This window comes from Meriones unguiculatus, chromosome 11 (genome assembly GCF_030254825.1).
Source record: "Meriones unguiculatus strain TT.TT164.6M chromosome 11, Bangor_MerUng_6.1, whole genome shotgun sequence".
Taxonomy (NCBI): domain Eukaryota; kingdom Metazoa; phylum Chordata; class Mammalia; order Rodentia; family Muridae; genus Meriones; species Meriones unguiculatus.
In genome coordinates, this window is record NC_083359.1 from 98,991,897 (window position 1) to 99,135,728 (window position 143,832).

At 43.6% G+C, this 143,832-nt stretch overlaps 3 protein-coding genes across 6 annotated transcripts; 1 reads left to right on the top strand and 2 right to left on the bottom strand.

Annotated features, from left to right (window-relative positions):
- Positions 1–6,063: 6,063 nt before the first annotated feature.
- On the top strand, positions 6,064–25,603 carry Sccpdh (saccharopine dehydrogenase (putative)). The gene is made up of 12 exons (XM_021658415.2): positions 6,064–6,406; positions 8,367–8,479; positions 10,445–10,525; positions 15,012–15,141; positions 15,862–15,911; positions 16,414–16,544; positions 17,327–17,444; positions 18,701–18,820; positions 18,915–18,971; positions 22,330–22,441; positions 23,941–24,022; positions 25,001–25,603. The coding sequence occupies exons 1-12, from the start codon at positions 6,217–6,219 to the stop codon at positions 25,104–25,106; spliced, it is 1,290 nt and encodes a 429-aa protein (XP_021514090.1). The 5' UTR covers positions 6,064–6,216; the 3' UTR covers positions 25,107–25,603.
- A 995-nt stretch (positions 25,604–26,598) lies between these two features.
- On the bottom strand, positions 26,599–65,848 carry LOC110561854 (kinesin-like protein KIF28). The gene is made up of 23 exons (XM_021658412.2): positions 65,765–65,848; positions 60,274–60,465; positions 56,952–57,155; positions 55,634–55,669; positions 53,389–53,613; positions 51,810–51,964; positions 49,775–49,886; positions 46,299–46,366; positions 44,920–45,026; positions 44,113–44,225; positions 42,793–42,883; positions 41,682–41,736; positions 41,231–41,354; positions 40,273–40,417; positions 37,274–37,392; positions 36,660–36,767; positions 34,062–34,336; positions 32,736–32,870; positions 31,799–31,965; positions 31,500–31,606; positions 31,141–31,288; positions 30,362–30,549; positions 26,599–28,755 (listed from the first exon to the last, which is right to left on the bottom strand). The coding sequence occupies exons 1-23, from the start codon at positions 65,846–65,848 to the stop codon at positions 28,600–28,602; spliced, it is 3,114 nt and encodes a 1,037-aa protein (XP_021514087.1). The 3' UTR covers positions 26,599–28,599.
- Positions 65,552–119,534, bottom strand: Ahctf1 (AT-hook containing transcription factor 1). Of its 4 annotated transcripts, none has more exons than XM_060364785.1 (36): positions 119,388–119,534; positions 115,402–115,529; positions 111,752–112,005; positions 109,412–109,592; positions 108,345–108,552; positions 106,786–106,902; positions 106,144–106,228; positions 104,881–105,031; positions 103,754–103,886; positions 103,480–103,661; positions 102,750–102,811; positions 102,522–102,650; positions 101,621–101,711; positions 100,027–100,116; positions 98,659–98,799; positions 97,872–97,976; positions 96,419–96,512; positions 94,491–94,614; positions 94,298–94,354; positions 92,620–92,766; positions 91,920–92,107; positions 89,379–89,523; positions 89,171–89,302; positions 87,881–88,028; positions 87,559–87,709; positions 86,739–86,846; positions 84,401–84,593; positions 82,428–82,631; positions 81,527–81,944; positions 79,569–79,668; positions 77,264–77,358; positions 75,653–75,861; positions 72,564–74,301; positions 68,901–69,034; positions 67,852–67,928; positions 65,552–67,184 (listed from the first exon to the last, which is right to left on the bottom strand). In XM_060364785.1, the coding sequence occupies exons 2-36, from the start codon at positions 115,520–115,522 to the stop codon at positions 66,989–66,991; spliced, it is 6,708 nt and encodes a 2,235-aa protein (XP_060220768.1). In that variant the 5' UTR covers positions 115,523–115,529; positions 119,388–119,534; the 3' UTR covers positions 65,552–66,988. The 4 variants fall into 4 exon arrangements, with proteins under 4 accessions (XP_060220768.1, XP_060220767.1, XP_060220765.1 ...); XM_060364784.1 differs by lacking the exon at positions 119,388–119,534 and adding an exon at positions 119,158–119,365; XM_060364782.1 differs by lacking the exon at positions 119,388–119,534 and adding an exon at positions 118,773–118,791.
- Positions 119,535–143,832: the final 24,298 nt, after the last annotated feature.

The following is a 143,832-nucleotide window of genomic DNA, read 5'->3' on the forward strand; positions in this document are numbered from 1 at the left end:
TCCTGGAGGCAAGAGCTGATGCAGAGGCCATGGAAGGGCTTGCTTATTCTGCATTTATAGAGAACCCAGAACCACCAGCATAGGGATGGCACCACCCACAGTGGGCTGGGGCCTCTCCCACTGACCACTAATTGAGAAAATGCCTTACGGCTGGTTCTCATGGAGGACTTTTCCTCAACTAAAGCTTCTGTCTCTCTGATGACTCTAACTTGTGTCAAGTTGATGTAAAACTAGCTTCTTCAGCTGCCTCTGGAACACCATGTCTGCGTGTGCTTAGGAAAAACTTCCCAGAAGATTTTACCTCAGTGATGCTGGTCTCTTAATCACCACTGATTTCTCAGCTCCAGCCAACCAGCACTGAGCATCCCAACAACACCAAGTCTTCACGTTAGTGGTTCTGGTGTCCTGTTAATCACAGCTGACTCTTTAACCCCAGCTAACCAGAACCACAGACTCTTCACATAAAAAGCATGGTAAGGTCTTCGCTTCCCTCTGAACTGTCCCAAGCCAGGCCTCCACTGTTTGTACTGCTCTCAACACTCAGAGACTTTTCCTTTACAAAGTTCCAAAGCGCTTCCACAATCCTTCCAAAGCCAACATAGTTAGGTCCGTCACAGCAAAACCCCATTATCCTGGTACCAACTTGTCTTAGTTAGGGTTTCTATTGCTACAACAAAATACCATGACCAAAAAGCAAGTTGGAGAGGAAATGGGTTTATTGGACTTGTACTTCCACATTGTAATCCATCAATGAAGGAAGCCAGGACAGGAACTTAAACAGGGCAGGAACCAGGAGGCAGGAGCTGTTGCAGAGGCCGGGGTGGGGGGCTGCTTACTGGCTTATTCCTCATGGCTTCCTCAGCCTGCTTTCTTATAGAACTCAGGACTGCCAGCCCTAGGAAGGCACCACCCACAATGGGCTGGGCCCTCCTACATCAATTATGAATTGAGAAAATGCCTTACAGCTGGATTTTATGGAGGCATTTCCTCAACCGAGGTGCCTTCCTCTCTGATGACTCCAGCTTGTGTCAAGTAAAACCAGCCAGCACAGTCACCTTTATGAGCATAGAATATGCAACATTTGAGATCTCCTTTACAATATTTCTTGCTTTCTTTCTTACAAATACTTAGGATTTTACATGTATTTGTGATATTAAGTTCATGTGACACATAGGAAAAACTAATAAAAACTATTTGGGGAATGAAGCATTCATTTGTACGTATAAGGAAAGCAAGAGTGAGAGAGAGAAAAGAGCAAAGGAAGCCCTAAAGTCAGCAGAATCCGGCACATCCTGGCAGCCTAAAGTTAATGACCTAGGGGATAACAGAGCCGGGGTCTAGATGGGACGAGGGCTGGAGCCTTTGCCCATCCGTGTACATTCATAGAAGACAGACGCACAAAATGCACTCTTCTCTGGTGACCGTGAGTCATGTCACATATGGAACTTGGCAACTGCCATGTGGAGGCAACAGACGGCAGCTGCAGAAATAGTGTGTCTGACAGCTAGGTGTGGGTGGGCACTTAGCTCGAGTCAACGCATGACAAAAATATGTGTCTTATTTAAGGTTTCTACGGCTGTGATAAAAACGCCACGACCACAAGCAACTTGGGGAGGAAAGCATTTATTTCCCTTACACTTACATATCACAGTCCGTGCTGAGGGAAGTCAGGGCAGGAACTCGAGCAGGTCAGGAACCAGGAGGCAGGATCTGATGCAGAGGCCGTGAAGAGTGCTGCTTGCTGGCGTGCTCCTTGTGGCTTTCTTGGCTTGCCGTCTTATAGAAGCCGGGTCACCAGCCCAGGGACAGCCCCTCCCACAGTGAGCTGGGCCTCGCCACATCAGCCACCCAGCAACAAAATCACCACAGGCCAGTCTGGTGGGGACATATTTTCCCAACTGAGTTTCCCTCTTTCAAAATGACTCTAGTTTGTGTCAAGTTGCCTTTAAATTAGCCAGCACGGTATGTGCTATCAGAATTAATCATCTTAGCAACATTTTAAATTTCCATTTAAATATCATCCAGATAACAACTGTCATATCTGGGAGACAAGTATGTTTTTAACTTTTGACGCCAGTATGTGTCCTGGGTTACTTTGAAGCAGGCCCCAAACAGTATCTGTGTTATGGTTTGAGCATGTTTCCCAAGGGTCTGTGTGTTGGAGCTCGGTCTGAGTGTGGTGATAAGAAAAGCGGTGAACACGTTAGCAAGCAGAGGCGGTAGGAGATGATCAGATCCCAGGCATGGCTTTCGGAACAGACCAGTGCAGACCGCAAGGCATCCTTGCCAGCACTCGTGAGAGTGGGATGATAGAGCAAAGTCCCTCTTCTTCCTTTTTTTTTTTTCTCTTCTGCTCTTTTTATTTTTTCTGTTTTCAGCTCCGAGTGCTTAGCACACGCTGAGCCAGCGCTCTAACGCCAAGTTAAACTCCCAGCTCATTGTTTTCCTTTCTGCTTCTCTGTGCTCAAAGCAAACAGCTAACCTAGACCAGAGACTAACAGAGCTGCCTAAACTTCAACTTTTGGTCTTTAACACTGAGCTAAATACTTTTTTGTTGTTGTTGTTTTAAAAAGTTCTTAGCTTTAGGCATTTATCAAGGCAAAAGAAAACAGATGTCTTAGTTACTTTTCTGTTGCTGAGAGAAAAAAAAAATCGCCATGATCAAGAAAACTTATAAAAGAAGACATTTAATTGGTCCCATAGTTTCAGAGGCTAGAGTCCATGACAGTGGAATAAAGCTGTCAGGAACAGCTGCATGTGGATCAGCTCACATCTTGATCCACACGCAGAGACAGAGAAAGCTAACTCAAATGACAAGTGTTTTGAAACCCCAAAGCCCAGCTCCAGTGACGTACTCCCTCAACACATCTCCTGACTCCTTTCCCCTTGACCTACCTTGTAGCTCTTTGTGCACGTTTGATGCTATGTTATCGATTCCTATGCTTATTGAGAAGAGAGCCTATGCTCAATATCACTGACTTTATTTAAAATTTTGATTATTTTGTTCATTGTGATTTTTTTCATTGTGATTTTTTTTTAAATATTTACTTAAAAGTTTAAAATTCTCAATTACTGTAGTGAGAATTTTGGTTTCTTTAAAAACCAGTTCTCCTGGGGCTGGAGAGTTAACCAGTGGTTAAGAGCACTGGTTACTCTTCCAGAGGTCCTGAGTTCACCCAGTACCCACATGTTGGCTCACAGTCATCTATCTGATGCCCTCCTCTGTCATGCAGGCATACATGCAAATAGAGCACTCATATATATAAATAAATACTTTCAAAAAAACAGTTATGTGAATATTTTTTGTTTTAATCCCAGGTGTGGGATATGGGGCCGCTTCAAATTGTTCATAGCAGCTAGTGTTTGAGGAGGGGTGCGATTTTTGCCAGCTGAAGATAGCTTACATTTGGAATTCTGGGAACTCTTGAGAGGGTATAAACGCGAGAGCCCAGAGAGAGGCAGGGGGCACTCCAAAGGAGGAGGAGGGGAGGAAAGAGAGGAGGAGAAAAAAGAGGAGGGGGAGAAGAAAAAAGAGGAGGAGGAGAGGGGAGGAAGAAGAGAGGAGGAAGACGTGGCTGCTGCTCCCCCACTGCTGCTCCTGGCTGCTGTTGTTGCACTTTGACAAGAAGAAGTTGGAGACACCCTGAATAAAAAGATTGGACTTGCCCCAAGGAACCTGAAGTAGCCTAAAGAAACCTACATCCCCTTTCTTCTCTAGCATACTGTCTCTCCTACCTAGTGTTGGGGGGTTGGAAGGGAGGTAGATAAGAATCCAAATAAATTAGCTTTAAAAAATACCCCCAAGAAATTACTCTCTCGATTTTTCTATATCTAAATCCTGCTAATCTGGGCCAGTACTGGCCTCTTCTCTGAACTTTCTTTTTCAGTGAATTGAAACAGTTACCATATAACACAGGGGTCCTCAGCACAGTGTTTGCTGCCACCAACAGTATAATCTGGGACAATCTCTTGCTTATTCTGTCTAGAGTTCCTCTCATCATTTGCCACATATACGGCAAATCTATCCAGATTAAGGATAGCAATGATTCTGTCATAGCCATGTATTCATAAATCCTATCTCAGAGCCTAACACAGGAGGGTCCCTAGGCATGCTTGCTGGATGGCATCGAATAACTTTTTACAAATGAACACAATTACAATTTAAATTTAGAAGTGGCATTATATCTTCAGCATGAGCTAGAGAGTTGGGTCAGCCATTAAGGGCTAGGCTCACAATCAAAAATACATCTACAGCATGCTAGAGTTTAGATGTTGAGTGTTCATTAAAGGCCCATATCCTAATCGGTGGGCCTCTGGGTATCAGGCGTGTGGAGAAGTCTTAGGAAGTCCTCCTCCCAATCTTCTGTTTTGTTGTTTTGGAGACATAGTTTTCCTCTGTAGCACTGGCTGTCCTGGAACTCACTCTGTAGGCCAGGCTAACCTCTCAAACTCAAGAGATCTGCTTGACTCTGCCTCCCGAGTGCTGGGATTAAAGGTGTGCCCCATCATGGCCCAGCCTCCTTCTCCCAATCCTGGCGTGTGATGTATCTCATTTGATGGTTGGGGTCTCTGGGATTTTGGGGAAATTACTGTCTGGAGGTAGTGGAAACTTCGTGGGGGGGAGGTTGATATAAAGTCCTTAAATCATTGTGGAATGACTACAAGCAGCAATCATGCCCCTCTTTGCTTCTTGGCCGTACAGTGAGTAATTTGCTCTGCTTTGGACTCTAGTCATCGCCATCCAGAATGACCACCAGCGGCCCAGACACCGAAAGCAATAGAATACACAAACAGCAAACCAAACCGAGACTTTCCTCTTTGTAACTTAATGTCAAATATTTTCTTTTTTATTATTATTTTTGTCTGTATTGCTTACATATACTTCTGTCATGTAAGTGTCTGGTGCCAGAGGAAGCCAGAAAAGGGCATTAGTTCCCCTGGAGCTGGAGTTACAGAACATTGTGAGTTGCTTTGTGGGTGCTGGGAATGGAACCTGGGTTCTCTGGAAGAGCATCCATTGTGCTTAACTACTGAGCCATCTCTCCATTCCCCAGGTATTTCTTGATAGTAAGAAAAAACTAACCAGAGCATTTAAAAGGATGGTGTGTGATGTGGGGTGGGGGTGGCACAGGGATCCTATGTCGTAATCCTGGGACTCGGCAGGCTGTTGCAGGAGCACCTGGAGCCTGAGGCCATTTGGGACTACATAGAGAACCTGTCTGGTGGAGGGAGAGAACAAGCAACAGCAAAACTTTAAGCACGTTTAAGACAACCGCTCAAAATAATAATCCGGGCATCTCTCAAAACCAGAACCGGTTCTGAGAAATCCAGAACGGCATTAAAAATCCAGTGACAGTTAGAGGGCAAAAATGCAAATGAGGCAAAATGAGTGACTTCAATGGGTACAGGTCATTTAAATATAGTGGCCCAGCTGCTGTACCCCATGGACATTTGGCTATCTGTATTCTAGGCCTCAATTAGCAGGAATGGGTTTGGTCTATACAGGTACAGGCGCTTACTGCTGGGCCTAACACCTTGAGTTTGATCCTTAGATTCCTGAAAGTTCTCTGGCTCCTGTGGCATGCGTGTGCGAACAGACAGAAAAACCAATGTATGTATACATGTATGTAGTATGCATGCATGTAAGTATGTATACATGTAATTTTTTTTTTTTTTTAAGGAAACCTAGTCCAAAGCAATGGTCTCCGATGACAGTCCAGGACACTCGGCCCTTCCTGACTGCTAATACGCTTCGCCTCCGCCTCCATCCGGGGCTTCCAAAGCTCCAGCGCTCGGCGTGGGCGACCCCTCAGCTGTCTCCTTTCGCAAGGAATAACCGGCCCGGCCGGGTCCTGCCTCAGGGAGGCCGAGAAGGGGGGCGCCTCGGGCGGCCAGAGCGGTGCAGGTCGCCGGGCCGCGGGCAGCATGGGCCGCCGGCCGCTCCTGTCAGCCGGCGACGCGGACTCGCAGCCCGAGCCGGACGAGGCCGCGCAGCACCGGCCGCCGGCGCGGGAGAGCGCGCAGCCGCGGGGGCGCGAGGAGGCGTGGGCGTGGGCGTGGCCCGCGCGCGGGCCGAAGGGAGCCGGGCGCTCTAGCCGCGGCGGCGACGGCGGCCAGGACAGCGGCGGTTGCTGCGCCCGGTACTGGGGTCGCGGCCTGAGGCGCAGGCGCGGTGGACTCAGTCCGCCCCGGGCTGCAGCTCGCTGTGGACTCGTCATGGCGACGGAGCAGAGGCCTTTCCAGCTGGTGGTGTTCGGCGCCTCTGGCTTCACCGGTCAGTTCGTGACGGAGGAGGTGGCCCGGGAGCAGGTGGCGGTGGAGCAGAGCTCCCGCCTGCCCTGGGCCGTGGCGGGCCGCTCCAAGGAGAAGCTGCAGCAAGTGCTGGAGAAGGCTGCCCTGAAGCTGGGTAACGCGGCGGGGTGGGCAGGGCCGGGCGCTGGGCGCCGAGGGGCGTACCCCGCTCCGGGAGCCTGCAGCTAGCCCGGACCGGGGGCCGGGGGCCGGGGGCCGGGGGCCGGGGGCCGGGGGCCGGGGGCCGGGGGCCGGGGGCCGGGGGCCGGGCGCCTCGCCGGGCGGCTCTCGTTCCGCCCCCAGATTAAAGGAAGAAAATAAAAAGAAAGGCCTTTTCTCCCTCAGTTCGGGGAGCCCCGCTGTCGAAATAACCACAAACTTTGGTAGCTCTGTCCTTCTGTCGTTCGGGTGGGTTTGGAGGGTCGTGGTGCTGTCCCTCGGAAAGGGACCTAAGGTGCTGATTTCTCGGTGGTCCATTGTAGTTTGTGATGGGGGACGAGAAAGAAAGCTCGAGCGGTACGGATAACATGACAGTGTGCTCGTTTATCTCTGTGTTTTGGCGATACGGTTTAGCTCAGCACTTCCGAACGTAGCTCAGCATATACTGTGCTTCCCAGTTACCCCACTAGCTACCTGACATTTAGTTTTCGTGCTTTTGGCTTTGGGTTTGTGGTTTTTTTCGCTTATAGAAGTCCTCCAGCAGTTGTTTGAGGCAGTGTAGGCTGGCCAGGACCCCTTGCCTCATCTTCCCGAATGCTTGACATTAGCGCCACTCCAGTCATCAGTTATCTTACTATTCATAAAAAGTGGGGTTATTTTTCTTTTTATGTTTTGGTATTTATTTATTCTCTCTCTCTCTCTCTCTCTTACACACCCACACACCCCCTCCCTTTCTGGATGGGGGAAGCACCTGACTCAGAACCTTGCCTTGGAGTTTGGCAATTACATCTTCACCCAAGACAAGTCATACTTGTTCTACATTCAGTCTTACAGTTCCACACAGAGCCTTGCCTAGAGTGAGAATATACAGTCTTTTGTTTTGTCGTTATACGTAGAAGGTAGCATGCAAGCTAGATTCTCCTATAACTCGTAATGCTGCCACTGCTAACACAGATAACCTTGACAAAGAAATTTTGGACACTTCTTTGTTGTTTTCTGGAAAACATGTTATTATTAAAAGACCTTTGTTCCTTGTATTTTCTTTCCTCAGTGAGACTCATGACCAGTGTTTCCTAACCTGTGGGTTGCAACTGTCTTGGGGGTCGAATGACCCTTCCACAGGGGTCACCTAATACCACCAGGAAACACAGACACGTACATTTTGAGTCACAACAGTAGCAGAATTATAGTTATGAAATAGCAACAAAATAGTTTTATGGTTGGGAAGTCACCATAGCATGAGGAGCCATATTAAAAAGGTTTGCAGCCTTAGGAAGGTGGAGAGCCACTGCTCTGTAAAGCTACTGCTCTGTCCTTACAGCCAAGTCACCGTCTACATGGCTAAAATTAGGTGATTGTGTGTAGGCTGGACTACTTAAGTGAATTCGCAGGGCTGGAGAGATGTGTCAGCAGCTAAGAACATGCTCTGCTCCTGCTGAGAGTCCACGCTCAGCGCCTACCGTCCACGTGGGGTGACTCACACCCCCCGTAACTCCAGCTTCAGGGAAGAGCTGATAGCTCTGGTCTCCTCGGGCACCTGCACTGAAGTGTGTGTGTGTGTGTGTGTGTGTGTGTGTGTGTGTGTGTGCGCATGCCCGAAATATAGAAGAGTAATAAACCTCTGAGGCCTCTCTACTTCTTGTGGTGTTACTCTGTTGACACTCTCCTTCCACACCCTATAGTTGGATCATATGTCGTTGTTTAGTAGCTGTTTTTGTAATAGAAATATCTTGGTGGAGAGGAAGTCAAAACAGGCATCTAGTCAGCATGTTAACAAGTTGTAAAGTTCTCATGGTTAAAAGTTTTCAGTGTATTAGAACATTTAGATTTGCTGTCACTGTTTACTGTAAAAAGTGATTTGGGAGACCTCATATTGACTTGGACTTGCTTGAAATGATTTTTTTTTTTAACTTTAGGAAAACCAACACTATCATCTGAAGTTGGAATAATAATCTGTGATATCTGTAATCCAGCCTCACTTGATGACATGGCTAAAAAGACGACGCTTGTCCTCAACTGCGTAGGACCTGTAAGCAATCAACCCTTCTTTGTATCAGAACAGACAACCCATTCTTCACTAGCAAAAGCTGGTATTTTACATTCCAGAGGAACATAAGGGCGGGAGGCAGATGACTTGATTGGAGGCCTTAACTCCATAGAGGAGTCTTTTCATTGATATGACCAAAGTCTTCCAAAATAGTGACAGGCTTTTTGTGACACTGTATTTGGAGAATGTGCTGATTGGCTCCCCTTACCCTGCCCCCCTTTTATAAAGTAAAAAAGAAAAAAAGTTTGATAAGCCAGAAAGATAGTTCAGTGGGTAAAGGCATTTGCCCTGCAACCTGACAACTTGAGTTCAGTCTCCAAAACCCATACAGTGGAAGGGGAAAACTGATCCCCCAAAGTTGTTCTCTGATCTGTACACTTGCACATGAGCAAAGCACACACACACACTAAATAAGTGTGATTTTAAAAATTTAAATGTTCGCATTTATAATCCCTGCTTATTTATTTTATTCTTATATTATTACATAGATACATTAAAAGACAGGGTAGAAACTAAAAGCAGACTAATTTACTCATTCAATAAGAATGTTTACCCAATGTAAAGTGCATTATTCTGGGCAACTGAGACATAATCGTGAACAGAAAATTTTGAATGGAGTTTACATTTTTGTGGGACAGATAGGAATATAATATTATAATAGTAGGGAGTGATAGAACTCAAATGAAGTAGAACAATCAGATATCTATATTGGCACACTCCTCTCTCTCTCTCTCTCTCTCTCTCAGACAGGGTTTCTCTGTGTAGCCCTGACTGTCCTGAAACTTGCTCTATAGACCAGGCTGGCTCAGAGACCTGCCTGCCTCTGCCTCTGCCTCCTGAGTGCTGAGATTAGAGGCGTGCGCCATCAGCTCTCATACTCTCCCAGGACATGTTTCCAAGGAATTGACATTGAACAGGGATCAGGATGAAGGGAGAGAGTAAATTCTATGATTGTTTGAGAAGAACCCTGTTCTGTGGAGAGGAGGTACAAAGGTCTTCTATGAGACTGTGCTTGGCAAAACGAAGAAAGTGAGAAAAGAGAGTGTGGCTGGGTCTGGTAGCCAGGCAGAGATAGAAGATATGTTGAAATATTCAGGAACTGGGTCATGGGGTCTTACAGGCTGTGGTTAGGGTTTGGCAACCCTAATCAAGTGTAAGCAAGTGTCATTAGAGATGTGACTTCATTTTTACATTTTTCAGCTTCTAAGATGAAAAATAGCTAAGGAACCAATAGCAGGATGGTCCAAGCTAGACAAACATTAAGGGTAGATGTAGCAGCAGAGGTGGTTAAAAGAAGCCAGGTAATGTAGGTGTGGTGGCTTGTAGTTGCAGCCTGGCGCTTTGGAAGCGGAATTTGCCCTTTTATCAAGCTAACAAGACCTTATCTTAAAAAAAAAAAAAAAAAGTGGTTGAGTTGGGAGTGTGTTTTAGTATTTTAAAAGAGAACAACTGTTGCCTCTATATTGGATATTGGGTATGAAAGGGTCTAAACTTTTGACCTGTAACAAGATGACTGTTGATAGTATTTACTGACCTAAAAAGCCATCATAATTGGCAGTATGTTGGAAAACTAAGCCTCTAAAATGTTAATGTTTATATTTTTCTCATTGTTAATTAGTGTAGATTCTATCAGTTACATTGCTATAATCACCGTAACACCCTGAGCAATTGCCTCATCCTTTTTTGCTCGGTGCTCTAGAAAAACCCAACCTTGTTGAGCTTGTCACCTGAAATATTACACTGAGCACTGGTATTACACACACATGTTATGAATAACAGACATGCAATACCATGTCAGGCTCTTTACCTCAGTTAGGGATCTAAACTCAGGTTTGGTATGTTTGGCAGGTACTTAACCCACTGAGCCATTTCCCCAGCTGTAAAATGACCTTTGGTTCAGTTAAGCTTGTTAAGTAAGAATAACATTGGTTTTCTTTATTTCCCTAGTATCGATTTTATGGAGAACCTGTAGTAAAAGCGTGTATTGAAAATGGAACAAGTTGCATTGACATCTGTGGGGAACCTCAGGTATGTAAATCAAAAAGACAACAAAACTAACCATGTATGGTTTTCCTGTGAAGTACAAGCATATGTAGTACCATTTTGTAGACACATTTTGAAGCTGACACCTTTCTAGTACCTAGAGCTTGAGGGAGAGCATTGATAAGATCTTAGCTTTAGTTTTCTTGGAATGTTCTATGTCCTTTGTTATTTCTTTGGTGTGTGGATGTACTCATTTTTATAGTTACTGAATGCTATAAGCTGAATTATTAAAGCAGTATGTTGTAGGTAATTCTCAGATTGCATATCTTAGTAACATTTTCAGCATGAGTTTCCTTTTTTTTAATTTTTATTTTATTTTATTTATTATGTATACAGTGTTCTGCCTACATGCCAGAAGAGGGCATAAGATCCCATTATAGATGGTTGTGAGCTGCCATGTGGTTGCTGGAGATTGAGCTCAGGAACTCTGGAAGAGCAACTGGTGCCCTTAACCTCTGAGCCATCTTTCCAGCCCTAGAGTTTTCTTTCTAAAGCTAGGTACCTTTACAACATTACAGAAGATAAATATAAAATTCCCTTGAGCTGGGATGTAGCTTAGTTGGTAGAATGTTTAGCATGCACAAGACCTTAGGTTCCATTCACAGTACTACATTAACTGGGTGTGTTGGCACATGCCTGTACTCCTAGCACTGTGGGTGTGGAGACAGGGGGTCAGATATTCAAGGATATCCTATTCAAGCCCAAGAGGCCCTGACTCAAAACAACAATAACAACAGCAGCAGCAAAAAAGAAGCAGGATCTCTGTGAGTTCAAGGCCAGCCTAGTCTACATAGCAAGTTCCAGGCCATTCAGGGCTACACAGTGAGACTGTAGTTCAGAAAAAAAAAAAAAATTCTCTCAACTTAAAGTGTTAAATGAAAGATGATGCATTAGGTGAGCAACTCAATGGTAGACCATGTGCTTAGTATATGTATATGAGGCTCTGAGTTCAGTCCCAAGCAACCTTCAGCAAATGTAAGTATGTATGCAATAGATATGTGATATAATGTATATATTGTGCAATAAAAAATTTAAATGCTCACATTCATTCAGTGCTTGCCATTTGCTAAACACTGTGCTAAGCACTTTATTAACTCTTTAAAAACATATCTATCGTTTTCTTCTTCTCTGAAGAAATCAAAGCCTAGAAAGTTAAGTAATTTGCTCAGTGCTATACACCTAGTAAACAGAAGTAGGACTTGGTCTGCCATAGTATGGGAGTCCTGTGTTAATAGGACTGAACTTCCCTGCCACCTTCAGAATGTAAATTTATATGTCTCCACTGATCATCTATTATATATTGAAAAATACTGGGAAAGTGTGAATTACCAAAATTGATCAAGAGCCAGAAGAAAACAGTCAATTCTGTTGTTTAAAATAATCCACAATGTAGAAAATGGTGAAAGGCTTGTGAGTTATTATATGAGCTGCCAGTAGTATCAAAGCCTAACAGGTCTGTACTTTCTCCCCTTCTCACTCTTGTTCCCTTTAACCCAGTCTTCCTCCTGGCTGTTTATTTACCTTGGTGCAAAACAAGGCCAGAATCAGGAATGCCCTGACAATCATACCTGCCCTTCAGTCCTCTTCCCTAACTGTGATGTGTGTATTGAGACTTTGATTTGAAAATAAAGTGTGCACGAGGTATAGTGTTCTTGGGGCTGCAGATGCATCGAGAAAAGACTAGAACAAACAAACAGAATACATATAACTTCTCCCAAGCTCCAATAAAGGTTTAAAATACACAGAAAACTACTTTTTAAAGATTATTTTACTTTATGTGTGTGGGTATTTTGCATGCAAGTATGTCTTGTACTACTTATGTGCCATGCCTGATGCCTGTAGAGGCCAGAAGAGGGCATCAGATCTTTTGGAACTGGAGCTAAGATGGTTGGAGTCACCATCTGGGTGCTAGGAATTGAATCTGGGTCCTCTGAGAGAGCAGCCAGTGCTCTTAACTGCAGAGCCATCTCTCCAACCCCAGAGAACAACTATATACTAATAATGGAAATATAAAAATACAAACAACCCAGCTTAAAACTAATGATGAGAAGACATAAAAGGGGTTGAGACTTTAGCTTAGTGATAGGCAAGTGCAAATCCATAGGTTCAGCCCCTAGTACTACAAAGAAAAAAGAAAAAGAGAGGAGAACAAGAGTCCCAGATAGGTAGCTGTGTTGTCTTCAGGAAGAGGGAATAGCTCTACAGTGCAGAGTCCTGACAAACACTGTTTCAGCCAAATAACAGATGTTAACATCAACACAAGTGAGCCCAACTAACAAGGTTGCTCAGCCGCTAAAGGTCCTGGGCTCACAATCCTGGTGACTTGAACTTGATCTCATGATGGTGGACGGAGAGAGCCAACTCGACAGACACACACGCACACACACACAAGCACACACACATATACATGCACACATGCACACGCACACAGTGACACATGTGCTTCCTGCCATCATGCCCATATGTACAGGGTGATAAATTTAAAAATTTTAAGTTACTACATATGTTGATAGGATGTATCCTTCATAAACCAGTTTAATCTTAAGAAAAACAATAAATCTTATAGATTAATAATCTTCAAAATTGCTTATCTGTGTCCTCAAAATTATTAAGGTTATCAAAATCAAGGAAAATATGAAAAATTGTCACTGCCAAAGGAGTCCAAGAAAATTTGGCATCCATATGTGATATGATATCCAAGATAGAATCTTGGAGTAGAAAAAGGACACTGGGTAAAATAAAAATCTCCAGGAACAAATGAGGAATGGACTTTGAGCCAGTCCTGTAATCCCAGCTACTCAGTAAATAGATCAAAAGTTCAAAACCTGCCTTAGTTAGAGTGAGCTCAGGACCAGCCTGGGCAACTTAGAGAGACCCTGTGCCAAAATAAACAGTACAGAGGATTGGGAATATAGCTCCAGTGGTAGGGCGCCTGCCTAGAGTGTGATTCTCCATACTGCCATTAGGGGGTGCTAGAGAGATGGCTCAGTGGTTAAGAGCACTGGCTGTGTTCCAGAGGACCTGGGTTTGATTCTTAGCACTCATGTGGTAGCTAACAACTATAACTTCAGTTCCTGATGATCTGATGCCTTCTTCTGGTATCCATGGGAACTGTGCACAAATGTAGTTCACAGACATGCAGGCAGACAAAACATCCCCGTACACACTCTATGTATGTATGTATGTATGTATGTATGTGGATGGGGGTGCTGAAGAGATGGCTCAATGATTATGTACGCTAGTTTCTCTTCCAGAAGACCTGGGTTCAATTCCTAGCACTGGCATGGCTGCTCACAACCTCTAATTAGAGTTCCAGGGGTATCCAGTACCCTCTTCTGGCCTCCAGGGTTACTGCACAGACATGGCACTTGGACATACATGCAGGCAAAACATCCATATATACAAAATGAAGATAATTTTTAAAGGGGAGGATTTGGTGATTAATATATCTGTTTTGGTTCATTATTTTTAACAAATGCCAATATTAAAAGTGTTAATAATGGGAGAAACTAGCTAGTTGTGGTGGCACACGCCTGTAATCCCAGCACTCGGGGAAGCAGAGGCAGATAGATCTCTGTGAGTTCGAGGGCAGCCTGGCCTACAAAGCAAGTCCAGGATAGCCAGGACTACACAGAGAAACCCTGTCTCAGAAAAACTGAGTTTCAGTTATCACAGGAGCTTTCCAACCTCTCTCTCAGTCTCTGTCTCTGTCTCTGTCTCTCTCTGTCTCTGTCTCTCTCTCTCTCTCTCTCTCTCTCTCTCTCAGGTTTTCAAGACAGGGTTTCTCTGTGTAGCCTTGGGTGTCCTGGACTCACTTTGTAGACCAGGCTGGCCTCGAACTCACAGAAATCCACCTGCCTCTGCCTCCCTGAGTGCTGAGATTACAGGCGTGCACCACCACACCCAGCTCATTTTTTCCAAAAGTCTAAATCTGTTCTAAAATTTGGTTTGCCTCAAGCTGTAGTTCAGTGTCAGAACCCTTGCCTAACATAGCAGGCCCTGTGTTCCATCCTACCACTCAAAAAAACAAAACAAAACAAAACAAAACAAAAACAAAAACAAAAAACTAAACCAAACAATCTCACACAATTTAGAGAGGAATTTCAACAGGCACTCATCTGTCCCCTCTGTTATCCCCTTTCCTACCCTCTACTAAGGATAATATCTGGAAAGCTAACCTGCAGTAAACCTTTTATTTAATAAATTTTGACAAGTGTTACTTCGTAGTTAAAACTCATTCTAAAACAGTATCTATTTGAGTTAAAGAAGCACATCCCTGTGATTTCTATTAAGTTATGGCCTGGGGTTGCTATTTGCCAAATAGTGGAAACCATCAGGCATTGATACTGTGTTGCAGAACCACATTGGCTGATGTTTCCAGTTTAATGGCTTTGTCTTTAAGAGAAATCATTTAATGTGGGCTAGTTGTTTTTATACACTCTCATGTACACTTTTGTCCTGGATTTTTTAGTTTCTGGAACTAATGCATGTGAAGTATCATGAGAAAGCTGCAGAAAAAGGGGTTTATATCATTGGAAGCAGTGGCTTTGACTCCATTCCAGCAGATCTAGGAGTGTTATACACCAGAAATCAAATGAACGGTAATTACTGGTCTATGAGGGCACTTAAATTTCACAGCAGAAGAGCTTTGTGCTTGTAGCCATTATGACTAATCCAGCACTGTCAATACCTTGAGCTACATCCCTAGCCCTGTTATATGTGTGTTTTGATTTTTATTTGACAGTTTTAAGTATTTTCTTTTGTCTTTGTGTGGGGATTTTGTTTCATTTTGTTTTGTTTTTGTTTTATTTGTGGTGCTGGGAATTGAACTTAGGACCTCATATTGAGCCACTGAGCCACATTCCCAGCCCATGTTTTAACACAAGGCATATTTAGTGTTTTTTCTGAACATTTGCAGTAAACTTCAGTTACTACTGAAAAGTCCTTGGAAGCGATTCTGTTTCAGGCAGAGTCGTTCCCTTGAGAGCTGTGATGAGCCTTCCGGGTGATAGATGAAGCTGTGGTCTCACTGCAGAGTCTTAGGGTGTCACTTTCAGACCACAGGAGAGACTGACAGTACGCCGGTTGGAGTTAGCTGGGCTCCTCTTCCTGAGAGTCTGCCTGGCCTTGACCGGGTCTTGATCTGTGGATGAGACACAATAAAACTCTGTCTGTGTAGATTTTCTGATTTTTTTTCCAGCTGTAATCTCAATAAAGACACCCCCACCTGAATTGACATAGTTTATTACTTGTCCTGCTTGAACAATTTTGGGGTTTTGTTTTGTGTTTTGACCTTTAACAACAGTCTCTTCTTTCTTTAGGTACTTTGACTGCTGTAGAAAGCTTCCTGACTATACATTCGGGACCTGAGGTCAGTTTCCTGTTTAGCTTGTTTTGTTGTTGTTTTCAAGCTAATATTAAAAACATTTTGGTAATGATGCATGGCTCCTGAAAAAGGTTTAGACTAAATTTTACATGCTCTTTAGTCCTATGTTTAATTTTAGAATCACTATGTTTAATTTTAGAAAATTAAAGATAGTGAATTACTTTGTTATATTGAGTGAATTAATATGGTTCCACTTCTAAGACATCTGTCTGTAATAAATGTCAGTCCAGAAAATTGTCACATTAGTGCCAGTCAAGCATGAATATGTATGGGGAAAGAAGAAAGCTTTTATTGGAATAAATGGTGAATATAATCAAGCCAGTGAGTTATTGCTGCCTAGTTGGCCATGAAAATTTATCTCAAGATTATTAACTACAGATTATGTTTTGCATAAATGGAGTTGGAATGTAATAACTCTTAAGTTTCTTGGTCTTATCTTTCAGTAATTACCTATAAGACATGTTTAACTTATAAAATGTTTTCTTAGGGGTTGTGTATTCACGATGGTACCTGGAAGTCAGCAATTTATGGGTTTGGCGATAAGGGTAGTTTAAGAAAACTACGGAGTGCATCATGTCTAAAACCTGTCCCAATTGTTGGCTCAAAGTTGAAAAGAAGGTATATCAATTTAAAACCTATTCTTTAGTGTTTCTGTATATTGTACTGTTATTGTATTGTATTGGCTGTTAATATGCTGCTAAGAAAAGTTTGGAAACCTTTTTAACAAGTTCAGATTATTTCCAAAGTTAAAATGTAGTTAGCATGTTATAATAAGTTTAGGTACTTTATGTATTCACATACATGCTTCTAAAAAGGAATTTTATGATATCTCACTGTCACCATCAAAATTAAATTTTAGTTCAGTTTTATGTTATAAAAGTACATCTTAGACCAGGTGGTGGTGGCGCATGCCTTCAGTCCCTATGGAGGCAGAGGCAGGAGGATCTCTTGAGGTTGGGGTTAGCCTAGTCTACAGAATGAATTCCAGGACAGCCAGGGCTGCACAGAGAAACCTTGTCTCTGAAAACCTAAACCAAAAGAAAAAAGTGATCATTTAACATAATGAACATGAATAGCCCTTACAGGTGAGAACTTAAGCAGACAGGACATAGATTTGGGCTGCTGAGTGGTGTTCAAGTTAGAGCCTTGAGAAGTTAGTGGGATCAAGCACTGTGCATGTGTAATAGTAATAATAATGTGAGTAATAATGAGTTTCTGTCGACATGGAGAACAAAAGAACTGTTAGAAACACACTGAATTAGAGACACACTCTCTGCCTTACTATTAATCACTCCAAGAAAGGTTTCTGATTGTTTTTTAACTTGGTAATTTGCTAACTGAAGCTGTGATCATTGCAGTAACAGGAGGAAATGCAACATTTTCATGGCTCTGTCTTGTAGGTGGCCAGGTAGCTATTGTAGAGAGCTGAACTCATATTCCATCCCTTTTTTGGGATCTGATATGTCTGTGGTGAAGAGGACTCAGCGTTACTTACATGAAAATTCAGAGGACTCGCCAGTAAGTAAACATGACTTATTTGTTAATAAAGAGTAAGCCTTGGGGGTGGGAGGGAATGAGAGAGGAGGCTACATCTGGGACACAAAGTAAATAAACTAATTAATATAAAAAATAAATTAAAAAAAAAGAGTAAGCCTATGTTTGTTTTAGTTCTTTACTTTGTTTATTATCTTAAAATGTGACGTTTGTAGCCAGGCTCTGTGGCACACACCTGTAATCCCAGCACTCTGGGAAGCAGAGGCAAGCGGATTTCTGTAAATTCGAGGCCAGCCTGGTCTATAAAGTGAGTCCAGGACAACCAAGGTTACATAAAGAAACCCTGCCTCAAAAAAAAAAAAAAGTGATGCTCATGTTTGTGAATAAAAATGAGTAAATAATGTGTATAATGTTCTATCATGGGCATGGTACTAGCCTTGTGTACCAGTCTGGTCTGGCCTGCTGCAGTCTCAAGAAATGGCACCCGTCTCTGCTTAGTGCTTCCGCTGCTAGAATGCTATCTCTGTAATGGTTTTTGAGATGTCTTGGTCCCCACCCCTGGGTTTCCTTGCTATCTCAGAATACCAGCACACTCCTTTTGGTGAAGGAAATAATTGCTCACCGTGCAACTCCAAGAGGAAACTGTCTCAGTTAAAAGATGGAGGGTGAACTAGATGTAGCAGCTCATGCCTGTAATCTCAGGAGGCTAAGGCGGGAGAATTGCTGAGTTCAAGTCCAGCCTGGGCTATGTAGTGACTCCAGGACCTGTCTGGATTGCGTAGTGAGTTTAAGACCAGTAGCCTAGGTTATAGAATGACCTGCCTCAAAGAAAAGAAAGAAATGGTGAAATATTTTTTCTTAGGGGAGCAATGATGTATTATTACTAGACTCAGATAAATTGTAGATTTTGTGGACTTTGGTGCTTAAGTAGAGCAATCTAATTGCCATTTGTGACGTTTAAAGCATAGGCTCCCAGTTTTGAGTTTGGAGCAAGCTTTTAGATATAATGCAGTCATTACATGGAACTGCCTTGTTCAGGGTTTGCAACTAAAGAGTGAGGGCAGTGCTCTAGTGAGGGCAGCACTCTAGTGAGGGCAGCACTCTAGTGAGGGCAGTACTCTAGTGAGGGCAGTACTCTACTCTAGTGAGGGCAGTGCTCTAGTGAGGGCAGTACTCTAGTGAGGGCAGTACTCTAGTGAGGGCAGCACTCTAGTGAGGGCAGCACTCTAGTGAGGGCAGCTATTGTTCTTTGCATGAGTAATACTCTGTTTTTCACCTAGGTTCAATATGCTGCCTATGTAACAGTGGGAGGCATCACCTCTGTTATTAAGCTGATGTTTGCAGGACTTTTCTTTTTATTCTTTGTGAAGTTTAGCATTGGAAGACAACTTCTTGTAAAAGTAAGTAAGCTTTTTTTTATTAAACAAGTTCTTTAGAAATACTTCTTGTGAAGTTTTGAAAATATTGTTGAAGTTTGTTTGTTTTTTCCTTTAGTTCCCATGGCTCTTTTCCTTCGGTTATTTTTCAAAACAAGGTCCAACACAAAAACAGGTAATAGCTGTTTCTGCTTGTTATTTTTATGTCTAGGTGTCTAACATAATACACTGTAAACTTCCTTTACTTGGTGGGAGGGCTGGGGGCTTGAGAGCACTGTTCTTCCAGGGCTCCTTTCTTGTCTTTCCACTCTCTGTGCTTTATTCTCGTCTCTTGTTTAGTCCTTAAGGGCTGAAATCTCCAGGGACCTTGTTATTCATTCCTAGCAGACTCATAACAGGCCCGTATCTCCTCATAGTAGTTCCGCATCCTGGGAGTTCCACACTTGAAGTTCAGAATTAGAGTTACAAGCATCTGCTAGTTGTCTGGTGGTGTTGCTGGTAATGAATCGGGTCCTCTGCTAGAACAGCAGTGCTCTTACCTTTGAGCCATCTCTGCAGATCCCTCCTCAACTGTTTTTAGTTTTTATTTTTCTAGTAGCCATCTAATGGGTGTGCATTGGTATTATAGTGGTTTTGAGTTGCATTTCCCTGAGGTTCCTGATTTTGAACATCTTGTATACCTTCTGTGGAGAAATGTCTGTTTCTCTTCATCCAGTTTTAATTTGGATAAAAGGTCTGTATTTTCTAGATATGCATCTCTTATCAGATGATGATTTGTAAATATCCCTTTTCTGTGTTGCCTCTTTGTTTACTTGCTATTATAGGTCCTTATCTTCAGGCTGAAGTTTTCATAACATTTTGTATTTCTAATCCATGTTGCCACTGCTGTCCACACACAAAAATTTGGCCTTGTTAATTGCCTTGTTTAAAACACTTCTGAATCACTGCTTTTGGCAATGGTTTTTGTAGAGGTTCTATGAATTAGAATCACATCTGAGCCTTTTTTTTTCCTAGTTGGCTTGACCTGACCCACATTCTGCTCAGTAGATCTGGAGAGCCTCCCTCCCTCTCCCCAAATACAGAGCAGTTCTGAACTTCTAGAGAGAATTCCAACTGATGAGAAGGAGTCCGGCCTGAGCATTCCTGGCTTCCTGGCGATGCCAGAGCACTGCCACAGTTACGATCACTGCGGGGGGGAGAGGCTCCAGGTCAGGTCTGGGCAGTCTGTGTGTCACCAGAATTCCTTCCTGAGGTTTGAGGCCGCCCTGGCTCCTCATGATTGTGTTCTGGATGGCTTCCTTTTGTATTTACTCCTGATTACTTGGAGCATCGCCTCAGAGACTGGGTTGGAAATAGTTCCAAAGCTGAACGTGCCTCACCTGAAAGACTAGGAACACAGCAGGGCAGAGAGCCTGTGTGTCAACTTTGTCTGCACCTCTGAAATGATATTTCCCAGACACACCACTCTACCATGTCCCCTCTTGCCTTTAATTAATGCATTCTTTTTCTCTGAAATTCACTCTACTTTTTCTACATTTATGTGTGTGTGTGTGTGTGTGTGTGTGTGTGTGTGTGTGTGTACATGTGCCACAGGTATGTACCCTGTCTCAAACAGAAATAAGTTTTGAGACTGGAGAGATGGCTTAGTGTTTAAGAACACTGCTACTTTTGCAGGAGACCTGTGTTCAGGTTCCAGTACCCACAAGGTGCTCACAGTGATCTGTAACTCTAGTTCCAGGGGCTCTGATGCCACCTTGTGGTCTCTGTATGAATCAGGCATGCATGTGGTACGCATATATACATGTAGACAAAACTCATACAATAAAAAATGTTTTGGTTTTGGTTTTTTTCCTGAGACAGGGTTTGTTTGTGTAGTGTAGCCCTGGCTATCCTGGAACTCACCCTGAAGACCGGGCTGGCCTCAAACTCCAAGATCCGCCTCCCTCTGATTGAGTGCTGGGATTAAAGGTGTGGACTGTCGCTACCCAGCCAAATAAATATTTTTTTAAAAGACATGTATACATTTAAAAATACTGTTCTTTGCCCCAGAGATTTGATATGCTACCTCCTGAACTTTCTCTGTATCTGCTAGTCCATGTCTTCTTTTTTTGTTAAGTCCGTTTATATATCTCTTCTTGTCAATGCAGTATAAGAATGCAAATGTAAGAAAGGCAAGGGCCTATTATATTTACATTTCTTAGTTACACTTAGTAAAACAATTGTTAATCTTGGTTAAATTCTTTTGTCACTTTGTTCATAAGTTTAGTATTTGTAAAAGACAATAACAAAAAGGCCTTTATTTTTACCTCTTTTCATCAGTGCAGATCTATTCTTGCTTGCTCTTGTCACTTAGACTTCTAAACTACATAACTGTGTTCTGTACTCTTGCACAAAAATTAGCACCAGCTTTTCTTGCCCATATACCTGGTGCTGCCATTCTTTAAGTCATAGTGTAAGAATCATTTTTTAAATTGTTTTCTTTTATTTATGTGTGTGGGTATGTACACATGAGTGCAGGTGCCTGCAGAGTCTAGGAGAGAGCACTGGGTCCCCTGGAGCTAGAATGCCAGGTAGTTGTGAGCCACCCAACGCAAATGCTAGGAAGAGCAGCGAGCACTCTTAGTCACTGAATGATCTCTTTAGCCCCTCATCTTTCTCTTATCCCTGTTCCTGTCACCTTCCTTCCCTCACACACCAGCCATAAGAATTTATAGTCCAGAGAAGTAATTTTTGCCCCATGTAACAAGATGATAGATACAGCAGATAATAGATTTTTTCTTTTTTATCTATTAAAAATATCTTGTGTGGTCCCAGACAAGCCATGTGTGTCAAGAACTCCTCTGACTATGCTCCATTGGGTCATTTTGTTCTGATGACATGAGGCAGGCAGTTGCTGTGGTTGTCATCAAAGCTGTGGAGAAGGTGGCTGCTGAGCTGACAAAGTCATCAGAGTCTGCCCAGCAAGCTCAGAAGGCTAAATGAATGTCATCCCTAAAACCTGCCACTCCAGGCTCAGTCAGCAGGAGAACAGTGTCAGAGTGCTGTCTCAGTTGGCCCTTTAGTAGTAAAAGACTGGTTAATGACACAATGCTTCATAAATCCTTCAGAAGGAAAGGAGAACATTTTGTGGAACGTTGTGTTGTGTTTCAGTTTAAAGTTTTCAGTGTTCAAAATCAGTACTTTTTGCTTGCTTGTTTGTTTTGTTTTTCAAGACAAGGTTTCTCATATAGCCCTGGGTATCCTGAAACTTACTCCTAGGGACCAGGCCAGCCTCAGGGTCAGAGATCTGCCTGCCTCTGCATCCAGAGTGATGGGGTTAAAGGAGTGTCCCACCACCACCACCAGGCAAAGTTAGTACTTAATGGAAACAACTTGACTAAAACTCTGTTACAAAATTTTGAGAGCCATTAAGACAGATTTAATGAGGAGAAAAAAAAAAAAGATGTCTCATATGAAGTAGGACTGCAGGGTTTATTGTGTTCTAGAAGGAAATGAAATATTATTAAGCATGCCCTTTGCTTTTTCTTTCACAGTTGGATGGCTCATCATTTACGATGACATTCTTTGGTCAAGGATACAGCCATGGCTTTAGTGCTGAAAAGAACAAGCCAAATATCAGAATTTGCACTCAAGTGAAGGGACCAGGTATTTTGTGTATGGCTTAAGGGTGTTTCAGGCCTTAACATTAGCCAATTTTGTTAATGCATCTAGCCTTCTTTTTCATGATAACTTAAATTTTCAAGTTTGAAAGTAGCAAATTTTAATTATTATTAATAAGAAAGGTTAGCTGATACTTTTACCTGCTTCAGTCTCTTAAGTAGTGTAATTGTTTGGTGAGTCAAACCTTTGGTCCAAAGTTTCTGGTTTTGTGAAATATGTAGATTCATACACATTTCATAAAGGCGCATAATAACTCTTGATAGGTTGGTGAAAGGATGCATTGCTGAAAAGACCAGAAACCCTTTAGAGTACTGTGCAGGGACAGGCATCCTGTGAGCCACAGGTGACGTGCAATTACTGCAGTCTGACCTGGCTCAGAGCTGATGAAGCCAGATGACAGGTTTTTTTTGCATCATGCTTTCTTTCCAAATTAAAACTTGGCTTTTAAAGATAAATTGACAGTAATGCAATGCCAGTGTCTTGCTTCATTATAGACTTCTTTTTCAGTTGCTGGGCACAGTCAGTTGTTTTACTGTTAAGTATGTAGAGAGGACTCGGTTTAGAGTGTAACAGATACAGATGAGACTCCTCGCTGGGCAGCAGCAGTTGTTATGAAGCAGTGTTAGTCGGGGAGACCCTAAAGCCCTGCCTGGGGACTCTGGCTTCATGAGATGGGGCACAGTGAAGGACCATGTGGCTCAGTGCCCTCATCTGTAAAGCGGAGGATGGTGTCACTCACATAAAACTGTGCAAACCAAGTGAGTTTAGTACTTAAAGCAAACCAGAAGCAGACCATTTGAACACCAACAATCACACAAGTCACAGATTTTACACCTGACCTCATGTATTTCGTAAATGTCAAATTGCAGGTGTGCTCAAAATATTTTATAAGAGTATCCCCAAGCCGGGTGAGGTAGCACATGCCTGTAATCCCAGCACTTAGGGAGGCAGTAGCCGGTGGATCTCTGAGTTCCAGGCCAGCCTGGTCTACAAAGTGAGTCAAGGATAGCCAGGGCTACATGAGAAACCCTGTCGTGTTAAGAGATAATCTTTTTTTTTTTTTTTAAATCTCCAAGGCCAGGCATAGGTGCATGCTTTTAATCTCAGCATTTGGGAGGCAGAGGCAGGTGGATCTCTGATAGTTCCATGCTGACCCTGGCCAGCCCTATCTTAAAAAAAAAAAAAAAATTACCTCCAGGGTAATAATTTCAGTATGTGTGTTTGTATATTTTTATATAAGTGTGTATATATTCCAGTATATGAAAACAAACAAAACCTAAAGCAGAGATGTTCCAAGCAGTTTGGATAAAGGATATTCAACCTGAACTATATAAATGTTAATTATTATTATTTTTGTTTTTAAGTGACCAGAATATTTATTGAAAAAATTTCTGTATACTCAGTGCTAGACATGAAATGCACCATTGATTTTGGAGTAATGTCCATTTCATGAACACTTTTCTTTGCCCAACCCTTTCCTACAGAGGCTGGCTACGTGGCTACTCCCATAGCCATGGTTCAGGCTGCCATGACTTTCCTCAATGATGCCTCTGACCTTCCAAAAGGGTAAGTTTGGCTTTCTTATAATGAGAAGGTGTCTTTTTAAATGTGTGACATTTTAGCTAATTTTTAGTTGATTTTCAGTCTTGGGTCTACACACAAGTTTTTGTGTTCCTTTGGACCAAAGATGTAAGTTCAAGCAATGCCAAATGCCAAGGACAACTTCTTAGATAAGAAGTTGCCTTTGGAATCACTGTGAAGTTGAATGAGAATCTCATAAGCTGGCTTCAGAGATAGATAGATAGATAGATAGATAGATAGATAGATAGATAGATAGATAGATAGATATCAAGTCTAGAGGAGTAGAGGAGCCTGGCCCTCAGAAAAGGGCCCTATTGTTTATTTTGCAGTGTTATCTGGCGTCCCTAATCAGGACTGAGTTTACTCCTTGTTTGTAGAGAGGGGGTTTGTACAGATGGGGATTGAGTCATGGCTGCTGGGTAGGTGGTTAGGAAGTGTGCTCTTTTACTGAGCATTTAGCTGGTGCCCTTAGAACTAAGCCAGCCTCGCCAGCACACAGAAACCTGTAGCTGAAAAGCAAATTATAAAAGTGCATGTAATAAAACCTAATTAAAAATTTCAAGTACTTATCATTTAGCATTCTTGTAAATATTGGCCATTATAGTAAAGAAACTTATTTTATCAACTTTAAGTGCTGTTTAATAATAATTGGCTAGCAGAGTGAATCCAATTCATTTTTTTATTTAGTCCCCTTGAGTGTGAAGGCTCAGTTGTGTGATGCTCAGAGGGTCCTTGAGCACACCTGTAGCATGGAAACATCATGAGAAGCTGAGCCATGTTGTGGACTAGTTTCTCTCGAGTAAAAGCCATGTCCTCATTTGGCTGGGTTTAGGATGGAGCCAGAGTAGCTACGACAGTAAAGACTTGGCTTTCAGGAGTAGTGAGATGGAGATTGCTAGCCCTCCAGAGGAGAGAGCTGGAGAGGAGCCACGGGCACTGTGTTTTATTTTCACTGTCTTTCAGGGGCGGTGTCTTCACACCTGGAGCAGCTTTCTCCAGAACAAAGCTGATTGACAGACTCAACAAGCATGGCATTGAATTTAGTGTCATTAGCAGCTCTGAAGTCTAAACATTTGAAGATTAACTGAATCCTAAAATGCACAAACTAACAAACAGCTTCTCTATTTGATATGTGAAATTCTTCTATGAGCCTATCTGACTGTATATGGAAGACTGTCAAGTATAAAATATCTGTACATTAAAAGCAGGAAATTATACTATCTTATCCTAAGCTTCATATATCAGCTGTTTTTATGACTTCATTGATTGTGAGAGAAAACTAACATTTTTATTGACAAGTGAACCGGAAGGTCAGGTGGTGAAGGAGGGTCCCTGCTGGTTGCCGACAGCATTCCCTAGTGGCTGTGGTTAGGCTGGGCAGTAGCGTCTGCCTTCCTTGCTGTGGTGTTGTGAAATCTTGCCCTCCTGTGAGGTCCTCTACAGTGTGTGAGCAATTGCTAAGAAAAACTGTACTTTTTTCTAGTTTAGTCTGCTTTCTCATCCATCTACATGAACTGATTTTTTGGATTGTTCACCTCAGTTGAATAATAAAGGGTTGTTAATTGAGTAATGTTTTGTTTTTGGTTGGTTGGTATTGGGTTTTGTTTTTGTTCTGGACTTGCTTATTTTTGTACATCATTACTATTTAAAGTGTCCTACTGTGATTGGTCTACTGCATCTTTCTGACCCTGACTTTATAACTGTGATTAGTCTTAAGCAAATGGCTTTTAACTTTGTTGATCATGACAGCCTCAGCAGAATTTTTCTCAAATTTGCTTTTTTTTGCATTTCAGACATGTTTGGCATTGAAGCACTAGAATACGGAAAAGAACATTTCCTCCTCTAATAATCACATGACATACATATACTCAAAGGCTGGAGATGTAGCTCAGTTGGTAGGGTGTGCCTAGCATATGAGGTCCTGGGTTGGTGTCCCAGCACTTCATAAACGGAGTGTGGTGGCACACACCTGTAATACTAGCACTCGGGGGGGGGGGGGCAGAGGCAGGAAGATGAGATGTTCAAGGTCAGTCTCAGCAATGTCGGGGTTTGGAGACCAGCCAGGGCTACAGACCCTATCTCAGCAAGAAAAGCAACAGAATCCTGGCCACAGTCAGTGTTTGTGCTGTTTCTATAGGAGCACCACCCATTTGTGAACATAAACGCTTGGTGACCCTCTCTGTTCTCTGTACGAAAGAATGGAGATATTCAGCCTGAAAGAGATGAGCTCTTATTTTTTAAATTACTTCTATTTAAATTTTTTAGTTAGCAAATAATAGTATATATTTATGAGATTCAAAATGGGTATCATAGGGGCTATGGAGAGGGCTCAGCAACCAAGAGTTCCTGCTGCTCTTGCAGAGGACTCGGATTTGATTGGCAGCACCTGCATCAGGTGGCTCTCGGTAACTCCAAGGGATCTGATGCCCTCTTCTAGCCTCGGAATTCCTTGCACACAAGTGATACAGATGGACACATATGCACACACAAAAATTAATTTTTAAAAATCATATTTAGCCAAGCATAGTTGTGCACACCTTTAATTTAAGCACTTGGGAGGCAGAGCCAGGCAGAGCTCTGTGACTATGCCAACCTGGTCTACATAGTCCAGGACAGCCAAAGCTACATACATAAATTAGACCCTATCTGGGAACAGCAACAACAGAAAAAGATAAATACATGTACACACTATAGAATAAACAAAGTAATAACATCTACCATCTCAAATTATTATTTGTGGTGAGAACATTTAAAATCCTGTCATTTCCATTACTGTTAACTATACTTAGTCTGGGACAGAACACACAGGCTTCCTCCCTGTGACTTTGACCACTGATGAAGGACTCCTGATTCCATTTCACCACCTCCCTCAAGCTCCCGGTACACACCATCTCACCATCAGTTCTGTCAGTTATTTTTTGTATGTATGAAATGATATATTTGTCTCTCTGTAGATTGATTGTTCACTTAGCACAGTGTCCTCTTAAGCTTATCTCGTTTGTCACAAATTAGAATTTCCTGCTTTTAAAGAAAGCTTTTATTAAATTTGTTCTTTGACAATTGTATACATGTATATAACGCACTCTGATTACTCTCACACCACCTCTTTCATCACCCTTTAACAACCCTGTCACTTCCCCACACTCCTGACTTTTTGTTTTCTTCTGTGTCCCATTGAGTTTAACCATGGCCTGGGCACCCATGGGTTTGGCGCTATCCACTGGATAGCATCCAGTGAGAACACAGCTGAAAACAGTATCTGTCCCCAACTCAGTAGTTAATGGTTCAGCAGGGAGAGGCAGGGCCCAGTGAGCCCCTCTCCAACCTGTGATTGATAGCCGACAGGCTCAGTGCAGGCAGCCACAGCCGTCGTGACCATGGTTGTAATGGCTGTGTTATGACCAGAAGAAAGTAGCCCACTGTCATTTTTCCTCTCCCAGCTCTTTTTTAAATGTTCTATTTAGAGATGAGCATTCAGTTGTCACGTACCATTAACCTTGACCAGCAATGATTCTCTGCAGTCACAACCATTCATTGCAAAGAGAAGCTTCTCTGATTATGGTTGTTGTTTTTTTTCCTTTAAAAAAAGGTTTATTATGTGTATGAATGTATGTATTGTAGGTGTCTGTATGTGTGTATGGTACTTGTAGAGGGCAGGCGCTGGGTCATCTGGAGATAGAATTAGAGCCAGTTGTTAGCCACCCCTTGGGGACTGGCACTGATCTTGGGTCCTCTGTGAGACCAGGAGATGCTCTTAACCACGGATCCACCTCTCCAGCCTGTTCTTTTTATTTTATTTTATTTTTTTGAGACAAGGTCTCACTTAACCCAGACTGCCCTTGAACTCTTAGTGGTCCTTCTATTTTATACCCTGTTCTATGATCGCAGATACGAGCCATTTAAAGGAAAAAAAACAAAAACAAACAACAAAAAAAAAAAACGAATGTGAGCTGTTTCCCACAAAAGCACTGATGCTAAATGCTGAGCACACTGTCTGCCAGGGGGTTGGTAATTATTAACCATCCCAAATAACTGATGAGGAATGAGGCTTAGAGAGGGTGGATGAGTTGCCCCACATGGTACAATTTATAAGTGATAGATTTAGCCAGGACTGAACCTTGAATGATCAAATCCAGAGTTACAGGTTCTTAACATTCACCAGGCATCTTGCATATGCATTAATTTTCACAGCATTTTTTTTTCAAGACAGGCTTTCTCTCTGTAGCCCTGGTGTCCTGGAACTTGCTCTGTCTTCAGAAACCCACCTGCCTCTTCCTCCTGGGTGCCGGGATCAAGGGCATATGCCACCGCTGCCCAGCAATTTTTAGAGGGTTTTTAAATCCAGTTAAGACCCAATGTGGTGGTGGCACAGGTCTGTGATCCCTGTATTGGGGCTTGGGCTACAGAGGCAAGATAAAGCCATTATGGTCCACACAGCAAGTCCCTGTCAGAAAAGAGGCAAGTGAGGGCACCTTATCTAAAAATGGTAGACACAGTTATGTGAGTCTGTGAAGCTCATTAAGTCAGAGCCTAAGTCAGAGGAGTTTTCATTTGGCTCATCTTCACTGTTGGCTAGGCAGTAGATACTCCTTCTTCTTCTTCACTATGAAAGCAACATCAGCTTTGAGCTTCTGTAAACTGGATTCAAGCAGGTCCTCCAATTCCTTTAGCATCTGTGACTGTTGGTGCACAAAAGGTCGGAGCATCTGATCGTCTTCCTAGAAAGAAAGAAAAGACAGTAGGCTTCTATGACTAGAGTAAAAGTACTTTGTACAAGTGAAGGGTGCCCACTAAGTTTTCCCACGTGACCAAGGAACTGCATCAGAACAGAACGTGATGAGCAGTCAGTAGTAACTAACTGGCTGGCTTCAGGAAGGCCGTTTAATCTACCAAGAGTGAATGAGAGAGTCCACAGTTTCAAGTTGGAAAGTGCTTGTCTTTTCAGTGCTGTAGACGTGCTGAGGCTTGTGCAAGCACTCCCAGATGTAGGGCTTTGCTGAAATATTCCCCGCCCTGTGGGAGCAAGCACCCCTGAGCAGGGATTCCGGAGGAGCAGTGACCATCAGTAGAGGAGAGGGTGGGACAGGCAGGGGACCGGCCCAGGCTGGTTTGTTTCCTCCGTTAATAGATCTCTGCTGTTGGGCCTTTGCCTTTCTTATCCCCCACCCCATGAAGTTTCCAGGTTTCTTTTCCCCCTATCAAAGGTAATTTCTTTATTCTGAATGTTAATACTTGATAATTCTGGATTAGCAGTCAGGAAGTTTAGAGCTCTTTGCCTTTTTGAGTGAGGGACCTTCATTTCAGTTAAAAGTCCATGAAAATATCCCCCCCCAAATAAAAAAACAACCAAAACTAATCCTTTTAGAAAAGGGATAGTCAGCATAAGATATAAATTGATTAGTCAGGCTGTGCTTATGTCTCTGTTTAGACTGGGGAGGAGGAGTGTTCGCAGATGTGCCTGTGGGAGCCCAGGTTCAATCTCGGTTGTTCATAATGACTAAATAGGCTACTGACTGGCCAGTGAGGTCCAGGGATACCCTGCCTGCCTGTCCCCAAGCCTGGGATTTCATACACTCACTGCCTGCGGGGCTTTTTTTTTTAAACATGGTTCTGGGGTCAAACTCGGGTCATCATGCAGGTACCTTACCATCTGAGCCACTTCCCCAGCACCCAGCTTTTTCCTAATTTTCTCTCACATACTGTTGCTCTCCCAGAAGCAGCTGCCAGCCTGGTCTCCATGATAAATTCTTTGTCTTTTTAAGAAGCTCTGCCCCTTAATTCGTACCTAAATAATGACATCTTCACAGAGTGAGTGTTGTGAGACTTGGGTCAGTTAAGTGCAAAGTGTTTAACGGCCTGCGCATACGCAATCCCTTTCCCCTCGTCAGCCCTTGTACTTTGTATTTGCTGTCTGAGTGTGCTGACTGAAAGCTGAAATCGCAGGGGTGGGTTAGCCAGAACCTGGGGCTTTTCCTTGTTTGAAGAGGAAAACTGTCAGTCATTAGCATGGAGCCTCATCCAGGCTTAGTGTTTCCCTGGTGAGACTGAAGATTATCCATTTGATTCCTAGTTTGCCAAGAATTTGTTTTGTTTTGTTTTTCAAGACAGGGTTTCTCTGGGTAGCACTGGCTGTCCTGGAACTAACTCACTCTGTAGACCAGGCTAGGCTCCAACTCAGAGACCCTCCTGCCTCTGCCTCCCGAGTGCTGAGGACCCACACTATTAATTTGCTCGTCTCACACTCACACCTCCCATCGTCGTGCCAGCAAATCTCTAAGTTTAGCGGGGCGTGGTTTGGGTGTTCCAGGGAGGCTGCTTACTCACCGGAGGTCTGCACTGCCTCAGAGTGAGGAGCCGCCCTCTGGCCGCGCTCATGCCCTGATAGAACGCCTTCAGCGCTCTGGCCAGCTGCGCATCACAGCTGGCTTGCTGAGCACAACTTTGCTTAGGCTCTGTAGCTGTGGGCGGCTGTGCTGTCATAGAAGCTCCGTTTGGATTACCTGACTTCTGGGCTGGGACAGAAAGAAAAGTTATTTTTTTTCTTCCGTATCTAAGCATTTCTGTGTTTATTTATTTGGTTTTTCAAGACAAGGTTTCTCCATGTAGCTGTGGCTGTCCTGAAATTCACTCTGACCAGACTGCCTCTGCTTCCTGAGTGCTGGAATTAAAGGTGTGTGTCACCACACCTGGCTTTGGTGACATTTTATTTCTTTGGACCCACTTGAAATCTCATAGAGCAAAAGAAAAAAAAAGTTCTGTTTTTTTATTTATGGTCTAGGATATGGATTAACTCGTTAAGATTTCCTGTTCTGGGGCTGGAGAGATGCTCAGCAATTAAGAGCACTGTCTGCTCTTCCAGAGGATCCAGGTTCAAGTCCCACCACCCACATGGTGGCTCACAACAATCTGCGCTCCATTTCCAGGGCATCCATCTGATGCCCTCTTCTGGCCTCTGGGAACACAACACAACACACACACACACACACACACACACACACACACACACTAAATACTTTTTAAAAATTACTTCTTAGTCTAGAGAACTAGCACGTGCCAAACATGGAGATGGGAATGAGAAGAAGCGGTCGATGGCCGACTCTCACCCTGTTGAGCAGAACCAGTGTTTTCCAGTGATGCCTTGAGAAGCACGTTTTCTTCTCTCAGGGCTCTGTTCACGCGTCTGAGCAGCTCCGTCTCCTGCTCTGACCGGAGCAGCTTCTGGTAAAGTTCTGGCATCTGGTTTGATGTGATCTGCCGAGGATAAGGCAGCTCAGCCTGTTGCGGAATAGTCGCCCTCCACACTAGCTGGTCATACTATCTTGTGTAAACAGGGAAGGGCTGGGGGAGTAGGGAGGGATTTAAATCCCCCAGGGCGCACGGAAAGGCACCAGAGCACTTTCATTGGGGGTGTCACCAAGGTTGTCCAAGGCCGTCAAGTCCCCGTGAGCTGCCGTGTCCACACCTGGCCCACCTTCTTCATGCTGGAAAAATTCTTGCTGTCTACCATGACGTGGCCTTCCTCTGTGAGCAGGACGTCCAGCTGAGAGAAGCCCAGGTGGACACAGCCTTCTGCAGTGTGAGAGACCAGCAAAGAAAGGAGTCTCAGCCGGCCTGAGCCCAGTGAGGTGAGGTGAACCGCATGGAACCCAGGAGCCGGGCGGAAGATGGCGCCACAGAGACCCGCCTGCCTCTCTCCTCTCCCCCTGCAGCATTAGATCTGGCTGAACAGCACACCACAGGAAAGACTGAGCAAGCAAGTACCTTGGAGGCCCCACAAATCGACAATGAGGGCGTTTGTCATTAAATAATTCAGAAACTCAAGAGAGGCACCCAAGGCTGCAAAGTGGATGGTCTCTTCAATTCGGGGATTCACATTATTCCACACAGGCTTGGTATACAAAATATTTGGAAGATCATAAACTTTGTACCTGCGGCAAGAATATAAAACATAGTTGAAAAGCAGAAGGGACATACCTATGAAGGAAACAATCAGGCAAGTCACAGACCTACAGCCCAGTGCAGTTAGGATTCTTACAAGTTCTGTCTCCGCCGTGTTTTGTCAGAGTGACTATCATTACATAGCTAGTAAGTCCAACAGGGAAGAAGGGTTTTAATCAGTGTTCAGAGTCTGTTTGGAGGATCTAAAGTGCTAAATTTCCTTGGGAGGTAGGTATTTGGTTGTTTTGTTTTGTTTGCTCTTTTAGTTTTTGGGTTTTTGTTTTGTTTTCGAGATATGTTTTCTCTGTGTAGCCCTAGCTGTCCTAAAACTCACTCTGTAGACCAGGCTGGCCTCAAACTCACAAAAGAAAAGATCTGCCTACTTCTGCCTCCCTACTGCCAGTATTAAAGGTGTTCATTATCACCACTCAACTGTTTTGTTTTTTTTTAAACTTCTTAAAACACCCCTTTATTTTTCAATATTCTTTGAGCCAAATGAATTTAACCCCATCTGGCATATCTATACTGTCATTTTTTATAACAATTAAAATGTCTAACCCTGTATGAGGCTCAGCAGCCATCCAAGTAACCTGGAGGGCCCTGAGGCTTCTCTACTTGATGTAGCTATTTTGTAGCTGAGCAAACAGAAAAACTTAGAACTTTCTGATGAACTCATCTGTTAAAAGCAATAAGGCCCCTCCCTCCCCTCCGGGAGCCACTCAGGTGGCGTGTGCAGGTCCTGTGCACTGCAGATGCTCACCCCATCTGAATGCCCCGCGTTGCATCTTCCTTTAGCCATTTGACACCAAGGCACCGCACGATGTGAATCTGGAAGTCAATTCTCTTGCCCAGAAGCTCCAGAGGGTCAATCACCATGTCCTCCTCGCCTCGTGCCCTACAGACAGGAGCTGAAAGTCAGTCTCTGGAGCCGGCTGGACCCAGGCTACTTAGCACTCAAATGTCATTCCAATGAGAGTCCTTAGCAGGTAGATAATGGCCCTGAGGGAGGGCTGGGTAGTAATATCCACTGCAGAATCCAGTCACAGAAGAGCTGATTCTGCACAGTGCTTCTGGAAAAGATACCATCTCCAAGAGCTCATGGCCCAGAGACTAATACAAACATCTCATGTGGTGACTGCGTGTGGTGCTGAACGCACACTGAGGCTGGGGCTGGTCCTGGGGAGGAGGAGAGCCAACTGACTTCTCAGATGCTACAGCCTAAGTTCTCATCTACCACCGTGAGTTAGTCACAGTCCAGTCAACATCTGCCCTCTATCCTCAGAAACCCATTTGGACAGCTTTCTAACGGGACCTCTCACTAAGTCTGAAACTTTCAAGGATGTCATGTTGTTCATTTTCAATGTGACCATTAGGCAGCCTAGACAGCCAAGGTAGCCAAGCAACCAGCCGATGGCCTAAAGTCTCTGTAGACCTTAAGTTTTTGTTCAGTGCAGCTTTTTGGACCCTGAACTTGAGGGCTCTCCTCCTTTCCCTAGCAGGTTGCCTCTTCATCAAGACAAATGGTCACACTGGGTGTTTGTTCCAAGCCCAGGCTCCTGTTAGCCTCTGTGCTTAGGATTGCTAAAACCCTTTTACTTCTATATAAACATCCTAAGGTCTAAAACAAAAATAAATAAATCTGGAGTCCAGAGACAGCACCAAAGGAGTCAAGACACCTGACCCTAACCTCAAGCTGAGAAGCCAAGTTCAGGCCCCTGCCAAGATGATGGAGAGCAGAGACCAACTTTCTGTCTCTGGCTGTGATGCCTGCGAAGTGGGACGAGCATCCTGAGAAGGAGTGCCAGACTTCCAGGGTTCCAGGAGCCCACAACATAGGCTTCTTCCCTCATGAAACCAACCCAGGCTTCCTCACTCCATCTGCTTCTTTGTGGATGTCCTGTCATTCCCTTGGTTCCCCAGGGCACTGCTGAGCTGTCTCAAATGCTGAGCATTTGTCAAGAGTCAGACTCAACAAGGCCAAATCTTGAATGAGCGCAATCACCTGTCTCATCAGTAACCACTTCAGGGACCAAGCTGACCCCCCCCTTGCCTTGGTGAGAACTTTCTGGGAGGGGCTGAGATTCACCATCCTTCCGGGGAGCAGGGGGCGATTCGGATGTGCAGCACAGCCTCCTCCAGCCCATCGCAGTTCAAAAACTCCACCTGTTCCTCCAGCATCATACAGTGAGCCAGGGACTGCAGCCAGATGTGTGCTGATCCCAAGTGGACAGCCTCCACAGGGTCCCAGAAAGGGTCATCTTCCTGAGCCACCTGGCTGTCTTCGCTCTCTAGAAAGCGCTGGTAAAGTTCTTCCATCAGGAATTTCCTATTGATAAACTTGGCTTTTGACCAGATCCATACCTGGGAATGCAAAGGGAGGTCACTGGTGTCTTAGTTACTTTTCTGTCTGTGAAGAGATGCCATGACCAAGACAACTTATAAAAGAACATAATTAACTGGGGCTTGCATACAGTTTCAGAGGGCTAGTCCATGATTACCATGAGGGAGAAAATGGCAGCGTGTAGGCAGGCATGGCCCTGGAGCAGCAGCTGGAGGCTTTAGATCCGGATCCACAAGTTGGAAGGAGAGACAGTCACACTGGGCTGGCATGACTCTTACACCTCAACGCTCACTCCCTGTGTCATACCTCCTCCAACAAGAACACTCCTAATCCTTCCCAAAACAGTCCCACCAACTGGAATCTAAACATTCAAATATATGAGCCTGTGTGGGCCACTCTTACTAAAACCATACCCATGCGTTGTTTCATTTGCTGTGTAAATGATCCACCTCTTATTTTTACCAATCTGCTGCTCCTCATGGGTAGAGTTTTGGGAAGATCATTTAGTACTCTCATCAGACTTAGCTTTTTGAGTCCCTTCTAGAACACCAAATTTAGTGTGATGGAAGTAGAGCCACGGTGATAATTCGAGGCTGATAGAGAGGCCACGAGCCAAGGCATGGTGGTGGTGTCTAGAAGTTGGAAAAGGTGAGGAAACAGATTTAACCGCTGGTTTTCCACAGAACAAAATGGCTCAGCAAGTCCTGTGTTGGACTAACAGCCTACTGAGAGCTAAGGTCATAACCCTGGATCAGTTAATGAGTGACATTTTATTACAGACAAACACGATGAACACACACAATTAGTCTACAGAACAGCCAAGAAAGGGCTCCATAGCAGGCGCACAGCCACATGGTGGGAAGAACCCCTCCCCACCTTTCTTGCAACTAAGCACAGGTACTTTAGCTCTATTCAGAAGCCTACAAACAGGTTTCCATTCTTGTTCAGGGGTTCACCCCCAGGGAGCAACAAGCCCAGGGCAGGCGTTGCTGCCTCTCACTGGGCAAGGGCAGGGCCTCCAAACGCACCTGCTGTGGAGAACCTTAAGCTGAAATGTTAGGGAATCTAGATGGACATTATCTTGACTGAAAATGCCCCATCAGAAGTAACAGCCAAGGCTACACAGAGAAATCCTGCCTCAAAAAACCAAACCAAACAAACAAAAAAACCAAAAAATTGGATGAAGTAAAACCAGCAACCCCTTCTCTGGGACAGCTGCAGGAAAAACATTCTGTCTCTCTTGGCCTCCAGGCATGTGAAGAATTGCCATACAGACACGTATGTTTCTGTCTCATGCGCACACAGAGAGACGTGGTCACCATGGCCATCTGGGTAAACTTGAAGACCACACTAGCCTCAAAGAGAGATCCACCAGCCTCTGCCTCCCTAGCACTGGGACTACAGGCGTGCACCACCATCCGCAGCTTGGTACTAAGGCCTGGGAGTCACGCTCAGTGTGAACAGAGGGTCTTTAGCGGGTGTCCGTGCTAGTTAACCCTGACTGGAAACTGGACAAGGTCTAGAATCACCGAGGAGTCAGTCTCTGACCATGCCTGTGAGGGATTATCTAGGTTAACTGAAGTGGGAGGCGCGAAGCAGCATTCCACGGGCTGAGTTCCCAGCCTCAGGGGAAAGGGAGATGGAGCTGAACAGAAGCCGCCTTCGCATCTGCTTCCTGACTAACGATGCGGTGTGACCAGCTGATGGAGGCTGGTGTCACGTGACTTCCCTCGGCATAGACTCCACTCTCGGGATGTCTTTGTATTTTCACATTAGCAGAAGTAGCTAATACGACATGTGCCGGCTGGTTTTGCGTCGACTCGACAGTCCTCAGAGAGGAGGAAACCTCAACTGAGAAAATGTCTCTTATAAAAGTCAGGCCGCAGGCAAGCCTGCTGAGCATTTTCTTAAGTCGTGCTGATGAGGGAGGATTGGGCCCAGGGCTGATGGCGGTCCTGCACGCTATAAGGAAGCAGACTGAGTAGGCCGGGAGGAGCAAGTCGGAAAGCAGCACCCATCCGTGACCTCCAGGTTGAGTTCCTGCCCTCACTGCTTTCCACGATAAACTGTTGGCTGGGAGAATGAGGGAAATAAACCCTTTCCTCACCTTGTTGCTTTTCGTTGTGGTGTTTCATCACAGCGGTGACCCTAACTAAGGCACAGTGTCACTACAGGAAAGATCCTAGGAACCGGCACTTTGAGAGAAAGTGTCCCCACACATAACTCCCACTCAGAGAACATCCGGTGTCTTGTCTAGGTCTGCTGGATGTAACTGGCAAAAATCCCCGTGGACTTTGGAAGCTTTCCAGAAAGGCACATGCCTGTCCACTGATGAGGTCTTACCTTATGAGTCTGTTGTTTGGTCACCTTCACCATGACCTCTTTCTGGAGGTCATGGCCCCTGGAGTCTGAGGATGCTAAATTCTTCACCTTCAATTCCATTTTAAGTCCCTGGTAAAGAAACATTTCATGAACAACCCCCTACATCATATTTCTTTTACAGTTTCTCCGTCTTCCAGCCTCAGGCTTTGTAAAAGAACACAGCCTGACTCTTCTTATTCCTTGGGCTTCCTGCCAAGCCAAATGGCAGAGCACCAGAATTTCTCAGAGGTACCCTGGAACTAACGTTTGTACTTCCTAAGTTGGTTAATCCCCTCTCAAGGCTCCTGCTGGCTAGGACCCTGTGTCATCAGGACCTAACCCAGGTCTCCTCTGTGGCCTATCAGCCATTGAGGTGATGGAGATGTGTGGTGAGGTGAGCAATTGTGGCCAGTAAGTGTTGGTCGGATGCTAGTGGCTCTGATGAGGAGGCAGGCGCTCAGGCTGGCTGGGAAGGCCTGACTAAGTTTAGCCCTGTCACTAGCTCTCAGGGCCGGCACGGGAAAGCCTCATCCTTCCCTAGACCCCAAGGGCCTTTCAAGACCTGTCATGGCTCCATCCTCGGGGGAAAATGTTACCTTCTCCAGCTCTTCACTCATCTGATTTGCTTCCACAACCATCGGCATGAGTTTGACGTAGTCCTGGAACACAGCTAAGATGCTGGGGTCGGCTTGGCCAGCTCCAGGGCTCAGAGCACCTAGTGAGGAGAGTCAGGGAGGAAGTGAGTCTGTTGCTTCTTCTATGCTTTTCAGCCGTCAATAAACTTAGACGCTCAGCTATTTATTTTGGTATGATTTTTGTTGCTGGTGAGGTTTTTTGTTTTGTTTTATTGTTTGCTTTGTTTTTTTTAAAGACAGGATTTCTCTGTGCAACAGTCCTGGAACTCACTGTGTAGGCCAGACAGGCCTTGAATTCACAGAGATCCACCTCCTCTGCCTCCCAGAGCTGAGATTAAAGATGCGTGCCGCCACCACCCGGTTTCAGCTGTTCCTTTACACAGCTGCTCATCTCAGCCTTGAAAGCTCGGCTCTTCTTGTTCTTGATTTCGAGGTCCCTCGCCCAGTGTAGTTCTGGACTATCCAGAAGGGAGGGTTCGTGGCCGGACTCCTGGCTACTTTCTTGTGTTCTTTTTCCTACCTCCTCACACCACCCCGTCTCTTCCAACACCCCAAAACCAGGTAGGAGAGAACGAAGGTTGGAGGGAAAGGGAGCGCTGGTATCGTTAGGCTACTTCTTGTTGGTTAGAGGTGTCAAGTTTATTGGGGCAAGTTTGACCTCCATCATCAGGACATCTCTAAACAGCAAACAGCGACAACCAGCAACAGCGACCTCCATGCTTCTCTGGGCTCTGGCATTTATAAACCCTCTGAAAAGTCCCCAGAATTCCAAGCATAAACTATGCTCAGCTGGCAAAATCATGCCCCTGCCCGAGCATGGAACAAATTACAGCCAGCTGCTGGGGACAGTTTGAAGCAGCTCCATATCCCACACCTGGGATTAAAACAAACAAACAAAAATATTCCCATAGCATTTCTGTGTTTTTAAAGAAACCAAAATTCTCACTACAAGGGTTAGAAGAAGCAGGAGCCGATGGGCCAGAGGAGGGGCTTGGGTTTTGTGTCGACTCCTCATCTGCTCAGCAAACAGCCTGTTCTTATTTCGGTTGTGTCTGGGTGCTGCGGAGGAAGGGCCATAGCGACTATGGGAATTATGGGAGGCCCTAATTCCCTTTCCGGACGTGAGCGAGCACTGCCTTGTGTCAGGACCTGTCTGCTCTTCAGAGCCTTCCTGCAGCCCGGGGGTCACATGGTACCAAAGCCTCAGAACTTCCCGGCAGGCTGCCATGAGAATCCTGGGACCTGAGTGTGACAGCCCCAAGGCCTGGGGCATGATGAACTTTCTGTCACCACTATTCCTATGCTGGGGAGGCATCTGCACAACCAGCTATGAAGAACTAAAGGAAAAGGTAGGTTATCTGTGGATGCTCTTGCTTACAACTGTGTGTGTGCACACGAGTGTGCGTGTGCAGGGTGCAAGCGGAGACTAAAGGGTCTCAGGTGTCCTCTGCCACTTTCTACCTTATTCACTTGAAGCAACGTTTCTCCATGAACCTAGGCAAGCCCCAGCAATCCCCTTATCTCTGTCCCACATGAGACCACACCCAGCACTTTACATGGCACAAATCCATGTCTGTAGCCAGCATTTTGGCTACTTTGTGGGTTCCTTTCTCTTCCACCCCTCTCCATCCCTTCTTCCCTTCCAAGCCCCTACCACTAAGTAAGAGAGAGAAGTCAGCAGCACTGTTGCTGTTACACTACTTCCTGCTGGTTGGGGCATCCCTTGTGCAAGTTTGACCTTTGTGATCAGGATATCTAATTTCTTCCTCTCGATTCTTTGTGCACGATTACTTGACAAAGCGCAACAAACCGTATCCAACCACCAACAACAGCAAATGCGTCTCTCAGGATCCCAGCTCTGAAAAGTTCCCAGAATTCCAAACGTCACACACTCACAGAAACTCTCTGCAGCTGGCAAAACCACACCCCTGCTAGAGCACGAGGCTGCTCTGAAGCAGCCTCTTATCCCTCCACCTGCGATAAAAACGGAAACATATTCCCATAACATTTCTTGTTTTTTAAAGGAACCAAAATTACAAAATCCTCATTACACATGTTCTCATGGCTTTGAAGCTGGTATTCTGAAGCATGGCACCGTCTTGGTCTTGGCTTTCTATCAAGAACTACAGCAGAACGTGGATGCGATGCCACACATCTGTAATCCCAATACCCAGTATGCTGAGGCAGGTTAACAAACTGACACCAGCTTGGGCTGCACAGTGAGTTTCAGGCTAGCCTTGGCTACCCAGTGAGCTCTGAAAAACCTAAGCAGAGCTGGGTGTGGTGGCTCATACCTGTAAACTCAGCACTGCTCCTCACCTGAGGCTTCATTAAGGCAGGTCAGAGCATAGGTGCCCCCCCCACCAGACATCACAACGCCCTTAGTGGGGTCCAGCCAAGCCTGAGCACATGACTCCGTGCTGGGGGACGAGGCTGTGGAGTGAGGGGAGGTGGACAGGGAGAGGGTGGAGGGTGGGCTGAGGGACAAAGGATCTTCCACTCAGAAACCTGGAGCTGCAGTTCCTTCCGGACCAAGGCCTGGACCTTGCCCAGCACCATCTCTCTCCAGCGCCGTTGGCTGAAGGCCTTCATCTAACCCACTGATCTCAACTCAGCATTCTTGCCTCCACGTGCTGCTGTATGTAGCTCTCTCCCATACCAAGGTTTAAAGTTCAGGCTGCCATCACCCTCATCCCTTAGGGCAGGTTTAGCGGGTAAAGCACATCTTTGACATGTATTCAGTTTTCTATTTCTGTGAAGATCATATGTGGATGTTCAGTGGCGGCACACTCAACAAGCAGAAGTACAAAGCCTTGGGTTTTTATCCCCAGCATGCACTAAGAGAGAGAGAGCCTGTGCTCACATTTTAACTTTCTGCACATTGCACTCTGACACCATGAAAGCATCTGCTTTTGTGTTTGTGCCAGAAGGCGCCAGAAGGCAGGCACCGAACCACTTACCAAGTGTGCCTACACTCACTCCCTCAGCGGCTGCCCGCTCCAGCTGGAAAAAGTCGTAGTCGAATCTGCTCAGGTCCTCAGCACCCCGCTCCGAGGGAAACCCGATGTAGAGGAAGGCGCTGTTGGATCCCAAGATGATGCGGTCCTGGGAGGAAGAGCGTAGGGAGGCAAGGCCTAGCCTGCTTCGGGGCCCAGGCTCCTACTCACGCCACAGTGGGAAGAGAGCTCTTTCCCTCCATGACCACCTGGGCTCCACACCCTCTTCCAGGATACAGAACCACCAAGGTCAGGGCCTCAGAAGAAAAACAGGGGTTCTGTGGAGTGCTGGGGTCTGACTGGGATTATGATCTCAAAGTCCTCTGGGAGGGCAGAAGATGTAAGAGCAGATGTCACGTGGGGGCTTTTTGGGGAGTTAGACCACTCTGCTGCTCGCCCACAGTTCTGGTGCGGGATGTGCTGGGCAGTGAAGTGGGGGAGGGCTCACCAGTAGTGTCTCAAAGGGAAGGGGTGGGGCCATCTGCCGGTCTCAGAGGGGTGTGGCTTCTGGGGTAGTGATTAGTGCAGGAAGAAGGCCTCAGGGAAGCCAGCAGGAGCCACCGAGGTGGAAGACTCCAAGGAGGGCAGAGGAATACATCGGCACAAATCGGGCCTGGTGTAAGTAGGCGCTCCATCACTCCCAAGGACTGTTCTCTTAAGCCTCAAATGTCATATGAGCACTGAGAAATGGAGCGTGTCCATTTCCACCTTTCCTTCCGTTATGGTGATGTCCGGAGAAGTGAAGTGATGCCCTCGGGACGCAGTGAGTTGGGAGCAGACAGGAGGTGGGAAGCCCCAGGCCCGGCCAGCCCCTCTCACTGTGACAGGAGACATTTCAGAAGAGACCAGCCCCCACCTCCCACCACTGCCCCCATCCGGAGGGCATCACCGGGACACTTCTGCGGCTGGCCGAGGAGCTTACCAAATGCTGCAGCTTTGTCCTGTTGGTGACAGGTACCCCGTTAACGATGACCTTGCACTTGCCGTGTGGCGCGACTGTCACTCCGCCGTCCAAATTCACGAAGGACACGTGCTTATCCGAAATTCTTAGAAGATAAGAGTTTGCCTCGGTCACCCAGTAGCCTGTGACACCATGGCCGGTCAAGTTGCATGATGGCCACAACTGTGCTCAATGGAGAAGTTCCGGCTGCCCCCGACCACAAAGCACTGTGCCTCGTAGGGGGCTGCAGGGCCCAGACTGGAGGGTGCAGGGCCTTGGAAGACACTGAGGACGCTATTCTAGTTGCAGAAAAAAAAAAAAAAACCCAGCTGAGGGCCTACAGCCGCCAGGAACCCCCAGACACAGACCATCACAAGTCTTTGGAAGCTACCCGGCTAGCAATGGAGGAAGGAAAGCACGGTTCAGCTCTTACCCCAGGCCTTGAAGACGGATAGCATTTGAGGCAGCCCGACCACCATCACAGGAGCCTGTAAAGAGTCAGGACAGTTTATCTTCAAAGACTGTTGGCATTTGGCCCTGATGAAGTAATATGCTTGATTTTTTTTTATACCTGAAAGTGGGATTTTTTCCCCCCATTAAAAGCATTTGGAAAAAAAAAAAGCATTCGAAGAATTTGCTTTCTAATCTAATCTGAGCAATCATAACCAGGCATAACCTTGCTTTATGTGTAATTGTTTTTCTTTCTGCTTTTTTTTTTTTTTTTGGTGGGGTGGATTTCCAGTTTGGTGACAGTGCTGGCTTCTTCATGGGCCTTGGTCCTCAGTGACCCACCAGGCTCCTCTTGGAAGCTGTTTCTGTGGTGGCCGGCCACTCGGGGTGTGCAGTATGCCCCTGTGGCTCCTGAGTGGGTCTGGCTCTCCTGCCACCATCCTGCACCTGTCTTAGACGTGCATGGCGTCCTGGGAGAGGAGCACAGGAGTCGCCCTGGCTCTGGGCTCTGGGCTACCCATTCAGTAGCGTACACACTGAAGAGACATTCCAAAGGCTGCCACCTCCTCAGAAACCACTGGACAGAAGTGTGACGTGACTGTGTGCTGGCGATGTCTCGATAACATTCAATGTAGGCATGTGAGCAAGGAAAGAATTCCAAACCGTGCTGCACCTTGGACGAGCTTAATTAGACTCTGAACTGAGACGGACACAAGGCAGGCGTTCGGGGATCTCTTTGCTAAGAGGCACGGCGAGATCCAGACACAGAAAGAACAGTGATGGTCACTCAGAGCTCAGGGAGGGGGTGGGGAGGCAGTGCTTAGTGGCTTGAGGCAATGATGGAAAGTTCTGGAAGGAGATGTGGTGATGGTTTAGTACCTCTCTGCACTGTACTCTCAAGAGTGGTTAAAGAGGTGAACTTTATGCCATATGTTTTGTAGTACAAAATTTTTTTAAAAAAATCAAAAAAGAAAAGGGGGGAGGCTGGAAGGAGGGAGGGAAGGGAGGGAAGGAGGGGGAGAGGAAGGGAAGGAGAAGGAGGAAGAAAAGGGAATCAGAGCTGGCCTGGGGGTGGGGGCGGCAGAATCAAGTACCGTCATGAATGAAGTACTTGAGGACCCCTGTAAGCTGCGGGTCCTCGTTGACATTGAGGAGATGTGGGAGGGTCTTCACCATCTCCTGCTCCTAGGAAGACAAGAGAGAAGTCTGTCCCAGGGACCAAGGGAGGAAGGGGAGCTGTCCAGGCAGGCCCCTTCCAAGGCCCAGGGTCCCCCACTTCCTTTTGCCCCACCCCCCAGCCATCTTCTATCACCTCTCTCTTCTCTACTTCTGCCCACTTTCTTCAGGCCCCTGGCATCCTCCGGCTCCTTGCTCCCTGCTCCTTGCGGGGTGTGGGGGAGGGGTGTCCTTTAACTTGCTGCTAGCTAACCGAGCACCAGCCATGAATGGCAGAGAATGACACCCATGCATCCTTCCTCCGCGATGCCAGGGTTCATTCAGTAAGGGTAGGACCATATTGGGCTCATGGAGGCTGGACAAACAGAAGAAGAGCAGATGCCATGGCTCAGTGAGATTTTTAAACCCTGAAGTTCCTTCTGCTTAAGAACAAAGAAGTTGAAAGTCCTGGTGGCCACCTCTCACTAGAATGTAGAGTTCCATAGTCCTGTGCTCTGAATCCCACTTAAAGCCAGAGTCACGCTCCACAGGAGGCTCTTTAACAGGGCTTCTGCTGGCACCGAGTCATGCACAGACCTTCAGAACCCTTGACCTGTAATTTGATCTGGGTTGCTGACACGGGAGACCACATCCTGCTCTGCTCCCACCAGCCCGGGCTTAGTCTGGGCTTCACCCACCTTCCTGGAAGGCAAGTTGGAGTCTCCCCTCTCTCCCAAGACTTCCAGGCCTGGTCCAAGACTTGGGCATTTGCTCAGAGCCTCATGGCTAAGAATAAGATTCTGGCAGGAGTCAGGGTGGCACAGTGGGCAGGCAGGGCATCTTTCTCACCCATGGATGGCATTCACAGCCCGGCTCAGAAGCGGGCACAGTGTGGCTCAGTGATGCAAAGATTGCCTAGCATTTGCAAGGCCCTGGGTTTTCACACCCTAGCACAACCACGATGATGATTTACTGTACTCACAGCATAGCCTGTTAGGATCGGAAAGTGAATGCCAGCCAAGAGAGACACAATAGCTCAGGCTAATGCAAACTGTCCCCAGGGGACACACCCGGTCCTTAGTTCTTCAAAAACAAATCTCCCACAGCCCTGACATCTGTCTTCACCCATCAGCATGCCGTGACCTCCTTGAATCATTCAGGCCCCAACTCTGCCCACTCCATAGTCTGGAGCCCACAGCGGCCCAGGCTGCTGGCTGTGTGCAGGGAGGCGGAGCGCGAGTGGACGACGTGAGCCTCACCTGTGTGAGGGCCGCGTGCTGTTGCTCCCACTCCCTCCGCGCCTGCTCCAGCAGGTGGGCCCAGGTTACCCGAGTCCCCAGCTGCAGTTCTGCCAGGAAATGGGCTGAGTTTTCTGGAAAGACGGAGGGGCTTTAAGCTTCAGGCATCGTCAAAGGTGAGCTGGGGGGTGGGGTAGAGACGGGACGGACACGGGACTGGGCTGCTTCTGTGTGGCTCTGAGTGATGACTCATCCGCTCAGTCCCCGGGTAACTCAGACATCAGAGCATGGAGCATGGCACGCAGAGCCCCAACCCCCCCCCCTTCACCTGTACAGGCACGTGACCATCCGTTCAGGGAATTCCCATCTAACTAGACAGATTTGCCTAGTTATGACGCCGTTTTTCCGTATGTTTCCTGCCTGGGTTTATAGATCGTGGGAATCAGACGTTACGCTCAGGTCACCATCCTGCGCGTTCAGAGCCTTGCGGCCAGCAGAGCTGGGGTGGGGTGGGGCACTGGGGGGCACCCTACGCGTCCAGCTCGGGCGGGCTTGTCTGCAGTGGACGCCTGCGGTGTGGCAGTCGGCCTATGAAGCCTGGAAACGTGTCCTCGTGGGTGATCTTAACCCTGTCTAAGCAGTGTGGGAAAGCGCAAGGCCTTTGCTTCATGTGACAAATGAGACCCCACTGACCTCAGAGCTGGAATTTTTGAAGGTTGAGCCAAAAGACCCTTAACAAAACTTTGCCCTTCCCCCCACCCCATTACATGGCCCGTCCTCACTCCCCCCAGGCTAGGCCCTGGGTGTCAGCCTCCTGACTTGATTTACCTGCCACTCCAGCGTCCCCGGATCCGAGCAGCAGCTTGTTCTCAGCCCTGGACGCCCTCACCAGGGTGCAGGTGTTGACCACGGCCTTGTTCTGAACCTTCTTAGCCCTGTCACGTGCAATGACAAACGCACTCTCAGGCCCCTTTCCAGTCAGAGCTGTACCTCCAGCCCTGGGTAACAGCGGCAAGCCCAGAGCCCAGGCAAAACCACTGCCGGTGTGTCCAGCCGTTCGACATGTGGCGTTCCGTTGCCATCTACAAATTTCTTGGGTCACCCTCATAGCTGGGGTGCATTATGGGCAACAGGCTAGACATAGCTACAACCATTAAGACCAAAACTGATCTCAGTAACCCACAGGACTCCCACAGACTCACGAAGCTCTGCCGAGTCCCCGTGCCTGGCCCCTGAATACCCTAGGTCCTGAACATACTTGGCTAATTCAAGAACGTGCTTCATCAACAATTACAATCCAGGAAGCCATAGGCAAACTGCTTCCCTATGTGGCACAGGCTACAGACAGCCAGAGGGTTTCTGGTCCTGTTTCCCCTCCCTCCCAACTCCCACCTCAGTGCTCAGGCATCCCATAACGCGACTTACTCTCTGACATTCAAATTTAACTGGTGTCTTGTGCTTTTGGTGTTGGGGATTGGACCCTGGGGCTCCACCCCCACAGTGTCTTAAGCTCCACTTGCCTTAAAAAGAAATTTAAACAGATCCCATCGGGGCTTGCGTCAGACACAGAGGCCCGGGACAGAGTATAGAGCGCCCAGTGCCTCTCTGTGCACATCGCCTCCCAGCAATCTGCTGACAAGATTGCAGCCAGAGGCAGGAGACAAGGGACATTCTAGAGGAGCCAGAGCTCCACCTCCAGGTCTGAGCTGGCATTGCAGATGCTGGGAGAAACTGTCCTGGCACGAAAACAGCACTGCGTCTGCGCAATGAAGAATGCCGGGGAATGTTTTCACCCACAGGAAAGGCCTCTGAAGAGGCGGTTTATTGGAGGCCTAATCCGAACTGTGTGTGGGTTTCGTTGTTTCGGTTTTTGAGACCGGATCTCTCACCTGGCTGGCTAGGGCTCTCTAACTCACGGAGGTCCACCTGCCTGTGACTCCCAAGTGCTGGGATTACAGGCCCCACACCACCACACTAAGGTCAAGGTGTAGTTCTTGGTCGTCCCCGGGAGAGCAGCAAGCGCAGCCAAGTCCTCCGCAGCGCCCCCTTCTCTGTTTTATTTTATTTTTTTTCATCCCTCTCTGGCTAGTCGCTTTGTTCTCCTTCTCCTGGACTCCTACCCCAAACCCCACCCACCCAGCATCCGAGTTCTCAAAGGACTTGTGACTTAGAACAGGACAACCAGCTCGGGCTCACAGACTACTCACCTCTCGGCGTATCTCAGCGTCGACAAGGTTTCCTCATAGCAGATGTCAGCGGGACTGATGGCTGCAATCTGGAAACGTACCATCGATGCTACTAAGATAGCTAATTTTGGGGCTAAGAGGGGGGCACGGACAGTCGAGTACCCGCCTTGCAAGTGTGAGGAACTGAGTTTGATACCAAAGCCCACATCAAAACGCCAAGTGTGCTGGCCCACACTTGTCACCCCAGTCCTGAGGGGCGGTGGCAGGAGGATCCATGGAGCTCACTGGCCGGTGGTCTGGTCTAATCAGTGCACTCCAGGCTAATGAGAGACCCTGCCTCAAAGGGTCTTTGATGGCATTCCTGAGGATGACCCTCGAGGTTGTTGCCTGGCCTTCACATGCACACACACACACTCACTCATTTGCATTCCCACCTGTACATGTACATGCACTTCATGCACACACATGCTGACAAAATTAATGTTCACAAAACAGTGTATATCCTATAGTTTTCAGCATTTAAATTTTAAATTACTTTTTAAGAAACATTCAATTATATTTGTGTAGTTAATTTAATTTTATGTGAATTTAATTATTACTTAGCTTTTAATTTATTATTTAATTTAATAATATGAATGTTTTGCCTATATGTATGTGTACCGTGTGTGTGACTGGTCACCGTGGAGGTCTGAAGAGGGAATCAGATTCCCTGGGACTGGAGTTACAGATGGTTGTGAGCCACCAGGTGGGTGATGCGAATCAAAACTCGGTCCTCTGCAAGAGCATGTGAGCTTAACCACTGAGCCATCTCTCCACACCTCTGAACTTGTTTCTGTGTGTGTGTGCCTGCCACAGTGTGCATCTGTCAGGGGAGAACTTGCAAAGAGTTGGTTCTCTCCTTTTACCATATGGGTTCTGGGTCTAGGACTCAGGTCATCAGGATGGGCAGCAGGCCCAAATAGAGAAAGCTAACACAGCCAAAGCCACCTGGCCAGAACTGGAACTTGAACCAGCCACTGGCTAACTCTGAGATCTGTCCCCATCCTGCTGCCTCTGCCTCGGGCTCTCAGAGGTACTGGGTCTTCTGCAAAGTCCTCAGGAAACTGAGGGGTTGCTGTGCATTAGTGGGGCAGACAGAAAAGGCTTTGCTCGGTCCAGATCCTGTCAAGAACACAGTGATGGATCCTGTGTGGCCTTTCCATCTCTGAGACAAAACACTTGGAGCATCACCTGCCAACAAGGATCTCTCTTGGCTCATTTCCCGAGGGGTCGTGGGAAGAGCAGAGCAAAGATTAAGGATTTCAGGGCTGGGAGAAAGCCTCTAACGGTGGGCTCCCTGTTCCTTCCTCCTCCCTATACAGCCCCAGCCTTGGGAATGTTACTGCCTACTCTCAGGACAGGTCTTTCTTCTTTGCTAAAACTTCTCTGGAAAGACTGTCACAGACTCGGGCAAAGGTACGGTATGCTTCAGGAACAGTATTGTGGCAACACAATACTGTGGAAATATCTCTCACACTCTGCAGGACTGGAACTTCTGCTGGACCTCACAGGCGAAGTTAATAATACGCTGTTAAGTCAGGCAGGACTGAAGGCTGCTCTCCTTCAGTCTGTGCACTCCTCTAACCGGCCTTTAAGAGAACTGTGTTGACAAGCAGCTCATGTAACCAATGTTTACGGCCTGTTCCTTGAATCCGCTGGAATGAGTTGGAGCCAGAGGCTTAATTCCTTTTAAGAGACTTTTGCTGAAGTTGGGGCTGGTGTCGTGGAGCTTGGAGGTTGGCTGTGACCATTCTGTGGTTTTTATTTAGGTCCGGGACACTCAACACTCATTCCCGACCTCCTTTTCTCCAATAGTTTGCTGTTGTTAAAACACTACAATGGGGGTTAGGGACCGGCTGAGGGGTAGGAGAAAGGCTTAGAATGTACACTTCTGTAATTCTAGTACCTGAGAGGCTGAAGCAGGAGGACTGTGATTTTGAGGCCAGCCTACGATGTAGGGAGAATTTTGGAGTCCTTAAAAACCCAGTCATGCTATGTGGACGTGTTTTTGTTTAATCCCAGGTGTGGGGTACGGGGCCGCTTCAGACTGTCCACAGCAGCTGACTACTTGCCTCATGTGTGCTCTGGCAGGGGTGTGATTCTGCCAGCTGAAGACGGTTTAATTTGGGGGACTCTAGAGAGGGTATAAAAGGACCAGAGCCCCAAGAGAGGAGGCTCAGCTGTTCCTCCTGCTGCTTCCTGATCCTGCTGGTTTGTCAAGTGGTCAAGAGAAAAGAAACAAAGTTAGAAACACCCCAATGAGCTGAAGATTGGACTTGCTTCAAGGAACTCAATGCCTTAATCAGCAGGAAGTAGTCTAAAAGGAACTCACACCCCCTTTCCCCTTTAACCTTCTCTCCTACCTGGTGTCGGGGTATTGGAAGGGACTGGGGGAGGGAAGAGTGGTAGATACAAGAACCCAAATAAAGGAGATAAACGAATACACCTGCACTAAACTGAAGAGTGAGACCCTGCTTCAAAACAAGCAAAACATTCAGAAGGTATTTTGGGTGTTCTAGTTTTGGTACTGGAAAGAGAACCCAGAATCGTATACTTGGTAATGCTGTACCCTGAGCTACACCCCCAGCTCAGAGGAGTGGATTTTTTGTTTGTTTGTTTGTTTGGGAGTTGTTTTGTTTATTTGAGACAGGGTTTTTCTGTGTAGCCCTTGCTGTCCTAGAACTCACTCTGTACACCAAGGTGGTCTTAAACTCACAAGAGATCAGCCTGCCTCTGCCTCCTGAGTGCTGGGATTTAAGGCCTGCACCACTGCTGCCTGGCAGGAATGTTAATTGTTTTTTGGTTGTAAGCCTTGTCTTTAATGGCTGAGCCCTGCAGGGATGTTGTTTTATTCCATGGAGATCCACAAATAACTGACACTCAGGAAGACTTTAAGACCCAAGTATTTAGGCAATAGTTCATGATATAAAAAGCAAGGGTGTGTTTTACTGTTTGGGGAGTTTGGGGGAGAGGCAGCGTTTGCCCAGTTTTGTCCCATTCTGCAACTGGAGAGCAGAAGGCCTTGGCTGCACCCACAGAGCTGACTCTTGGGGGTTGCACATCTGCCTGGAGACTAATTGCCTCACCATGGACTGCTGAGAGTAGCAGTCGCAATTTTGTTCTTATGCCAGAAGTGATTATCTATAATATGCCATACTGGAGGCATGGCTCAGTGGTACAGCACTTGCTGGTGTGTGCTAGGCTCTGCTTTCTATCCCTGTCATAAAACAGAGACAGAATGAAAAGCAACATATATTCCAAATAGCAAACCCAAAAGCTGCAGCAAATAATAAGGAAATAGTCAATACTGTGGAAGCCTTTTCACACAGGCATTGGGGCTGCGGCGAAATGATGTGGCGGGCAGAGCCAAGCGATAAGTCCTGGGCGAGTTGAGAGTGACTTGAGCCATAGCGCGCTAAGAGCTGAGCCAATGACGCATGTTGGAAGAACGATCTTACCAGTGTTGTCCGGCTGTTCCCACCCAGAGCCGACTGGAGCAGTTTGGTCAGAACCGAATCCCTGTAGGGAATATGCAGGACCTTCTTCCCCATGGCCGAGTCAGCCAGAGCACTGCGCCAAGAAGCAGAGATAGAGTAATCAGTGGACAGGATAAGAAGGGAGCTGCCTCCTCAGGGGTAGGATGGAGGGGCCTCACACACCCCTGCTGGTCACACTCAAAACCATGAGCCGAGATAGGTCCTCCTTTAAGTGGCTTCACGTCAGGGAGAAGTAACTAATGCACCCTGGAAAGTGACAGTAATCGAAACACAGAATAGCAGACACTCATGGGAGGGCGCCCAAGCAAGACAGGACATAAGCCAGAGGCCTGTGTCCACAGCCTCATTTACACAAAAGACAGGGACTAGAGAGATGGCACAGAGCTTTAGAGCATGTACCGCTCACGCAGATAACTTGTTGGATTCCCACTCCCACAATAGTTCACAACCACCTGTAACTCCAGCTTCAGGGCATCTGACGCCCCCTTCTGGCCTCCATGGGCATTGCACTCACATGTGCATACCCACACGCAGCCACACAAACATATACATATTTTAAAATTTTAAATTATAAAACTCAGGACAGACAAAGACGGAGCTGATGGTAAAGGCCAGCTTGTTTTGGTGGTGTGCCAATGGGGAAGGAGTGTGTCCCAATGAGGAGAGGTGTGATGGAGACTCAAGGCTTCCGAAACTGTTTTATATTTTGACCTGGGTGCTAATTACGTTGTGTGTGTGTGTGTGTGTGTGTGTGTGTGTGTGTGTGTGAAAATGTATATATAAATTCATTGAATAAATCATTTAAGATTTATGTACCTCAAAACTAAAAATAAAACAAAACAAAAGATGTATGTACTTCACTGTGAATCATACCTTATTAAAGAGCTTTTAAAAGTTATTCTCAGAAGAAATTGTAACACTTTACCTTTTTACATAAAGTTTTTAAAATGTACCATAAAAATGCTGTGATAAATAAGACAGGAGGGGGCTGGAGGGGCTCACTGGATGAAGGGTGAAGACTGGAGTTCAGATTTCAGCAGACCTGTAAAAGCCAGGCAGAGGTAGCAGCACACTGAAGCTTGGGGTGTGGAGACCAGGGGCCTCCCTGGGGAACCCCCAGTTGGACTGTCTGAGCAGTGGAGAAACCCTGCCTCAGTAACTACACTGGAGACAGTTGAGGAAGACATCCCACCTCCTGGTCTCTGCACACGAGGACACGCGTGCACTCGTACTCACCCACCCACCCACAAACACCTGCCTTTGGAAAAGAAAAAGGTCAACAAAGGAAGGAAGAACAATGGTGGGTGAGGGGAGGGGAGGACAGGCATGGAACTCCGCACCAGCTAGCTCTCGGGTTGATCAGGTGTATATTTATTTTGCTATTGTTATTTTGTTAAGCATTAATCGATTTTAAATATAGAGGAGGGGTGGGCATGGATCAATGGTGCCAACGAATCATGAATGAATGGTTATTATTAATCAATCATATTTAATAGACTTTAGTAGGTTTTGGAGCTGGGGATGGGATCCAGGTCTTGGGCTCGCTGGGGACCCGGAACAAAACCCTCTGCTCTTTCATGTGTCATCATTTCATATCATGATGTGTTGGTTTGAATGAGAATTGTCCCCATGGCTCACTACTTTAAATACGTGGTCCCCCCCCCCCCCCATCGTTGGTGGAACTGTTTGGGAAGGACAAGGAGGTGTGGCCTTGTTGGAGGATGTGTGTCACTGGGGGTGGGCTTTGAGGCTTCCAAAGCCCATAACACTCCAGTTAGCACTTTCTGCCTTCCGCTTCTAGATCAAGATGTGAGCTCTCAGCTACTGCTCCAGCGACGTGCCTACTGGCCCTCTGCCATGCTCCCTGCCATGATGGCCGCAGACTCATCCTCCAAAACTGTGAGTGCCCAGTAAACTATTTCTTCTCCAAGTTGCCTTGGTCAGAACAACAGAAGAGCGACTAAGACACGTGACTGTCTCTCTGTTGCTCCCATACCTGATGACGTTTCCCAAACTGGTTAGGCTTAAATTGACCCTCGATCCTTCCCTCAGCCGGTCTCCTTCAGACCCTGAGGACTTCTGCCTCTCACTTCCCGCCAAGTCCACCATGTTGATGCTGGATTGTTTGGTGAGAGCTGTGTCCAGGAAAACCTGTGGAGACACGCCACAGGCTGTCAGGTTGATCCCCAGGAGACAAACTGGCCCACCCTCTTACATGCCTCGTCAAGCGTGTCTCAGACTCCAAAAATAATGAGGCAGTGACAGCTGGCACCGAAGGTGCGGTCGCCGTGCCGTGACAGCTGAGAGTGCTGCCTTCCCAGGCCTCAGTGTCCCGCAAAGCTCTCTTGCAGAGACATCCTGGAGAGCAGTCATTGCACAGGCATTTCGGTAAACCTTTCACAAATAAAATGCTGTGAAATCTGCAAAGTCATGAGCTGGTCAGAGCTATGGCCCTGCAGCTGAACGGACACAAACACTCCGGAATTCTTTTTTTAATTTATTATTTTATTATTTATACAGTATTCTACCTGCATTTGTACCTGCACAACAGAGGAGGGCACCAGATCTCATTATAGACAGTTACAAGCCACCATGTGGTTGCTGGGAATTATAACTCAGGATCTTTGGACAAACAGCCAGTGTTCTTAACTTTTTTTTTTTTACATTCTATTTTTCTCACTTAAAAAAAAAAAAGACATGGTCTCCCTTTACTTATTTGCCTTCGTACAATGTCTCCTCTTGCTCCTAGAATAAGTTCAAATAACAGGGAAAACCACGTATATAGTAAAATTTGCCCAGTGAATGGCAGTTAAAATGTGCAAAATCCCCCGCCCCCGTGTGTGTGTTTGTGTGCATGTTGTGTGTGTGCTTGTTTGTATGTGCGTGCACAGGTATGCGTGCGTGCGTGCGTGAGTAGTGAGTATTTATGCAGAGGACGGAGATTAATATCCTATGTCTTGCTCATCGACTCCGCACTTGATTTTGAGGCAGTGTCTCACTGTACTGGGGCTCCCTCCTCTGGCCAGACTGCGGCCAGCAAGCCCCTGCCTCCGCCCGCTGTCCCTGGCGGGAACATGATGGTTTCCTCGGTTGCCGAGGAGACCCGTGTGATCACAGCTGGCTGTGGCGTTCGTCCAGGCTGCAGGAACAACTGTAGTTTCTAGAACAACTTTGGGATGTGGCTTAGAGACGGACGCCCTGACACCCACCGGGGAGAATGGGGAAGTCCTCTCTGCCTTAATGAACGGTGTCACAGGGTGAACTAATCTTGGTCAGGCTGAGTCTCAGAAAGGTGCTTCTGCCCCTGCCTGTGCCCTTGGCTCCTGGCTGCTCCTCAGACCGGTAGCCATGGGCCTGCTAATCTTAATTCTCCATGCCGGACCACAGGGGAGTAGGCCTCTTCCCCAACATGGACTCAAAATTCATTTGGCAAGGCATAGTGTTTACGTGAGAAGAAAACAGCCAGCCTTGTCCCGCGGGCACTCTGAGGACTGGTTGGTCCAGGCTGCAGGAATTCCACGGACCGCCCCCCGCAACCCTGCCACGGAGCCTGCGGCGCCCGGGAGGACCCCCACCTGCTTGAACTGGATGGTGACGAGCACGTGGGACCGGCTGCTGCTGGCGTTCATGTTGGTGGAGGCCGTCATCCTGATTTTGGAGCCCTGCTCCATTAGCTTTTCAACCTGCGCGTAATTCCCGCACGGCACCCACTTCAGGCCTGCCACGAAGAACCCCAGCTGCTGGTCTTCCCTGACCTTCAGCCCGCCGGGGGCTTTGGTTCGAGAGAGCAAATCTCTGATCTGTAGGAGGAGGGAGGGGAGATACTGCCGGAGAAGGCGAGCGAGCCTTCAGGGGCTCTGTATAGAGGTCTCAGGCGGCCGAGTCAACGCTGAGTTTCTGCAGGCACCAGACCACCCCATAACTGAGCTAAGCAAGAAACAGGGAAACGCACAAGAAAGAACGTGAGAAGGGCCCGGTGGCCACCGCACACGCCCTAATCCCAGCACCCAGGAGGCGCCGGCAGGAGGAGCCCTGTGTGTTGGAGGCCAGCCTGGTCTACAGAGTGAGTTCCAGAACAGCCAGGGCTACCCAGAGAAACCCTATCTCAAACAAACAACGAAAACCAAAAAAGCAAAGGTGAGAGAGCCTGTCCTAAGAGGGCAACGAGACTCATTACGTGTTCACGTGCACATATGCTCGCGTGCAAGCACCGCAGTGTGCATGCGGAGGTCAGGGGGCGACTTTGAGGGGTTCTCGATTTCCACCCTTGGGTGGGTTCAAGTGAACTCAGTTCACCAGGTTTGGCAACAAGTACCTTAGCCCTCTGAGCCATGCTGCCAGCTCTCAGCAACCTAGCCTTTAAGTTCGGCAATTATTTTTGGAAATGGCGTTGAATTATTTTCAAGGACCCCACGCCTGAATTTCTAATGGCGCTGTGAGCTCTTCCTCCCGATCCGTGGGAATTGCTCGAGGGACACTGGTTGAGCACCCTGGCAGAGGACACCGTCTGTGGAGCATGGAAGTGCTGGGGAGGTGGGTTTTAAGCTGGGGTGTTGGGTACTTGTGCTTCTTTGACTATAAACTAATGGTTTTAAAGACTTCTCTGCTTTAATACACTTCGATCTTGTTTTTATAAATATTCTCTTAGGGTTATTATTATTATTACTTTGGTGGCCATGGGATGAAGCCCAGGACTTTAAGGTGATAAATGTGCGTTCTGCCTCTAAGATACACTAAACTATAAGTTAGCCTGGGCTACAGAGTGGTACCTTGTCTATGCCTCAAAAAAAAAAAAAAAAAAAAAAAAAAAAAATCAAGCAAAGAAACAGAGTTCTTCTGTTCTTCTCACGCCCCAGACAGAAGTCTGTCCGACACAAGCTGTGAGCCAGAAGCAAGGCACCACGTCCTTTTCCGTGACCCTTGAGTTAAGAATGTGTCCCACACTCTTACATGAATAGGGTGAGGAAATGAAAAGCAAAGCGGTATTTTGTGACAGGTGAGAATGGCTCAGCATCAAGCACTCCCATGGGCACGTGGCAAGGGAACCCCGGACTGTGTGTTGTGGCTCCCGTGTTCCCCAGTGCAGCGCTCAGCCATGCCTCAGACAGCACAAGCAGCACAGCCTCAACGGTCCCCTCTGCGGTCCCCAACAGCAGCATCTCAGCCGGAGCCATGGACTTCAGAGCGCATAAAGCGATGGCATGGAGGTCAAGTGGTTTTTTCCCGCCCCAGGTAATGAACAGATGTCTAAGGACGGTTCGGGGGCACAGGGGAATTGCTGTGGTGGTTTTTGACTGAGAGTGGCCTCCATAGGCTCATCTGTTAGGCTAGTTGGTTCCCAGTTGGTGGAACCGTTGGGAAGGAATAGGAGGTGTGTCGCTGGGCTGCCCTTTGACTTCCTGGTGCACTCTCTGCTTCCTGTTGGTGGATCCAGGTGTGAGCTCTCAGCTCCAGTGCCACGCCATGGCGGCCACGGACTCTTAACCTCTGGAACTGTGAACCCAAATAAATCCTTTTTCCTCTAACTTGCCTTGGCCATGGTGTTTCATGACAGCGATAGAAAGTAACCGAGACAGCTGCTATGTGGTTAAAGCATGGAGTGTGAGGAAGAGGGAATTTGAACTGGTGCTGGAGGGCAGGTGAGCTACTCATCCACTCCGGCCACAGTGGATGAGCGGTGGCCAGAGTCCCTGGCCTTGGTCATCCACGGAGTCAGAGCCCGGGCTCTCAGACGGGTGTGGCTCAGTGGGAAAGCCCCCACTGAATGTGTGCAAGGACATGGGTTTGATTCTCGGCAGAGGGGTTGGGGAGGGAGGTTACCTGTTCGTTGTAGATTTCCAGCATGCTAAACATGACCTGTAGAGAGAGCAGGGGGTCAGCGTTGTCCGGGAGAGAGGCAACAAAGGCATACATCCTCTACAGGGGGAAAGGTCAGCATTACTATAGTAGCCTTGTCTCAAACTGCCTGGCTCTCGAGACATTTTGTGACACTGCAAAGTCAGTGTAAGTTTTTAAAGGACACGTAAGGTCCTGGGAGCTGCTCACTGGGCCAGAGCGCTGGCTGCTACAGCATGGAGGACCCGACTCTGGATTCCCAGCACCCACGTAAAAGCCAGGTGTGACTGTGCTCACCTGCAACCCCAGAGCTGTGGGTGTGCAGCCAGGAGGCGCTCCGGGCTCACTGCCTGCCAGTCTGTCTAAAAAACAGTGGGCTCCAGGTTCAGCAAGAGACCCCATCTCAAGGAAACAAGGTAGAGCGTGATGAAGGGGACAGTCAGGGTCCTCCTCTGGCCTCTACGCGTGTGTGCGGAAGCTTGTCCCACCTGTACAGACACTCGTGCGTGCACTTTTGTATGACATGCACACAAACACACCCACGGAGAGAGTAAATAAGAATAAAAAGAGACACAAAGCAGGGAGTGTGGGTCAGGCCCGTAATCCCAGCACTCAGGAGGCAGGAGGACAAATGAGGGAGTGGAAGGGAGGGGAGGAGGTGGCTTCTGCCCTTAGCTTTTAGTGCTGTTGGCGGGGTTCTGGACGGGCTGTATGGAAATGACCTCCATCTCACAGACTTCACCTCCTAACCCCCTAATCCCATTCTCAATCCAGTAGTTTCGAGAATGGGATCTCACTACCAATCCGCATTTTCTGTATCTGTGGATTCAGCCAGCAATGGGTCAAAAGCAGAAACAAAACAAAACAAAACAAAAACCCTCTCTGTAGCAAACAGTGCTGGCCTATGTCGTCTTTGTGTTTTGTCTGATCTCCTCTGCCATCCAGGAGCAGAGACAGGACCTGCACCTATGGGTGTCTGCCGACTTCTTACCATCATGTTTTGGAGCTAGTCCTACCAATGCCTGCCGCCAACATTCAATGAATCCAAAGTTTGCTCTGGAGTCTTCTATGCCGCGGGCATAGACCACCTTGGGTGAAGGTCAGGGGTAGAGCAAGTGCTTGTGCCTGCAGCGGGCTGGGCGCAGGTCCCATCGCCATCCCATCGCCATGTACAACATAATACATGGATATGTACCTACTGCAGGATGCGCATAAATCCAAAAATACAGGCGCTGGTGCCTTCCGCCGGTGGAAGACGGAAAGGCCCAGTCCCCTGGAGAAGGGACTCCAGAATAAGGCATACCTGGGCTTCTAGATTTTCCTTTTGCTTCTCGATAGCTTGGAAGAGCTCTTCACACACTCTTGGAATAATACCCTTGTTTTTGCCGAAGCCAATCATGGAGTAGCTTTTTCCAGAGCCGGTCTGGCCATAGGCCAGGAGAGTGGCGTTGTAGCCTCTCCAGGCACTGTCTAGAATTCCCCTCCCGATATCGTGGAAGACGTCACTCTAGAAAGGAAACCGTAGGTGTCAGCAGCCCCAGTGGCTCTCTAGAGCATGTCTTCAACACACATCCGTGCACACAGTCACACGACACAGGACCCCTCCACAGAACTATAGTTTGTATCTAGGGTACCGCCCAAAGGTCCATGTGTCCAAGGCGTAGCCCCTGGGTTGGCAACGCTTGGAGGCTGTGGAAACGGCGCAGTCTCTTTTCAGGTTTTTTTATTTCCTGCTGGAGAAGATCTGTAGCTTTGCCCCTCCCCATCACATGATGCCTTCTCTAACGCATTACTTCACCATAGACTGGAGTAATGGGCCAGGGCCTACCTAACAGAACAGAGTGGATTATCTCGGGTACTTTTTATACTAACAGAAAGCTGCCTAACACATACACCTTAAAAAACAAGCCTCCCCTCAATGCTCAGTGATCACTGAAGAAGAGGAAACAGAAAGATGGTAAAAGCAAGACAGAGGCCAAGGAGGACCTGAGCAGGAGCGCTGCACCCATGATCTCACAGCACAGGACCTGCACAACAACAAGCCAGTCACCATTCCAGACCAGGCTGTACGGGGGCTCCTGAGCCCCATGCCTGGCTGAGGAGGTTCTGACAACTTCCTTTAAGGGTGTGACCCCTGGTAAGCTGACGGGCTCCAGTCAATGGCCCCACACTTCTGAATATATGGACAGCCAAAGCTGTCTCTGCGGGTCCTGAAAGGAAGGAAGGAAGAGAGAGAGAGAGAGAGAGAGAGAGAGAGAGAGAGAGAGAGAGAGATGGGCAGGGTGGCATACACCTGCAATCCTAGCACTAGGGGAAGCAGAAGCAAGCAGATCTCTGAGTTCAAGGTCAGCCTGGTCTACAGAGCAAGTCCAAGACAACTGAGGCTACACAGAGAAACCCTGTCTCAAAAAGTGGGGGAAAAAAAAGGAAGGAAGGAAGGAAGGAAGGAAGGAAGGAAGGAAGGAAGGAAGGAAGGAAAGAAGGAAGGAAGGAAGGAAGGAAGGGTCAAGAAATTGGGAGGGGTGAGAAAGTGGAGGATTGGATCTAGGAGGAGTTTAGGGAGAGAAATTTAAATTTTTATTCTTTTATTTTCTCTGTGCATGGGCATTTTGCCTACATCTATGCATTTATATCACATGTGTGCCTGGTGTCCTTGGAGATCAGAAGAGGACATCAGATCACCTAGAACTGGAGTTACAGACAACTGTGACCCATCATGTGGCTGCTGAGATCGAATCAAGGTTCTTGATTAATGCCCTTAACCACTGAGCTACCTCCCCAGCTCCTAAAAAGATATTAAAATAACAAACTTTTAAAACCAGGTATGGTGGTAGAGTGCTCTGGGAGACAGAAGCAGGAAAAAAGGAAACATTTTTAAAAGTAGAATCACATGGTGCTTGTATCCACAAATGCTCAAAGGCAGGGTGTGACTGGCTCCTTCTCTTAAAACCAATGCAGCACGTTCTCAAAGAATAAAACGGAGTATCATGGAGCCATTTGTCACAATACATACATTTGTAGACTTTATATTATTTTTAATTCTGAGAAAAACACATACAAACATAGTATGATTTACTAAGCAAAATTTTACAATAGCCGGTTTAATGCTATTTGTTTCTCCGAGAAAGGAATAAAAAGTGGTGTGCCTTTAACACCAGCATCGGGGAGGCAGAGGCAGGAGAACCTCTGTGAATTTGAGGCCAGCCTGGTCTCTACAGCAAGCTCTAGGCTAGCCAGGGCTACATAAAGAGACTCTGTATCAAAAAAATAAAGCAAAACAAGCAACAAAAAGGAATAAATTATTGTGCTATAAAGGCTTGTGTGCCCTCTGGGATTACTGGAATTTGACCTATATTTTCAAAAACATTGTGTCTATACTTTTACTCAAAATTTGAATGAAGTTATCTGTAGCTTTTTTTTTAAAGGTTTAGTGTGTGTGTGTGTGTGTGTTGTGTGTGTGTGTAGGTTCACGGGTATGCAGGCGCCCTTGGAGGCCAGAGAGGATGTTGGATGCCCTGGAGCTGGAGTTACAGGAGATTGTGAGCCATTCAACACAGGCACTGGGATCCAAGTTCAAGGTCCTCTGCAAGAGCAGCCAGGGCCGCTTCCCACCAAGTGAGCGAGTGTGCATCTGTCTGTCTAGCTCCATCCACAGTCGCTTCCCAGCTCCTTGGTAATCCTCAGGGGTGAGGTCCAAGCTTGGTGATTGTTGTCCTTTCTACTTGACTATCAAAAATTTAGAGATTTTTTTTTGTTGTTCTCAGTTAAAATTTTTTAAATTATATTTTAATTTATTTTGTGTCCATGTGTGGAAGTTCGTGTGCTTGCCATGGTACATGTATGTCAGAGGCGACTTGTAAGAGTTGGTTTTCTCCTTCTGCCATGTTGGTCGGAGGGATTGAATTTAGGTCGGCAGCCATGGTGGAGGCGCCATCTCACCAGCCCTTGTTAATTTCTATAAACTGAAAGTTTCGAAGAGTACAAAATTTTGTTAAGGCCTACGTAGAGAGTAGAATCATGTTAGTGGCGTGGTCCACTGAGACGTATTCTGAATTATCCGCAAGCTAAAAAAATCTGGTACATTTCCAGTTTCTCCCCCCCATTCTTTGATCAAGTAGAGGAAAGATTTCCCTTCATTGTGCATCATTACACTAGTCAGCGTTCCATTGTAAAGTAGCCAAGAGAATCAGCTGAAAAACTGTTTTGGGCTCGTGGTTTCAATTCATGTTCAATCAGCCCCATTGCTCTGAGTCTGTGGTGACACAATGTTCCATGGCCGGGGCATATGGCAGAGACTTGTCCATCTCCTGATTTCCAGAAAGCAAAATGGGAGAGAGGAGGAGCGGGGTCCCCCACATTTCCTTCAAGGGTGTGCTAGTACCTAGAGCTCCCCCACCCCTGCCAGGTCAGGTCTCGCCTCTCAAAAGCACCACAAGCTAAGGAGCAAAGTTTGGCATCCACTTGGCTTCTGAGGCTCCAGGCTGCAGGGCCTCATGCCCAGGCAGCAAGCACTTTACCAACTGAGTGTCCCCCTGCCCTGGCATGGAGGATACTGAAGGGTCTATCTACAACACGTTAGAAAACACAAATACAAAAGCTGCCGTTGACATTTCTAAGCGACTTACCTGGCCCGCAAATTTACTGGTTGGATCAGATGGAATAAGGACACCATCTTCACCCTTTTGAAATCCATCGTGAGACCAATACGCCAGGTCAAAGGTGAAGGTCCTCACAAGCTCTCTGTCCTTCGGGTCTCGGATGGTGGTGCTTTGGGAATGCATGGAAATCACACATTGGCTTCCGGAGCTCTTCTCTCTCTATAGTCAGGTTATAAATTCAGAATCATAGTACATTCCTGCTGGACCATGTCACTTGTCCTGACCACTTGTGGCTTGAGTGAGAAGGGCCCCCATAAGCTTATATTTGAATGTTTGTTTTCTAGTTGGCGAAACTGTTTAGGAAGGATCAGGAGGTGTGGCCTTGTTGAAAGCGGTTTGTCACTAGGGTTGTGCTTGGAGGTTTCAATAGAAGGTTGGCAAATACACACACACACACACACACCACGGGTATGGCATAGCTGTTTGATACCTCAAAGCCCACACCCAGTGGCACACCTCCTCCAAGGCCACTCCCACTGCAGCCTCAGTTTCTGTTTCTCTGCCTCTAACTTGCCGCTAATATGTAAGCACTGAGCTCCTGCCCCAGTGCCATGCCTGCTTGCCTGATGCCATGCATGTCATGATGGTCATAAATTCAACGCTCTGAAGCTGCAAGGAAGCCTCCGAGTAAATACTTTCTTTTGAGTTAACCTTCGTCATGGTATGTCATCACAGTAATGGGACAGTAAGAAAGACCGAATGCTAAGCCGTCTTCTCTGAGCAGAGTGGCAGGCTCTGCCCAGGCCCAGATTCTGCTGACAGGGCTCTCTCTGCAACCCCTGATCTCTACTGCTTCTCTTGTCTCATGGCACCTCGAGGCTGGTTCTCATATATTGGGCCTGGATTTTATTTTATTTTTCTGGAGCATTTGGTGAGTCGGCTAGAAAAGTGAGGAACCGGAAAGGAGAATAAAGTAAATGGTCACACAAGTTGGATATGTAATTCCATGTGGTAGCATGGTAGGTGCTGAGACCTTCCAAATGAGTATGCATATGTCCTGAGGGCACTGCTGGTTTCTGAGCAGCTGTTTGCCAAATGCCACTCACACCACCGCCAAAAGGGTGGGCAGTGCCTTGCCGCTGTAGGGTTGTTGGTATGGACCGGATGGCCACCAATGTCCAGATGGCTACGGGAGCTAAAGAACCAGCAGAGCAGTCAGGTGTGGTGGTACAAGCCTGTAATTACAGCACTCAGGGAGGCAGAGGCCAGCAGAGCTCGAGGCCAGCCTGGTCTACAAAGCTAATCCAGGACAGCCAGGGCTACACAGATAAACCCTGTCTCCAAAAACAAAACAAAATAACCCCCAGAAAGTTAACACTTGTATAATGCTAGGGGAACGGAAGGCTGTGTTTCAGGATATTTGATCACACTGCGAACCCAGAGAAGGTGTTGTTTATTGGGGGAAAAAAAAGTTTCTAATTGTGGTGTGGCTCAGCCCTAGCACACACCTTTAATCCAAGAGCTTTCTGCTTCAATATTATAAACAGGATTAAATAAAGTCAACCACAGGTTGAGGCGGAGCAAGCAACCAGCTAACAGGAAGTAAACACAAGATTAAGAAAGAACCAACATGTAGAGTAAGAGGAAGTCAGGAGGCTGGATAGAACGAAAGGGAAGCAGGAGGACACTCTGTTTTTTGTTTTTTGTTTTTTTGTTTTTTTTTTTTTTTGAGACTGTGGGTATGAAGCATTCCTTCTTTTGGGGCATTGGCTGAGAAGCAAGGTCAGCTGGGCTCTTTCTCTGCCTCTCTGAGCTAGCAGGCTTTCGCCCCAGCCTCTGTCTTTATTGGTAAAATGGAATGATTGAGATTTTGTTAAAAACAAAAACAAAAAAACAAGGCTGGTCACCAAGGAAAGAATCCCACTGTCCAGGTTTGTACACAGCACACAGCAGCACAGCGGGAAGGGAGAAGAGCTTAGAGTTGAAGGAAATGAGGACTGATCCTGAGACCGCCGCTGACCTGATTCAGGCTTTTCTGTGACTATTAACAAAGGTGACAAACGTGCCAGCAGAGATAGAGAGCAGGACTGCTACGTCCGAAGTGCAGCAGGATTCCATTCTTCCTTTTCTTTAAGGATTCACTTAGCTATTTTATTTAGATGGGTGCTCTGTCCGCATACACATCTGCACACCAGAAGATGTATATTATAGGTGGTTGTGAGCTGCCATGTAGGGGCTAGGAATTGAACTCAGGACCTCTGGAAGAGCAGCCAGTGCTCTTACCCACTGAGCTATCTCTCCAGCCCCTAAGTCAGCCCTTTTTTTTAGTAGACAGAATGAAAACCAAACTTCCCAACTACCTCTTGAGAATGGAGAGCCCTCAGCCCGTTCTCCCGTTCATGTGATGGTTTTAAATGGGGATGGCCCCGTAGGCTCACATTTGACTCTTGGTCCCCAGCTGGTTAAACTGCTTGGGATTAGGAGGTGTCTCACTTGGCCCATCACCCCGGGTGGCCTTCTCTCTCTGCCTGTGGTGGTTGTCTCATCATGTGTCCTCAGGTACTGCTCCAGTGTCATGTCTGTGTTCCTGCCTGCTGCCATCTCTGCCATGGTGGTCAGGAGTCTAAACCCCTGGAACTGAGTCCCCAAATTAGGTGCTTCCTTTTATAAAGTCATCTTTGTCATGGTAAGATCAAAGTAACTAAGCCCAGTTTACGACGTAGACAACGCTATTGCTGGCCCGGAAGAAACTGCACACACTTTGTCATAAAACCTGACAAGAGGGATAGGCAAAAATGAGAGGAAAAAGGAGAGGGTGGATGAGTGGCTCTTGGGCTAGAAAGCTGGAATGGTATAGTGTGATTTGCTCCATTCCTCAACACCAGGAAAAAAGATAATCCAACATCATGTTGGTAGCCTAGAAGGAAAGTAGGCTCATACCACAGTTCTCACTTTTCCCTCTGCTGGCCCATAAAGGGTGGTGGTGGTGGTAGAGTCTTTGTGGGGCGTAGGAATGGGTCCCCAATGGAATCCCAAATAGGAATGTTGTAAGAGGTGGAGCCAAGATTTTGTCTGAGAATGAGCTTTAGAGGATGGGCGACACAGTCCTCCCAAGTCACTCACTGGGCCTGTGAAGACAAGGAGCCCACGGCTGTTGTGGATCCTGGCGCTGAAGGTACATGGGCCCACGACAACTAAGGATGCTTTCTAGGGCCATGCCAGGTACCTGGTAGAAATGGGGGTAAGACCATCAAAGTCAGACACGTGTTGCTGTGCCTGAAATTAGGAGAGCACCTCCATTCTGTGTACCATCCCTGCTCCCTGAGAACACCGGGCAAGGCTGTTAGACCCTCTCTTAAGAAAGACATTGTAGACCTGGGAAAGGCAGTACTGATGAGAGAGCAATGGGACCCCCCCCCCAACACACACACTGTAGGGGAGGATTTGTTTGGCTTGTTTCAGGCCACTGTGTGGGTTAGGCATGATAGTAGGAATGGCTGGGCACTTGTGGCAGGAGTCTGTTCACAGCTTAGCATATAGGAAGTACTGATGTTACTGTAAGCGAGGTTTCATGATAGTGAGTCCAGATGTCCCGAAGGTTCCACAATCTCCCAAAACAGCGCTACTACCTGGGAAACAAACACTAACATACAAGGCTGTGAAGGGCATTTCATTTTCAAAGCATCTACTTACATCACTGGGGAGGGACACAGTAAATACAGGCAACATTAGCTGCCAGGCCAATCAGATGAGATTGGAAAGGCTGTGAAATACAGGTTGGGATTCTGACCTGCTCATTCCCTCCAATGGCCTCATCAGTGAAAAAGCCAGAAGGGGCTTGGCTGACTAGGGAGCTTGGAACCTCCCGTTGACTGTATACAGGTGCCACATGTATCTTACGAACGCCACACTGACCGTAGGTGGTAACCATTCTGAACATCCCCGTAACTGGATCCACAGAGCTGAACATTCGAGATCTTGCCCAGGAATAGCTGCGCAGCTGACTATCACAAAGCAGAGTGGCTGGGAACCTGCTCCACTATAGTGATTCTACGTGAACCTGTCTAATTTTCTAGAGGACACATCCTTCTACCCATGAGGGTTTGAGCTGGTAGCACCAACAAGATTCAGGATCCTAGATATGAGACATTCCTACGGTTGACCCCTTTCGATTCTTGACATGGTGTGTGTGCACACAGGGGGAGGGTGTGTATAAAGTAGCAACTTCTCAACTCTGGTATGGCAAAGATGTACAGGGTTTACAGAATTCCTTCATCTAGTGTGATGCCTATGGCCACAGTATGAGCCACAGGAGCCTGGGATGGTCTCTAGAGGAAGCACTCAAGAAGGTTAACTGTGATCAGGTACCTCCTACTAGGGGTGTCAGTGAAGTTAGCTGCCATTTGCAGATGCACGAGAGGCTGTTGGGCAAGAACAGAAGAGAAAATGCCTCTAGGCTTTGGTCCTAGAGCTGGAAAAAAATTGAAAACTGGATACTTACCTTACTTAAAAAATGCTTAAGACTTTTGTGGGAGATGTATAATTGGCTTGTATGTAGTTATGTATATGCCTGGTGCCTCTGGTTAGAAGAGGATATCAGATGGGAGTGATAGACAATTGTGCTGGGAATTGAACCTGGTTCCCCTCTAAGAGCAGCCAGAGCCATCTCTCCACCCACGGACATTCTCTTTAGAATTAGCATTTTCTGGCAGTCATACAGTAACACAACTTAAGTTGGTCGCAGTGGGCAAAGACAAGCCTACCACAGTGGAAAGTGTGGTTGGCAGGTTCCAGTGGCCACACTGGACACAGCGCAGCCCTCTCTGGTTCCTCACAGTGCGGGGAGGGGGTTGGCTCCGGTTCTTTGCATTCTTTTGACCCGTGTGGTGTGTGTACATAAGCTAAAGTAGGGTGGGAGTGCCCATGGAAGAGTCGGCTTTGTGCACGAGATCTGAGCAGCAGCGTCTCCCTAAAACTAACATGTAAGTGCAGCCTGGCATGGCCTCACTGTGTGACTTCGTATGGTCTTGAACCTGACTCTCCTACCTCAGCATTCTGTGTTGGGATCTCTGACACGTGTCCCCACACGGCAAGTTTTAAGATAAACAGAGCTTGGTTGCTGGGATTCCACACGTCACTGTGCCCTGGCTTACAAAGCACTCTAGAGCCACCCTAGGCATTCATGCACGGCGCAAGCACTCCATCACGGAGTTACAGCTCCGTCCCACCCCACAGGTATTAACAGGCACCACACACTTTTATGAACCAAACTGCACTGGTTTAAATAATTATTAACTTGACAGTATTTCTCTTGTCAGTTTTTTATTGTGCTACTTGTACCAAGGAATGAAATTATTTCCTAAATTATGCTTAGATCTGTTATTCATTTGACAAATTCATTTAAATAAATTTAATATTTCATAAATGACAAGCAGCTTAAATACAAATTCAGTAACTATTATTAAAAATTAATAAAATCAGGCAGTAATTGTCAACAAGGCAATGAACATGGACTGACCTGGCTGAAAGGCCGCACCCGCACTGCCACTCTCACGCTGTCCGTGCTTGGCACACGCATGTCCCCCATTTTCTCATTATCCATGGTGCTATTTGGTAGGAAAACAACATACAAAGCACACCGCTACACTTCACACGAAAACACCCAATGCTTAGCTGACAAGGAGGTCTGTTTCTAGCTATCAATTACTAAGGGCCCGTTCATTACACACTATCAATTACATGTCATCAATTATTTGATAACACTTATTTATTGATGAATTTCATAGCTTCCATCAAGTGCACACTCATACTGCAGAAAAGGGTGTTGTTTCTCCTTTTCCACATCCACTCACATTCTTCCATTCTCGATAACCTGTGCCTGAGGTCCTGTGGTAACTGCCAGTTAAAAAACCTGAATGCTAAGAGGCTTCTGAGATTCAGCAGCAAGCTCTTTCCCAGCACAGTCTACAGTTTATCCAGCCTCCTCTTCTCAACATGGGCACACACCAAGTGTACTGTTTTACATTTTGTTCTCAAACCCTTCCATGAAGTTGCTAAGAAGCAGTGAAACCGGTCAATCTAACCTGGATAATTAGTCTCTGAATTGAGAGACAAGATAGTCCTTAAGTTACTGAATAAGAAATGCCAGCATAGGTAACCAATGCATTACTGGAAAATTACTCATTTGAGGTAGATTACACAAAATTGTAAAACTACAAAAAGGCAAAATCACATGCCCACAGTTCAAATTTAACACAGTATCAAGCAAAGCCCAAGGAGTACAATGTAATGATTAGAAATCTGAGTAACAGGATCAAAGTGCATGAATTATAAAACAGCAACATTAAAAAATAATCAATAGTCAATCACCCTCATTTTAAGACTGGTATCTAGTATCTTAACTCTAGAGAAAGAAAACGGACAAATGTCTAGTAGCATATAAAACACAACTAAAACAGAAATCCCCCTCTCAAAAATCTAACAGACACACCGTGTGTACTTTACAGTAGTTTTATTTAACATCCCAATGCTAAGCCATATTTACACATTATATAAACGTATGAAGTATTATAAAACGCCTGGACTAGAAGAACCGCACTCCATATGGAGTTATTTACTTATTTGTTTACAAAATTGTACAATTTATATAAATTATTTCCTTCCAAATTGGATGACTTTTAATAATCCACACAAATACTGATGACTTTACAAATAGGTGCATGTTAAAATCTTGGGTTAAAAATTATAGCATTTTCCTGCGTAAAATTTGCTTTGGAAAGGAAGACAGCTTCTTTTTGCCCCTTCCAAGAGTTTTTCCTGCTGCTTCTGTAGTCTTTCTTGGCTTGCTGATCTTTATTTCATCAACTGGGCTTGCCAAGGGCGAAATCAGCTTAATTTCTACAGGGGGAGGTGACCACGAACTTCCCTTTCCCGTGTTTCTGAAAGAAAGACACACTCGAGTCAGAATCTGCACAGAGCACCATTGCTTCACTCTGCAGAAGTGCAGGTTCAAGGAGTCGAGCACAGGTGTGGGTAGGGGTTAAGGCTCCAACCCCCCAACCCATCCCCACGGATGCTGATATAGATACTTAGCCGCAGTTACACATAAAATATCGCTATTATAACGACAGCCCAAGTACCTATGCCAGTTTATGGGACAAAAGCCAGTAAGCCCATGGAACTTATAAAACAGCTATTGGTGAGTCTGTGTATCATAAACACATACAAAGACAATTTACACGTGAGCAGTGTCATGAAGTCAACTGCGTCACCTGTTTATTAAATTTATCCACGCCTAAGTACAGCATGAACAGAATACTGTAAATCAAAAGTATCTCAAATGGACTCATTTTACCACAGATGCAGTAATAGAGTTCAGCAATACATACAGTTCTTTATTAATGAAAAGGCAAACTATCTTCTCTCCCAACCACACCCACTGGACAGCAAACTTTTAGGCCACCTGTCTCCACTCTGTGGCGTTTGCTGTCTTCAAGCCCTGGACTCTGCCGATGTCAAGGAACTAATGGCAGGCCTGTATTTTCCAGTACCTTAGCTCTAAAGAATGGAAGGAGGGAGAGGCCACAGAGCAGGAATGCTGCTTACCTGCTTGCTTTTGTCTTCACAGTCCTACTTCTTTTTGTTTTTTGTTCCATGATTTCTAATGGTTTAGGGTCACTCTCCTATGGGTTAAAAAAATTTAAATATAAATTGTTTAAGCAAGGGAGGGAGGGTGAGATTGGGAGGGAATGAGGGAGCGGACTACAGCTGGGATACTAAGTTAATAAACTGTAACTAATATTTAAAAAATTGTTTAAGCAATTAAAACTTTGTTTTTGATTTTCAAGACAGGGTTTCTAATTTATTTGTCTTCTGTATAGCCCTGGCTGTCCTCAAACTCACCAGATCTGCCTGCCTCTGCCTCTTGCGAGCTAGGACTAAAGGTGCGTGCCACCCAGATAACACCTAGATAATTTTAATGGCCACTTTATTATTATTTTTTGAGAAGGGTCTCACTATGCATCCCTGGCTGGCCTAGGACTCAGTACATAGAGCAGGCTGGTGCTGAGCAAGAGATCCTCCTATGTCTACCTTGAGCCCTGGGGTTAAGGATAAATGTCATCAGGCCTGGCAACCACTTTAATTTTAAAACCTTGATTCTAACAAGTAAGTGGAAAATTGCTGTTATAAGCAATACACCATCAGAAACATTCCACAGATTTTGAGTTTTTGGGTTTTTAATATAGATGCAAATTACCATTCTTAAAAATCTGTATTAATTTTATGTGTACGAGTACTTTGCCTGAATGTGTACCACATGCATGTCTGATAGCCCATGAGGCCAGAGAGCTTTGGATACTCTAGAACTAGAGCTACGGGTTGTAAGCTGAGAATTAAACCTGAATCCTCTTTAAGAAAAGCCACTGCAGTTAATTGCTGAGCTATTTCTCTGGCCCACATGTTATCTTTAAATAAGCTCATTTTTCAACAAATTTACTTAGGAGAAATTCATTTAAAAATCCTTGTAAGCTCAGCACTCAGGAGCCTGCGAGGCAAGATCATGACTTCCAGGCATTCCGGGTGAGTAGTCTATTTCAAAGAATATCAACAAGCCAAATAAGCACAGAGGATTTATACATTCATGCATTCTTTACCAGCTCATGTAGAATCTTGGAAGTGCTGGACGCACTTTTCTGCCTGGTTCTCAATGCAGGAGGGGAAACAACAAACTGAGATGATAAATCTGATACCAAGTCTTTCAGCTGGGCAGTGGCCTCCATTTTCTCAGCTAAGGACAGTGGGAAACAAGACATTTACCTGTAACTATGTATGGTTTAAACAACAACAACATAAACACAAATCATACATATAGCAGCAAAAATCTTGGAACAAAGGATGCACATTAAAAAGATAAAAACATCTCCAACAAAGAAAACAGCATATAAATTTATTGCCCATGTCAGGAGACAGAAACAGAAAAAAAAAAAAAAAAAAAAAAAAGAAAAGAAAAGAAAAGAAAAATCCCATTATTATCTAAGTAAACCAAATGTTCATGAATATTTTAGGCTTCAAACTAAATGATACCACAACATAACGATGGGACTCCAGACAATACAAAACTATTACTCATTAGTTTGATCCTCAGTTCTTCTCAGAAAAGCATGAATCCATGACAGTGTGAGTCTCCATTTCTAGATAAGGTTTCCATTACACAGTGAATGTTACTTGCAAGAGCAATTTCATTTGCAAAGAGGGACTCAAACTTTAAAACCTCTTCCTAGCTACCTTATGAGCTATGCAGGCTAGTTCCTGCCATAAACGCAAAAAGTTAAGCTGGAAAATAGCAGGAGGCTATAACACAGCGGCAGACTAGTTTAACTACTCCCTAACTGAATCATCCAAAATAAAAAGAAAAAAACAGGACCTAGCTAAGAGGAGGAAGGGGATGAAAGGGTTAGGGACGTGGGCTAAATACGATCAAAATACATTATGTACATATATGAAAATGTGAAGTGAAATCCACATATAACTAACCACATGCTCATAAGGACATTTTAGAAGAAACTGACTCAAAACACACAATTAAAGATATGTACCATGTAGTAGACTCCTACTCTGAACCTTTTAAACAGTGTCTTAACAGTGTTGTGATTGCGGGAGCACACAATGCTGTGGGCCAGGGATTTCCTAGCCGTGCCGCAGCTAATAAAAAAGCAGGACACAGATGACAACTGAGGACCACCACAATCTGATGCATATAGTAAGTGCTTTATAAAAAGTTGTTCGTGGGGCTGCTGGAGAGATGGTTCAGAGGTAAAAAGCATTGTCTGCTCTTCCAGAGGTTCTGAGTTCAATTCCCAGCAACCACATGGTGCGGGGACTTGAGCTAATGCATCATAACCATCTGTAACGAGACCTGGTGCCTCCTTCTGGCCTGCAGGCAGACGTGTATACATAACAAATTATATATGTAATAAATACACAAATCTTTAAACACACAGAGACAGACACACACAGACTGGCTGACCATGCCAGATGTCATATCCTGCTTTATGACTTTTGCTGACATAAAGGGCCAAACCTATGACTCCAGCAGGAGGTAGGGGCAAGAAAATGACAAATTTGGGACCTAGTTGGCCTGATCCTATCTCAAACATAACAAGGCCAAACACCCACCACTGCAATGGTGAGAGGTGGGGACAGGTTGCTCATGGGCCAACTACGGCTAACAGAGTTCCAGCGAACGACCTGTGTCAACAAAAGGTGGAAGACACCTGGGGACAAGCACCCCAGGCCTCTAACCTCCATAAATGCACACATGCATCCGCACAAGAATGTACAACAGTCATAGTTTGGGATGTTTGGTTGGGGTTTGTTTTGGGTGAGCAGTCTTGTGTACCATGCCAGCCTTTCACAGACTGTGGGGATCTAAACTCAGTTCTTCAAGTTTGAGGGTCAAGTGCTTTACCAACTGAGCCATCTTCCCAGCCCACAAAAGCCATGGTTCTGAACAAGAGATAAAGCATAAGCAACATTGGGCAACTTCACTATCAGCTTGTAAGAGGCAGAAACCACACTTCTGGCCACTGATAGCAAGGCACCTCCTACTGTCCACAACTCTTTCTAGGTTATCTGGAGCAGCAACAACACTGGCTTTCTCAGAGCACCTCACAGTCTCCATGTAAGCGCCCTCATTTACTTCTAGGGACTAAGAAGAGAAATTTAGCTAGGTGGTAGCCTTTACTCCCAGTACTTGGGAGGTCAGAGACAGTTGGGTCTCTGTGAATTTGAGGCTAGCCCGGTCTACAGAGGTAGTGCTAGGGCAGGCAAGGCTACACAGAGAAATCCTATCTTAAAAAGCCAAAAAGAAATTTAAGAATTCAATGTCATGTTCAAAAATGCTTGGCCTATTCACTGTTTTTTCTATATGCCTTTCAAGGCATACACAAAAATCTATGATCTATCTCTGCAAATTTCTGAAAACATTTTGACAACCCAGTACTTACTTACGACTAAAAAGTTAAAATTACGAGACAAATCCAGTACTGTGCTAGAAACAGCTCTCTGGGAAGAAAGGAAAAAGGTAGCTCTGGTTTGTAGCAGTAACTCCTTTTTGTGCTCAAATGATTCCATTGTGGCCAACTTCCAAAAAAATTCTGATTCTCAAAATATCTTAATTCCAATACCCCCAGCTACCTAAAATAAAATGTGCTTAGTCTAACACAGAAACCCTCAAAACATGAGAATGTTCCACAGGAGCATGTTCAGGGACCTGTGGACAAACCCTACACTACAATACCATAAAATGCTGTGCAAGCATAAGTACCTGGGCTCAGATCCCCAGCATTCATGTAAAATGCTAGCAAAGTAATAAGTGTCTATACTCCCAGCGCTGAGAGGCAAAAACAGCAGGATCCTGAGGTCTGTTGACCAGCCAGTTTAGCTAATTGCCAAGTTCCAGGTTCCCTGTAAGATACTTGGCTTCCAGACAGGCTAGTGAAATTGCTCAAAAGTATACACAGCCCCTCCATGAGTATCTGAAAATGATCACGAAAAAAGTATGTTCATAAACTGCAATGTGTGTTTTTAATATGGGTCCTGCCACCTCAGCCTCCTCAGCACTGGGACTACAGGTACACACCATGCTTGGCTTATTCTGTTTATTCTTTAAGCAAAGAATATTTATGATAGCAAGAGCATCCATGTACATATATTTATTATCGAATTTTCTACAAAAGATGTATATTGTTTTAACAGAAAAACAGCTATATAGAAAATTATGTTAAGATGACAAAAAATGGGGCCTGGAGGGATGGCTCAGAGGTTAAGAGCACTGGCTGCTCTTCCAGAGGTTCTGAGTCCAATTCCCAACAACCACATGATGGTTCACAACCATCTATAATGAGATCTGGTGCCCTCTTCTGGCCTGCAGATATACATGCAGGCAGAATACCGCACACACGATAAAAAAAAGTTGTACGTGAAAGGAAATAAAACTAAGTTGCTTAGATATAAAGACAGTAAAAGAAATAGGACACTAAACCCTGTATCGAATGGACTGTGGGATACAAAGAGCCATAAAAAATTTCTAGATAATCTTGAATCTGAAAATCAATTAGGAAACAAACTTTAGATCAATTTTATCTGAGTTTGTTTTTTTGGGAGTCGGTGTGTTGTCTTTTAACTACAATTTTTTTTCTTTTAGGAAAAATATTTAGGGCTTCAAATCAAAAAAAGGAACTCAAACAGTGTTTTTTAAACAACCCAATTTTAGGCTGTGCACTCTAAATAAGATAAAAATGAATAATATTTAATACCTTTTGTTTTCTTTGGAACCTTCACTGAAGGAGGAGAAAACAAAGGCTCAGTTTTGGGTTCTGAAAAGTCTGTCAACAACATGGTCTTTCTAGACCTAGTCCTTGTGCTCCGGGAAGATTTGGTCAAAGCAGCCATGGCAAGCAATCTTCCTTCTCGGTCAGCAGGCTCTTTGTGGTTTGTTTCATCTGCACAGTCTGATTCTGCTGGTAATGGACCTTTCCGGCTTTCATCTGCAGACTTCTTTGTAAGTTTTTTCTTAGAAGTCATCACAACAGCAGCTTCCTCATTTGGCACTAAAATGGACTTTTGTAAAGCACTCACATTTTTAGCTGGGGTGTTCCGTGTAGATCTTCGGACACTGGGAACTTCTTTCTTCTGGGAAGCTGTCTGCTCCTCAGTGGCTGTGGAACCAACAGCTTCTACTGGAGCTACTTTCCTCGGTCTGCCACGTTTCCTAGGTGTGGCAGGCACATCAAATCCTGTTTGAAGAGGCAACTGAGATGGGTCAAGCTTAGGCTCCTCTGTAATACTCAACACACTAACTTCACTCTCCCTCACCCTTTTTCGTTTTAGAGGCAATTGCTGGTCACTGGCCTTCTCATCTTCTTTATACTCCATATTTTGAGAATTTTCTAAATTATTATTCCTCAGCTTTTTGACAGTCCCACCATGACTTGCTGCTTTACTAACTTTTAGATCATTTACAATTTCTGCACTTTGCCCATTTTCTACAGATTTCTTTAGTCTTCTAGGAGCCCCTTTTCTAACAGATGACTTCTGTTCAGTGGCTGGCTCTGGTGGCTGCGGCCTCAGTCTTTCAGGCGTCTTCCGAGGCTCCTGCTCCACAGCATCAGTGCTTGCCAGTGTTAACTGGCTAACTTCTTCCTTTTGCTTCCTTCCTCTCCTAGGAGGGGGAGGACTCTGAAGTGTCTGCTGGTTCTCAAGTGTTTCTTTTATTTCAGAACAGGTACTTTCAGAAGACCCAGGAAGTTCTTTTATTTTTCTAGTTTTCTTCTTAGGAGTAGCAATTGCCGAGGACTCCTGTTCTGTTGTGACGTTCAGGTTTAGGGCATGCTGCCTTCTTGTGCGAGTTCTGGTAGAAACCCCGTTACCACCCTGGCTGGTATTTACAGTCTCTGCACTTGCTTTCCGAACGGTCTTCAGTGTAGATTTTGTTAACCTTGAAGAATGTGTAACCTTTGGGCTTACTAATGCTTTGTTTTCATGAACAACCTGATCTGCTGAGGTTGCTTCTTTACTTCTTGTGTCTTTAATTACATCCAACAAATTTTCTGCAATTGCCACTTTAATTGGTTCAGGCACATATGGTAAGGTCTCTACCTTGTGGGGTTCTTTGTTACCAGTTACAGCAGGTGGCAAATCTGTAACATGTTCTTGATTATTGGATTCCACTCCAGACACAGATTTTTCCTTGGCTGCTATGTTAGCTGCTCTCGGTAACACACTAGGGGCTGCAGAATCACTTGTCTCAACTTCTCCTTCTTCGCCTTCCAATATCAAGGTAAAGTTGCTCTGAGTTACAAAGAGTTCCCCATCTACTTCAGCAATGTCACACTCAGCAGGGTCCTTATCATCAGGCAAGTCACAAAACTGCTGCTCAATGGTGTCAACATTATACTGAAGTCTATGTGCTCCCGAGGAGTACAACTCATTAAATGAAAGATTCTTCGCCTCCTCTTCTGAATTTTGAACTTCAAGTCTCTCAGGTTCAATTAACTAAAATGAATTAAAGGTACGAAACTAGTTAATAAATTACAAAAATACATTTTGACCCAAAGCATACAGGATTTTAATGACCACCTCACTTTTCGTGTATCCTTTTTAAAAATAAAAACTACACTTGACTTATGGCATATGCTAATGGGTTTACTTCATGAAATATCCATTTAAGAAATGAAACCTCAATCAAAATAACTACATAGAAAAAAAAGATACTGAGATTATGTTTGGAATTAAACTACAAATACCACATTTGCTTAGCTAAAAAAGACAGTATTTAACAAAATCTTGAAAACATGCTAACAATTCTAAAATTAAAAACTTATTCTTTTATCCAACAAAAAACTTAATAAAAGGCAATAACCCCAAACAATAATCCCCAAATTACCTAACTATGCATACTTTTCTAAACAGCATGATCCCCATAAGGTTGAAGAACAATTCACCTACATAAGCTCCCTTGGGCTAGACTCAATCTTCTTCCCTTTGCTGGGGCTGCATAAACCATGAAATTCCTAAGGCTTTCAAGTTCAGTACCTCTCTTGCAAGGGTTTGGTGGAAGAAGGAATGGTCCTTGCATTTACCTTTTGGTAAGGGAAGGGGAGAAAAAGGAGGAGGTAGAAAGTAACAGAGAGATCTCCTGACCAAGAAGGTAGACATTATCACCCACCTAGACAAAGACATTTTCCCGCTCCCCAAATAGTGAGCTGCCAGACCAGACACAACCTGGAGATGAGGAGTCCCGTCCCACTCTCCAGTTTCATTAGCCTCCAAATGAAGAAATAGGAAACTTAATGCCATTTATTTCAGGGAGAGAATACTTATAAAGATGAATGTGGAGGAAGTTATAAATAAATAAACTCAAATTAGGATGATTAGAAGAATTGGCTTTTAACCTTATATTCATTTACTCAAAAGTTCCCTTAATAATGAAAGGGATTTGACAAGATTCTTAGGAAAACAGAAGGTCCTATCAAGTACTAAAAGAAACCTTTTCTCCAGTGTCTTTCTCCCACAGATAAGGAGGGAGATCCTGTTTCACTATAATCACTTAACATATATGGAGTCTAAATGTCTCAAGTAGTTACTCCGTTTATTGATAACAAAACAAAAAACAACTTTCTATTTAAAGCAAATGAGCAAAAAAAACAAAAAACACCTAAGTTGTGGCTTAATATCTTTTGGTTTTCAAAAAAATCAATCTCTTAAAAGTTTGTGTTATATTTATATTCCACAAAACATTTATATACTTATTTTTTTGAGATCTTTATGTTGTCAAAGCTTAAATGATCATCTTTAAAGCCCAACTACTAAAACTTATAAAACATTGAAAAATTAGTATTTTTACATGAACTTCTTGAGCCTCAGGAGGCCTGGCAGAAATCTGAGGCTTGTCTTCCGGGAAGCCAACACTCTCTGTTAGTGCACCAGCTCCTAGCTCATGATCTTCTTTTAAGGTTAATGTTAGTTTCTGGTCAAGGCTCCATTCAGAGGTAACAGGGCACTGAGAGGTGGTGGGCCCAGACCTTTCACCATCTTCAACCGTGTTGGCCACAGCTGGAAAAACCCAAAACAAAACAACACAAAATAAAACAGAATAACTTCTTACATTCTAAAACAAAAAAAAAAACTTCATTCATATAATTCAGAAAGCAACAGATTACCTAGAGCTGAGAGAATTTTCTTAATAAGCTGTCAGAAAGTTTGTACCGTCTCCAGGAGGTGGGTCTCTCTGTGGCTCTTCCTCTGTACAGTTCCAACTGTTTAGTATCAGTTGAAACAATATGTGCACGCTTCCCACAAAGGCAACATGGAAGATAAACTTCACACTTGAACCATTGGCTTCTCTGAATTGGAATACAATTCTTGCCATTATTGTCAAAGTTTACCATGATGATAACTACTCTAAGGGCACTCAGACTTCAGGTGTGTCTTCTCGGACACTTCTTAATTTTAGGGTCCACTTAAAAAGGACATCCCTTTGACTTTTCTTTTTGTCTAAGTTTTATGTCACTATGAGGCTCAGCATTTATAAATGACACAAACACAATAACCTCAAGGGGGAAAAGATGTCTATGTTTTAGCCTAAATACCCCTATACTTTTTAATGCGGTTCATATTCCTAGAATGTAAATATTAGTACAATGAGAAATAATTTATACCTATGTTTGACACCATAACCCATCTCCCCCTCAATACATGAAGTACAGCAACCTTTACTGGAAAAAACAATAAAATATTAGAAGTCTGTGTGTGCTACGACCTTGTAAGCTACATCTAACCAAGAGAAATATGACACCCACTAAGGAAAAAAAATATATAGAATAATAACTGACAAAAATATTGTGATCAAATGTTTACCAAAAACTACTTAAAACACACAGAACATCCTTATTCAATGACAGGATACAATATTAAGGAAAAGAATAATGTCCTGTCCTTTATTACTGCTATGGGGAAAAAAAAAGTCTTAAATATTTTAAATGCCTTTTTTTTTGAGTAAAAAATTTTAATTAAATGTACTACTCTAAACATACCCAGGAATACCTCAGTCTTACAATTATTAAGTACAGACCAGAGGTTACAAAACAAAAGCAGTCTGTTAGATCGGCACGTTCTGTAGTTACCTTAGTATCTCCCTATTCCAAAATCACAACAACACACTCCAGGAAGAGGAAAATGTAAATTGGTAACACCAGAGACTAAAATGAATAGCCTGGCTTTTAGTAATTTTTCCTGAATAAACTGTGATGAACTGGTAATTTATTTTGCTATTCTTTCATGTTGAAAAAAAAAAAAATCAATGTCCACAAAATTCACTGAAATTCCTTTTCTTGGTCTCTTGATAGCTGATATCGTTCGAATGCCTTTACTCCATAAAAGCTGGCCAGAAAAGAATCGAGAAAAGAAAAATCTAATAGTCTTTAAGTACCGATTCAAAACACTAAATGATACATACATTCATTGTGGTCTGCTGTAAGTGTGGAGGCTAGGCTTCCAGTAGACACTATTTCATCCAGAACTGATGCCTTGGGTTGTGAGGTGGGACTTTTCCTTGAGAAACAATAATGCACATTTTAGTATGTAAGACTCCACCTGTTCTACCCTCTTCTACTTGTTACTCTGTTACGAAAACCAAACCTCAGAAGCCACCATCAAGCACATTCTAAGTTTTATAAAATGTACAAGAGAATTAGAAACACTGTTGCATTTGTTTCTCCTACTTTCTTCTATTTTATTCATTTGTAACACACCGGGTGCATAGCCTTAAAGTATAGATAAAATAATTTTTACCGTGCCTATAGGTATATGAATGACACTTCAGGTATTTAAAAATAATCAATGGCTGTATTTTTCAGCTAAGTCTGACAATACTTTCTACGACTTGGTAGGCTCACCATCAGCACATAATCCTAACTGGAAACATAAGATAAATGACCCAGAACGAGCAATACATGAAAGTTAAGTTGTAAAATTTTCCAGCAGTAATCCATCACTGGCCTTCTCCTAAGTCAGGCCTTCTCCTAAGTCCCAACTAAAGCATGGTGGATTTTAAAGACAGCACAAACAATACATTCCCAAGAAAGTGGTCTCTGAAGTATACAAACATTTGCAGATGTTTGTGAAATTATCCTGATATATTTATAGCAATGATAACTAATAACCAACAACTAAATCTTTACAACCTACCCCATAACTATCTTGGCTGGGCAGTGGGGGTGCACCTCTTTAATCCCAGGACTCAGGAGGTAGAGGCAGGTAGATCTGAGTCAGAGGACAGCCTGGCCTACAAAGAAACCATGTCTCTGAAAAACCAAACCAAACCAAACCAACCAACCAACCAACCAAAAAAACCCACTACCTTGCCAAAATATTGATATTCACCTAGATTTTCATTCCCATATGAACAATTATCTGCTGTTACAACTGTCCATCAAACCTACTAAAATAAGTAACATTCTATTTTTTTAATTAAAATGAAAAATTACAAAATAAATAATTAGAAAAAAATCAGGAAAATCCTTTATTTCTCCTTTCTTTTTACATCCTGGAACATTCCACTTATTAAATTTTTATTTTCAGCAGAAAATATGTGAGTGGGTTTGACAGAGGTGACAATCAAGTAATGTCATACCCACTGTTTATTCGTAAAGTAGTGAACTATTCTTGTGTCTTACAAATTCATATTTTATGTTGGTTAGTTTATTAAACTTATTAACTCTAAAGAATTAAAGCTGTCACTATTTTATATGCTCTAAAACAGTGCTACTAAAAGTGTTTAGCTAAAACAAAGGTGACGAATAGCTCCAGTGATCACACTAACTCCTGAGAGGTCAGCTGACTTTCTATAATGGAAGCAGTGGGCTGATAGCTATTTTAACATAACCTTGCAATTGAGTATAATCTACAAACTGGAACCAATCAGCTAAGCTGGGGTTTCTTTTCAGTACTGGAGACACTGTCACTAACTAACTACCCTGGAGCTCACTAAGTGCTGAGGTTGGAGTTGTGAGCCATCATACCTAGCTAGACCGTGTTTCAGGTAGCAAGCCGTGACGAGCTTCGTCTGCTCACCGTGGCTTTGCTGGCACTACAAGCATAGTATTTCCCAATGACACTCAGAAACACATGCTTAGGTCTTTTGTTTGCTTTGATTCAGGGTCTCACTAAGTAGCTCCAGCTGTCCTGGAATTCACTTTGCAGACCAGGCTGGCCTTGAACTCACAGAGATCCACTTACCTCTCCCTCCTGAGTACTGAGATTAAACGAATGCACCATCATGCCTGGCACACTTTTGGGTCTATCACACCCAAATAGGAAATAAACTGTCTTAGGAAGTGAGGACACAGACACTGGACCAATGTCCTCCTTTGTGTGCGTATACATACATGTGCGCGCGCAGATGCATGTATGTGTGCGCATGCAGGCCACCTCCGATGTCTATGATTTCCAGCTTATCTTGTGAGATAAAGTCTCTCTGCTGTGAAGCATCTCATGTATATGTATGGTGGTAAGAGCACAGGTACTATGGAAGAACAGCAAGTGCTCTTAAATGATAGGCCGTATCTCCATCCCAATTTATTTTAAATATGCCTGTCTGTCTATGGGTGGGTATGTGAAGGTGTTTGAGGAGGCTGGAGGCACCAGATCCCTTGGCAATTTTAGAATTGAATTTGGGTCCTTTGGAGGAGCAGTACATACTCTTAACTACATACTCTATAAGCTACATATATCTCCAATTTTACTTGTTTCTATAAGCTTACCCTTCACAGACTGATGACACACCAAGAGAAGCTTCAATTCTTTGATGAGGGCTTAAGTGACTGAATTCTGAAAATCCTTCCAATGCAACTTCTACTGTGCCTATAAGCCAAACAGATAAGGTCATGTTAAATGTCTTACCCTCTCTCAGTCTAAAGGAACTGCTTCTTTTGTTCTCATGTTGCATCAGGCTGTTAGCACTTCCTTCTAATTCTTTGGGCCTAGCTCAAGGGGCTCTTAACTTCCCTAAATTACTTCAATACTCAATATCCAAAGAAGTAGTTGAAAAAAAAAATGAAGCATAAAGTTACACACTTTGCTCAGATCTAAACAAACCATGTTTAGACGCTGTGCTAAGACTCAAATTTAACCTACTTTACTCTAGGGTTTATGTTATACAATAGCCCTACAAAAAGATTTCTATTTGAGATGGCTTAATAGTGTAGAAATAACTAAAACATACTGCTATGAATACCTTATTTAATAATACAGCACATCAATAAAAGAAAGCACCATGAAATTCTAGGCACATACATTTATGACTGGAATTAGAACAATTAATGTCTATGTTTGTTAAAGATACCACAATCTGAATAAACTCATTCACCTGTTACAAAACCTTCATTCAACCTAGGCCAAAAGCCCCAAAGAGAATCTACTTATGACACAATTTTTTCAGGGGTGGGTGGGGAAATAAGCGCTAATATATCCCAGGCTAATTTCAAGTATTATGCAGCCGAGGAGGACTTTTAACTTAATTCTCTTGAGTTCTAGGATTACAGTTCTATTCTGCCTGCTTAATTTGGTGCTGGGGATTGAACTCAGGGCTTGTTAGGCGAACCGAAGTCTATCACATAAGCTACATCCACCCCTGGACAAATAACATTTTTTTTAAGGTTTATTTATTATTTATACAGTAGTCTGCCTGCATGGATGTCAGAAGGGAGCACCAGATCTCATGATAGATGGTTATTAGCCACCATGTGGTTGCTGGGAATCAAACTACAGGACCTTTGGAAGAACAGTCAGTGCTCTTAACCTCTGAGCCATTTCTCCAGCTCCTAAATGACAGATTTTTATTATATGCATTTAGTTTTATAGACCTAAGGAAATAATTTTTATAAATTTGCTCAAAACAAATGTAATAATGCAAAACAGACATCTGATCCACCAATTCTTAGCCAAATCTGTCTGATGTTCACTTAGCCCCATGTCCCAGAAAAGCATTAAGTAAGTTGCATTTTAACTATCTGTCAATAGTCAACTAAGTTCTACAGGCTGCACAGGCAAGTACTCTGTCTATGCACTAAGTACTGACAGTCAGGAGCCAGCACACACTGTGGGAAGCTTATTTTCTACTACAGCACATACTTTAGGAACTAAAAAAAAAAAAAACTTTGGTAAATAATCAAACAAAAATCCCCCAGAGAACAGGTAAGAATCTATTAAGACAATAAACACACAGTCCTGAGGACACTTATGACCTTCATGTGTTTACTTTCAGAGGTGAGGGCAGAGAGCAGCATTAAATTCCTGGTTTCTACGAACAGGCTGCCAGAAAAGTCCAATATTACAGTACTCACCCAGTTTATAAAGTGAGCACTCTCACTACTTCTTATAGTTAATGGGAATGTTCAAGGCAGCACGTTACACCCTTTCTTAACTACTGCTGTTTTGCAAATGTCATGGCTAAATAATAAGGCAGCAGATACAAGATCTCGTCACCAAATCTTACCAACTTGTGAAAGAACACAAGCCATTTTCTTATATTTATGGTTGTGAGCCTAGCCTTTAATGGCTAAGCCCACAAGCCATTTTCTTAAGCTGAAATAAAATTTACCAGGTCTAGAACTTAGCATACTGTAAGAATAGATTTGGACTTCTGCTTTCTATGGTAGAAAATATTCTATTAATAATTTTATTGTGGACAACAATGATAATTTTGAGTAACAGTTCCTACCCATTTGTTTCTCTACAAGTGAAGGAGTACGTTCTGACTTAAACAGATGTTTATCATTCTCCTTTTCAGTTTGTAGAGCTGAATCAGCAGTTAGTTCAGTGGAAGCACTTGCTGGCTTAGGAGACACAAAAATGCCATCTTCAAAGTCTTCCGGTGAGGGAGCATCGTGATACTCTAAGGAGGTCTGGTCTGATCTGGCTGAAGTTGTACTGTCTTCTTTGCTCACATCCAGTTTCTCCAGACTTCGTGAGTGGGTATCCAGTGATTCTGCAACTACTTTCTGATGGTCCTTCGCAGGGACATCCAGAGGAAAGTATGTATTTTTATCACTGGTTGCCATCCATTCAGCTTCTGCTGAAGGTGCACATTTATAGAAAGATGCACTAACAAATGCTTTTGTGTTACGGTCATCTGCAGCCTGGGATTATGAAAAGACAATTAACGCAAAATTCCACGCTATCTATCCATTCTAATCACACCCACCCACCCTTTCCACACTTATTTGTTTAAACTTTCTTTAGACATATAACTAAAAATTATTAACATTAAATTATTAACATTTTCTAGTTAGTAACTTAGTAGTAATTAAAACAAAATACAATGTACAGGCCAGGTGATACAAAATTATCAAGTGGGTGGATTTTAATTAATATTAACTGAAGTGGGACTCCACAGACATCCTTTCTATATATAAACCAATAGGCCAAGAAAAATCAACAAGATATTAGATGAAAACTACACCATCGAAAGATATTCACTCACAAACTATTTCACTTTACATGTAGAGATATATATATTGGCTTAGCGCATGTTCTAAAGGTTTCAGGACTCTGCTAGATGCAAGATTATCCACAAAATTGCATACAAACACAAACACTTCAGTTATGTTAATGAAACTTACTCTATCAGTCCAGTGTGTGTTCATGCCTTCTTCCACAAAAGAAATCTTAGTTTCTTTAAGTCTAAAAGGCGGAGTGAGAGATCTTCCAGGCGACAGAGAGGGAGATGCTAAAGGTGTTGTTCGAAGACCAGACCTAAGGATGGATGGAGGAGTAAACTCGGCAAATCCAGAAGAAGTAGCTGACAGAGCCAAAGACTTGGCTTTCTGCAATGAAGAGCAAAAAGAAGCCAATCATTAGTGTTTTTAAGTAAGTTACACAGGGCAGACAGTAATGTCAAAAGCATATACATTTCTACCTCCAAAAACACAAGTAGAAAATTTTATTTCAGACTGATAGGAAAATAAAAAAATCAACTAGAACATATTCAGTTTACAAGATTATGTCTACAATTTCTTTAAAGACCCTGATTTTTTTTTTTTAAAGATTTTTTACTATGTATACAGCATTCTGCTTGCATATGCACCTGCAGGCCACAAGAGAGCACCAGATCTCAGTATAGATGGTTGTGAGCCACCATGTGGTTGCTGAAAATTGAACTCAGGACCTTTTGGAGAGCAGCCAGTGCAGTTTACCTCTGAGCCATCTCTCCAGCCCAAGACCCTGACTTTTTTTCTCTTTAAATTAAGTGGGGAAAAAAAAAAAAAGGAAAATAGTGTATGACTAAAACCCATGTTCGTGAATTAACAACTGATTTTAGTGTTTTACAAATAATGTTTTGAGCTCCTCTGCTCCTAGCCAGAGAGAATATAAAAATGTGATTTTTTTTTGGGGGGGGAAAAGAATATAGCAATGGCCCACACTCAGGAGGCTAAGACAAAAGGATAACAAATTCTATGCTATCCTAAGCTTAGCCATACTGTCCCAGTCCAACCTGGGTTACTAGTGAGACTCTTTCTCAAAACAAACAAACAAACAAATGAATAAATAAGTAAGTAGCAGAACCCAAACAACAGAGCCTATGACACCATATGCAAATATCCTAGGTTACTAGTGAGACTCTCTCAAAATAAATAAATAGATAGATATAGATAGATAAATACATAAGTAGCAGAGCCCAAACAACAGAGCCTATGACACCATAAGCAAATACACTTAGAAAATGAAAACATGTATGCCAATTACACTAGTCATCACTAGTGTAAACTTGTTCTCTTCTTAATTAGTAATTTATCACACATGGCCAAAAGAAAGACTTAAAGATTGCCTGATAACAGTAGCTCAAAGTAAAACAAAGTAAAAATAAGCCTAAGAGCAAAGTATTTGGAAGAAAAACACCAACATGAAGATTATCAACAATAATTAAATACATATAACCACTCAAAACTCAAAAGCATTTTAAAAAGGACATTTTATGATAATGGTATACAGACTTGCATTATACTCTAAACATTACTAAGTAGATATGGATAGACATAGTCAACTGTGTTTAAGAACAAAGCAAAAACAGTACTTTGAAAACATAACTGTGGGTGGTGGTGGCAGCAGCAGGCACACACTTTCAATCCCAACAAGGGAGGCAGAGGCAAGCACATCTCTGAGTTCCAGTACAGCCAGGGCTACACAGAGAAAAGATATCTTAAAGAGTGAAACAGAGGGGCTGGAGGGATGGCTCAGCAGTTAAGAGCACCATTTGCTCTTCCAAAGGTCATGAGTTCAATTCTCAGCAACCACATGGTGGCTCACAACCATCTGATTCCCTCTTCTGGCAAGTGTAAATGCAGATAAAACAATCATATACACAAAATAATAAATCTTAAAAATAAAAAAAATTTTAAAAAAAGCGAAACAGAGAGAGACAGACAGACAGACAGACACACACACACACACACACACCCAGAGAAAAGAGACAGACAGACAAATGTATAACCCTAAGAGTTAAAGCATAAATACCAAGAATCATGCTGTGTGGTTTAATTTCTCTGTTCAATGTGCAGAGTGCTAATCCCCAGGAAGATGGACAGGCAACACTAACCTTAACTACAAGAGGAGTCTCAAGTAAAAGTAACTCCGCAGGCCTGGAAGTGCTCTGATGTGGCCTTTTTAACTGTGAGCTTAATGGCAATGAACTGGACAGCAGACACAAAGGAGATCTTGTTGGACTTTGCTGAATAAACTCCAAACATTGAGAAGGTTGTGGGATAGGATGAACAACCAAATCCAATAATCTGCAATTAAATAGAAATAGATCTCAACCCAGTAACTTCTTAAGTTCAAAACAGTTTCTCCTGTTTCTATGCTCACCATTAAATGCCATAACATGTAACCCTGATTTTAGTTAAGTTCACTAATGCAACAAAACGGCCACCATCATAAAAAGTCTGAAGTTCTTTCAAAGCAAAGAATTAGGAATTGTAGAAAACAATCTAAAAACGAAGAACTCCAACTGCCCACCTTCAAGTAACATGGAGTTTAAATTTCTAGGTCATCTTCAGGTCACAGTATCTGGTGGACTATTCCTACAGGCTGTTCTTCTCACTGTGTTTCAGTGAATTGTGTGTGAGTCTGTGTGTATGTGTAGCCAAGGATTGCCCTGAACTCCTGATTGTGTTGCCTTTGCCTTCCAAATGCTAGTATTATTGGCATATGCCATCACCTCCAACTTATGATTTTTAATGATAAAACTAGCACCATCGCCAGGTGGTGGTGGCACACACCTTTAATCCCAGCATTAGGGAGGCAGATCTTTCAGGCCAGCCTGGTCTACAGAGCTAGTTCTAGAACACCCAGGACTATACAGAGAAACCCTGTCTCAAAAAACAAAACAAAACAAAACACCCCAGCATCATTTACTTCCTCCAAAATGCAAGGGCAATCTCAGCTGAAAATGCGTAGAGAAGTGACCAGCTTTGCTGCTGCCAGAATTAAGAACCCTTAGTTGATGTTGTTTTCCTTGAAATCCCAGTCTTCAATTTCTCACTACATAGAAGGGGCACCAAATTGTTACTCAGTGAAAAAAATATTTGTGGAAACCATTCCCAAACCCCCGTCAAGATGACTAAAATTATACTTTTAAAAAACCACCAAAAAATGTTTATCTGATTAAGAAATGGACCAGGTGATGGTGGCACACACCTTTAATCCCAGCACTCAGGAGGCAGGGGCAGGTGGATCTTTGAGTTTGAGGCCAGCCTGGTCTACAGAGCTACTTACAGGACAGACAGGGCTGCACAGAGCAACTCTATCTTGAAAAACATAAGAAAACAGAAGTTATAAAGGACGCGCTAAACATCATATTAGGTCTTGAGATTTCCTCCTATTTTTTTTGGTGTGATCCAAATAAGAATAGGCTTTCTAATATACACACAAATAAAACAAGTGAAAGAGAATAGCATGTAACCCTCACAACACCAGAGTTGACCAGTAGTACCTATCCAGCTCTACTTCTTCAAAAGAAGTTCAATTATTATGTGTTTTCTGTCCAACAATGTAAATCAATATGAAAAATAAGAGAACTGGGGAACAAGTTATAATTTTCTGAGAAGACATATAATCACAACTAACAGGATCTCTGCCATCAGAGTTAATATAGCTTTCTCATTACACTGGAGACCTGAAACTCTTAGGCTTGGGCTTGCAGAAGATCTTATTGCCTCTCCCGCAGTGCTGCTAAGTTAAAAGGGACCAAGACAGTGGCTTATGGGAAATCGTTCCAACTACTGGAAAGGACAGACATCATTTACACTCATGTCATTTCAGGAGAAAATGGAAACCATAACCAACTTCAGTCCTTTCAAACTTTCAAAAAAAAGCTCCAAACATCTTTGGTTTTCAATTGTTATAAACTTATGACAAGTAACTCACTGTTAGTTAAAAAAAATCTCAACTTTAATTTTTAATAAAATTAGTATAATTTTTGACAACAGCTAAAATTTATAACAGTCAGAATAAAAACTGATTATGAGTACTTTTCAAGTAATATATACTTAATTTCATTTTTAATAAGACTTTTAAAATTATTTAGGTGAGATCAAATGTTACTGCATTTAAGCAACACAAAACACTTCAGTACACCTAAGAGAAATCTTCACACAGTCAAGATTTAGTAAATAGTTACAGAAACAACATTCTTTTAGAGGTCAACAAAACAAAACAAAGCTTGGCAGCTTATTTTTCTCAGGGTTTTAACACCATTTACTTATTTTCACTAGGTCACATGAGGTAAATATTAAGTAGACTAATATTTATAATTTTCTAAAATGACTATACTCCCAAAATTTAACAGTAAGTATTCAAATTTTTACTTTAGAATTTAAAATAGCGCCTGTTGAAGACAATTACAGTTTTTTCAAAACAATCCAATAAAGTCTCACCTAGAAAGTCTCTGGGATGTTTTTGAAACTGGTGTTCCAACAAATGCCTCAGGAAGCTCTGGGTGTGGGAAAGGATGTACTACAGGAGATGGTTGTTCTATTTTAGGACTACAACAAAAATAAAAATTTGATTTTAAATTATGTATCACATGGGTTGCCAGCAAAGGTACTATGACATCAGACAAAAAAGGAAAGAGAGGACTTCTAGCTGGTTGTGGTGGCATAAGCCTTTAATCCCAGCACTTGGGGAGGCAGGCGGGTTTCTCTAAGTTTGAGGCCAGCCTGGTCTAACAAAGCAAGTCCAGGACAGCCAGGGAGACACAGAGAAGACAAAACAACAACAAAAGAACTTATTTTTCACTTTGTTTGTCCCCGCACTGTTTCCAAATAACAATATCTACAGCCACCTGGACATTTGAAATGGGGCCAGAAAACTGACAGAGTTCAATCCAGAACCCTCAAGTCGTTCTCATCTCCACTGCAGGCACACAAAGAAAGTGAACTTAATGAGAAAGCAATCCTTTTAACAAAGTAGCTAACTTAAATAAGTTTTAACTTTTTATACTAGGTAACAGGCTCACTATCAAGAGGGCAGCCTGCTGAGGAACTGCTGCTGTTCAGGACAGAGCACATGCAGCAGGACTGAAGAGGTATTAAAAAAAAAAAAAAAAGCACTTGACAAAGTTTGATCCCTGGGACCACCTGGTGGAAGGAGAGAACCAACTCTTGTAAATAGTCCTCTGACTTCACACGTGCTCTGTACCTCCACCATACCCACAAAAGAAAGACGTAAAATCTTTAAAAGTAACTGGAACAATACCTGTTGTAAAGTGAGACGCCATTTTTAGGTTCATGACTTGCCCACACCTCTCCAATTTTAGACAACACATTGCTGATGAATGTAGATCTTGTTAACACTGTTCCAGTTACAGCTTTCTTTGGAAATGCCGATAATGGTTTGGGTCTAGAAACTGAAAAATAAAGACTACAACTCAGTTGCATCTCTAACAACAAGGTTTTTATAAAAGAAAAAAGGGCAATGTGATTGTACAACAAAAGGAAATGACAGTGATGACTCCAGGAAGGGAACCACTCAGTATCTCGTCTAGCCTGAGTGTAAGCACTCTCCAATGAAATCTCACCTTGAAAAACTGAAGATGTTGACAGATGGTAAGGCTTAGCTCGCTCAACGGCTAATTTTCTCTGGACTCTAGGTAGGATTTTTCCATACTGGTCTAATATAGAATTCCGAGTCACTGATCTCTCCCGCAAACGAGGGTCCCGATCACTCTATCGAACACATTATAATTAAAACATTTAATCTTCGTAATTTTAGGTGCTGCTATATATTAATCACTAAAATTGTAATTATGAATGTCCTATAGTATTTTCCTTCTATCTACGCTTTTCCAGCTCAGACTTCATGAACCTCTTTAATTATGTATACACCTGTACATTCCAAACATCCACTACCAAGCTTTGAGCCTTAACAACTAATTAAAAAAAAAAAAACGTAACACACTATGCTCGTTTCATGTGTGGGGAATAGAGGAAACCCTGAGGGTGTTAAATTCTGAGTGAATGTGTGTGGCCATGTCAAGAAGCAAAAGCCTCACACACACAGGAAAATGGAAAACACCGTTGCCACAGATGCATTAGGCATAGAGGCAAAAGATTCCTCTGGCCCATGTGTGAATGTTAACAGTGTGTACAGAAAATGTAGCTTTCTTCCGCTGGATATTTATAGCTTAAAGATTATTCCTACCAAAATTAAATAAACTGGTCTTCCTTAATCCAGCTGTGTGTATGTATGTGTATATATGTGTGTGTTCTATATTTCTATATAAACACTACCTCCTTGTTTATCTGCATGTAATAACCTAGCCTCCATTTCAGCCATATGCTATGACCCCACCTCCCTGTTCAATGGCATAATAAACATGCTAAGTTTCCAGGGTGCTGTGTTTTTTCCATAAGAGAGCCCAGTCCACCAGATCCCAGCTTTTCTGTGTCTGTCATTGCTTCAGTCAGGTCCATCTCTGGAGCTGTACTGGATATGGCACCCAGGCAGACAAACAAATATCATTTTACAGGCCAGGAAACCAAGGCTCAAAGATCATCCTATATGCACAAAACAAGCTAAGAATCAGTCTAATCTCTGAAGTTCAGTGTTCTTTGTACTATACGCACACAATTCTTGCTCTTTAGCAATCTTCCTTTTATTTCCTCTAGTTGAGTGGTTCTACAAGAACATTCAGAATAATATTAGTATTATTCCATTCCCAATAATAACCACATCAATGTGGATTCTCCAAATTACAGGCAATGTAAAAAAAAAAAAAAAAAGTTGTTCAACTGTAGGTTCTTGTAAACTAAGTAAATAGAGGTTTCAGTTTTCCTTATTCTTATTTCACATGAGACGTTATTCATACCGTGAGATTATTCTTCAGAGTCTGGTTTAGTTTCAAGGCAGAAATATAATTGGCACGCTGTAAATGGTGAACTAGAAGGAATTCGTGATTCTGAACACTGGTACTGGACTGTAAAAATTTCACTAAACATTCCTAGGAAGAACAAAACAGATTTGTAAACGAACAGTTTGCCCTAAATTTCTTCAAGTTTATACTGATCAGTGATTACCTGTTCAGTGTCTGTAAATGGCAGCTTCAGTAAATCCTCCATTAAACCTATCTCTTGACAAACTTCATAAGCGTGCTTCAATAATTCTTCTATATTCACTCTGTTTGAGTTCTGTCGAAGTAAGTTCCAGGCCTCAACCATGCATCTGAAATCAGTAGCAAAGTTTCAAAAAACTATGTAACACATTGGAAAGTCACCTACTTATAGCATCTCAAAGATAATTTGCAAGTGAACTAAGAAATACTTGAAATTTTTACTGAATACTAATACTGAATGAATCTTGCTAATGACAAAACAACTGGGCACATACCTCCCCCCCCCACACCAGGATAGGGTCTCATTATGCAGCTCCAGCTGTCCTAGAATTCACTATGTAGACCACGTGGCTTAGAACTCAGAGATCTGCCTGCTTCTGCAAACCCAATGCTGGAATTAAAGGTGTGTGCCACTATGCTTGGCTACATTTGGACACCTCAATTTTAAGCAGCTTTCCAATATTTAAGTGTTATGTAGTAGAAAAACAAAAAGGCTGACGAAGTGGCAAAATCCTAAGGTGGCCTGGAAAAAAATGACAGTTTGTGTGACACAACAGAGAAAAATCAGTTTAGTACAACAGTGATACTTACCATGAACAGAAAAAGGGAATAGAATTTTGGAGACCTGTGTGTATAAACTAACAATTCCTTTTCGGGGGAAGTAAGGAACATAGCTTAGTAGAAGGGTTTGACCATCGAAACCAAGATTTAATTGGAAAACTTAGATCAACAGTTAAAGACATCAAATATAAGCTCTGAACTGGTCTGTGATCAGTCATACCATTTAAATGAAGCAGTGTTTCTTATCAAGAGTCTCCTAGCATCAGTCTGGGATTCTGTGCACTTTGGGAGTCATAAAGTGGGTTTGTGATTTGAGTAAGAACGTCTCCCAAGACTCATGCAAGAGAAAATGGTATTATTTGTAAAGTTAAAAGCTCTTAAAACCTTTGTCCAGGCAAATGGCTTTTCTAATGACGTATCCCCCATTACAGCGTGAATACATATGTGTATATGCTGTGTGAGAATGTTGAGTATACATGATGTGGAGGTCAAAACAACTCTGTGCAGTCACTTCTCTCCTCCTACCCTGATCTGGGTCTAGGTTTATCAGACTTACACAACAGGTACTTTTGCTGGCTTAAGCCACCCAGTTGGTCCCAGTAGCATTTTTAGGGATTCAGCATAATTAATAAGTAGTATCATTAATGTAAATAGTTAAAAAGCCACAAGATTATCTCATTTATAAAGCATAGTCCCATAAGAAGCTGTTTGCAGATTTGAAATACTGAGTATTTTCAGCTACAAGCTATTTTTAACTACAATTATACAACCAAGCCTCGAATGCTAGAATGATTACTGTGTGGCCCAACCTTTTACATTTAAGTTCAGATTCCCCAAATATGTATTATGAATGAAGGACACAGCAATTAAACACTTGGATTAGAGATGCAGGTATATGGGAAAACTGGGCAATTATGTACTTACCACAGGACATGCCCTGAACTTTACTTTATTGAATAACTCACTGTAAAAGCAATTTGCTTTGTTTGGTGTTTCTCTTCTTCCTCAGAAATGGGAAGTGATATTATTCTTAGGAATGGTTTCTTGCACAATGAAATAAGTTAATAAAATAAAATAAAGGTACTTTTTCTCAAAAGTATTTTTTAACTTTCAAAAAAAGGAATCATTTTCAGTGATGTAACATTCTCCAACTTTTTGTTGTTGTTGTTTTGTTTTTCAAAACAGGTACTCTGTAGATCAGGCTGGTCTCGAACTCAAGATAACTACCTGACTCTGCCTCCCAAATGCTGGGATTAAAGGAATGCACCACTATAACAGGCTATACATTTTCCAACTTTTTTAGCAACATTCAAGTAACTCTTTATTCTGAAGCCAGAAACTGATGGTGGTGGTGATGGGGCTTGCTGGGAATTGAATCTGGAATATCCATTCTATGGACTATCCCAGAACTGAGCTATAGAGGAAAACACCCAATGTTGACCTTTGGCTTCTACATGCTCACACATGGTATGCACACATATGTATAACATATACCACACACAAATAAAAACAAAACTCTCCCTAGGGGAAAAAAATCATCTGCTCAAATCTGGTTAAAGTATTCAGATATAAAACTTGCTCTTTTGTTAAGCCCATACCTAACCTAAACATGTCGTCAATGAGCAGCAGACGATAGTCAATGTTATCTCAGCCGAGCATGCTTTTATTCAAAGTACTTGTTATTTTTCACATCCTAGGTGAAAGGCACCAAGTATTTGTCTTATAAAGATATTAGGTAAAGTGACCATTGTAAAATTATGTATTTTTGTTTTCTTGAGAAAGGGTCTCATGTATCCAGGGCTGGCCTAGAGTCCATAATTTTCCATTTTCTGAGTATTGGGATTATAGGTATATGCTGCCTCACCTGATTATATCTATTACTATCTATTCCATCAATTCTACTTATTAACATGTGACTCAGCTTCTACTTTTAAGATATACTTACCTATTAAAAAGCAGAACAGTGAGGTGAAGGATAATATCAGTGCTGCTGGACACTGTTGGCTTCATTGTCTGAAGATACCGGAGAGCCTGTTTGTACTCTCCCTGACTCATAAAGGCTTCCATTATTTTTGAATGCTGCCACGATGCAGGTTTTGCAGTAACTGGGTGAAATAGAAGATCTAAACCATTCTGCAAAATGATGAAGTGTTAAATATAAATACAGTCCTTTGTATTTAGATAAAGTAGTTGGCTCTTAAAAAAGGCAAGTAATATTAAAAAAAATCATAGAAATCAAAACTAAATATGCCAAAATTAAATGTAAGCTACAAAAAGCTAATCTACGGTAGAGTTCAAAGAACCAAAGTTTTAATAAAAATATCATATTTCTGAGGCCTTGTACATAAAATTCTTCCAATACAGATTTCATATCCATTAGCAAATTTTGTCTTCTTTGGTTCACATCAGAACCCAAACGTTTACCTAAACAAAACAGTCAGTGTCGCACCACTCCCAACCATCACCTACATGACCCCTTCTTTAAACAGCAAGTAACCTGAAGTTATGAACTGGTATTCTTTCTTGCTTGGGTGAGAGCACTAAAGTATATCCTTGTATTACCTCTAGGAAAAGATAACATCTTATGTCAAAATCAATCTAGTCATACATCTAATTTAATAACTTACAAAAACGTATATTCTTACCTCATAGTCATTATGATCTAGCAGCCAAAATCCTTGAACTAGCTTAACTTGGCCCCAAGAAATAGCAAAGGCAGTAGGAAAAGATTCGATGGGAGTATCCGTTTTGTTTGGAAAGGAATACATAATATCAAGTAACAAATAAATGGTCTTTTAAAAAATGATTAAGGGCAATAAACAAAAGAAAATAACCACATACCACTCTTAAAATAGGGGGCTTAAGAAATTTATGCTTACAAGGCCATTAGGGATATCCAGCTATGGATATAGTTTATTACACAAGCAATAGGAGTCTCATGACAACCTTATTTATCCTCTGTATTTTCACTACAACAAAAGACTGAACAAAAATATATCTTGTTTGCCGGGTATGATGGCACACACCTTTAATCCCAGCATTTGGGAGGCAAAGGCAGAGGCAGCTGGATCTGAGTTCAAGGCCAGCCTTATCTACAAATTAAGTCCAGGACAGCTAGCGCTACACAGACAAACCTTGTCTCAAAAAAGAAAAAACCAAACCCAAAACAAAATATCTTGTTCATTAAAACAAATGGTAAATTTAAATAACTTGTTCAATAAAAATTTTAAAAAGCTACAGATCAACTCTATTGGCAAAAACTGGCAGCTTATGCAAATACCTTATATATTATGAACAAACAATATATTAGACTAAAAAACATTAGTACAAAATATTGTCACAAAATAGAATTCAAGTTATGGAACTTGCTCCTTTGAAGTCCATACCTACCCTAAACTGCTCCTGCAGGGGACTATCGATCTCGTCAATTTGATAAAAGGCACAGGACTCAAACAATAACTAAGGTATATCAAGCTAACTTTAAAAACTAGCTTAGTGTGTGGGTATATGGGTAGGTGTACCTATGTGCCTATACTGGGAGATAACTCAAGATGCTGTTTATGTTTTACTTCTTTTAGAAAGTCTCTTGCTCATCAAACCTGGATCTTACCACTGGACTCAACTGGCTGTCCTGCAAAGCCATAGAATCCATCTGCATGCTTCCTTTACACTGTGATTGGAGGCATACACTTCTGCCCCTGGCTATTACCTGCATGTTGGGGATCTGACCTCATGCTTGCCTAACAAGCATTTTCCCAACTTAGCCGTATCTCCAGCCCCTGGAGTGAACTTCTAGTGTATTCATTTTCAGCACATAAATTAACTCCATGGAGAAGAGCAGCTTACTACCAGCAATACTGGAGCTCAGACCCACAGCCTGCACCACCACTCAATCTTCTCACCCCAGCTGCCAGCCTCAGAGCACATTTAACACATTTAAGAAACTGATTAAAAGGCAAGGTCACCCCAAGAATAAGTAGTCTAAAATAGTAATTTTTACTTTTTCTTTTTTTGGTTGTTGCTATTTTCAAGACAGGGTTTCTCTTTGTAGCCTTGGCTGTCGACCAGGCTGGCGTTGAACTCAGAGATTCACCTGAGTGCTGGGATTAGAGGAGTGTGCCACCACGACCAGCTAAAACAGTATTTTTTATACACTTTTATCATCAGCCATCTGAGCCTGACAAACTAATTCTGAGTTAAGAATAAATACCTAGGTGGGAAAAAAAGAGAAAACATGAGACTGGGTTAGATGTTTGAGAGTCCTACTACTAGAATTTTATGATTTTGGTACACATAAATACTTATTAAAAGTTTAAAGGATACAATAGCATGTTTGCTTGTTTCAGTAATATTGTCCAATAAATATATGTCAAGTAGTGCCTGTAAAAGAAAAAGATAAAATGTTAGTGCATTCTGTAGTCTTTTCTTCATGTCCCATTTTCTCTAGCCTGTCTCAGTAATAAATGCTGCCTCCTTTCCGTTCAGGGTTAAGTGGTTCCACAGTACTATAACCTACATGGATGCTGGCAGGAGGGTATTTTCCTGTGCCTCCTTCGTCCCGTTTCCACAACTTCTCAACTTGATCTCCTAGCTGAGAAACTAGTCCATCAATCATCAAGCAGTCATGGTTCCACTTCCCTCTGCAAGATGGGAAACATCAGACATGATCGGCATTCATGTTAACTGTAAGCTCAAACGCTACACATGACACTGTAGAAATAAAGCAGCATTGGTCAGAAAAACCCCTAGGTTAAGTTTCAGTTATTACCAAGCCAGCCAGTGAAGGCAAACACTAGAACAGAATGGGATCTAACCAGCAAAATGGCTGAGACTATTCTACTTATCACCATTCTGAACTAATCATTAACAGCCCCAGGTAGTAAAAATATTTGTTCCAATTCTGAGCCAAATCTTCATTTCTTTATCCAAAAATATATCACTGAGGACTTATGTGATAAATAGATGTTAGCCCCACCTATTTCCTCCTCTAATGTTATCAACAGCAGCAGCCTTTTTAATTAACTGAAAATGTCTAAGCGTCAGACATATACTAAGTGCCCTGCATACTTTCATATTTACATTGCAGCTTACAAATAAGGCCATCAGGAAATGTAGCAAAACTTCCACAGGTTACACAAAATAACGACCATCAAATTTCAGAATATGCCTATTAGAATCAGGAGAAGTGGCCCACGCCTACAATCTTAGCACACAGAAGAGGTAGGAGAATCAAGTTCAATGTCATGCTCAGCTACAGTAAGTTCTACAGCCTCAGCCACTCTCTGCCTCACAATCGATTTCCCAAGCAACAGTTACATTAAAGCACTGGGAATTCCAAAATTCAAAGTGCATTATCATTATAGCTGATTCCCAGGAGAATCTGACCTAAGAAATCCAGAATAAGTGCTTGTGAACCATACCCTAAGTGTTACCTGGTCTTTCACTTCAACTGGAGGAAGAAGTCTGTTTAAGTCTATAGTCAGGATTCAGGTTCTAAACATTCATTCTACCATAGTTTTTATTTCCAAGCAACCCAACTAAGCTATTCTTTTTTGTTTTGTCTTTAACTGTTAAAATAAACAATTCACGATATATTTACAGTTTTTTCGTGAGTAGAAGATTGTAATCTCTTTTCCAAATGGAGTTCCTGGGGGCTGAAATGTGATTCTACAAACTCCTGACAAATCACTCATGAATATCATATTATTTAGGAAATACTGATAGTATGCTGACTTTAAAAATGCTGGTGTTAATGTCTTAAAAGGCTTTATACAAGCCTTTCACTTGCTTGATTAGAGTACCCCAAGATATTTTGTTCTTTGAGACTACTGTAAGAGGTACTTTTCTTCCCCTGGTTTCTTTCTCATGCTCTTGTCCTTTGTTTACAGGAAGGCCACTGATTTTTGTGTATAAATTTTGTACCCTGCTACTTTGCTAAGTGTTTATCAATTGGTAGATTTTTTAGAATTATTACGTATGCTTTTTTATCATCTGCAAGGCCCTATGCCCAGCAGTAGATGGCTAACACAAACTCTATGGTATTTTTTGTTTCATAATGCTTTGTCTGCCCATTTTCTTCTTATCCTACAGTCTTTATCTTAGTTTCCAATGATATGTTTTTAGGGGATTTATGTGTTTATCAATGGTATTTCTTGGCTTTTTTTTTTTCTGTTCACTTGTTTTTATTTCATCTTTTTTTTTAAGATGCTTGTTTGCTTTCTAATGAGAGCAAGAAAAGATGTGGACTGGGGTGGGGGGGAAGAGCTGGGAAGAATTGGGGAGTAGGCGCCTTTATAGAAAAAATTATTTTCAATTAAAAAAAGCATAGGCATTTAGTTAAAGCACACATTTCAGCTAGTAATGTCAGTGATGACAATTTTTGACTGAGAAGTTCAACTCTTTTCCCAGCATGAGAACGAGCGCTGTGGTCTGGCTGCACGGTACCTGGGTGAGCGCCCACACTTCTGCCGACGACTGGTGTAGTAGTTCTCAATTACAGGATAGTTGTAACGCAGTCTTGATAGCTGCAGAGCATCATCTGGAGGATTTATTAAAGTTAGGGAAAGTTAGCAATATTGCCAAAATATCTCAAAATTTAAAGATTATAAAAACTGATTTACTGCAATTACATAATAAATTTTAAAACTTCCTAAAATTTACTTTTTGTTATCTGAGGCAAGGTTTCTCTATGTCGCCCTCGCTGTCCTAGAATTTGCTTTGTAGACCAGCCCTGCCTCTGCCTCCCAAGTGCTGAAATTAAAGGCATGCACCACCACCACCTGGCCTAGTCTTGCTAAAATTTAATCAACACAACATACTCTTTAAAAACAAAACAAAACAAAACAAACATGTATAAGGTGGGGTGCAGTAGAGGGATGGATCTGGGAGGAGTCTGAGAAAGAGCAGAAGGTAAATATGCTCAAGATATATTATATATATATATGATAATGTCAAAGAATTATTACGTATTTATACACACCCAACATATAAATAAACAAATACATACACAGATTAAGAAAAACAATCTCTTGAAAATTGTACCAAGGATACTGGGTGTACTGAACAGCCTAGAAAGCACTCCTAATAATTTTACTCCTGGTGCACAAAAACGAATTTGGAGTATATAATATTCACAATCTGTTCAAGTGAGAGTGTAAGTGAAGTGTAAAAGAGAAAGACCAACAGTTACATATGCAGTAAATAGAGCAAAATCTAAGTAAAATCTACTATGCCTCCTAGACACACAACAAACTCTATAAAAGTCAATACCAAGACTCTCTCAAGTCTCTAATTCTCAGTTTTTATTATTATTCAATTGAAAAAGTATTAACAGCCATATTAACGCTGGACATGGGGTGCATGCCTTTAATCCTACTACTGCAAAGGCAGAGGCAGGAGGATCTTTGGGAGTTAGGACAGGCAGAGCTAAAAAGTGAAACCCTATCTGGAAACAAAACAAAACAAAAAATAGCCATATTAAGAAAACATTACACAGGCCAGGCATGTTGGGGTGCCTTTAATCCTACATCCAGGAGGAAGAGGCAGGATAAACTCTGATTTTGAGATTAGCCTGGTCTACATGAATTTCAAGCAAAACAGGGATACACAGTGAGACCTTTTCTCAAAACTACAGAATACTGAAAACATCAGTAACTTAGGTTTTAAAATTATAGTTTGATGGGTCTAAGTTATATGTAGTAGCATTTTTAAAAGCCGTGTTTTCTCAAATTTGCTCATTTTATATGTCAATACAAATATATACAAACAGAGCCTCTGGGAAGCAATGAAGATACAAAGTAAGGGAGAATGAATACTGAAAACATGAAGGCTCAGAACTGAACGAAAACATTATGGAATCAGGATGTTTCAATAAATATTTACATATTACATACGTTACCTAGGCCTTCAGGTAGAAGCCCGGAATGTGAGAACCACAGGACCATCTGTGCGTACTGGCAGATGAGCTGGGTGACCATGTGCTTATTGCTCAAGTCCACCAGTCCTAGAAGAATTAACACGGGCTGTGTAACTTCCAGTTTACTTACCATGAATGCCAGATCAAAAACAATCAAGAGTATCCACAGATAATTTAGTTAATATTTAGTATACACTGAACCAAAGTAAGGATAAGCGAATCTCTAGAGTGTTAAGATAACACACTGACTAAAAAGCACTTTTAAGCAAACCACAATTAACTATTTCATGCAAAATGCAATTAAAATAGATCGAAAATAAGACTGTTCAAATTAGGTTTTTAAATGAAACTGTACTTTTTCCTTTGTTGAAATGGCATAAAGCAAAACAAACAAACAAAAAGTAACTTTTTTAAGTACAAAAATACATGTTAACTTTGAATTTAAATTCTACTAGTGGCAGTAAATTCTAAGGCTACTAAGATGGTCCAGTGAGTAAAGGCACCTGTCAAAAAAGCTAGGAGACCTAAGTTCAATCCCTAGAACACACATAAAAGTGGACAGAGAAGAACCAACCTTCTCTTGTAACACCCACACAACATGGCACATACTCACTCATATTCACATACACCATACATATATCCACACAGAAGTTAAAAAACTTCATTTGAGCAATAATTTCCTCTTTACACAATGCGTCAATCACCAAGTAAACAAGAAATGTAAGTGAATTAAGTAAAATTGAACAAAACATCCGTATAAAGTGCACACCTCTTTCAGTGATTCCCTGGGCCTCCATTGCAAAACAGCTTAAGACTGTGTTAAGGTTGCTGAGAAGTAAATGGCACTGCTGGATAGACTGGATGGTTTGTGGGTCGATGAAACGACAGGAGCCATCAAATAACGGTGCACCTTCCAAGGATAAAATGCAGGGTTAGTGTCAACACAGTAACTTAGAGTCAATGTACACTTTTCTGAAGACCCATCACCCTGAAAAATGATAGCCTTTACAAATATAAGCTAGGAACTTAGAACTTATAAGCTAAGAACTAAAAAAAAGCATTTTCAATATAAAACCAGAGTAATATTATGAACTCAAAATAGGTCTGCAGCCTATCTTCATAACTACTACAAGTCATAGATATGAATTTACTTTCGGGAGCCATTTAATCACATCAGTACTTAATGTGTGACTGGTCTAAGCAATAACTATTTTAACTTCCAAGTCCCTCAAATCAAATTCTAATTTTCTTCTAACACATTTATAATACTTAAATTTATCTGTACTTGAATTATCCTAGGTCTAAAACAAAACAAAAACCCACAATGCAAGGTCTCCGTTAACCAGCACAAAAACTTAAAACTACAACAATGGCTAAGTTATAGTCAGGTGTGGAGGCACACAACTGTAACCCCAGCACTAGGGAGGTAAAGGCTGCATCATCTTTGCCACATACTGTGACGGTTATACTAGTATAGCTTATGCCAGTAAAAAGCTTTTGCTAAAATCCTTCAATCACTTTAATATCAACATTTTTTATAGGTCTGTAAATCTTAAGATTTTACATCCCAAAATAGTAACACTACAACTGAGCTAGATATGGTAGCTCATGCCTGTGACTCAAGCACTCAGAGACCGGCTCAACTCAAGTTCAAGACAAGCATGGGCTAGAGCAGGGCTTCTCAACCCTCCTAATGCTGCAACTCTTCAATACAGATCTTCATGTTGCAGTGACTCCCACCCATAAAACTGTTTTTGTTGCTACTTCTCAAGTGTAATTTTGCTAGTGTTATAAATAGTAATATAAACATCTGATATGTGACTCCTGGGGTTGTTTAATCCCCAGAAGCTGGACTGGGCTGCAGAGATGGGTCGGTGGTTAAAAAGTCCAGAGTTCAATTCTCAGCAGCCACACAGTAGTTCACAACTATCTGTAATGTGATCTGATGCTCTCTTCTAGTATACATGCAGATAGCACTTAATACACAAATACACAAAGAAATCTTTTTTAAAAAGCTACTGGAATAACAGCAAAGGTATTAAAACCTTGTCTCCAACAAATGTTTTGTGATTAAAACATTAATCAAGAATAGCTTTTAACTATTAAAATTTGCCCCAGATCCAGATTTAATACTCACAAAGCCTGTCAAATTCTTCTTTTGTGAGAACCACCTTATTCCATGTCCACTCAAGAACAAATCGTAGATTAGCAGCAGAATTGGGTTGTTCTTATTTGTATTTATAGAAAAGAAAAGACAAAAAGAACGATTACCAAAAAAAAAAAAAAAAAAAAATGATTACCAACTCTAAAATGAAAATTAGCCAGGCATTGTGGTGCACATCTTTAATCCCAGCACTCGGGAGGCAGAGGCAGGTGGACCTCTGTGAGTTCAAGGTCAGCCTGGTCTTTACAAAGCAAGCCAGAGCTTATTATATAAGAAAACCAGTCTTGAAAAACAAACAAACAAAACAAAAATAGAAAATTAGTAACTTTTCAGGAGGAACCAGCAAGCAGGAAGAAAGCACCTTAGCTAAGTTCACGAATTTAACATTAACGTCTACCAAATGTATCTTGCAGCACCTCCTCACAGGAGCAATAATGCCTAAGGTGCTGAATGCGGTTGAAGAGGGATTATGAAGAAGAGCAATAATACGAACTGGAAAGCAATCTTTAAAACAACACAACAAAAGAAATGGACCATTAGTCTTAAAAATTCACTTTAGAAATTTAAAGATTTAAAATATTTCAGAGACTCAAAACATGCTAGGCATGATGGCACATGCCCTTAATCCCAGCATTTGGGAGTCAGAGGCATTCAAATTTCTGAGTTCAAGGCCAGCTTGGTCTACAGAGCAAGTTCCAAGACAGCCAGGGATACACAGAGAAAACCTATCTCAAAAACAAAACAAAACAAAACAAATCCCAAACAACTCAAAACACACACACACACAAAATGCTGTATTCCCCCATTCACAATAGCTCTAAAAACACTTCTGGAACATTGGTAGGTTTTCAAGTAATGTTAACCTTCGTTTGGTAGGTGAGCATCTTTTGTTTTCAAATAAAATAAATGAGTTAAAAAAAAAAGGATGCAAGCTAGGTGAGGTTTCGCAGGCTATAATCTCAGCACTCAGGGAGGCAGAAGCAGGCAGGGTCTGTGTTAGGTGGAGGCCATTGCAAGCTCAGGAAAGCCAAGGCTATGCAGAGAAACAATGTCTCGAAAAAAAAAAAAAACAACTTACCAAGCAAACAAAACACAATGCTTTCTTTCAAGTGGTTCACAAGAGATCATTATGGGGCAGAGTATGTACATGTACACATACACATGTAATAAGCAAAAGAGATACAGACAATACTGTGAATGCATCTCTAGGGACTTTAGCTGAGCAGAAAAAGTGTATGAAAATGTATACAATACACTGCATGATTCAGTTTACAACCATATAACAAAACTGTAGCAGTAGAGAGTAGATTAGTGCTCAGGCACAGGGCAAGAGGAGGTAAATATGGGGGCAATGTTTGGGATCTTGGAAGATTTGCACAAGACGTTTGCTAGACTATCACTGGGGGAGAAGCTGGTATAAAGCATACACAGACTCACACTGTATTAGGCCCTACAGTTTTATGTGAATTTAAAATGATTTCATGAAAAAAGTTTAATTAAAAAGTAAAACAATGAACTGTAATTCTAAGAATACAAATGTTTTATTTTTACAAAGTGAAACTGTTACCTTCTATTATCCACGTTCTGATGTAACCAGTCAACAGTCCCAAGGAACTTGTCTGAATTGCTGCTGACAATATAGCTTCTAATTGTTCTTCCTAAAATGTTAAAGAAAAAGACTGTATGAAATCACAAGCTGTGAAAGGTTGGAACATAATTATGACCCTCTAGTTTGGTGATAGTCAGACAATAAAGCACATGCCCAAAATTCCAGAACTTGGGCTAAGATGAGAGGATCTAAGTCTGAGGGCAACCTAGATGAAACAGTGGGAAAAGAAAGGACAGTAATATGCAGCATTGGTAAGGAGATGGGACAATCTTAACACCCAGAAAAGACTCATTTATATGACTAACTAGACAGCTAAGGAGCCTAAGTCACAAGCAAGCCCTCACTCTCCGACTAATCTATTCATCATCCTCAGTCCTCTTTTTATTTTGAGAGAATCTCAGGAAGTTGTACAAGAAAGGCTTGTACAAACACACTGGCCAGCCCAACTTTGATCTCGTTACCTCAGTAACTAGGATTACATGCTTGCCTTGCCAAGCCCAGCTCTATGTGTGACTTCTTACAAGTTATTTTGCTGGCATCTATGTGTGTACCATGTGTACAGCTGGTGCCAGCAGCAGTCAAGAAACCATCATCAGGTCCCCTGGAACGGGAGTTACAGGTGGTTGTGACAAGGCACACTGCAGGTCCTGGGAAATGAACCTGGGCCCTCTGCAAGAGTAACCGGTGTTCTTAACCACTGAGCATCTATCTCTCTAGCTAAGTTAGTGGGCGTGGAAGCCAAATCCCACGACCACAGCTATTGATCCTTGAACATGAAAATACAGAATGAATACAGTTCCACATCACTCGCTTTTGCAAAAAATATATTCAAAAGATAGAATGTAGTTAAATATCTCACCTGACTTAAACTGGAAGGCTGAACATCAATAAGTCTTGGTGAGAGGAGACCAGCAACAAGACATCGGTTATAACTATCAGGAATGACTTCTTTAAGAGATGGTCCTGATTTCTTTAAAAATGTCAAAGTCTGTAATAGAGAAATTAGTCCAACATCAGCCATCATCAATTCAAATTTAATTTAAGAAATACTCAACACACAAACCGCATGTAGTTAATTCATACATACCTCCTTCTGAAATCCAGTACAAGTTACATGGATAACTCCAGAGTTTAACAAACAAGTGGCATCTAAAAAAGAAAAAATATTTTAAAATTTGAATTATTTCAAAATTATATTATTCCAAATTATTACATAGAACTAATCAAAATTATTCTTATAGAGTATTATAACCAAATGATTATATAGAATGAATCAGTTCTCCCCCTAAAAAAAAAAAAAAAAAAAAAAAAAGAACAAAACACCAAGCAAGCAGGATCTCACTGTGAACTCTTAAACTCTCAAGAGATCCTCCTGCCTCTGCTGGAATTAAAGGCATAGACCAAGCACACCCAACAAGAATAAATTTGTTGCTGCTGTTTTTTTTTTTTTTTGAGACAGAAATTCTCTATGCATCCCTAGCCATCCTCAAACTCAAGAGATCTGCCTGTCTCTGCCTCCTGAGTGCTGAGATTAAAAGCATGTACCACCACTGCCAGGCAAGTATAAATTCTTAAGAAAACTTTTTCAGAGATAGTGATAAACTTTATCACTAACGTATTAACTGACATTTTCTAAAAAGGTTCAAAACAGAATTTATAAACACTTAAGTTTCTTTTGTACATGTAACTGCATCAAAGAATTTATGTAAGTTAAATGACAGTGAAATATGGACAAATGACAATACATATAAACTGATATAGAACTGACATTTTATAATTATATAGTATTTTCCTCAAAAATTTATAAAAATACATACCAAAATTAAAAGTACTTGGGTTAAAAAACTGCTCAGGAGGTGGGTATGAAGGAGGAACCCCTCGGCTTAAACTTCTCTCATGTACTAATATGTCCAAGATGTGATGTGGAGAAGTCCTACTTACAACTGAATCCAATGACCACAATGCAAAATAAGAGCAATTATGCAGAGATTCTCCTGATCTAAAAGAAAACATTTAAAAGTATTGTGACACTGATCAGCTACACATGGCCATATCTGAGGGAGAAGGGGCGAGAAAACAGAATAATCATACCTCAGTGAATCTGGCATCTGTGCATGATACCAACGATTTATGTCAAAAAGTCCTAAATATACAGAAGGCTTTCCCTGTCCATATATATTCACTTGCCAGGTAAAGACAGAGACACTGGTATCAGGGGAGAGAGCTGCAAAAGAAAACCCCAACTACTTTTCAAAAACAGAAAACAGAACCTAAACGTAAACCACAACAGAATCCCAGTAAGATTTAATTCATATTTCAGCATTTATCAAACCATTTTTCAAGTCTCACTTAGACTCTGATATTACTCTTTAGCTATTAGGATGTTCTCATCAGAACATTCTATCTTTACTTGTTTCAGACAACAAAGTACAGTTTCTGGGAATATTCCCCCCCCCAAGATGGTACACAGCTAGCACCAGAAGTTAATCCAGTACCCAAAATGAATATTCTTAAGCACTGAGGTTTAATTTTTTAGAGGAACTTAGCTTAGCTCTAACCATACAGGGAAGGCAAACACACACAAATACCTAGACCGTGGCAAAAGGGCACCAGAAGGGGCCTCGGCAGGGAGACAAAAGTAAAAACCTCAGACACCACTAAAGGCAACTGAGAGGAAGATGTCGAGAGAATAAGAGAAATGACACGGTAAACTGACATGTTCATTTGGATGTAAAAACAGAATCACAAACTAAAAAGTGGGAAATATGACACTGGGGCATCCATGGGATGAATGAACTTAGCAGAAGAAATCTGTGACATAAGAGTATCACCTACAGAAGGAGAAACAGGACTAAAAATGCAAAAAAAAAAAAAAAAAAAAAAGTTAAAGGTTTAAAATATCTACCCCAGGATCTTTACTCAGAAGAAGGAAATTAAAATAAAAGGGGGTGGGGGATGTGTGTCAAGGTAAACACAGCATGGCTCAAAATGACAAACTGTACTAACTAAAATGGAGAAATGGAGACTACATGTTGAAATGGATTCAAACACTAGCTCATGTCTCAGTTCTGCAGTTCTGTATGGCAATCCAGAGAGCAAGAAAGATCTAAAAGACTGAATAAATGACATAACCAGGATCTTAATTTTCAACTTAATTAATCAGTATTTCTGACATAAATGTTAAGTCATCACACAAATAGTTAAGAGTATTTACCAACCTTCTCTCATACTTTCTTCCCTGTCACCATGAGACGGAAATCTCTCTATACTCTGGCATCCCAACAATTTGGTATTACTAGTCTGTCCCCTTAAGGGGAACATGCCACCTGCTAGATCCAGCGTGTATCTTTCTTCGCAGTATTCTAATCCCTGCAACATAAAAATGCACAAATTTTAACACTATTCTAAATGTAAGTATTTTAAAATCAAACATTCCTATATTAAGTTTTTCCACACAAAAAGACTTAAAAGATCTAATCACTCTGAAGGCCATAAAAGTATAAACAACAATAAATGTAGATACCAAGCTAGAATTACATTCTCAAAAATGATTACCAGTAACTGTTCTGCAGTTGTATAAAATATGAGAGCACTCACACACTACTAGCTGGAGTACAAAACGGAACACCATAAGCAGCAAGTCTATTTCTGTGTTAAGTCAATTCTTAAGAATAGTTTTTTTGCTCAGTTTTGTTTTGAGACAAGGTGTCTCTACGTAGTCCTGACTGTCCTAGAACTCGCCTTGCCTCAAAAGAACTGAGTATTGATTCTTAAAAGAGAAACTTTTGCTCACTGAACAAGTATAGTTTTTACCCACCCACCCCTCCCTCTTTTCAAGTCAGGGTCTCTCTGTGTAACTGACTGTGCTGGACTCACTCTGTGGACAAAGGTGGCCTTGAGCTCCTAGAGAATTACCTGCCTATGCTCAGTGCTCACATTAAAGCCACGTGCCACTAAGCACAGCTTAAAATTCTCTTATCACAGATTCCCTTAAAATCTAACAAAAGGTTGAGATGTTCCCAGAAAAAATTGTAATCATTACAATTCATATTCCCTAAAATCATCCAGATACCTAAACATTTAGTTCAGAAAGTCTGTTCTAGAGTTTAGAAAATATAGCTATTTGTAACACTTTTTTTTTTTAATTTTGGAAATTCAGTTAGACAAATAAGTAGTCATCTTCATGTATACACCCTGAAGTTATTCATGGTGTACTTTCTGCTTGATATATCAGAATAAAGTTAGGAGCATTTCTTCTGGGTAGTACAATTAGGTAACAAACTTGGGGGGAAAAAAAACACCTAGAAAAATTTACAGTGCTGCAATGGCAAAATAGGTGAAGAGCATTAGAAAGCTCAAGCTCATTAACCTATTACTTCTTCCATTACAAGATGAATACAGCCTTAAGTTGAACATGAGAGTAATGTTATTTTTTATAAGAACACAAAATAGACAAAAATAATATTCTAATAACCACTTACCTCATATAAGATTTGCCCTGATGCCAAGCATTTTCTATCACCAAAAGCGAGCTGAAGCAGATGCAAACTCAAAACATCCCCTTCACTGTAAGAAAGAGAAATTACCCGAGACACTAAAACATGGAGCCTACATCTTATCCTCCCATTTTTTTACATAACACATTGAATGCTGATGACTAACTGCAGTTGTACAGAATAGATTTTATCTATTTATTCAATATTTTTTCTCAGACATTCCTCTCTCAATAAGTGTATTTTAGTTATGTATATGGCGACCTAAAAAATAGCAACTGCCTTCCCTACCTTCCTTTGTACCACACTAACTCCTGGACAAGAAGAGTATGTACAGACTCATCCCATGGCAAGTGCAGCGAACATACCTTCAGAGACATGCCCTCCACTCTTATAAAGATCACACCCTATACAAGAAGAGGGCTTTGCAATAAGGACACGAAGCAAAGGCACCAAATAAATCAGGCACAATGCACACACAGCACAAGGTGTAGAGCTATCACATTATGACAGTGGTTAATATAATTCCAACATTTCAAAAGAAACAATGTGTTCCAGTTTGACTTCTTTACTGCTTGCTCTATCTTCAGCCTCACGACCCGCGTTTTTAGAAACAACAGGCATACTAACCTATCTTGTGTGGACTGAACAGCCCATAAGTAACAGCAGTTACGAGGATCATTCTCAGGTTCTTGAAAGACAACTGCATAGACAGGAACCCTTCCACCTTCTAACTGTGTATAATACCTAAAACAAACAAAATAACACACTGCTTATTTTCAAATTAAAGTTTAAGGTTTGGAAGAAAGTACCTCTTCTAAAAATCTGGGTTAAAGAGACACTGTACAGTTGCCTACATTCAGTGCTTTGGGGGATATGGCACACAATGCACGCCATTCCTGTCATTCTCAAAGAGCACCCTGAGAGGCAGAACAGCTGCCACAATAATCCAACCTGTTTGCTTTTTCAGAGTCTCAGGTCACCCAGGTTGCTCGCAGACTTGCCGCACAGCTGAAGCTGGCCTGACACTCACCATTCTGCCTCCGTCTCCATCTCCCCAGTGCTAGAGGCACGATACCCCGCTGTCCCTTGCGTTTAAAGTCAATTTTCTACTATGAAAAACAATAGATGAGGGCCCATGAGATGTCTCAGCCCGTAAATCATGTGCTACCAAGCCTGATGGCCTGACTGCAGTCCCCAGAGTCTACATGGTGTAAGGGGAAGAGACTCCTGAAATTATACTAACCGCCATATGCACTGTGGCACATGTAAGTCTCCCTCCCCTCACGATTTAAAAATTAGGGACAAAAAAGGCAATCAGTAAGAAACTAAAGATATCAGCTAAAGAAACTAAATATATCAGCTTTATAAGCATGATAAGCCAACAAATAAATGTAAAAAAAAAAAAAAAAAAAAACAAAACCAATGCTGTAAATGTAACATTTTTCCAGATGCTGTTTTAGCAGCAATTCAAAAGTGGAGCTAGTAAAAGGTTGACATGAACAAGAACAGAGAAGGACAACCTATGAGAAAGACAAAATACCCAAGAAACATACCAACATAGCTGGGGGAAAATAAAGGGTAAAGAAACTTAAACATCTAATAGACACGGGCCTATCTCTTACCTAAAAACTACAATCTGGTATTTCATTTGCTGCTTGCTTCATTATCACAAGCTGCTTTAGTTCCATGCAAATTTCAGTTCAATTACATTTAAGGGAAATTTAACAGCATAAAAAATTTACTAAGTATTCAATAATTGACTTTTATTAAAAAAAATACCAAGAACACTTAAACTGTTGTTATTAATAGAGTACAGAAGTCACACTACACACATACGCAGTTTATTCACAGATGTGCTTGATCAGCAAATGGGCTATCACAATTACTGTAATGCCCTCACCCTTTTGTCTTTCTTCTCTTTGAGCTAAGGTACTCTATAAAGGCCAGGGTTGTATGGACCTTGCTTTGCTGTCCATGCTGGGCCCCAATCTTGATCCTCTACTGATACTTTATAAACTCTGAAAGAACCAACCTAAATTTACATTCTGAATAATTTCCTTATCAAACTATGACGTATTAAATTATACACACAGTCATTTTTCTTATACTAATTTTCAAATATCTGATGCATTTTACTTAAAAGAAATGATTAATCATCAACTAAGAGAAAAAAAAATTATACTTACTCTCTTTTCATGCTTTTCATGTTCCAGAGTGCTAAGTAGCCATCAGAAAAACCTACAGCAAGCTGATTTGTCCTGCTAATATAGCTGAGAGTAGAAATGGCTATTCCTGATGGGCTTACTAACTGGAAACACAGGTGGCGCCCTTCTCTCATCACACTCTCTCTGATGTGTGGTACTTCAGCTGGAATACCAGTGATAACTTCAAGGTCTAAAATAAAAGACAAGTAAGATTAAGAAACTAAGTAAGGGCCAGCAGAGTTCAATTCCTAGATTCCACATACAGGTGTACACTGGGGACTGTCAAGATGGCTCACTTGATAAAAGATACCCGTCACTAAGGCTTACTGACCTGAGTTCAATTCCTTAGACCCACATGGTAGAAGCAGAGAACCATCTCCTGCAAGTTGTCCTCTGACCTTCACATGTACACAATGACACATATACATGCACACAAAATATAAGATTTTAAAATAAAGACAGGAAGGAGAGAACTGAATCCAAAAGGATGTCCTCTGATCTCTCCACACATGTATACAACTCCAGTTCCCAGAGTACCTAACACTATCTTCTGACCTCGACAGGAACCAAGTATACGCAGGAAAAACTCACACATAAAAATAAAGTAGATCCTTTTAGTATACATATGGAAACAAACCATTAGCCTTTTATCATTTCTTCCTTTTCACTTTTCTTGAGAAAGAGTCTCATTAACTAGGCTGACCTGGCCTAGAGCTTTACAGATTCTATGCTACCCTGATCTCATTCGTAATCCTGCTGCCTCACCCAATCTCTACATTTTTCAAAGTCTACTTTACTATATCGACATTCCAAAAAAGTAACGTGACTTATCCAAGAAGACTACAGTGCCAGGCACACACAACAGAAGAAATTTCTATTTGAAAAATATTAGGAGGCAGATATCTTGAGTTCAGAGACAGCCTGATCTACAGAATGAGTTCCAGGACAGCCGGGGCTACACAAACCCTGTCTTGAAAAGGCAAAATTTCCATTATGCCACACACTGAAATGCTCGGTTTTTGTTTCCCAATAAAAAATAGCTCAATTACCTGATGCCTCTACTTCATTTTGACTACATGACAAGTCATCCAAACACAGGTCAATCAGAAGGATCTGTCCAACATCAGTTACTACAGCTGCCACACCAAAAAGCCATCGAAGACTTGGATGTAAATGCTGAGTGCTTGCGCTGGCTCCTCCGTGATTAATTATAGGCTCGATAGCTGTTACCTAGGAATCAGAATATGTGATTAGAAGCTAAATCAAATAAGATTTGATATCAAGGCATATTAGTAACTTAAACAGACTTAAATATTATTTTGAATCTTAATTTGTATGATATCTATGAATGTTAGAAAATGGAAATTCTCAGATATACTTCAAAATTATGCTATTATATCAACATAATAAAAAATGAAAATTAGGGAGTTGAGATGGCTCAGAGGTTAAGGGCACCGGCTGCTGAGCACTTCCATAGGTCCTGATTTCAATTCCCAGCAACCACATGGTGACTCCCAACCTTCTCTAAGAAGATCTGGTACCCACATCTGATATGCAGGCACACATGCATGCAGAATACTGTATACATAATACATAAATCTTAAGAAAAATGAAAATTAACTGATGTTTATTGATAGCATGGTCTAGGCTAGTCATTTGTTAGCTAGCTCATTTTGTTTACATAATTTTTACTGAAATACATGCAATTATCTGTTTAAAGATGAAATAGACTGAAGCTTGGAACACAAACTTAAAAATTGTAAGGCAGAGAACTCTGTGAATTCAAGGCCAGCCTAATCTACCAAAGAGATTCCATGACAGCCATGGCTGTACAGAGAAACCCTGTCTCAAAAAGACAAAAACAACAGCCCCACACATTTGAACGTTTAGCCACCACACAGTAGAACTGTTTGAAAGGATTAGAAGGACTAGGAGGTATATCCCTGTTGGAGTAGGTATGGCCATATTGGGAGAAAAGTATCACTGGGGGTGGGCCTGAGATTTTAAAAGCCCACAACAAGCTCAGATTCTCTCTCTCCTTTGATTGTGGATCAGGATGTAGATAGCTCTCAGCTATTTACCTACCATGCCTGTCTGCCATGCTCCTTGCCGTAATTATAATGGGTTAAGCTTCTGAAACTCTAAGCAAACCCCAATTAAACGTGTTGCCTTGGTCATAGCGTATCTTCAGAGCAACAGAACAGTGACCAAGGTACTTTCCAAATAACATAACACCAAAAAAGCCAATGTTCACAACAAACAAGATGTTGTGTTTTTATCAAAGGTGTAAAACCAGAGTTAGAAAATGGCTCAGCAATTAACAGCAATGGCTGCCCTTCCAGAGGTGCCACATGATAGCTAACAACCATCTTTAATTCCAGTTCTAGCAGATTCAATGCCCTGTGAGTACAGCATGCACACACTACACAGACATATATGCAGGCAAAACATGCATAACACATTCAATTTTAAAATCTTTTTAAAGATTTATTTATATATTATGTTTACAATGTTCTGTCTGCATATATACCTGAACTCCAGAAGAGGGCACTAGATCTCATTATAGGTGGTTGTGAGCCACCATGTGGTTGCTAGGAATTGAACTGAAAACCTTTGGAAGAGCAGCCAATGCTTTTAACCTCTGAGCCATCTCTCCAGCTCCTTTAAAATCGTTTTTAAAAAAGATTTTATTTTATATATGAGTGCGCTATCTGCATGTATGCCTGTATGCCACAAGAGGACATCAGATTCCAGTATAGATGGTCGTGAGCCACCATGTGATTGCTGGAAATTGAACTCAGGACCTCTAGAAGAGCAGACAGTGCTCTTACCTGCTGAGCCATCTCTCCAGCTCCCTCAAAATCTTGAAAGGGGTACAGACTGTCTAAATAAGTTATAATCTGCTCTTTTTTTAAGACAGGGTCTCACTGGGTAGCCTTGGCTATACATAGTTGAATGATGACTCTTGCCTTGAACTCAAGAGACCCACCTGTCTCTGCCTCCTGAGTGCTAGGATTAAATGAATGTCCTACTGTACCTGGTCATCTTAAATTTTTGAGGGGCCAGTAAAAAGCAGACAGTAAAGCTACTTGCTGCCCAAGGATGTAAGCCTGACAACCTGAATTTGATGCCTGGAACCCAAATAAAGGTAAAAGGAGAGGTAGGTCTGAGTCCCACAAGTTGCCCTGACCATCATATGAGCACGCATGTGCATGCACACCCCTCATGCCCCTAAGTAAAAGATTTGAACTGTATATTGAAGGTGATCATTACATGAAAATATATTAATTGTAAATGTAAAGTTCAATTAGTTTTTAAGGTAAGAAGAACATCTTATAAGCTTTCAGCCTGGAAAGGAAAACTATCAAGGAATCTTAACCAGTACATACCCTTCCAGGAAGAACAACTGCTTTGACCACTCTTGATATGCCAAGGTCATAAAGACAAAGAATGCTGCCGTCGGCTTCTTCCAACCCTATTAACAATCCAGTTCTCTTATGCCAAGAGAACTCTTTCACTGCAAGGACTACAGGGCGCTGTTCATTTACTCCACTAAATCTGTATGCAGACAACCGCTCTCCTGTTAGAGAGTTTACAACTTCAAGTTGCGGGCCACAAGCTAAGCATGCTAGTCCGTTTTTTCCTATGGAGGGAAAAAAGAAGCAAAATTACTGATTATAATATCACTGCAACATAACAAATCTAGTAGTTAGCTCTTTTATAACCCTTACTTTATTATACAAACTATTACTAACCCCTCCTGAATTGAAACCAAAGCACAGTGTTCCTCAAAAAAAATAAAGAACTACAGCAGTAAAATCATGCAGTAGAGACCACATTGGTGCCCAAATTCATAAATTTATTCAACACAATCTAATGTTATCTAGCCACTAAGCAGCAACCAAAAAAAAGAGAGAAAAAGAGAAAGCAGATATTGTGAAATGATACACACTAGTTGGTGACTGTGAAAAGAATGGATTAAGAGTTTCATCTTGTAAAGTGAATAACTAAATTAAAAAAAAGTTTCATCTTACAGAGAGAATATGATTTACTTATTGATGGGTAGATATGAAGTATAAAAAAAAGAATTAAGAAAAGACCCTATACTGGACATTGGCACTGCATGCTTATAATCCCAGTATTTACGAGACTGAAGGAGAACTATATAGTGAGATGTTTCAAGAAATTCAAACCAAACATCCTACATTTCCACATGAGCCACTAGATGAAGGTAACTGCTCTGTTACCATGAAGATGCCCATTATTCTGTAACTATTTTTTCTAATGGAAAACCTACCAGGAGAGGGAAGGTTCATGAGACCCAGAAAGTAAACAAACTGTACACAGCTGAGAAAGCTTAAACTTGCAAGAGTCATGGGTTCTCTTCCTGAGAGAAAGAAACCAACCAACAGAACTGACAACAGATTGTAAATTGTATAGAGGACTCCAGGGAAGCAACTTTCATGAGAAATCACCCAGGTTGGGGATGGCTTTTCAATGATGCAGCTGCCTTTGAGTCACTTCTTTTTCCTGTAATAGCCATCACTCACACTCCTATAATTCCAATAAATTCACAAACCTAGTGTAATTGTTACTTTGGTCTGTTGTAGGTTACTATCTGTATAAGCAGTAAGTTCTATGTCCCCAGGAAAAGCCCCACACAAAAAAATGCACCCACAGACAGCTAGACGCAAGAGCTCCTAGTTGAGGGATACTATGTACTGGAGACCAGAATGCCAGAGGCTCAAGGCTCCTTTTTTTTATTTTTTATTTTTTTATTTAACTTTTATTAATTACACTTTATTCATTTTGTATCCCCCCATAAGCCCCTCCCGGTCCCACCCTCCCTCCCCTCTCTGCATGCATGCCCCTCCCCAAGTCCACTGATAGGGGAGGTCTTCCTCTCTTTCTTTCTGATCTTAGTCTATCAGTTCTCATCAGTAATGGCTGCATTGTAATCTTCTGTGGCCTGGTATGGCTGTTCCCCCCTCAGGGGGAGGTGATCAAAGAGCAGGCCAATCAGATTATGTCAGAGGCAGTCCCTCTTCCCATTACTATGTAACCCACCTGGACACTGAACTATCATGGGCTACATCTGTACAGGGGTTCTAAGGTTATCTCCATGAATAGTCCTTGGTTGGAATATGAGTCTCTGGGAAGTTCCCTGTGTTCAAATTTTCTTGTTCTGTTGCTCTCCTTGTGGAATTCCTGTCCTCTCCAGCTCTTACTATTTCCCACTTCTTACATAAAATTCCATTCACTCTGCCCGACAGTTGTCCATAAGTCTCAGCGTCTGCTTTGATAGTCTGCAGGGCAGAGGCTTTCAGAGAAGGCCCTCTGTGGCAGGTTCCTAGGTTGTTTCCTGTTTTCTTCTTCTGGCTTTCCGAGGCCCTCTGTAGCAGGTTCCTAGGTTGTTTCCTGTTTTCTTCTTCTTCTGATGCCCATCCTCTTTGCCTTTCAGGATGGGGATTGAGCATTTTAGTTAGGGTCCTCTCTCTTGCTTAGTTTGTTTAGATGTACAGATTTTAGTGGGTTTATCCTATGTTGTATGTTTATATGAGTGAGTATATACCGTGTGTGTCTTTTTGCTTCTGGGACAACTCACTCAGGATGATCCTTTCCAGGTCCCACCATTTACCTGCAAATTTCATGATTTCCTTATTTTTCATTGCTGAGTAATACTCCATTGTGTAGATGTACCACAATTTCTGCACCCATTCTTCAGTTGAGGGGCATCTGGGCTGTTTCCAGCTTCTGGCTATTACAAATAAAGCTACTACAAACATGGCTGAGCAAATGTCCTTTTTGTGTACTTGAGCCTCTTTTGGATATATGCCTAGGAGTGGTATGGCTAGATCTTGAGGAAGCGCTATTCCTAGTTGTCTGAGAAAGCGCCTCAAGGCTCCTTTCTAAACTTGCTATGTGTGCATCAGGATCACATTGATTAGCCTTTCTATTCTCAGGTACACAGATTAATACCTACTTAGAGTTTTTTTGCAATAAAAAGCTGTCATGGAGCCAGGCGCAGTGATGCACACCTGTAATCCCGGGAGGCAAAAGCATTCAAATCTCTGAGTTTGAGGCCAGTCTGGTCTAGTTGGTGAGTTCCAGGACAGACAGAGCTACATAGTGAGACCCAATCTAAAAAAAAAAAAAGAGAGAGAAGAACAAAAAGAACAAGAACAAGGAGGAATCTGCTGCTTTGGTACAGTTCTGTTGTACCACACAATTCAAAAGAAAGTATATATTAAGATGGGATAGGGGAAGTTACAGTGCCATTAGGTCCCATTAGGTCTGCAGCCAACCAGGACCAAAAGTGGACCTGTTCAGTAGGTATTAGGAGGACAATCTTAGCACAGCGCAGGCCCAAGGCCCTCACTTAGAGTATCTCCCTCTAGCAGCCCACAAATGTAGCAAGAAGCACACAGAGGAGCCACTGCAGTGGTAAAATTGAACAATTGAGATTTTGTTAAAAAATAAAAATAAAACTAACAGAAACTAATATATATTTGTCTTACAAACCAAATTGGTAATTTTTCTGTTTTTGCTGAGTGTGGTCACTGCACACCTTTAATCCCAGCAAAGGCAAGCAGATCTCTGAGTTTGAGGCCAGCCTGGTCTATAAAGCAAGTCCAGGACTGCCAGGGTTGTTACACAGAGAAACCCTGTCTCAGAAAAACAAACAAAATTCTTTTAAATAAGTATCTATTTTATTTATGTGTGGGTGTGTTTTGTCTCTATGAGGATATGAGATTGCCTGTGGAGGCCAGAAGAGGGTGATCTCGTGAAGCTGAAATTACAGGTTTGTGAATGGCTGAACAGCCCAGCTCCAGTCCTCATGATTAAGCAGCAAGTGCTCTTAACTGCTAACTCCCCCCCCGCCCCCCAGCATTCATGTGTGTGTATGCATGAGTACGGGTACGGGTTATCGGTGTTCAGAGTAACGGAAACTAAACTAGGACCATGAGAAGGGCCAGCAGCAAGTGTCTTACCACTGAGCTCCAGTCCCAATTAGTGACTCATCAGCAACCTTATTTACCTGCAGCAAACTTTCCACGAAGCACAGACTCTAATGTTATCTCATCTTCTCCAAGAGCTTCAACAGTCACTTCCGGGAACTGCAGGAGATCACTAGTCACTTGAGCAGTTAAGTCTTGCATACTTCCACTGTAAACATTTTTAAAAAAATAAAATTATCATGATTATTTGTTCTATTGTACAGTACATTTCATTATTTCTCATCAGAGTGAATATGAGGGAAAGCAAGTCACATACAAAAGTAAATAAAGTGAAATAATTATACACATATGGGTTCAACATCTATAAAAATCAATTTCCTAAGAAACTATTTCTTTCAGGCAGCCTTAGGAATATATTCACAAAGCCAGATGTCCTGAGGATATCCTTTATTCCCGTTCTGTGACAACGCTTCTGTGTAATTCACCTCACTGCCCAACCTTCAGAAAGAGCAACAACAGACAAAGCAGTAAACAGGGACAGGCCCATACTAAGAGTTACTCTTTTCCATACTTTACTCCTTTTCCTTTTTGTATGCTGGGATTGGCCCAGTGCCTCTAAACTAACATCTTCAACCCTGAAAAAAAGTTTGTTTTTCAAGGAAAAAAGAAACCTAAATAATGTCCAGATTCCCCAGAAACTGCAAAAACGGAATCTGATACCTATCTTTTACTAGATAGAAAAAAAAAATCTAAATTATAATCTTTAAATCTAAATCTAAATTATAATCCTTAATTTCTACTATACAGAAGACTAAAGTCCCTTCATTTGTAAATAACCACTTCTGTTGTAAGTAACCAAAAAGTAGGGCTGGAGATACTGCTTTTGGGGAAGACGCTGGTTTGGTTCAGCCACCAACTTAAGTCCAGTTGCAGGGGAGCCAATTCCTTCTGACTTTACAGCACCAGGCACCAGCGAGTGTGCGTTTCACATGTATCCATGCAGGTAAACACCCATTTGCAGAAAACAAAACCAAGAGTTCTGGTTAAACAGAAAAATATCTTTCTGAACGAGATAAAAAGCAGAGCAGAAAGGGAAAAAGGGACAATGAGAACTGAGAGACAAGCTGACTTTGGTCTTGAATGTTAACTATCAAATCTAGTCCTGGAGACCCTATCTTGTTCCAAAGAGGCAGACTCCTCAGCTAGACATGGTGACAGACCTATGTTCTTGGTATTTGGGAGGAAAAATGAGGAAGATAGCCACAAGTTCCAAGACAGTCTGGTTTACATTCTAGACAAGCCAAGGTTTTACAGCAAGACCCTCACTAAAAATAGAGAAAGCTCAGTGCTATACCAGAGCTTAGCCTATGCTGTCAGAATTACTATACAAGGTCATTAAACCTGTTTCCTCAGCAACAGCCTGAATGTCCAAAATGGTAAAGCAGGTTAAAAAAAAAAATCACTTGAAAGAGACAGCAAGACTAAGGTTAACAGAGAGGGGGAGAAAAATACACTAGATGAATTCAGTCATGATTTATAAATTTCAGGGCTTATAACAGGAAGTATAACAAAACAGGAAAAAGACTAGGAAGTTTGGAATGAAATCCAATCTGAATTGGCCTACTACTATTTGCAATTAGAGAAAAAGGGAGAAGAGCTTGCTATGTAGCATAAACTGCCCTCAAACTCTAGGACATCCTTCTGTCTCTCCTTCCTGAGAAATGGAATTAAAGGTGTATGCCATCATACACTGTTACAATAAACATTAAGATATAATTTTAAAACCCCTCAATATTCTGCATCTCTTATTTTGAAAATATCACTATTTCATTATGAAGAAAATTTATAAAGCTAAGAAATTAAATAACATAAGCAAGTTTCTGGAATGAAATATTCACATTACCAAAGTAATATTCACATTACCAAAGTAACTGAGGTCTACTGACCAAAACTGAACTCTAAACCTATATATTAAGTATCTGGTCTAAAAAAGTGGATAAATTCTTTCCATTTTAATACAAATATTAACCACTCATTGCTTTACTTTTTGTTTAATTTTTGTCTTCAGACAGGAGTTCAGGAAGCTCAGGCTGGTCTTGAACTTCTCATGTTTTCTGCTTCCATTTGCCACATGTATGATCCTGCACCAACATTCTTGGCTATCCACTTTTAAAACACTGTACTGAGAAAGATAGAAGCCAACAAAGGGCAAGGAAGAACTACACTCTGACCTCCAGAAGTTTACATTCTAGAATAAGCCTCCAAACATTAAACGGCTTTTCACGAATATGAGAGCCCAGGCCTGGTGCTTACTTTGTAAGGCTGAAAACAGAAAATCTGTGAGATAAGACTGAATGGATTAGACAGGCTACAGAGACCTTTAAATCAACCTAGAGAAGAAACACTTTATTCTTGGTAGTCCCTGTACATTTACAAAGTGAGGGTCTAAAAAGGATAATATTTTGTTAAGTGGAGATCTGTGCTCCAACTGTAAACGTTTACAAAATAAACTGCACTAGAAATTGGTAACAGTTTACTACCTAGTTACTCTGTGGCTCTGGCCAGTGTGTGATCCCAGCTATTCCAGGGGCTGAGGCAAGGGGAGCTCAAATTCGGAGATGGCCTGGCTACAAAGTGATAACTGTCTCTAAGAAGATCTTAGAAAGTAAACAGAGTAAGTAGCTCAGTGGCAGTTCCCGCGCCTAGCACGTGTGAGGTCACAGATTTAACCCCTAGAACCAATAAAAGTACAAACTAAATCACAAGATATGGTCTCCCCATACCTGCCATCACCGCCCGAAATAAGTAAACTCACCCCAACACCTTGTCTTAGGAGAGGCTGACAGTTATTTAAAGCTCACTGAAGACAGTTCTTAAAGCCCATGGATCCTTCAAGATATCAAGAACAAAACTCAAAAGTACCTTTTGTTCTTATTAAAAAAAAAAAAACCCACGTTCTTTCAAAATCGTCTCCTCAATTAAAAACAAAACAGCCCATCGGCTTGGACTGGACCTCGGTGGTGGAGCGCGAGCTCAGTACGCGCTTCGATCACTGGCCTCAAAAATAACAACGCTCACTTTCCTGTAACAAACACACCTCTACAGAATGGATGCCGTTTGCTTTGGGAACCAAAAATCAACCGATCCCAGGCCGGGGACACGGCTGGGCGGTACAGCGCTCGCCTGGCGATGTGTGAGGACCTGAACGCGGTCCTCCCTCCACGGTACCAAACAGAAATGTTCCACAAAGTCAACAAAAGCCGCCGGTCTCAACAGACCACAAGTAGCTATCCATTCAAAAGGCACAAGTAACAGACGCCCGCAAGAGTCAGCCGAATCGCCCCCAACCCTCGCAGACCAGCCCCTGACTCGGTTATCCTAAACGTCCCGTACCAGACCCATTCACGACCCGCATTCGCGAGTCAAACTTTCTTCCCCGCCCAGGGCTCACCCGAGCCAAGCACAGGACCATGTGGAAGGCACACCAACGCTGGAGAGACCCGGAGGGCCCGCGGCTGCCAGCGGGGAACGCCCCAGAAAGGTCTCCATCGCCCCGCTACACCACGACGGCTCGGGGTCTCGAGTCGGGCCCGCCCCGGGGGGCTGAGGTGCCGCCCACGGGCGCGGGAGGTGAGCGCGGAGACGGGACTCTGCCGCCATGTGCCAGAGCTCGCCGCCGAGGTTATGTAACTAACGCCCGAGCGCTGGAACGAGCCGCACCGGTCGCGGCTCGCGGACGCCGCTGCCCCGCGCGGCGGAGCACCCGGCCTAGGCCCGGGCCTCGCCGCCCCGGCCGGCCCGGCCTCGGCACGCGGGCCTGCGGCTCCCCGCCCTACCTGAGCCCCGCGGCCCAGGCCGCCGACTGCCGCGGCGCCGCTGCTTCCGTGCGGTCCGTCACAGCATCTCCCGGGAGACACGGCCCGGCGCGCGCCCCCGCCCGCGGAAGCCGCTCCTCGCTCGGCCGCTCGCCGGGCCCCCTCAGGCCCCGGTGGCGCCTCGGCCCAATCCCGGCTTCCAACTCCGCCGCTGCCCGCGCCGCGTCCTCCCCGCCGGCGACTCGACTTACTAGGCTGGCACCGCGCAGGCCGTGCTCTGCGCAGTACCCCGGGCGCACTGCCCGAACCCCACACGGAGCCTCTCCGCCGAGGGAAGGAGCGCGGCCAGGGCGGGGAGAGGAGCGCAGATCCCGCTGCGGGGCCGACTTCTCGCGAGGGTTCCGGCCTCGGGTGCCGACTCCGCGGGAATTTTCAAACCTTCCCTAGTAGGCCTGGCGGAAAGGGAGAAAAGGGAAACTGCGTTGGGAAGAAGGGTTCATTTACGTAAAGCAGGGCCTCCCCGCCTCCTGGGAGTAGATGTGGGGGGAAAGACTACAAGTCCCACCGTGCTTTGCGCGATGGGCGTGGTGTGGGCGTGGCCGGCATCGGCGAACTAAGGTGGAGCGTAATCCTGTGGTCCGTTCTGCTGGAAGCCAAGCAATAATCATTCTTCTTTCACTGCTACATTGCTTTCGTGTTTTTGCGTTTTGTGCTCCAACTTTTCATGCAAAAAGCGTACCTCAGACTTACTGAGAAACTCTTACTCGTTTTTTTTGTTGTTTGATTTTCTGAAAAGCAGTATGCTTACGTCGCCTAGCCTAATCTTTTGTCATGTATCTGGGTGGGGCTGGGAGTACCCTGCTGGCAGAGCACGTCCTTGGCATGCACGAAGAAGCTCTGGGCCCCATTACACCAAACCTATGTTACCTTTTTGATTGGTTAGTATTGAGAGACCAGGAGTTAGACAGACCCCCTGATAGGGAGATGGGCCGTGGCAAATTTCCAGGATGGCCAGCTTCTTCCCCAGCCTCCTGACTTGAGACAAAAACCTGAGAGGTTTTGTCTTCTTCTACCGGCAGGACCCCTGCTAATGCACTGGTTTAATAAGTTCAACGCCTAGTCAGGACATGTCACACAACAGTAGCGGGTCAACCAACCAATCATCCTGTCTGTCTTCAAACTGACCAGCCCTAAAAGAGGGGAGGAAGACTCTATAAAGGTTTTACAACCTCTAGGCCTCAAGAAGAGATTGGCTTTTTCAGCCTCCCAACCTCCCTCCCCCTGCTTTTCAGAGGGTCTTTTTCTCTGTGTTTTTTTCTGCTTGTGTGTCTTTCCTAGACCCCAGGAAACCCCTTTCTTAAGTGCTAATTCTGCTTTTTTTTTTTTTTTTTAATTTTTTTTCATTTGGTTTGTTTAAGCAGAGTTTCTCTGTGTAACAGCCCTCACTGTCTCACAACCCTCCTTGTAGATTGGATGGCCTTGAACCCACAGAGATCCTCTTTGCCTGTCTCCAGAGTTTAAGATTAAAGGTGAACCACCTTTTAATTCTTTTAACTGCAGTGAAAATGAATCCAAGTTTGGCAATCCTGTAATCCCAGCACTCTGGGAGGCAAAACCAGGTGGATCGATGTAAGTACCAGGTCAGCCTGTTCTACACAGAGAAACCCTGTCTTGTAAAAACAGACAAACAAAAAAGGAATCCAATCAAGATCCCTAGACTAGATCATTTTGGGGCACCTATCAGGGGTTTCTTCTATAGACTATCAGTATCTCTCTTTAGGCTAGTCCTAGCACCAAATACTTTTCAAACAAGTAAAATAGAATGCCTCTTTAGTACTGAGCTGTAAATAAAGGATTATAAAGAGGTAGAGAGCCAAGGCAGAGTCAGAAGGATCTCTGTGTTCAAGGCCTACATAGTGAGTTCCACTGGACTTGAACTCAGGATGACCTTAGTGCTGGGATTAGAGGCATGCACTCCCTCCCTGGTTTTAGGTGGTTCTCAGGGTCAAATGCAGGCCTTCATGAATGCTAAACAAGGATTCTAACATCCCCAGCCATCTTTCTTATGAACTAATTTTTTTTTATTTGATGTTGGGGGTTGAACCCAGGTCTTCTACTCACCCTGAGCCCCATTAAATAGACGCTTCAAACAAAAACATGCCTTCACGCTATATACATGTTAGTTTCCCTTTAGTCTACATTCCCACCCTTCGGAACACATTTCCTTGAGTGTCAGACTTCTTGGTAGTAAGAAGACATGAATTTTTCAGCCTGGGAATTCTGCTTTGGTGACAGGGAGATCAGGTGACCTTTCTGGGCATTAGTTCATTAATCATCTGCAGAACAAAGGGGACTAGAACTCTTTAGACTGCCAAAGTCCCGGGGATGGAGGGGGTGGGATGGGGGAGCTGGAAGGATAACTCAGCAGTTAAAAGCACTGGCTGATTTTCTAGAGGACCAAATTGAATTTTTTTTTTGTTAATCTGTTTGTTTTGTTTTTCAAGACAGGGTTTCTCTGTGTAGCCCTAGATGTCCTGAAACTCACTCTGTAGACCAGGCTGTCCTCATATTCAGAGACCCTCTTTCCTCTGCCTCTCTAGTGCTGGGATTAAAGGTGAGCACCACCAAGGCCAGATCCAGAATGGATTTCTAGCACCTCCAGGGTGGCTCACAACCACCTGCAACCTGAGTCCCAGGGATCAAGCACCTTCTTCTGATCTCCAGTGGCCCCAGGTACAAATGTGGCACCAGGTACACACATGCAGATAAAAATACATATACACATAAAAAATTTAGATAATTTAAAATAAAATAATTAAAAATCCCTTTAGATCTGTCCCATCATACTTAATACCCAATCAATACACAGTCTTTCAGATCTTCTGTCATCACCAACATGCTGATTTTTTTTTCTGTGATTGACTATCAAATGACTGAACTGACTGTGCCCGTCCTGTTTCCTGAGAATAATTTCTTTGCTTTTTTTTTCCCCCAAATGTGCTTTGCTTTTTTTCATCCTTTTCTCTCCCCCACCCCGTTTTGTTTTATTTTCTATCACTTACTTATACCCACACCTACCATTTGTTTGTTTGTTTTAACACAGACTCTTTCATCTCCTGGAGCCAGGGATGACTTTAAGTTCCTGGTTTCCCCACCCCCAGCTCCTGCATGCTGGAATTATTGGTGTGAACCCTCCAAGAAGTTTTCTGTGATGCAGGGGATTGAACTCGGGATGCCAGACAGACCCTGACGTCCTCTCCCCAGCTCTGTTGATTTTTTAGACATGTTTTGCTAAATTGTCTTAGGCTCCCCCTGCTACTCATTACATGTCATTGCAGCTGGCCACCCATCTAAAACTTAATGTCCCTTTGCAGCCAGCTCAAGCTTTCCTTTCTGTGGCACATCCTCTCCCTCACTTCAACCCACATGCTAAGAACTCGCGTTGGAAGTATACAGTGTTATTTCATGCCTGTTTCCCTTTTTGCCTCAGACTCTCTCCACCCACCTACCACCCCCATCTCCCAGCCACCCCAGAAGCACAAGCTGCACCCTTTGAAAATTCTCCCTGGCTACTTTTTAACCTTAATTACGTTGTACGCTTAATTTCCAATGTAAAGCTCTTCAACCATTCTTCCCCTTTCAGTCACTTAAGCATGTACCCGATTATTTTAATGAGTTTTAAAAGACAGTAATAAATGTCAAGTGTACAGAGAAAAATGTAGGCTTGGTAGTTAATAGTGACTGTAAAAAGGCACATTAAATAACTTAAGCATTTCTTTTATGTAATAATTCACTGTCTTTAACATGCTTGGCATTTATCAAGATTACTTGACTGTGACATGCTTCATGTGTATCTTGTATCTCGGAGTGGGCCCCAGCATAAACTTGGGTAAACACCGCAACACTTTCTCCTTTTGGAAGAATGTAAACCCTGGGCTGGTTGACGTGGATCTGGAGTTCTGACCACTCACCAGGCTGAGGCAGTAGGAGAGCCAACTCAAGTTGTATCTGAGCTATAGAATGAGCTCAAGTCTAGCTTGGACAATTTAGTGAGACACTATCTCCCCCCATCCCCCAGACAGGGTCTCTCTGTGTAGCCTATGCTGTCCTGGACTCCCTTTGTAGACCAGGCTGGCCTCACAGAGATCCTCCTGCTTCTGCCTCCCAGAGTGCTGGGATCACAGGCGTGCGCCACTATGCCCAGCTGAGACACTATCTTAAAAACTCAAAAGTTAAAAAGGGTTAGAAAGCCAGAAATGATGACTTACGCCTGTAATTCCAGCACTTGGGAGTCTGAGGCAGGGTGATTGCCATTGGTTTGAGGCCCACCTATGTTCCAGGATGGCCTGATGTACAGAGCAAGACCCTGTCTAAAGAAACAGAATTGTTGTTTAGCATGTGAAAGGGCTGAGGATATCTTGCTGGTGGAGTGTTTGCTTAACATGTTCAATTGGACCCTAGGTCCAATGCACAATTCTGAACAAAGAAAGAAAAGAGGAAGAAGGTGATTATTTGCAGCTAAACTGGGTTTTAAAGCTTTTCAAGGCTTCCAGCTACATGATTGTAATTGGATTACTTCCCTTTCTGAGACTTTTCTCAGCTAAGGAAAGATAATGTTACCTCTGCAGGATTCTGGCAAAGATTAAGGGGGAGCGGGTACCTAATTCATTTCCTTTTCATTGTAACCATGGTTCCATATAAAGCTAAAAGGCCTAGAAAATGGCGATAGCTAGTCCAGGCCCCAGTACCTCCATGGAGTATTTTATTCAAGAAACTATGTTTCTGTTTCAGTACTGCTTCTGGAAGTGACTGACAGCCATCTTATTTGAGAGAACTTAGAACCTCATTCAAGTGGTGTAAATTAAGCTCTGTTTGTTTGGCAAAGTGATAGAGAAGACACTGTTACTCTATCATTAACAGCAGAAACAGAGCTGCTCTGTCTGAAATAAAGATAATGGTCTTTATTCTAACAGCTACATTTTCATCATTTTCGTAGAGAATATGGGTCACAGCAAGCAATTCCCACCCTGGATTTTGCCAATTAACAATTCAGCCAGCGGGTGAGCGACGAATCCCGTTTTTCTTGTCATACTTCTCATAATGATGAAATGGGCAGCTAAAACAATCATTTCATGAACGAGCAAATATCAGTTTCATCATTCAGAACAAAAACACGTGATAAGATGGCTCAGAGGCTACTGCTCTTGCAAAGGACCTGATTTCTACTCACTCTGTCAGGCAAGCCCCCTGAGGCTTCAGCTCCGGGAAAACCGGAGGCCAGAGGCACCAAGGACCCTTTCTCCTGTGCACGTACCCCCACTAGCAAACACAGCGTTTGAAATAAATCTTAAAAATATAAAAGGGAGCTAGGCATAGAGGCACACACCTTTACTCCCAGCAGCACTGGCGAAGCATAGGCAGGCAGATCTACACGTTGAGTTCCAGGACAGCCAGGTGTGTGTGTGTGCGTGCGTGTGTGTGCCTGTGTGTGTGTGTGTGTGTGTGTGTGCGCGTGTGTGTGCCTGTGTGTGTGCGTGTGTGTGCCTGTGTGTGTGTGTGTGTGTGTGTGTTTCTCTCCATAATCTAAACATGTTAGATCTCTAGAGCTATTCTAGGCAGAGGACCTCATTCATTCTATAGATGGGAAAAACGAACTACGATCAGCACAGTATTTTGATTTGTGTTTGTTCTCTACCTGCTCCTGAACTTTCTCTAGCTCTTTTCTTTTTGTCTGTTTATGTTGCTCTCTTCATTCATGTTGGAAACCGTATGAATTTATCTGGAGATTTGTAACTGTACACAAACATACAAACACAAATGTATCTCTCACACAGATGTGTCACACATACATACACACACACACACACACACACACACACGCACGCACACAGTGTTAGTGGGATAGACTGGCTGGCTAGCAAGTCCCAGGCATCCTCCTGTCTCTGCTTCCCCAGTGCTAGGATTACAGGCACACAGCTTTTATGTAGGTGCCAGGGCTCAAACTCTGGCTAACAGGAGCAATGCTAAAGAAGTAATTTTTTTTTTTTTTTGGAGGGGGGTAGATTGAACAGAGTGGTGATTGTGGGAAAGTAACTAAGCATTCAGAGAGGCTCAAGGAGGTCTATTTATACAGATTTTCTGTTCCTTAACTGTCGCCCTGTAGTGGGAAAAAATGGCTCTTCAGGGCTGGAGAGATGGCTTGGAGGTTGAGAGCACTTACTGCTCCTGCAGAGGACCTGGGTTTGGTTCTCTGCACCTACAGGCAATGTACAACTACTTGTTCCAATTTGAGGTGATTCAGTGCTGTCTTCCGGTCTCCACAGACATGTGCACGCATGCTGTGCATGTAAACTTGTCACCCATACATGTAAATGAAAAGTGCATACACAATTTAAAGCTGTATACATTTTTTTTTTTAAAGAATGTTTCTTTTAGCCGGGCGGGATGGCACAGGCCTGTAATCCCAGCACTTGGGGAGGCAGAGGCAGGTGGATCTCTGTGAATTCGAGGCCAACCTGGTCTCCAAAGTGAGTCCAGGACAGCCAGGGCTACACAGAGAAACCCTGTCTCAAAAAAGCCTAATTATCCTACAGAGCCCCAGAGCTTAGGTGTCACCAGGATGATAGAGTCAGACTTCATCTCTTCAAACCTGACTAAACTGTAGGCTGGGACATATCAGTGCATTCTTTGTTTTTGCTTTTAGTTTCCTCTTAAGTGCTTGAGACAGACCCCCAGGGTGCTAGAGAAGTACTGTGCAGTGTGGCCACACCCAGCCTATCAGTGTCCTCATCATTATTACTTTTACATGTTTATTTTGTATGCATGTGTGCGTTGGCTAGTTTCATATCAGCTTGACCAAGCTCGTCACCTGAGAGGAGGGAACCCCAACTGAGAAAAATGTCTCCTTAAGATAGGGCAAGCCTATAGAGCATTTCCTTAATTAGTGACCGATAGGGGAGGGCCTAGCCCTTTGTGGGTGGAGCCATCCCTGGGCTGGTGGTTCTGGGTGGTGTAGGAAATTAGGCTGAGCAAACCCTGGGGAGCAAGCCAGCAAGCAGCACCCTTCGGCTGCCTCCAGGTTCCTTCCCTGCTTGAGTTCCTGTCTTGACCTCCTTGAATGATGAACTATGACGTGGGAGTGTAAGCCAGATAAACGCTTTTCTCCCCACATTACTTTCGGTCATGGTGCTTCAGCAATAGTAACCCTAACTAGGACAATGGGAGCGGGGAGGGGCGTGCCAGTGTGTAGAGTTCAGAGGGTAACTTTTGGGAGTCCATTCTCTCCTTCCACTCTGGGATCAAACTCATTGAGGCTTTCTCCACTGAGCCATCCCAGCAGCCCCCAGGACTCATCTTTATTTTCTGTCTCCAGCTTCTCAGACCCACACTTGCTTCACATCACTGTTTCATTAGCGCTCAGGGCCCTGGTAGTTAATGTTTTTTGAGGAAACAGTACTGCAAGTCTGGTTCATTAGCTGCAAATTGCGCACTTCCTGAAAACTCTGTCTCCAAGGAAACCTAGGAAAGGAAAAATACAGTGAGAAAATGATGGAGAGGAGAATTGCCTAACAGCCCACCTAGGAAATAGGTCACCCACGTTAAAGCACGCCTCGCATCAAGTGTATTATACGGAGTCTTAGCCTCTTTTACCTCTAGAACCATTATGCTCCTCCCCCTCTGTTCTGAAAAGGTCTCCTGTAGCCCAGACTGCCCTAGAATGCACCGTGTGGCCAGAGCTTGCTCTGAATCCCTGCCTCCTGCCTCCATCTCCCTAGTGCTGAGGTTACAGGCTATGGGGACCGGCTTCAGCCTCCCTCTTCTTTATTCATCAGAGTTATCCTGTTTGGGGTGCTGGAGAGATGGCTCAGTGGGGAAGAGCGCTTGCTGTTCTTCCAGTGCACCCTAGTTCGGTCTCAGCACCCCATTGGGTAGCTTATAACGGCCTTAACTCCATCCCTAGGGATTCCAGTCTCCTCTTCTGGCCTCTGTAGGCACACTTACTCAGCCTCTCCCCCAACGCAAGTGTTTAAAGAGTTGTCTATTTTGGGGGGTGGTTTGGTTTGGGTTTTGTTGTTGATGTTGGCACCATTTAGCCACACCTCCAACCCTACTTAATAAACATTTAGTAAATGAGGGTGAGAGAAAACCACTCAGCAGAGCAGATGGCGGGGGTGGGGGTCAGGGGTGGAGAACAGCCTCCAAAAAAGGAGGTTTTGAGAAAGAAGAGCCTTTCAGTCTGATGCTCACAAGGTTTCAGAGCGAAGTACAGACCCCCTACATAACGGAAACACACTGCTGAAGCATTAAAAGGCAAATTGGGGTTGAGAAAAGAAAACTTGCAGACTCCTGTGTGAGTTTAACTCATTTGGAAACTGCTATGCAGGCTGAACCTCATTCAGCCATTTATGACCACTGTGGGGAGAGTTCCAAAGACCCAAGAGCCTCCGGTGGTATTTGATTTTTTTTTTAATGATTTCTTATTTATTCATTTTTATGTGCAATGATGTTTTTGCTGCATGTATGTCTATATGAGAGTGTTGGATCCCCTGAAATTGGAATTAGAGACAGTTGTGAGCCGTCATGTAGGTGCTGGGAATTGAACCTGGATCCTCTGGAAGAAGAGCCAGTGCTCTTAACCTCTGTGCCATCTCTCTAGCCCCCGGTATTTGATTCTTGAGATGTACTCGCTCCCTTCGGTATCTTTACGGACACACTTCAAACCCTGTCCACTTTTGGGAGCGCAGATCTTAAACATGATTTATTTCCTAACTTCATGTGCCTTCTGTCTCCCCAGACCATGAGTGGCCCACAGGCCAGGACCAGCCAGAATGAGTTAGATCATAGTCTACATAGATTTGTAACACAAATGCAATAGGCTCAGCCCTTCCTGAGATGATAGAAAACAGACAAACAAACACATTGGGAAGCAGTGAACTGAGATGAAAAAGATGTAAATTTGAACCCTGACTCCCAGTGACAGAGTCCTTCAAGCCTGGGTTTCCTCACCTGTAAGGATCCACTGTAACAATTTCAGTAAACACTGAGCTGTTACCATCTGTTTGTTATTGAATAACAAGTAGAGCCATCAAGTACAAGGGGCTAGGCATGGTGGCACATACCTGCAGTCAAGGCCCTTAGAAAACCACAGTAGGATTATATCAAGCTGATCTGAGCTATGTGGAGAACTACACAGAACAACTTGGTTTATAAGACAAAACTCTTACACTCACAAAAGGAGGGGCTGGGGACTGGGGAGATGGGAGGTCCTTGATTCCACCCTCAGCTGATTGATAGATAGGTAGATAGATAGACAGATATAGAAAAAGGAAGAAAGAAAGAAAAATAAAGGCAATACATACAAGATGGGATGTTTTCTTTACTGTTTGGCTGATTATTCTGTATAAATGTGAGACTATATTCCATCACCGTATTACCTATACATTTATTTATTTTATTTTGTGGTGCCATTGACCAAACCCAGGAACAGTGCATTTTGGACAAGCATTTTGTCACTGAGCTATACAGCCCTAGTCCTTAATTTTTCTATTAAAATTTCTGCTGGTTATTTCTGTAGTTCACTTTTCTATTTCTTCTTTTTTGGTTCTCCCCCTCCTTTCCCTCCTCCTCTTACTCCTCTTCATCATTTTTAGACACAAGGTCACATGCTTTGCTCAAGCTACCCTTGCATTCCTAGGCTCAAGGGGCCTCCTGCCTCAGCTGCTCCTGTGCCCCGGCTTGGCCGTTGAAGTGAATATTAACCCACCTAACATATAATTTCATATACACATTATAGATTGGCAGAATCAGAGAGTCCCTTGGAAACTACCCAATCTGAATTGTTTCAATGACAAGATTTTTTTTTTTCAGTTTTTTTGAGACGGGGTTTCTCTGTGTACCCAGAACTTTCTCTGTAGACCAGCTTAGATTCTAACTCAAGAGATCTGAGTACCTCTGCCTCCCAAGTGCTGGGATTAAAGGCGTGTGCCAACATTGCCCAGCAAAATGGCAAGATTTTTGATCAAAACCATATGTAAATTTTGGCAAATCTAGGCAGACAATCAATGGGGTTCCCAAAGAACAAAATGCTTTCATTTTGTTCTCAGTTAGTAGAAAAGCATTACTATTTGTGTATGTATGTATGTGTGTATTTATTTATTTATTGAGACATGGGTTTTCCCATGTAGCCATAGCTGTCCTGGAATTCACTCTGTAGACCAGGCTGGCCCCAAACTCACATTGATCTGCCTGCCTGCAGCTCCCAAGTACTGGGATTAAAAATGTGCACCACCAATCCCAGAAGAAAAAAAAAAAATTAAATAAATGAATTAGTGGCTGGAAGAATATACAAGCAGCAGAAGTGGTAGAGCATTGTGGAGTGCTGTTTTTGGGTCATGAAGTGGCCTTTGCCATCTAGAACTCTCTGACTCTGGACAAAAGATGGAGCTGGTCAACAGCCGGTCCTTGAGGGTCGGTGGGTGATCACAAGGCACCACAAGATCCTGCCCAAGGATCTTTAAGCTGTTCATGGTGTTGCAGAGGAGAGTAGTCTTAGGAAGTTGCTCACGCTCCTGTAAGTCACCCTAATTAAACTCATTGCCTCACCACCACCACCACCAAAAACACAGGAAAGAAAGAAACCAAGCTGGGCGTGGTGGCTCGGGCCTGTAATCCAAGCACTCAGTGAGTTTGAGGCTAGCCTGTTCTACAGAGCTAGTCCAGGACAGCCAGGGTTACACACAGAGACTCTGTCTCAGAAAAAAAAAAAATAATAATTCTTAGCACACAGTTGCAAATAAAATAAATAAAATGTATTGTCCTGCCCACTTTAAAATACAAACAAGGATAATTTGGAAACAAAGCACAGTGAAAGTGTGAAAAGGAAACAAAGCATTTCTAGCCTAATGAATCAGAAAAAAATATCTTCCACTACTGCACAGCGGTTGCAATTCTCTCATGCGTTGGCACGAAGTTCGTTGAGGAGACACCCCAGGCAAAAGTAGTTGATGAGTGATATTTGCACATGTCTAGAAGGCTGCTGCCCTAGATAAGGGAGAGGACAAAGGTGCCTAGAGCATCTATCACACTTACTTCCTCCCTCCCTTCTGTCTTCCCGCCTTCACTTCCTCCCTCCCTCCCTTTCCTCTACCTCTCTCCTTCTTTCTCTCCCTTCTTCCCTCCCTCCCTCTCTTTCTTCCTACTTCCTCCCTCCCTCCCTTCCTTTCTTTTTCTACTTTCCTCCCTCTCTCCCTTCCTTTCTTTTTCTCCTTTCCTTCCTCCCTCCCTCCTTCCCTCCATCTCTTCTGTCTTTCTTCCTTTCTCTCCCCCTCTCCCTTCCTTCCTCCTTCTCTCCTTTCTTTATCTGTCATTTCTTCCTTCCTTCCTTCTTTCCTCCTTTCTTTCTACTGTATTCCTGGCTGCTTAGTATTCGATATGTAATCCAGACTGGCCTCATTCAGTTATCTTCCTGCTTAGCCTCCCAAATGCTGAGATTACAGTATAATGCTTAGCTCCAATTATTTCTTCATTTGTTTTGTTTTGTTTTGTTTTGTTTTGTTTTGTTTTGTTTTGAGACAGGGTCTCCCTACATAGCCTTGGCTGTCTTGAAACTCACTAGGTAGACCAGGCTATCCTGGAACTCACAGTGATCCTGCCTGCCTCTGCCTTCCATGTGCTGTTTAAAGGTGTGTGCCACCATACTTGGCTATTCTTAAAATTAAAAAAAAAAAATTCTGGTCAGTCTCTCCCTATACCTACTTGTCTCTTTCACACCTCTACAAACCCTCCTCCTCCCTTCTGTTCCTTTCCCAAGTTCATGCCTTTTTGTTTTGTTCTATGACCCATTTAGTTTAACCAGGGCCATCTGTGTAGCCTTTGGCTTGAACATATCCGCTGGAGCCTGCATGAGCTAGCTATGTTTTAATCTACACCTCATGGTGACTAGCCTGGGCTGGACCTACCTCCCCAGGCATGACACCCCCTAAGCATTGCTCTGGGAACTCTTGCTCCAGGATCTACCAGAGCTCCCTTGTCTTAAGGATGCTGGCTTGTAGTTTACACAGTACTAGAAGTTGATACATAAGGATTCTATCCAGGCATTGTGCTACATGCCTGTAATTCAAGCATTCTGGAGGCAGAAGCCATAGGATTTTGGGTCCAAGTCCAGCCCACGTTACCTAGTGAGATCAGATCCTATATAAAACAAACCAAAAGCTGGGAATGTAGCTCAGTGGTAGAGCTCTTACCTAGCTTATAGGATCTAGGTATGGGATCTAGCTTATAGACTTGTAATTCTGACTATGTCTCACCCTCACCAGATTCTTGTATGTTCTCTCCATCCAGGGCTCCCCCCTCCCCAAAGCCCATAGCAAACCAAGTAAATGAAAGATTACTTGGAGATCACAAAATCCAAGTGTGAAGAGGGATGTTTGGAGGGAGATTTCATCCAGGCCTGGAAGCCAGATGACTCACTGTTGCCTCTCTGTAGAGAACAGTCTGTGCTGTGAAAACGGCCAACTCCAGGCCTCTGTCTCCTGTACCATCCAGGATCTGCCTCAGCCGTTCTGAGCACCATGCTGACGAGCCGTGCCACATCACGGCAGATGGGCTTTGCCGAGGAAGCCCTAGTCGGGCTCATCTCCTGTGACCGTGTTTAGGGCCCCGTGAGTAGTTCGTTGGTTGTTTATGCTTCTCAGTCGCCCACAGATTCAGTTGCTTAGCTGATACCCACTGATGGTCAAGTGCATCTGTGACACTGTGTATCTCATTCACCCAACTTTCAAAAGGCAACATTAGTCACCTTGTGTAAATTTCCTCCACTTTGGTGAAAGGCCAGCACTAACGTGTATCCTTCTACGACTCTTAACAGAATAATTCTAATTGTTATTGCTACTCTCACATGTCTCTGATGCTATAAAGCTATGGCAAGGCAAAGTGTGTGCACCATTGGCGAGGGCAGGGGTGTTGGAAGATGCTTCATCTGCATGTTAAGGGGCTGTGCGTGAGTGTGAGTGTGAGTGTGTGTGTGTGTGAGTGTGTGTGTGTGTGTGTGTGTGTGTGACCTTATAAGGCCAAACAAGGAGCGAAGTCTGGTAATTGTCAGGACGACAAGTTTTTACAGTCGATGGTGGGGCAGTCAGCTTTGGGCACCAGCTTCGGAGGGAGAAGTAGCCAACTCCTGCTGTCTCACGTCTTGAAGTATCGGGGTTGAAGTTTCCTTGATCTTTCCTCCATAACCCTGGGTCATTAAGGTCCCACACTGAGTGTTGAACCGAGGCATGCCAGGCAAACACTCTACCAGTGACCCTTCCTTTTTACTTTTTAGACTGAGTTTTTATGTGTATGAGTGTTTGCATGCATGGCATGTGGGTGGTCATGTTCAGGCAGCTCTGTCAGAGGCCTGCAGAGGGCGTCAGAAACCCTGGAACTGGAGTATTAGACCGCTGTGAAATGCCATTTGGGTGCTGGGTACTGGATCCAGGTCCTATGCAGAAGTGTCAAAAAGTCCTTCTTTTCTCTGTCTCTCTCTTTCTTTCTTTCATTTGTTTTTTGAGACAGGGTTTCTCTATGTAGCCTTGGCTGTTTTGGACTTTGTAGACAAGGCTGGCCTTGAACTCGCAGAGGAGGCTGCCTCTGCCTCCCTGAGTGCTGGGATTACAGGCACGCACCACCACTCCTGGCGATATATCTCATCTCAAGAAAACAAAATACAGTTGAACGTGGTGGCCTGCGCTTGAGGGCCAGAAGTCTTGCTTTTGTAGTTCAGGTTGGCCTGATACTTGCGACAGTCCAGGCTGATTTCAGACTCCAAGGCAATCCTCCTCCATTGCCCCCGAATGCCGAAATGACAAGTACACACCACGGTACTCGGTGTGCGCTCCTGGCTGTGGAGTCAGTGAAAGTTCAAGCATGGCACAGCATGTGGTAACTGCTCAAAGCCACCACGGTTTGCTGTAGCAAATGAACCTAAATCCTGTCTGTCCCTGATGTGAAAAACTACGTTTCATAATTACCTTACAATTGTTTTTCCTGTCAGGTTTTGCCAGGTCATCATGACAGGAAACAGATCATAGTACTTCCTGTTTTCTGTTCAAAGAAATTGTAAACATTATCAACAAAAAGGGAACTATGTCTAAAAGTATTCAGAGGCTGACGTTGCCACTCTAAAGGTCTTGGGAAAAGTTGTATGCACATATAATTTTATGTACTATAGAACAATGTTTTCATGGTTTTCGCAGTGACCTGCTGATTTCTCCAGGCTTCTTATCAACTACGAAAAGTAAAGACAACTTGGTACTCGGCACAGTAACTTCCATTTCAGGTGATAAGGCTACCACACAAGATCTCCGCCTTGACAATCTCCAGCCTGTCCACTAATTCAGGTTATATGTCAAGCTACTAAGATCACTACAAATAGTTCCAAAAGTAAAGGACGGTGGGGGCTGGATGGCTCAGTGGGTAAGAGTGCTTGCTACTCTTCTAGAGGACCTGAGTTTATTTCTTATCACCCACATTGAGCAGCCCATAGCTGCTTTAACACCAACTCCAGGGGATCCTATGCTCTCTTCTGACCTCAGACACCCCCACATATACACATACCCAGACACATCAATGGAAATAAATCTTTAAAAAGTAAAGAACCTATGACACGCTCTCAGGTTCAGAATGTGCTTGTTTGGAGATAGGTTTTCACTATGTTATCCAGACTGGCCTTGAACTCAGGGAGCCTCCTCTCCTAGTGGTTAGGACTGCTAGGATATGTCTCCAATTAGATGATTTTTTTTGTTATTTTTTTAAGTTTTTATAAAGAAGATGGACTTCCATAAGCCTGGTTGTGGTGACACACATCTTTAATCCCAGCACTTGGGAGGCAGAGGTAGGCAGATCTCTATGGGTTCAAGGCCAGCCTGGTCTAGAGAGTGAGTTGCAGGACAGCCAAGGCTACACACAGAAACCCTGTTTTGAAAAACCAATAAATAAATAAATAAATGAATAAATAAATAAATGAAAATATAAACTTTCTGACTTGATTCATGCATTGAAACTCATAGTAGGGTCACTTGGTGGCCAAGAAAGCCAGCTCTTTAGAAGCCGCTCTTAAAATCAAAGAGTACGTGTTTAATTCAAAGTGCTGTCGTTAGCGTCATGATTAAGAATTTACACACACCATTCCTATAATTAAACATAATACTTCTTTACAGTAGAAGCCAACTCCAGCGGCCCTAGCCCATAATGGTGTGTTTATTCATTCACGTGATAATCAGGCATTGCTACCTATTATTTCATAATCATATAGAACCTTAATAAAGTTTCTAAGAATATGAATGCAAATCATTTTGCCTCCTTAAAGTGCATGTTTTAAAATTCTAACCCCCATTATGGCCATGCTATAAGACTTCTACTCCATAAAAGGGAGGGCCTTTGCTTTATAACCTACTTATGTCCAGGTGAGTTGCTTTGACAATGATCTTCAAGTTCTGGTTCCCCTTTATAGACGTTTTCAGAGATCCTTCTAGAACGCCTGCCACTCAGCCTATTTAATCTACTTAGCCTGTTGCTGAGTAGATGTAGTCCTTTTGCTTCAGACAGATCTGCTCGTTTCCTGTTGACCTCCTTCAGGCGGGCGAAAGGTTTGTCACACTCTCTTCATGGCTACTGTCCCTGGGCTCAGCATCCTGCCCAACTACTCCACTCAGCTGAGCCTGGGAAGGACCTTTAGATACCCCAGCTTTCCTGGTGATGGGAAGTTGACTAGATTAGCAAAGTGACCTTTAAACTGTCTCCCTCAGCGCTCAAGGGAAAAGGTCTCAAGAAATGAAAAGCCAGCTGGGTAGTGGTGGCACATGGCTTTAATCCTAGCACCCAAGAGGCAGAGGCAGGCAGATCTCTGTGAGTTCGAGGCCAGCCTGGTCTATGAAGCAAGTCCAGGACAGCCAAGGCTACACAGAGAAACTCGGTCTCAGAAAAACAAAAACAAGACAAAACAAAAAAGTGAGGCTCGGGGGCTGGAGAGATGGCTCAACAGTTAAGAGCACTGGCTTCTCATTCAGAGGATGGGGCTTCGATTCCCAGCATCCACATGATGGCTTACAACTATCTTTAACTCCAGTCCCAGGTGGTGCAACCATCTTTCTCTGTGTCCTCTGTGGGCACTGCACACGTGTGGGGCTCACATACACACCTAGACGAAACACTCAAATGCGTAAGAATAATTTTAAAGTGAGAATCAAGCTGGCTTGATGGAGCATGCCCGTAATTCCAGAACCTGGGAGTCTGGAGGCAAGAACGTCATTCAGGTCACTATCACAAACCTGAACCTTTTTGTGGGGAAACGTACACATGATCCTTCTCTGGTTGTCTCTGAGAGCAGTCGAGGAGGGGCAAGAAGCCACCAAGGCCTTCCCCAAATGATGTTTATATTACAGGCATGGCCTTTCGTAATGCACAGGGAAGCTGATGACTAATAGCGATTAACTCAGGCTTCTGCCTCCAGCCGGGCGGGTACATGTGGTGAATACGGTGTGTGGTTCAAGCTTTGTGCCCTGTGACACGAAGATGACCAGTGAGACTGGAGTTAGTGTCTAGTGAATGACAACACCCTCAAGTGACCCAGCCTAGAAATCTGATTGTCACACTGCACCCCTGCTCAGCCTCACAGCTGATTTGTCACCCAGCCCTGAAGACTTCAGTCCCCATCACCTTTTCCCTCAGTATCAGTTGACCTCATTGATAATCATTAACATCACTCAAAAGGACCAACTGAAAGTTTCTTCATATCTGGATTTATAATCCCTCCATTGGTAATTTTTGAGAGTGGACTTCCAAAATTACTAATATGATCAAGTTTCACACTGTCTCCACCTTCCTGCCATGACATTAAATTTTCATTACAATTATGTATTGTGTGTACATGAGGGCATGTATGCCACAGCACCTCTGGAGAAGGCAGAGGACAACTTGACGTCTTCTACCATGTGGGTTTTGGAGCTGAAATTCAGGTCATCACACCTGGCAACAAGTACCTTTTCCCAGGAATCCATCTTGCCAGTATCTCCTTTCTTGCCTTTAGCTGGGGTTCGGTACCTTAGATTGACATACCAGCCCTGGCTCCTGGCCACGTTTCTATATGCCCTTCTTTATTAGTCAGGTTCTCTCTCTGCAGTCCTCTCTCTGTAGTCCAGCTAATCCAACAGTGGCTGGCTGTGAACAGAAAGTCCAAGAATCCAGTAGTTGTCCACCACAAGGCTGGGTGTCTCTGCTGGTCTTCAGTATATGCTGGAGTCCTGAAGAAGCAGGCTGTAATGCTGGTGAAGGAATGTATGTGCTGAGGGCAAGCAGACAAAGAACAAAAGCTTCCTTCTTCCATGTCCTCTTATAGGCTTCCAGGAGAATGTGGGGCCCAGATGTGTCTTCCTGCCTCGAGATCCAGATCAAAGATGTGTGTCTTCCCACCTCAAAGGTCAGGACTAGAAGTGAATTCACCCCCTTCAAATCAAGATAAAAATCTCTCACAGGTGCCCCCTCTATTTCTGGATTATAGTTCATTCCAAATGTAGTCAAGCTGACAACCAATAACAGCCATCACATCTTCATTCTACCAATAGTTTTTCTAATCATCATTTCCTGATCATATATCTTCTTTGCCTCTTTAGTGTTTTCCCCTCATCCTGAATTATCTTCACTTCACTAATTATCTTCCCCAACTATGATTTCAGAATCCACTTACTCATATATGTGTCCCATCCCCTTCAATAAACACAGCAAACACATTTCTGAATTATAGGGTCTCCATCAAGGGGTGGTGACAACAGGAACAGACAATGAAAAAGGCAATGGAAAAGGCAGGGAAGAAGGACAGGAGTGCCAGGGCAGGTGTGGTGGCAGTGCCTGCCATTTCAGATGGGCTAACGCTTAGTGGGAAAAGCCATATTTCCCCCTATGTCCATGGTCCACACAGATGGCATCATCTCTGGTTACCGATCTGTGGGTTTGATTCCCCCTCCAAACTGGATAGTTACCGTGTCCCCTAGTTAGGTTTTTATTGCTGTGATAAAGCAGCTTGGGAAAGGATGGGGTTTATCTGCCTTACACTTCTACATAACAGTCCATCATGGACGGAAGTCAGGGCAACACAGGAACCTGGAGGCAGGAACAGAACCCATGAGGAATGCTGCTTACCAGCTTGCTCTCTGTGGCTTGCTCAGTTTGCTTATGTACACACCTGGGGCCACTGCCTAGGGACTCACTGCCCACAGTGGCTTGGCCCTTCCACATTAACCATCAGCCAAGAAAACGCCCCACTACAGACAAATGTGATGGAGTATTTTCCCAACAGAGGTTCCCTGATGGCTCTAGTTTGGTGTTAGGTTGACAAGGGAACTAACCAACACACTATGGCTTGCTAAGTACTCCCCCAGAGGCCCCTCCACTTGTTAAAAGCACCTGAGAATTCCAGAAGAGAGGGTCAGATTCCTATGACTACAGTTAGAGACAGTTGTGAGACACCATGTGGGTGCTGGGAATTGAACCCCGGTCCTCTGGAAGAGCAGCCAGTGCTCTTGCCCGCTGAGCCATCTCTCCAGCCTCTAGCTCTAAGTTTTGAAACAGGATCTAACTATGTAGCCCAGGTGGGCCTTGGACTTGTGACCCTTCTGCCATAGCTTCCTGAATGCTAAGACCATGGCTATCAGGAATGGAGGAACATTGAACAGGTTGGAAATCTTTCCTAGTTGTGAATCTTCTGGTCCTCTAAGGGCGTGCACTTATAGATGATCCTGGGAGCCTGGTATTTCTTCTTCCTCTCTGTTTGCTCCCTGGCCACCGTAAGGCACGTGGCTTCTCCTGTCGCGTGCTCCCACCACTGATGTTCTGCCTCATCAGAGGCCAACTGGTTATGGGGTGAACCTCTAAACCAAGGAACCAAATTAAACCTTTTCTTCTTAAAAAGTCAATTATCTCAAGTGCTGACCAACATACCAATTCTCTGACACCAGAGAGCACCCAGTAACTTACCCAATACTGGCATTATCATTTTCAAACAACAAATACTAGCACTCAAGAACCCCTCAGCACCTTTATTGCTCAGAGATTTACAAAGATTTTCAGCGCTCTGTGCCAAGAACCAGAAACAAAGATGAACATATTCATTTCATATTATAAAACAGAATCACAGGGATTAAACAGAAAGGAAGGTATCTGAGTTGAAGGGTATTTAAGACGCCATGGAGAAGAAGGAAGGGCTTTTGGCTTTTTCCTTCTGGGGTGCTGGCTGAGTAAGAAGATCAGCTGGGTGCTTTCTTTGCTTCTCTGACCTAGTAGGTTTTCGCCCCAATATCTGCCTCCTGAGTCTTTATTGATAAAATTAAACGACTGGAATTTTATATTTAGTAACAACACACTATGGTTCGTTGACTTACTGGGGTCCATGGCTTTCTATTACCAAAAGGAAAGGGACCAATTCTCTAAAGATGTTTATTTTTCCTTAACTGTCTAGGGTGGCTAATTTTTATTTTTTGTTTATGGGGGGATTGTATAATCCTTGAGCTTGTTGTCTCAAACAGTGCCAGGGGTAATCTTTCTTAGTGGCTGGATTCCAGAGTTAACCTTAGTACTCACAGCCATGAATGCCTAACTGTCTTCCTGCCTCACTTCCTTTCTTTTTCTTTATCAAGTGCTTTGCCACAACAGTGAGAATAACACACGAGGAACCTTAGAGATTCCCTAAAAGGACAAGCTACTCGGGGTGAGTTTTGACCTTATGAAAGTATTCCAAAGAATACCATAAGTGCTAAAACTATCTTGGGAGAACTGGTCCCTGGTCACCTAGACCAGCCGTAACTTCCTAGAGTAAACAGGTCTCTGGACCAGCCATAAATTCCTATTCAATGTGCTCCTGACCTAAAGGTTACGAAAACTGCCTGACCACTTAACTGCTGTCTCTCTGCTTCTGTAAACAATGCTGGTTTGCTGCACATGTGTCCAGAGTTGCTTTTATGTATATGCCACAATTGCGTTTGTTTTTGCTTTTAAAAACGCAAACAAACTGGAGGTTGGGGCTGCTTCCTACTACTCTGCTTGGGACAGCCCCATCGGTGGTGAATAAACGACTTACTCGTGCATCTCAGGAGTTTTTCTCTTCAGGCACCCCATATCAGAACCATACATTGCTTGAACCCGCTCCTACCCTACGGAGTATATGCTATACTCTCTCTCTCTAAGTAAATCTGTGCTTTCATTACTGCTGCTTTATGTCTTGCTCAGTTCTTTCTTTGAGACAAAAAGAACCTAGACATTGCATCATGGGATCCTGGGACCACTCCTAGCAACAGACAGTTTTGTTTTGTCTCACAGTTCAAGGGTACGGCCCATCGTAGCAGGGAAGGCACAGTGCGGGTAGCAGGTCACGTCACACCGACTGTCAGAGAGCAGAAATAGGTGAAGGTCAGTGGTCGGTTCGTTTTATTTTGCTTTTCAGTCAGCCTAGGACCCCAGCCCAGAGTACCGTGATGCCCACACTCAGGAGTTAAACCTTCCTGGAAACACTCTTTCAGAGACACACCAATCGGTGTGTTTCCGTGGTGGTGCACACCTTTAGTCCTAACACTTTAGTCCTAAGCAGCAACATCTCTGTGTGTTGGAGGCCGCCTGGTGGTCTACATAGGGAGTCCCAGTATGTATATGCAGTAAAACCCTGTCTAAAAACAAACATACATAAATGAAGTCAGCGGGTTGACAATGAAAGTTAGCCGTTACATGCCATAATTCAGTTTTTATGCTTTCAATGTTCTTAACAGAAAGCAGGTTCTCATTTTAGTTTGATATGTTTTTTATCATGGGGATTGAACCCAGGACATTGAGCACTCTACCACTGTACACAAGCCATTACTGAGCTGTTCCTAAACTCTGAATACACATCTTTCAATGCAGCTGTTTCAGGTTAGGCATTGGTTCAGACTGAAAAATAAAACGGCAGTTGACTTTCTGTCACAAACAGAAAGCTGGACACGGACAGGAAGCAACTGTATTCAAATGAGGACCCTTAGTCAGCGCCAAGTGTGATCTCTGAGCCAGAACAAGCGAAATAATCCTCCAATCACCTGCTACTGCAGACTGCCTGAAGGCTGACTTTCAGCTATTAAAGTGAGGGACAGGAGCGCACACAGAACCTAAGGGCTGAGAAGCCCTTGAGGCCACTGGCAGCTCACAGGGCAGAGTACTGAAGAGGAAAAATACCACAGGAAGATCTCCAGAAAACGGCACGTGGCTTCCCTTGAGACTTTGGACAATTATTAACCCGAATATGCTAAGAAGAACCCTCCAAGCGTGGCTAAGAATAGCTGGTGGAGATAGGAATTCTTACTATGCAGAGTGAGCATGCTCACACAGAGAGGGCTGACGGGGTGGGGATGGAGATTACTAACACATGGAAGGAGTTTGGAGGAAGGACCCCACAGAGCTGAAATCAGTAGTTCTGAAGAGGGAGTGCTGTTGGGCTGGTGGGGATGTCTCCGGAGAAGAGGGCCTCTGCCTGGTAGCCCTGCCTGGTACTGCACTTCTGTGGGTCAGGATGAGGCTGCGTCAGTCAGCGTGCATAGAAAAACTGCAGGGTTGGGTGGTGGTGGTGCACGCCTTTGATCCTGGCACTCACGGGGCAGGGGCAGGCAGAGCTCTGTGAGCCTGAGGCCAGCCCAGGATGCAAGGCAAGTTCCAGGACAGCCAGGGCTGCTATACAGAGAAACCCTATCTCAAACAAACAAACAAAAACAAAAACCCGGAACAAAACAACAAACTACTAACTGGATCCAGCTGTTGCTATTGGAAGAAGCTGTTGCTATTGGGAGTACAGCAAAAGCTAGAGCTGGGCATGGCAGATGGGAAAGAAATAGTGTTTTCAAGACCCGCTCCTGCTTGTAAAAAACCCTTGAAATAGAGTCTCTTCCTAAAATAAAACATGCAACAAACAAGAAAGCCCACTACTAAGTTACACAGGCCCCTGCAGACAGCTGCAGGGCGCTCGGGTTGACTTAGAAAGCCACAGCTGACTCAGCGCTGCGCGCTGCACTTGTGGAAAATACAGATGAAAGCTTTAGCTCACAGCCATGGTGGCTCCTGGCGACCCAGGGGCAGCTAAGGAACTGCGTTATTCTGATTCAGCTTCGAGAAGTTTCATTCGGTCTGTGTTCCGCTTCTCCCGCCCCTGGGTGCTGCCGGTCGAGAGAGACATGCAGACCTACAGAGATAGACCTCAGTCCATGAAGCAAGTCGCACTGGCTGCTCCTCTAGATAGGCATTCCAGTGGCAGGGTCCTAAATCACGGACTTGCAGGGAGAAACAATCAACCACGTAGCTTTAACTTGGAAGGTATTTACTTATGTATTTATTCGCTCATTTGCTTTTGAGACAGGGACTTGCTGTATTGCCTAGTCTGGCCTTAGAAGTCCTGGGCTCAGAGAGCAGCCTTCTGAGCAGCCGAGACCACAAACCAGACGCCTATGATGTGTCACTGTCAACCTGACACAGTCTAAAGGTTGTGGGAACTGAACTCAGGACCTTTGGAAGAACAGCCAGTGCTCTTAACCTCTGAGCCATCTCTTCAGCCCAGAGCTTCTTAAAAAGTCATACCTGCTGGGCTGGGAATGCAGCTCTGTGAAGAGTTCGTGGTGTGGAAAGATCCAGGCTCTGTGTTCGCCCTCTAGTGTTATTTCAAAATGTGGCATGTGGCACCTTCTATGAGGCCCAGCTACCCGGGAGGCTGAGATGGGAGGATCATTTGAAGCCATGCTGGGCATGACAGCAAGACTCTAGATTGGTTTTGTTTTGTTTTGTTTTAGGACACACTGAAGAATTCCAGTAATAAGGAAAAGCTAAATGATGAGATAAAATGTTGGTGAAGGAAGGTTGGTGTGGGGTACGTGTTTGTAATCCCAGCTAGTGGAGAGGAGGATAACAAGGGTTGTCAGTTTGAGGATAGCCTGGGCTACAGGATGAGTTAGCTGGAAGCCATCACGGACCATATAATAACAATAACAACAACAGCAAAGCAAGAGGAAAACTCAGGGGCTTTACTGGACATTCCTTTCACTTCTGTTTTTAGACCCAGCCAGTGAGAGGAACAGCCGGAAGTGGTTAGGGTTAACTGGGGGTCAGCGAGAATGAGGAGAGGAAGAAGGTCTGTCCTGGTTGTGACAGGAGCACGGCGATGCCCCACCTCCAGCAGCATGTGTCAGCAGTGGTGGCCATGTTGTCCGCTGGCCCGCACGAGCAGTGTGATTGCCAAAGCCCACAGGGTGCTCTGCGTCTTTGTTTCTGTTTTCGCCTCTCCCAGGTCGGATACTTCCGTCTTTCTAGCAATTCTGTGTATTACTCAATGTCTTTCCAGGATCCCCCGGGCCTGGTGCCAGCCACAAAGTTCCTGATCCGGTTACCAGGCTGTGGCTACAGGGAGGAATCCCTCCTTACAAAACATCTGTAGCCTCAGAACATGGGAGGCTGAAGCGCAAGTTCTCCTTTGTTAGAGCAGGTTTTTGTCCTGACCCAGGGACACTTGTGGACACTGACATGGCAACACACATCCTTTGAAGAAGTGGCTCCTTTTCTCATCTAGCTTCTAGGAGGATGGTGGCATCAGCCACTGGCCTAACTCCATGTCAAGGGGCCACCTCAAGGACCACACTGAGGTTCCGTTTCCAACACTCCTGGGGACACATCCCCTCTGCTGTGGTCCTGCTTACCTTGACCGTGACCAGCCTGTTGTTGAAAGTGCAAGGCTTGGAGCTGGAGAGGTTGCTCAGCAGCTAACAGCACTTGTTGCTCGTGTAGAGAATTGGAGTTCAGGTCCCGGCACCCACCATTGGGTGGCATTAATCCAGCTCAGGGGATCCAATGCCCTCTCCTGGCCTCCACAGGTGCTTGCAAACATGTGTACATGTACATGCAGCCACATATACATACAAATACAAAAATAGAAAATACAAGACTTTGTGCGCCTGGGGCACATGCATGTACGCGGTGGGGTGGGGAACGGGGTGCCTCCCTCTTTTTGATTCTGGCAGTAATAAGGGCCAGACATCTTTCATAGCAAGGGGCATTTTTCCTTCCTAGTCATCAGCCTGACGCCATCCTGGACTGTGGTACCGTCTCAGTCACCTGTGCCTGGGGAAGGCTGTGGATGTTTGCATTCCTGTATCTCCCAGTAGACCTGGAGTATGGATTTTCTGAGTTCAGCTTCTGACCTTCCTTGCTTATAGATCCCTGGTGTGTTCCCATAGGGAAGGGAGTTTCAGGGAGCTAGTACAGTTAGGGGCTGCTACTTAAGCTGGCTTGCTGCTCTTCCAGGGCCTGGGTTCAGTTCCCAGAACCCACTTTGAGTGTCTCACAATTGCCTGTAACTCTAGCTTCAGGGGATCTGATGAGCTCTTCAAGGGCATGTGTGTACATGGACACACACACACACACACACACACACCTTTTAAAGAAAACATAGTACACTCAATTCTTTTTTTTATTTTTATTTTCTGAGACAGGTTTCTCTGTGTAACAGCCCTGGCTGTCATGGAACTCTCTGTAGACCATGCTGGCCTCTAACTCACAGAGATCAGCCTGCCTCTGCCTCCTGAGTGCTGGGATTAAACCTGTGCACCACCCCTCCCCCCAAGTCACTACACTCATTCTTGTAGCCACCTTTCTTCCCTTGCCAGTCAG

Coding starts and splice junctions, on each gene's coding strand:
- Sccpdh (XM_021658415.2), top strand. CDS start 6,217: ATGGCGACGGAGCAGAGGCCTTTCCAGCTGGTGGTGTTCGGCGCCTCT. Junction 6,407..8,366: donor GAAGGCTGCCCTGAAGCTGG/GTAACGCGGCGG, acceptor TTTTAACTTTAG/GAAAACCAACACTATCATCT. Junction 15,142..15,861: donor CACCAGAAATCAAATGAACG/GTAATTACTGGT, acceptor TTCTTTCTTTAG/GTACTTTGACTGCTGTAGAA.
- LOC110561854 (XM_021658412.2), bottom strand. CDS start 65,848: ATGGATAATGAGAAAATGGGGGACATGCGTGTGCCAAGCACGGACAGC. Junction 45,027..46,298: donor ACGCTGAGATACGCCGAGAG/GTGAGTAGTCTG, acceptor TGCACGTGACAG/GGCTAAGAAGGTTCAGAACA. Junction 30,550..31,140: donor CACTGGTTCTGCTCAACAGG/GTGAGAGTCGGC, acceptor TTTCTGTCCCAG/CCCAGAAGTCAGGTAATCCA.
- Ahctf1 (XM_060364785.1), bottom strand. CDS start 115,522: ATGCAAGACTTAACTGCTCAAGTGACTAGTGATCTCCTGCAGTTCCCG. Junction 102,651..102,749: donor GTACTGGATTTCAGAAGGAG/GTATGTATGAAT, acceptor TCTCTATTACAG/ACTTTGACATTTTTAAAGAA. Junction 67,929..68,900: donor CCAAGATTCTACATGAGCTG/GTAAAGAATGCA, acceptor TTTAACCCATAG/GAGAGTGACCCTAAACCATT.